At 36.9% G+C, this 144,179-nt stretch overlaps 1 protein-coding gene across 1 annotated transcript; it reads left to right on the top strand.

The window, feature by feature from the left end:
- Positions 1-29,781: 29,781 nt before the first annotated feature.
- Positions 29,782-132,397, top strand: CPXM2 (carboxypeptidase X, M14 family member 2). The gene is made up of 14 exons (XM_034436401.3): positions 29,782-30,849; positions 57,078-57,179; positions 70,120-70,229; positions 71,336-71,475; positions 85,039-85,123; positions 87,312-87,462; positions 90,422-90,510; positions 102,166-102,289; positions 104,629-104,825; positions 108,408-108,587; positions 109,902-110,199; positions 121,510-121,649; positions 126,097-126,196; positions 129,086-132,397. The coding sequence occupies exons 1-14, from the start codon at positions 30,510-30,512 to the stop codon at positions 129,355-129,357; spliced, it is 2,328 nt and encodes a 775-aa protein (XP_034292292.2). The 5' UTR covers positions 29,782-30,509; the 3' UTR covers positions 129,358-132,397.
- Positions 132,398-144,179: the final 11,782 nt, after the last annotated feature.

The following is a 144,179-nucleotide window of genomic DNA, read 5'->3' as shown; positions in this document are numbered from 1 at the left end:
CCCTTCTGATCCTCTTTCTCTGCCCATTATGCAATTGTGGGCTACGGCCTCTCTTATCTCAACATTTCCCAGTTGCATCTTTTCAATCTGTTTCTCAGGATTTGTTTTTCAGGGTCTTCCATACAATTATAGAACCTTAATGTCTATGGAGATTCTCAGTCATCCAGGTCATGGTTATCCCAAAGGTGTTTTTTTTTCTTTTCAAGAGACAATTGGACTTTCTTGTTTTTCTTTGAAGATGTTTTGCTTCTCATCCAAGAAGCTTCTTCAGAGCTGAAGAAACTTCTTGGATGAGAAGCAAAATGCCTTAAAAAAACAAAACAAGAAAGTCCAGTTGCCTCTTTAAAAAAGCACTTTTGGGTATAGAACCTTAACTTCCTAATCCCACTTTAGTATTATTAACAATGATTCACTGACTCTCTAGTAACAATACAATTTAGCAAGCATACTCTTTGACTAAGATATACAAGTTATGGACAGAAAACGTAAATACCACGTACTTTATTTGATCTTCCCATATCAAAAAACTTGTGATGTAGCTTTAAATAAGCAGAACACTACGATCTTTGCATTTAACATGATGGAATCCGTCAAGCAATGCTTCATATTTTTCTGAAGTGCTGTAGAGAGAGGCATTTATTTTATTATTTTTATTTTTTGTTACAAAGCAAGTGATCATAGATTTCCTTCCAGTGTCTTGAAATTGCAACTGTATGGGAGTTTTTGATAATACAAAAACAAATATTTGAAAATGAAAATATCTAGTTGGTAGGTAGTTCCTACCTACCAAAAATAATGGAACAAAACTTAAGGGACACAGGCAAAAGAGACTAAATTTCACACAAATTATTGAAGTATTAAAAGCTACAAACTTAGATTATACTTCCATGAAATAAATGATACCTTATTTTAGTATCTGTATCTGTAACTTGCAAGAAAAAAGCAGAACAATTTGGAAAAATAGTCTCAGTATATCAACTTTTATTATAATTATGCTTTTGCATGTGGGAAAGGGACAGAATTAAAATTGAGTGAAGCTAAAAATATTGCATTGTTTCCCAAGATTTAAACTTCACATTGTTACAAAACCTTAGGTGAAAAATAAACTGTAATTGCTTCTGACATTTCTCTTGCTATGTGAAATGGAAATTTTCACAGAACTGCCAAAAGATAGAAATAATAAGGAGCTGATAAAGGCAGACAGGGATTCTTTACATTTCCTGTTTTTCAGAAACCCGTTCTATTCTTGTTTATCTGTGACAGGGGGAAGGAATCAAACTCTGCTGAGAGAAGACACCACACTGAGTGAATAGAGGGAGGCAAGGCTATCTATGAAGTGTGAAGAAATGATAAAAACACAGTGGGCATACAGTAGCTGCACATTGTGTTCAGACTATGGCTTGCAGTCCCTACAACGATTTTTAAAGCCCTGGAATTTTTATTTCAGGGCCAGCTCCACTTAATATTTGTCAAAAGAGAATGCAGGGAAAGGACCTTTAAGCTTCCTCACTTCAGGACTGCAATTAACAAGGAAAAATCATTATCATCATCATCATCATTTTATTTTCATACTGTTAAATCAAGGACTGAAGCTTAAATGAGATCTTTCTTTCTTTCTTTCTTTCTTTCTTTCTTTCTTTCTTTCTTTCTTTCTTTCTCTCTTTCTCTCTTTCTCTCTCTCTATCCCTCTCCCTCTCTCTTTCTTTCTCCTATTCTGTGATTTCCTCTCTTCTTTTCCTCTCCAGAATTCTCCATTCTTCCAGATATAGTTTATAAAATCTTTTGATCTGACTACAAATCTTTTGATCTGCACTGTTAATAAAAGGTGACCAGCCTTTGTGGAGTTAAATTCCTTATTATTGAGGTAGAATCTGAGATTAGAAAGATGAAGCCTCTGCCTATTTTGCCTAAATCTTGAAATCTGCAGCATTTAAACTATCCTGAATCAGCCTGAAAAATGAATGGCCTGGAATGACAGGGTTTTCCACCTGCAACAAAAAAATTATGTAATATTTTATGAGCTGCAGGTCAACAGCTTGTAAAAGTTTTTTTTAATATGTAGGTTTTTCTTGAATGACAACAATTAATAATGTGTTGAACTAAGTAGGAACATAGCAACATTTCTTTGATTTTTTTTTAGTAGCAAATGGCAAAAAAGATTAAAATTTTTAGATTAAAAATCTAAAGCAACAGACCAATGTTTAAATAATGTAAGCAAGTCAAGGTATCCTTGACCACTTTCTTTATGCAAAGATGCACACACAAATCTTTGGTTCTGTTAAGTCAACTCAGAAACCTGTTTTCAAATTAGCATTCTGAATGATCCCTGTTTTTAGTATGATTTTTAAATTTATAATAATTTCTGACAATGCCACTTCAACAATGGCTGAACATTGGTTTTGGAGAAATGGAAAATTTATCAACTTTGACCTGATTGTAGAGAACCTAACTTTTGTCACCTCTCATCTTGTATCTCAAGAAGTGTGGAGAAATGTTAGGGGTAAAACTTATTTGGGCCAGAAAAGTTTCTCATTGTGAAATTTCTGCTTTATAATCAGCAACCAAAAAAAAAAAAAAATTGTCTTGACAAAAGAAGTTGTCAAACTCCACTGATGAAACACATTAATCTGGGCATTTTCACTGACAAGTTATGCATTGGCATTGACAACCTAATTAATTCCTACATCATTCACTTGAGGTTTTTGTTGCTGAACGGAAGACAACAGATAATTTACAATTTGCATATATTTGCAGCATGAATTAATATGCATTTAAAAAAAAAAGAATTCATGAAAACCAGCAGAAAATTCTAACAATCACATTTATTGCCCTCATCCTGACATTGTAGATTGACTGTGAATAGCTGGGGAAAAGGAAAAGAAAGAACATTGCTTGGTCAGCCTCGGCAGAATACGAGAAATATTAATAAGTGGGCTATCCTGCCTGCTTCCTTCATGAATTTTGCAAGAGGATAGACACATCTTCCAGCTATTGCAAACTGCATTAGTTTAGAAGAAAAATTTCTCTTAGATTTGGTTAGTCATACAAAAATGTCGTTTATTTGGTTGGCTTTAATGACTGCAATCTAGCACAAGAGAGTTAGGATTAAAAGTAGTAAAATTCTTTGTAAAATGTAGAACTAAAGATATAATTGATTGATAGCAGATCCTTTTAGAAGAGAGCTATAGGCATTTGTGGAGGAGTTGCCAATGGCCAAGAGTTTTAATGGATATTCCCTACCGCCAGGATCAAAAGCAACATGCCAGCTTAAATATTAGCTGCTAGAAGGTATGGAATAGCATGACCATCTTGGGTATCTCAGAAAGTCCATTTTATATCTAGTTAATAATTTAAACCTACTTTGATTTTTTTTTGAACAGACTCTGCCCTTTTTGAAACATAGTTTTTGAAAAGTATGCACACATACCCACATATATGTGAATAGAAATATAGATGTTTCTCTTTACCGTTACCTCTCTCTCAAACACACTTGAATCTCATTTTCAGTAATAGTTGGCAAATGTATGTTGATAAGGTTTGGAAATTGGGAACTGATCAGGATTTTTTTCCTGTGTTTATAATTCTTTTCTGCCTTTCCTCTTCCTTTTTGGGAAAATCATTTTAAATTTGCAGTTGTCTTCCTTTTGAACAAATGCTTGCAAAATCAGAATGGAATGCATTTTTGCCATCTGTATGGAAAAGATCTTGTACAGAGAAATCTTTTCCATATATGAAAATTCTGTGATACTATCCTTGCACTACCGAACTGCACAAGAAAGCATTTACATTAAATATTTTTCTTCATGGATTAATTTATTCAATGAGTACTGCTAACAATACACAAGCATTTTTGGAATGTCGCTAATGGTTGTTTTCTTCTCCTTATGGTCATATGAATTCAATCCATGCTTTCCAATATGAAATATTGCTTGGGGTTTATTTTTTCGTTTTTTATTTTTTAGAAAATATTTCAAAATGATTTATTCATCTTTCCTTCTGTTAATTGTCTCTGTGCTTATTTGGGACAAGGAACTTTTCTAAAGTTTGGAGAAGACATTTTAAACAACCACAACTGTTCACTTCTTGTAGCATGATGCATTAGATGCAATCTGGATTTCTTTAGTTTGTTGAATGTGTCAGAGATGCAAGTTTAATGGCGTAATGCATGGTCGTTTCAAGGGCTAGGGGTTGTAGAAAGACAGTGAAGATATACTGTATGCTCCTTCTTTCTCTGTCTACTTTTATTGGTAAATGACTGAAATAAAGTTCAGTAAATACAAATTATGTTTGTTTTCTATTCTAACACTGTACCTATTCTTTATAAAAGATTGCTAATCCCAGGTCACTTCCTTCTGCCTTTCTTCCCAGCATTCTCCACCCCACCCTTCACCACAGGAAGCTCTTCAATCTTCCTCCTAATAAGACATAGAGAAGGCTAGACTAGGTTTTTCCTATCCCTTTAATGTATTTCTTGTAAATAAATATTGTTTCCAATACAGATATAAAGCTTAGTTATAAAACCTGCTTTGTCATCAGCAAACAACATCTAGATCAGGGGTCTGCAACCTTAAACACTCAAAGAGCCATTTAGACCCATTTCCCACAGAAAAGAAAACACCAGGAGCCACAAAACCCTTCCCATGCCTGACTATTTCTTGAGCGGTCACAAAACTAGCATATGTAGTTGAATTAAACATTCTGTTTTCTTCCGAAACTTTTCTTTTCTTGGATTTATCCATGGTTTGTCTATGGGGGTTGAAAAGCTCAATAAATCGTGTGTTGGCGGGTGTCGCATGTTGGCTGTTGTGACGTATATTTTTAGTGACAGGGAGCCGCAGCAGAGGAGTGAAAGAGCCACATGCGGCTCAAGAGCCACAGGTTGCTGACCCCTGATTTAGATAAACAGGGATTAACATCAGAATTAACATCATACCAACAATCAAGCAGCAAACAATACTCCAAGGAACTGCCAACTCAAGACAAATGATCAAACAGTAAACAACAGCCTAATCAAGAAACTGCCAAGAAGAAAACCCACCACTCTCACTAAGACTGACAGAGCAACCCATTGTATAAGCACTGTAACTGTTACCTAGTTGGGTAATGAAATGCTGCAAGAAAACAACCAATCTCAGAGAACACCAAGGACTCCACTTAACCTGTTTTGCCTAATCATTGTCAGGTCAGGAACACTTACACACACAAATATGCACATATACACGTACACACACACACACACACAAATGCACACCTTCTATTTTCTTTTTTTTTTCTTTTTCTTTTTTTTTAGATTGGAAAATGTTTGTTTATTTAATTTTATTTCTAAATGACATTAGAAGTAAACATTGTAACCTACTGAGCAGTATACATATTGAAGGCAGCATGTTACCTGGGGCTGAGAAAGACTCCTGACGATAAACCTGGAGAACCTTTGCAAACATTGCAGAGAATACTCTGCTATATAGATGAACAATCTATTCTTTTTTTTTTTTTTAATTTTTATTAATTTAAGAAACCACATAATACATTTATAAATGCAAGTAAAACAATTTACAACAAACATCATCTTTATAACATCTACCTATAATATCTGAATTGTTACAATATCAATATCCTATATTCTTCAATATACAATATTTCTCTCACCTTATATAATGATATTATTTTATTGATATCTCGTGTCTCTTTCTTAAATTTCATTTGATTTAAAACTTTATTTTACTCTATTGATATCTTTTCTTTTATTCAATTTTTCTTTCTTTCTTCTTCTCTTCTTTTTCCACTTCCCTCTAACCATTTATACCATTTTTGCCAGACTAGATAATATTCAGATTCTTCTTTTCCTTGGATCTCCTTGGTAAGTTTATCCATCTCAGCGCATTCCATAATTTTGGATATTAATTTCTCTTGAGTCGGGACCTCTTCTTGTTTCCAATTTTGTGCGTATATAATTCTTGCTGCAGTCAAAATGTGTGTTATTAAATATATTATTTCTTTTTCATATTTGCTTGTAGGTATTCCTAATAAATAAGTTTCTGGCTTTAATGGCACCTTTTGAGTTATTATTTGTTCTAGTTGCATTTTTATATTGTTCCAGAATTTTTTAGCTTTGGAACATGACCACCATATATGATAATATGTCCCTTTATGCGCTTTACATTTCCAACAAAGTGGAGATGTGCCAGGAAACATTTTAGAAATTCGCGCCGGTGGTAGATGCCACCTATAGAACAATTTATAAGCATTTTCTTTGTATGGTACAGATAATGTTAATTTATTAATATTTTTCCACAAATTTTCCCACTTATTTAATTCTATTGCATACCCAAAATTCGTCGCCCATGTGATCATATTCTCTTTAACTACTTCCTCTGCTAGTTTATATTCCAATAGAAAATTATAAATTTTGGTTATTAATTTCTCATTGGGGCCTAATAAAATTTTATCCAACTGATTTGGTTCCATTTGAATTCCAGTTTTTTCCATATCAGATTTATATCTGGATTTTAATTGCAAATATGACCACCACTCTATTTCCACATTTTGCATTCTCAATTCTTCTCTTGTTTTTAGTTTTCCTTCTTCATTTAAGATGTCCTTATATGTTTTTAATTTATTTGTATCTATTGTATTTGGATAAATATGTGCTTCCATTATGGAAGTCCACCTAGATTAGAAACATAAATAAATTGATTGAAAAACCTTTTCCTAAAGTTTTTGGTTTTTATGCCATGTAAATATAGCAGTAGGGCATATTATTGGTCAAAAGGCCCCTTTTAAAAACCTAGTCTTGTTAGCATTGCTTTGGGAATAGAGTCTCCAACCTCAAAAAATATCTAGTCAAAAATTTGTGTGGTTGGGTGAATGAGCAAACCTATAGTCACAGTAGACCTACCTGCTCCCTAAAATGAAGAATTCATTTTCTACAGGGAATCAATTATATGACTTTTTGTATTTCACAGATGTATCTGGAGAATTTAATCACTCAGACAGCATGAATGATTCAAGTCAAATCGTTTTACAGTCAATCAGTCCCTGGGGATACATGGAGCTTTTATTAAACCTGTCCTATTGAAAACGACAACTTGAGATGTAATGTTTTGGATTACTTCAGACTGAATAGCAGAGTTTTGAGCTGAAATTATTTTTTTTCTCAACTCATATTTCTCATCCCCTATTAAAAGAGTAGGAGGCAATGGGTAAGCCATAGAGGGCATAAAATTGTTTGTTTTGCTTTTCTTATTATTAGAGTTGACAAAACAGGAATATGGTAAAATAGACTATCTTTTCCAGAGCTTGCTTACGTGATCCAAATAAAGAGATCTAATCACAAAATCAGCATTTCATGTACAAATTATCAGCCCAAATTAAGCATGCATGGTGAATAAGTTTGTAGTCAACCATTCATGCTGATTCTATGCATCCATCCCTTGCTTTCATGACTATATACCAGGGGTGTCAAACTCGATTTCATTGAGGGCCGCATCAGGGCTGTGTTCGACCTCAGGGGGCTGGGGTGGGCGTGGCCAAGGTGGTCATGGCCAGCTCAATGTCAATCATGTCGAGGGCACCTGTGGTTGCCAAGTGCTAAGGCAGGATTTTCCTTAGACCCTCCCTTACTCTCATTATAATCTTCCTTCCTTCCTTCCTTCCTTCCTTCCTTCCTTCCTTCCTTCCTTCCTTCCTTCCTTCCTTCCTTCCTTCTTTCTTTCTTTCTTTTTCCTTTCCTCTTCCTTCTCCTTTTTTCTTTCTTCCCCTTTTTCCTTACTTTTCCTTCCTTGATCTCTTCCCATCTTCCCAACTTTTTCTTTCCTCTTTCTCTTTCTCTTTTCCTGTCCCTTCTTACATGCTCAAATGCAAAAGGGGAAACATTTCTTCTTTTGTTCTTAGTTTGGACCTTGGACCTTGAGTTTGTTTTTAGTTTGAGCCGTGGGCCTTGAGTTTGACACCCCTGCTATATACAATAAAAAATGCATTGTATGGTGCACTTACTAGGCTTCACCTACACTTGGACATTCCTTTAGATTTGCTCAAGAGGTACTCTTCTACTGTTACATATGACTCATAAGTTGGGCTTAGATTGACATTCTTCAAAATCAACCTTTACCATCCCTCTGCCATGGTCACCTGCTATTTTTAGCGCATCTGCTATTTTCAGAAGGCAGTGAGTATGGGGAAAGAGAAAGATAATTTCATCAAAGCCCTGACTTCCTTTTATCGTCCAAGCTCTGAACTTGCCACTTGCTCTACTTTTGCCTGAAGATCAGAATTTGTTCTTTCATGCTTTAGTGAATACTCATCAATAGAACACAAATGCCTATCTATTGATTCTCACAGTATGCGAGTCAGAATTTTCAATGCTTGATTTAGGTAAATATCTGGTTTATTTTTTTTTATACATTCACATGGTTTCACTGCATTTTGTAGAGCATTCTCTCATCCTTAATAATATCTGTACAAGGAACCAATCTAGACACAATTGAAAAGAGATACCCAAGTGAAATTAATACTAGCATTTGATTCCCCAACTGTATCAATCTGATAGAAACCAATATATGAAAAATACAAGCTAGTTTAAAAAGAGTTGTCAATGTCATTATTCAATATCATAAGATCTGAGATATTTATGGACATTTTTAAGACATATTTTTTTCTGAAGTTAATGATATATGTTACAATACTCATCTTCCCATAATTTCCCATCCATGCTATTGCAATATGTTACACACAGAATTGCTTTTGAAAATAGTTTACTTATTTCACTGCAAACACATCATATGGGCATCATAATTCGGCAGTTAAATATCTTCATTGATCCTTTTAGATACCTTAAAAACATGTATTTTTATTTTATATATAATTTTTATATTTTAACATTTTACTGATTTTGTAAGTCCCCATGAAATATTATTGAGCAGTGTATAAATGCCTATATCTATAGATCTACCTATAGAGCCTTTATCTTTCATGTCTTCTCCATTCTAGTGAGTGTTTTTATTGATGGTTTCAACAATAATAGCAATAGCACTTCGACTTATATACTACTTCATGGTGTTCTACAGCCCTCTCTAAGCAGTTTACATAGTCAGCATATTGCCCCCAACAAACTGGGTCCTCATTTTACTGACCTCGGAAGGCTGGAAAGCTGGAAGGCTGTGTCAACCTTGAGCTTGGTAAGATTCGAACTGCCAAACTGCTGGCAGCTGGCAGTCAGCAGAAGTAGCCTGCAGTACTGCACTCTAACCATTGTGTCCCTGTGGTTCCTCCATAATAGCCATAGCCTGTTAATATGAATGTGTGGATCAGTCAAGAGTCAATCTGGATTGAATATTTCATATCCAAACTTGGCATAATTGACTGGAATTGGCTATTAAATTTGAGGAGTTGAAAATATTGATGAGGCTTTATTCCAAATCTACTTTTATTCTACCTTTCCATGCATCCAAATTTCCTTTAATCCTCTCCTGACATTCCATCACACAAACTTGCTATGTGACATACCATCCTCTGACTTAATTTAACTAAGTTTGTATGCCAGACTTTACTTTACAAATTAGTGACAAAGCTCATGATAAATCAAAGCTTAAGAAGTCACATTATGCTTATTTTGTCCTAGGCATCCATTTTACGCATTTTAAACAGGACTTCTGAACAAACGTTGTTGACCTGTTCTTCCCAAGATAGCAGGAACAAAAATTCAGCATAGATTAGTAAAGAAGATACTAAGAGAAACCACCTGTGTATAAGAAAAAAAAAAGTTAGATGTGTAACGTTATACATTTATAGCAGTGGCCAAACTACTTCTTATAATTATTCTTTTTCTTTTATAACAAGCTGAATATTTCTGTTAATGGCTACTTTCTCTTTAATTTCTAAAATGTTTAAATACAAAATTAATAGTTTATTTTTCTATAACGATTTTCTTTCTTGGTGCATTGCCATTTTTGAATAACAACCCCAAAGTACATAGCATAAGAATTTCAGGTTTGATCCTGCCATATACTCAAGAATTCCTGTTTCTGTCCTGATCTTTCTAAATTATGCTTCTTTCATATTCCTCTGGTTTAGTTCAAAGTTTTATTTCCAGATTTATAGATCATATAGATTTTTTTCCCTTTTTTGTTAGTTCTTGGGAAGTTTGATATATGCTTTCTACATATCAGAATTCTACTGATTTGATGCCTGATGATCAAATAAAGATCAATAAATGTGTACAAAGACCCAACAGAAACATTAAGCTAATCAACAATCCACCTCTTTTATTTATCTTTTATTTATTTAGCTGTAATATTTTTGCAAATTTTTTGTTGTTCTGTAATAAGCATCAAGGAGCACAGTAGGAAAGGTTTGTCTAATGACTTGATTTCATAGACTGTATAATTTCAGCTTTCAAAACCAGCATGCAGGCACAAGTCCATGTTTAATTATTGTCAGACAGGTTTATAATCCAGCTATGAAATTATGTTATCATATATAAACTAAATATCTTTTTTTCAATACTTCCTATATGACATTTCAGAAGAATATACCTCAGAGAAAGGACATGATGAAAAAGAAGTATACCGCTTCATATCATATAGAAAATTTATATGATGTACATTAAATATATTTGTTCCCTTTACAATATTAATAGGATAGTTGGTCAAAATCTATGTTTTAATTTGATTCATAAAAATTTTGTTGAAAAATAATGATGGGAATTATTTGTTTGTAGTTCATCTATATTAGTTTATTCTCAAGAAAATCATTGCAAAATACTGCACAATGTATATCAACTTGCAAAAAAAATCCCCTTGTCTTATTTTTTAATTAAAATTACTGTATGGTCATAGATTCCAATGTGCTAAATAGGTCCTATTCCTAGGCAAATATACTTGGTATTGTGGCCTAAATATGTTCACATTCTTGAAATGAAAACTTGAGTTTCCAGGCATTTCACAGCTGTATATAGTGCTTCCTTTGCCATTTAATCTTTATTGCAGTCCTGTGAAGAGAATAGACCAAGTAAAGATGCCTGGCTTATGATTTGGCTGAATGAACATTTTATGATGGAATTTGCTTGTTTGGGCATCACCGATAGGAATGCTGGAGCCTGTCAAAAACACTATTATAAACGTAATGTGTCCACATTATTAATTGTTTGTTTTCCATCAAAGTTTGTTTACAATAGTACTGACAAATTTAAACTAAAAGTATTGCAGGGATATGTTATAATTTTTATGGGCAACCATCCCCCACTGTTACAGTAATTACGTAGAGAATGACTCAAAATATCTATTATAAGTCCTTGCCATCAGACATTCTGAGAGATTACAAATTGCCCAAATGTAAAATCTAACCCTGTCTTTTTCTTTTTTTAAAGTCTAGATGATGATACTGTTATTGCATCTGGGAACTATATAGAACAGAATGAGGAAGTTATTGTTTCCATGGCAATTGGGGCTCATTCATTACACACACAACTATAACGTAATGAATTATTTTTGAGAGAAAAAGTAGACGAGGAAAAAAAGGAACAATGCTGTTTTTAACAACCAGGGGTGGGTATCGTTTCTTTAATAATTCCAATACGCTTCAAATTTAACCTTGAGGTATAATAAATGCAATTTATATACTGCATATACAGTAAGGACTCTTTAAAAGAAGAAGAGAAGATATCTCGTTAGTCACATCACCTAAATCTAGCAGAATAATCTGCATATGCTAATGCTGCTTTTGCAAAACTTGCATGCATGACCATTTGCTGGTTAATTATTTTGAGAACAACCGTCTGTCTGCTGAGGGCAAGACTATCACAATTCTTCCTTTTGGTGCTGCCAGAGCTGACAGTACCTATCAGTTGTTGGGCAGCCATATGCATTCCTGGCACATCCATGCAAAAGAAGGCATTGGATTTGAGTTATGGAGAGGCAGGGTTTTTTATTCATTCCTTCATTATGCTATCAAAGTAGCAATAGTTTGAAATTTCTTTGTTTCCTTTATATCTTCTTTTCTATATGATGCTTATATGTTTGCATATACACAAAGCACTCCAACAACTAGATCTGCAATGCAGAGCACACCTTCTCTTGCTCTCTGTTGGCTGCATGACTTACAATTCTGTGTTGGTGAGCTCTGAGACATGACCCAATGTGGCATCATTTCTACAGTGGAAGAAATGTGGCTACAAAAAAACTGCAGAGATAGTCTCACAACTACGTTACTGCAAGGGTCAGAGAGGGCTGAGAAAATATCTACAGACCTCTCACATCACATCACATAACTTATTTCAACTCCTCCCCTCAGATGCTACAGAGCATTGCATGCCAAAATCACAAAGATAGTTTTTTCCTCCATCATTCTGCTAAACACACGGTTCCCACAGCACTCTTATGCCTAAGGATATCTAACCATGTAATAGGATAGTATTGCTATTATCCTTTTCATCTTTCTTATTACCTCTTCCTACTTGTTGTTTTATGTACATTGAGAGCTTATGCACTGGAGACAAAAGTGTGTGTCCAATCACACTTCGCCCGTAAAGAATATTGTGTATTGTATTGTATTGTATATTGTAAGTGTGCAGAATACAGAATTTCTTTATTTGACATTAAAACAGTAAAATATCAGAAAACGCTTAGCCATCTCTTAGTCTTGAGGCAGAGGCTTCAGCTCTTGATATTAGATATATTTTGCCTGTTTTAGTTATCAAGCAAAATATATACAGTAGGGTCTATTTTTTTCTTTGTTGAATATTTATATTCTTCTATATAAGGATAATTGCTGGTACAGTTTGTCCAGAGGAAAAGTGACATGTTTCTACTCAGAAAATCTTCAACACACTTCAGTTGCTTGTCCACCTCCTTGTAATTTACATTTGAAAGGTCTACTTTGAACAGGCAGTCCAACCTAAGAACAATAATGCTGGTGCTTCATTTGTAGTTGTGTGTACTACATAGCAATATGCCAGTAGAAGATGTGCCAGCTTTTGAGTCAGTGTTATGGTTTCTCCAGATATTGTTCTCAAAGCATTCTGGAAATTTTGAATAAGCCTGGCAGTCAATCCATTGGTAGCTGGCTAATGCAGTGCTTATGCTATATATCTGGTTCCATTTTTTCCCCAGAAACTGAAACTATGAATTGGAACCCATTCTCATTCTTTAGTTGTTCTAGAAAACCTTATGCTATATATCTGGTTCCATTTTTTCCCCAGAAACTGAAACTATGAATTGGAAGGCATTCTCATTCTTTAGTTGTTCTAGAAAACCTATTCTTGCACTGAGTTGTTGTTTGAAAATATCCCTGGCCATTTTGAACAAACTCTACCACAACGTAAAAGCCAAACTCTGCACTCAAGCAGTTTGTCTAAGTGTAATTCTCCTTAAGGCTTGAAGATTTGAAGTAGTAGTTAATAATCAATGATGAAGGTCAAGTCTATTCCAGACACGTAAGAGCTAAAACCTTTAAATCTCCAGACCAATCCATGGCTTTTCTTTGTATACAGTATGTGTAGAATTTTCTCCACAGATACAGTATGAGTGAGCACGGAAGGAAAGGAAAGAAGTCACTGCTGATTTTACTCCACTAGTTGTAGTTACTCCACTATAGGGGGTGGTGCTCATCTCAATTTCGAGACCATGAGTCAGTGCTGTCCAAAGACATTTCTGTAGTCATGTGGCCAGCATGATGTCATGGAGCACCATTTCCTCTCCACCGAAATGGTACTTATTTATCTACTCACACTTGCATGCTTTTGAACTGAGTAAGCATGATGTGTGCATTAACAGATTAACAGAGTTGGAAGGGACCTTATAGGTCATCTAGTCCAACCCCCCGCTCAAGCAGAAGACCCTACACCATTTCTGACAAATGGCAGTCCAATCTTTTCTTGAAAGTCTCAAGTGATGAAGCTCCCACAACTTCCGAAAGCAAGCTGTTCCATTGGTTGATTATTCTCACTGTCAGAAAGTTCCTCCTTATTTCTAGGTTAAATCTTTCCTTGGTTAGTTGCGATCCATTATTCCTTGTTTGGCCTTCAGGTGCTTTGGAAAACAATTGACCCCCTCTTCTCTGTGGCAGCCCCTCAAGTATTGGAAGACGGCTATCATGTCTCCCCTGTCCTTCTCTTCACTAGACTAGCCATGGCCAGTTCATGTAACTGTTCTTCATATGTTTTAGTCTCCAGTCCCCTAATCATTATCGGGCCTTCATTTTCCTCTTTTATGATTAATGAGAACTGTGCTGATTTTTTATTGTGAGGCATCCCAGGTGAATTTCACTGCTAAGTGTGAAATGATGTGTGGATGTCACTGTTACTTTTGCTTATGTTAAAACTTGTTTGCACCATTTTTCCCCGTCATCTTCTCCCTACTTTTAGTGAAGTGTTCAAAGGAACAGGTTTTAACAACAGAAATCTGTTAAAATAATCAAAATTCCTAAAGGGAATTAGGCCTGAGACATATCACGTGGCTTAAAAATTGCTTGAGGCGTTTTCTTTTCTTTTCATACTTACATAGGACTTGTGCATCAATGGTGAGACCACAATGTATAATACTAGGTTTAATAACCTCACATTTATAGAATCATACTGAAAGGTCATAATACACACAATCTTTCCCACACTGCTTTGAAACTTTGTAGATGCACTTTATCATTTTTCCTGGTGACAATGTTATAATCCAAATAGCACCAGGAACATTTTGCTGAAATGTTATCTCCACAGCATGGTTAGAAAAAGAAAAATCAGAAAAGGTATTGTTCAATATGACACAGTGGATTAACAGTAATTGTAAAATCACTACAATTCATGACAGTTCTAACTGAGCTGCTGGAACTCAGATGTAGCCCCTGGGCACAAATAACCTTTTGAAAAAGTATCTTCAGCTTCCATGCAACCCAGCTCCATTTTCAGTTTTTGGCATATCACATATGGGTCTATGAAATTTGTATTGAGAATTATCCTGCACATCCTTTTATTATTTATGTGCTTCACTGATCTGATGCCATCTTTGAAGGCAGTTCAGTCTCATCTAGTACTTTTGATGGCTTCATCTTGGTGATGTCCATAATTGGAAGTATTATGTGCAGGTTGCTAATGAAGATCCAATCCAATGGCAGTCCCAAAGGTGCTTTTCTCAAGAAGCAGCTGGACATTCTGGTTTTTCTTTGAAGACATTTCGCTGGTCATCCAAGAAGCTTCTTCAGATCTGACAGATGGTGGGAAATGGGAGGATTTATACTCCTTGCAGACAGCTGGACATTTGAATACTTTTAGTGGTCATTAAGGTCACTTGGAGGTTTATCTGTGTCATCAAGGTCACCTGAGTGGTGCAAATTGGTGTGGAGCCTTCTTGGAACTGTTGAAAGGACTGTGTTGTAGATTGGAGATTGATGATGTTGTATCCCTCCCCCTCCGTTGAGAGAGGGATTTTCAATTTTGGCATAGATGGCCTCTTTAACCCCTTTTTCAAACCAGCAATCCTCTCTGTCCAAAATATGGACTTTGTTGTCTTCAAAAGAGTGGAATCCAATGGCAGCTTCCTTAGCCAGTCATGCTTGGCTAGTCCATTTGTTCACACAAAATATTATGCAAAAAGTCTAATATACCTTTCTGGTACTATTGGCAATTACGATTATCATTCCAATGGAAATGAACTTTTTATAATAGCGTTTTTAATTGAATTTCCGATGGCTTTTGTGAAACACCTCTGAAATGTTACTCAAATTCAAACTGTAATATAACCCCTGTCCAATGGCATTGGTGTTTTGTTTTGTTTTGTTTTGTTTTGTTTTGTTTTGTTTTGTTTTGTTTTGTTTTGTTTTGTTTTGTTTTGTTTTGTTTTGTTTGGCATTCACTTCTGGTATCTACCTGGAAGCCAAGAAAACAAATGGTTCATTTAATAAATCAATCAATCCAGTGTTCTCACTTGAGGAATAAATGGTCAGGCTCAAATTATCCTACTTTAGACACATTTAGCTTTCCAGAAAAGGCCCTAACACATATATATTTAAGTCTGTGAATGTTTCACCATGTGGTTTTGTTTCACCAAATCACCATGTGATGCAGTTGGTGGCACGACTAAATGTTTGGCTGCTCAAGCCAGACTCCAGTGACCATCAACCGACCAAATACTGACGCAGACAGATCTGTTCAACTTTTGTGACAGAAACATCTATGGACTTAAATATATATACATTCGGAAGGAAGAACTTGAAGACAGCAGGATGCTGCAAGAAGAAAGATGGAAAGTTAGCAGCACAATAGCTGGCACAAGAGATCATCACCAGTTTATGACAGTTGATTCAAATTCGATTTCTGTCAGCAAAGTTTCAAATGACACAATTAAATTTGTAGCCAAAATGTCCAATACCGTTGTTCTGAATTTAAAATTGGCCGACATATTTCCCGGTTGTTATGTGGCCTGCATTTATGACAAAAAATGATGGGTAGGCAACATCATGGAAATTTTGATCGAGCAAAATGATGCATTGGTAACATTTATGTATCCACGAGGCCCTGCTCATTCATTTTATTGGCCTGAAAGACAAGATGTTTGTTGGGTTCCAGAACCACATCTTATCTGCGTGCTTCCAGCATCTTCAGTTACATCATCAGGTCGATAGTATCAATTCCCAGAAGCAACGCTAAAGAACATGGCACGTAAATTCAATAATAAATAAGTGATTATTGGAATTTGGCAGTTCATACAAACAGTATGGACTTCGGCTTGGGAACCATATAAGATACCCACTTTAGGCTTGGGAACCTAAGATAAGCTGCCCAATTGCTGGCTTGGGAACTGGACAGATATCCACACAAGGTTTTGGAACCTCGAGGAAGAAACCAAACTACAGGCTTGGGATCCTGAATCAAGAAACCTACCCGTGGCTGGTATTTCATGGCTATCAGGCATAACCCCTATGGTGATGGGGTTGTAGGGTCAAGTGCCTGAACTGGTAGTGACAATGTCACCATGGACCAATGCAATATAATAGTAGTAATGATGTCTATATAAAACAAACAAGACGAAACAATAACAGAATGCATGTGATGCTGCCATAGCAACATCCTCAACTTTGTCCCTATTTTTAGGGACACCAACCCTACTTTTTTTTAGGGGGGTTGAAACATGCTCTTTCTAATGAGAATGATTTAACAGAGTTTCCAGAAGGTCTTTTTTGTAAAAGCGGGCTGAAAATACCCTATTTTTGGCATTTTTACAAAAACCGTCCCTTTTACACTCAATTTGCGAACTATTGGAAAGAAGTAGGAGAATGAAATTTTATATTTGACAACCTTGTTATTATGCACAAGGTTTCATGTTTCTCATATTTTTCCTTCCAGAGATATAAGAAGCCAAATGTTACCCTTTTTTTAAGCTGCAGTCATTTTTGGCCAAATTTGCTCCAAATTATCTAGATGGAGATTGCTCATGAGAATGTTTTTATTATTTTGTTTAATAGAACACAACAAGTTGTACAAGATGGCCAAGTTTTGTTTCTCTTAACAAAATATTGCCGGAGATATTATGTCTTAAAGTTGCTGAAACCTCAGAGTCATAATGTTGAAGGCTGTGGTATGGGGGTCAAACAAATGACTATATCTCCGCAAGTATTGCATCGGCAAACATAACACTTTACCAATGTTCATTGGGGACGTGTGTGCATGTTCACACCAAATTTCATTGAAATCTGTGATGGTCGAGCTGGGAGCCCCAGGTTACTTGACGTGACCCAGGTGGCACACAGTGCCCTCTCTGACTGCATGCGAGCCATCGTCCCAATTCAGCTCTGCTGCACATCAGCTGGTCTTTGGGTCTCTGCTGCGTATGTGCAGGGGGTGGGATGCATGTGGGGAGCCATGCACACATGCGCAGGGGGTGGGATGGATGTGGAGGTTTTGCATTTTGGGGTTCGGGTGTGCTTTGGGCACTCGGTCCAGAAAAGGTTAGCCATCACTGCTATAGTATTTCTAGCAGCAGTATTTACTGAAATAGCCATTTCAAATGCTGTATAAAATCTGTCTTTTAAATTTCATTTTCTTTCAGAATTCTACCAACTTTCTAGTTGGTGAAGAGATTGCAGCATTGAGCCTTTCACCAAATTGGTCCAGACATCTTTTAATATTCATTTGCAGCAGATTTTTGCCCTCTTTCAAGTTGTATTTATAAAAACTTAAATGCTCCGCTATCAATAATAACAATCAATTTCGACACCAAATGTTCCTGCATTATTTTTACTTGTTTTGCAAATGTGAATATGAAGAATTTTGTGAAGCTGTACGCTTTGCCTCCCTTAAAACAGTGAAACAAGAATATCTTATGCAGCAACTATCTCATTTGCCTCAAAAATTAATCATGTCTCTCTGTATATAATGTCCACTTACTTGCGATACCACCAAATATATTTATCTCTTGAAGAAAGCTAACTATTATGCTGTGCATGCTAATTATATGCCACCAAGTCATTTTCAGTTTTCAGGTTTAAAAACTCAAATTTATTTTAATATTATCTATATTACATATGTTCATATAAATGTAAACTGTCTCTCCTCTCTTTCCCTTATATATATTATACACACACACACACACACACATACTGTATATATACAGGCTAACCTTTTGTAATAGAAGTGATATTTGTAAAAAAAAAACACTTAACATTTATTATGACAACTGATACTTATGAGGAGTGAAAATTTTTAAGCTTTTGACATAAAGCAGTCGGAGAGAGGATTTTCAGGGCTCAGTGAACAGAGAAAGCATACTTAATGACAGTTGGACTTTGAAAAAGCAAGGTTTCAATGTTTAAACACAGATTACTGTGTATTTTTCAAAAGTGGTTCCTTTCTCTGTGGGTGTAAATTTTACCTCTGTTGACAGCAGGTATAAATGGTTATTGTGAAGAAAAAAATATGAATGTTTAAAAAGTGTAATTCCAGTTTCTTTCTCTATTGTACAGCTCATGATATACTGCAGATTTTAAGTACTTAGGAATAGAAGCTTTCTACAATGTCAGAAAAAAATGTTATTTTTAGCAATGCTTTGTTGCCAAAATATATACAAACCACATGGCCTTCTCAAAGAGTTAGTATTCCATCATTTAAAATTCAGTCTTAGAAAACTGTTCTAAACTGATTACTAGAGTGTTAGTAGTTTACACAGAAATAAATTGTAATTCTCTGGATTATTCATACCTTATTTTTTAAACAGATAGGTTCCCCATTGGCTTTGAGGAATGCAATTAATTTAGATTTTGCAAATGAAGTAAAGTAAATATTTAAACAATCTTCAGCTGTAAATGGGCTACGGTCTGCTGTGAAATGTAGACTCATTCTGTAAGACATTTCATCTGTATTGTATGTTTTAGTATTAAGCACTATTCCATAGTAATCTTCATATTTCAAAGTTGTCTTTTAAAATATACTTAGGTATATACATACAACATGCAATACATACATTTCTTTTCTGGGATTTATTTCTTTATTTGATTTATATCCCACCTTTGTTGCAGAAGTTTCAAGCAATATATGCAGCACTCCTTCCTCCAAGTTTTCTTCCATTACTAATGTTTTGGGGCAGGTTAAGCTGAAAGGTAATTGGCTCAAATCTAATAATGACTTTTCATGGCTGATGGATAAATTAAATATCAAGTATTGTCTGACACCTTAACCACTATAATACATTTCACTGTTGGGTAATTTTAAATGGCTGAGCAAATACAAACATACTTTTCAAATAGACAGCTATTTAAAGTTACAACTGCCAAAACATCTTATGGATATATTTATGTGAGTGAGATTCGAACAGCTTGACACAATGATCAGATATGGGAGATTACATTCTATACCGTACAATGGATGTTTCTGCATTTGCGGAGTGGCAGAGGTAGAAGACCTGGCTCACATCCTACTTGATTGTTGCCTGTATAAGACGGTGAGAGACAGGTACCTTGGTCTATATACTAAACAAATGACCCATTGGGATCCCTATATCCCTATGTGGAGCCAGAATCTGAACATAATATTTAACACAGCACAGTACTTAAGCAAAATGGTTCGGTTGAGATCAGCATATGTGCGACTGATTGGGGTAGATTGTAGGGGTGACACTGAAATATAATTTTATCATATTTAATTTATCTCCATATTATTTTATTTTATTTTATTCCAATTTCATTTTAAACTGTATTTTATTCCAATTTCATTTTAAATTGTTTTTATCAGATTTTAGTAATCATTTGTGTCTGGAACTGCACTTTGATATTGCCCAAGGGCTAATCAATAAAGTAAACTTAAACCCAATAAAGTAAACTTAAACTTTTACCATTTAAGACTGTAGTCAGGGGAAAGCAAGCAAGCAATATGATTGAATATTCTTTCCAGAAAAACAGCATGCATGGTACATTTGCTTTCTGTTTGCAGGGGTTTTGTCCCATTTTATGATGAATCAATTTAAAAAAAGGCAATCCTCTGCCTGCCATTACAATCTACAAAGGTTGGTAACCTATACTGAAGCTCAGGATCAAATTCCAGATCTGGAACAAGCCTAATGATTGCAATACAAATTCAGAATAATTCATGCTATGTGTGATTTACAATATGATACATGAATAAAAAAATATACTGATCAGTACATAAATTCCAGAAAAATTACCTCTGCCCTAAATCTGAAATCTAATGCTTTTAAGATCAAACATTTTTTTTTTAAAAAAATAGTTAAGAGGTCTGCCAAAGAACTTTTATAAGAAAAAGGTGCCACTAGTGATAACTGAAGAGGGACACCAGGAACTTTATGCATTTAATCATAAGGAGAGGGTTGGTATAAATCCCACTCACACACTTAGTAGGATTACAGTCAAGTCAAGAGAGAGTTACTAGTCCAAAATAAAGGTGAGGGCTGACATTTTTAAGTATTTCTAATTTTCACCATAAAAAATGCTGAACTCGGTGATCCTTGCTCATATTATGTTCTTAAGTTGTTTTGAAATGTTGCTACATCTTTCAGCTGCACTTTAGAAAGCCAAGAATTTGAAGCTGTTCAAAAGAACATGAACCACTGAGCTACAAAATGTGACTGTGGTTACATTCCCCAATTCCAACAGCAACAAGAAGAGACACAGAATAAAATGCAGAAAGCAGTAGCAGAATCAAGTTATGGAGCATACAACCCAAAACCTAACAGGCTTGTGGTTCTCTATTTGTCTTCCTTCAATTTCTTCAATATACATTTTAATTCTCTTAAAGACCAGTCCAATAATACACTCAGTCAGCCAACAGAAACAAATAAGAGCCCTTTTATATTTTCTTTTCCACTAGTTGGAAGATATAACATCAGTAGAACCACAACAGTATGTGTTTTTTTCCTCTCATGTTCTCTTTATTTAGCTACAACATGCAAAATCCTGCTCATCACAATCCATACCCTGGTGGACATTATTATGCACCCAGTTTAAAAGACAGAGTTCAGTACAAATCTGACACCACCAAAAAACTAATTTGATAAATGGCAAATGTGATTTTATTCCCAAGATTTGTTTCTTTGACTGTAGTTGCCGGGCTCCTTTTTATTTAATCAAATAAAAAAAGCATCAAATTATCAAAAATATGAATCAGCATAATAAATATAGCAGAAATTTCACAACAACAAATATTTACAATGTACCCAGTTCAGTACACACACAAGATATGCTAGAGAATCCATGATCCATTGGACCATGGTTTGAGAGATATTTCCATATTTAAATGGAGAAAGAGAAGGATCACAGGCGGGCAAAAGAATCTGTGAGACTAGAAGTGACTTCCTACTTCCTGCCAGCTTGAATATGGCTGACTACCCACTGGCAGCCAGTGGCAGGACCAGTTTACCTGACCTCCTTCCTCACTTAATGATCATAATTGGGACCAGAATCTCAGTTATTGAGCAAGATGCCTATGTGACTGCTTTCTTCAACGATTGCATTCCCAACACTCTCAGTTATGGTCATTAAGTGATCTTCTGGCTCATTAAGCAAACCGGGCAAAAGAGCTCCTTGCTGAAGGATTTCAGCTCTTCTTCCTGAATGGAATGGAATCCTTTGATAGGATAGACTGGAGCAATGTTGCTGAAATATCCAGGATATCAGTAGCTTCAGAAGAATAATTACATTTATCTTCTTTGAAACCAAGCTAGAATTGGTATCCATTTTTTCCCTACAAAATATATTTCACAGTTGTAGGTTTCCCATTAATCTTGTCTTACTACCTCATTCTTTGAGCTGACATATTTATCCACTTATTTAAACACTGAGCGACTAAAAAATAGGTGAAGTGGGAAAAGATCCCCATTCTTAAAGCTTCTTGAAAATTCCCAGGGGAGGAAACCATTACAAATAGCTCGGTATTAAAGAGCATAAATTTTGCCCTGGAGTTTTATTGGGTGACAAATTTTGTAGACTTTGGAAAAAAATTATTTATCAGTTTTAACTCTCAGTGATTTATATGAAGCCAACAATATTGGTTGATGCTCCAGTATCCATGCAATGATTACCTCAGTCATGTATACAAAGTGATAAAAATATACAAATCTGTCAGGTTTTCTGATTCAGGCTACAAACTCAACCAAGTACTGGGGTGTCAAGCCTCACACAACTGGATAACCCCCCCTCTCACACACACACACTCAATTATTTACCTACCTCCTTACTTACTATGATGCTAAGTGAGTTATAAATAAAATAAGAAAATAATCACAACAGCAAACACAATCTCAAATATTACAATTAAAAAATAACCATTAGCCCTCAATGGTTGGGAGGATATTCCACAATATCACTAAGATCCTTCTCCAAAGGCCCTTTAAATCCACCAGCTATTCACCAACTTCTTAAAGATCATTAGGGAAATGACTGATGTATGTTTTATAGGCAACTATCCCACAGGAGAGCCTTCCCCAGAGAATCCTGGTTTCTAAGTGCCCTTTTACCAACTTCCCAACCGAAAAGGACTGTGAGCATGTACTGCCTGCAGGTAGATTCTTTGTGGAGCACTCAGTCTTTGAAATAACCAGGTTCTAGTTATAGGTTCTATAGAGGGTAAACAGAACTTTAAATTGCACCTGGAAACAAACTGGTATCCAGTGTAGATCCATAAAACAGGTGTTATGTGACAGCAATAAGTAATAAACAGGAAACTGAATTCTACCCCAGTTGAAGTTTTTGGAGGGTTTTTAAAGACAGCTCCATGCAGAGAACTTTGCAGTTGCCTAAACAAGAAGCAATATAGGAATAAGGCCCAGTGCCCCTAGACAGATCTCTTTCCTTCCACTTCTATGTATTCTGTCTTTAATTGGGTTACTACAATATTCAAGTTTGGTGAAATGTATGCAACTAAATCAGCATTCCAATTCATGTTTGCACCTTGGTGATCTGCAGGGTTTCTTATTGTTCACTTATGGAGAATGATCCCTTATCCAACATATGAGTTCTGTTCCAACATTTTGGTGTGTTTGAATGTATCTCATTGCCATGCTCAGAGAAGACGATAATCTAGATACGGTCTGTACCCAAAAATACGTAAGATATGTACCCAGCTCAAAATGAATAGTTTTTGTCCCTGAGCTCAGTTATGAAACAAATTATATTAAAATGTATACAAATCAAGTTGATTCATGCATGGAACAGAAACTAAATCACTACAACATAACTAAAAACTCCCTCATATATAATTCAATTTCTGGTAACCTCATGGGCATATTCAAATTCTTTTTCTTTTTCTTTTTTTTGCAAAAATACAAAAGTAGTTTACCATTGCTGCCTTCACATTCCAAGTCCAGCTGGCAATCTCCCATCTAAGCAGCTGTAACTCTGCTATGTTTTTCAAGATCAGCCAAGGTCAGTTAGACGCTGTCACTACAAATGCACACACAGATAATTTGAAGCATATATGAAATCATGCCAGAATTCATCTCCCAAAAGTTTGATTGTATTGTTGAATGAATGAACAAGATTATTCATTATGAATCTGGTTTTGATTCTTTTTTGTACAGATTGATGGCTACCAAGAAGAGATCAAGTTTTATTACAAAAAGACACATTATTATCTAATTATATGCAAAATAGTATCAAACATTCTATTTCAATTACTCCAAAGCTTTATTTATTTACATTTGTAACAGTTTGTCCTTTCCTTTTCGATATGAATTAATTCATCTTAATTGGACTTCACTTTTGAATTTACTGTATTTGTCTTAAAAACTTTCTCTGCCTGAAACCTACAGTAAATTCTTCACTTCACCCCATTTGTTGTTACTTCTTGATTATTATTTAGCTCTGTTAATGTTTCTTAATTCTTCTGTTGATTTACTTTTGAAATTCTACTCTTTTACTATGTCTTCTCTCACTTTCTCCCTCTTCCATTTTGTTCTCCCCTTTCTAACTTCTTCCTTCACTTCAATTACTTCTTCCATCTTCTTCCTTCAAGCATATGAGGTTGGTCCTCATAAGAGAATAGTAATTGTGGTTCTTTTATCAACAATCCTCTTTCTATTAGCCTTCATCTTTCTCCTCTGTGGTGAATCTGATATCTCTCATCTTCTTCTTATCTAGCTTCTTGTGGATTCCACATAGCTGCTTTCCATTTCCTCCTTTGTCTAGTCCTGGCAACAATATTCATTCTTAACAACCCACATAACAATGGGTTGGACGAAGTAACAATACTGCCCTCCTCCTTCAACCTTCCCTCCCAAGCCAGCTTTGCCTGGAACTTCTAAGGCAGTGATGGCTAACCTTTTTGCCGCCGTGTGCCAAAAGTGAGGGAGGGGGGGTTCATGCACATGCATGCCCACACTCATAATTCAATGTGCCCCAGGCCATTTCCAGACTCCGGAGGGCCTCTGGGGGATGGGGAAAGCCATTTTCACCCTCCCCAGGCTCCTAGAAAGCCTCTGGAGCCTGGAGAGAGTGAAAAACAGGCCTTCTGGTCCCACCGGAAGTTGAAAACGGTGGGCTTCTGGCCTCTGGGGAAGGGTGGGGAAGGCTGTTTTTGCCCTCCCCAGGCTCCTAGAAAGCCTGGGGAGGGTGAAAAATGGGCCTTCCTCACTCCCCCGGAGGCTGGAAACAGCCTGTTTCCTGACTTCCGGTGGGCCTGGAAGGCCCGAAAATCAGTTGGCCGGCGCGCACATGCATGCTGCAGCTGAGCTAGGCCAATGCTCGCATGCCCACTGATATGGCTCTGTGTGCCACAGGTGGCACGTGTACCATAGATCTTCCATCACGGCTCTAAGGCATAGTTGTCCAACTTTTTGGTTTTCCTGGATTGTGAGTGAATTTCCTGGACAGTGAGTGAAGAGGAATTGTTCTTGAGTCACATATAAAATATAATTAACATATATAAATCACATAAAAATGTTAAAAGTTCTTGCAGGGCTCCATTACTGGCTGTCCAGGGCTACATGCAGCCCATGGGTCATGGATTGGACACGATTGCTGTAAGGTTTTCAGACTGTTAGATTGATGATTATAGCTTCTTATACCTCCATACCTCCAACCTCCAACAGCAATCTTCCTTTTCACAATTTCATTCTTTTTTGGGTGGGGAAAGGGGGGGAAGAATGTCTTCTCAGCATTTTTCTATTAGCTTTATGATTTTTAGTCTTCAACTTTCTATCTACCTTTAATTTGCTGTTGTGATATTCTTACAATTAGCAGCTTCTTTAAACTAGCAAATCTACTTAACCGCTAGGTCTCAGCTTTCATAATTTCATATTCCTTAGCTGCTTCTCCTTTCTAGTAAGGTGCTTGTCCATGGATTGACAGGACATACATTCTTGGTAGGAAAGACTAACAATAGCTAATGATTTTGGTGAGAGATGTGTAGGGACTATTCTCTTACAGAACTCTATTTATAGTTAGATTTTTTTTAAAAAAAAATCCCACTTTGTGTTTGCATGCTGTAAATATGAGTGAAGGAGTTACCAGAACCCTTACTGCTATCAGACATTTTCTGGATGCTGCTATCTTCAACAAATAGTATTATTTGACCCTATCTGATCAACATATTCCAAACTGGGGAAGTATCAAGGTTACATCACAGATGCTTCACTGATATATAGTGGAAAACGCTAATGTGCAAATTCAGGATAATCATGCAGAACACCAAACCAAAGTATTGAAGCTTTAAATCTAACATGCATGTTCTGTTCCACATTTAGAATAAAAGTTCAGCACCATTATTTTGAGTATTTTGGATTGTTCTGAGCAGTGCAGCTGCATTTTTATTTCATATTTTCTGGTTTAGATTTTAAAACCTCTCTCTCTTTTCAATATTCTCAATTTAGATTACATAAATCAATCAATTGGTAAGGAGATGGTTAAGATCTGAAGAGATGTTATGGGCCCTGCTGGCCATAGGCACAAATCCAGTGACAGTAATTCTTCAGCATCTCAGAACATACAGACCAAGATGGATGAAGATGAGGTGAATTGACTCTGTGTTCCTTTGTTATTTATTATTTTCCTGCCGTTTATCTACAATATGGTTAATCTGAGTCATGTTCCTCTGCCATTCCTGCATGCAAAACACAAAGATGACCTGTTCTTATTCTCTCCTCCTGGTAGCTAGCTACATGATAATCTTTACCTAGATTACCTAAAATATTTCTTATAAATAACTATTCTTTCTATCACAGTTGTATAGTCTGCTTTGTTAATCATTGCTCCAATTCCAGCTCTCAGGAGCATTGACATACCCATGTAGAATGCTTCAATATCCAGCATTCAGTAAATGTACAAGAAGGTTTCATGAATAAAACAGTGGGACTCTCCTGAGCAATGAAGAAAAACTTGGAGAAGAAAGCATACAAAAAAAAAGAATCAAGAAATTTTCAGCCTGTTTGGAAGCGGCAAGGATCAAAATCCTCCCTCTGATAATCCAAAGTGAAAATACTCCTTTGACATTCAAAGTGAAAATACTTTCTAGGAAGCACCTTTGTGCTAGATGAGGAAAGACGCCCAATTTAGAAATAAAGAGCCTGGGATGCTGGAAAATACAGAGCAGCTAAGATTTATCTGGCAGCCAGTGAAGCCGTTCCTCTGCATTTAAGGGATTTAGATCATGCCAAAGAAATTTGGAAAATTTTCTCAAGACTTACAGAAGAAAGAATCCACAGTCTCCAAAATGCTTTTCAGAAAGCTATGAAACAAGTGTCTGGAGAAGGTCATTATGTATAATAAATCAAATAATAGATATTGCAAGTCAGCTTAAAAGGAACAAATGCTTCTAATGGGAGGACAGTTGATTGTTTTCATGTTAAATTCATTACCATTGCTATGGTACATGTAGTGGATGTGAAATATGAATGCTGGTATTAATTTCATGGTAAATCACTTGGAAAACTATAATCTGCATAACTATAATGGGCAACTTGCAGTTCTCAGTCAAGAATCTGATTGTATAGCAAAAAGAAGGCAAAAAGAAAGGGAATAACTTCAGTCCCATGAAAAAGTCCAAAGAAATAGATAGAACAATAAGTATCAGAGCAAATAAACCAGTGGTGAAATTCAGCCGGTTCTATCTGGATCGTGTGATCTGGTAGCGCCAGTGGTGGGAGGCTCCGCCCACCCATCCAGACATCATCACGTCCCGTTTTTTACCCTCCATGCATGCGCAGGATGTGCACGCGAGCTCACATTTGCGAACCGGTAGCGAAGGTAAGTGAATACCACCCCTGAAATAGACCCAACAAACAGCATCTGTTTTTATCCTGCAACAATTGTTAATTCCATTAAACAGAAAAAATGATCCATTGAATTCAGTGAGCGTACATCTTCTATTTATTTGGCACTCTGGACAAACAATTACCACAACATGGAGAGGTCTATAAAATTCCAGTGTGGATTAGGCAAAGCAGAATGGGTGTAGCAACTATAACTTTTGTCGCTTTTGTTCTGGATTGGGTCTATCACACAAAAGGCAACAAAAGCAATAAAAAAAATGTAGCTTGCACTTGCTTAGAAGGTAGCCTGAAGTGGAAAACATTGATACATAACTCCATAAAGGATTAAAAATATTTCTGAATTGCAGTCAGTAGTCATCATAGATAACTACACCATATCCTTTTGTGGCTTTTTGAAAATGAAAATCAAAAGAGCAGGGGGCTTGTTCTGAGTTCTGATTGATTCCTATAAACTTAACATTTTATAACCTAGAACACTTTTAAGTTTTGTACACTGAATTTGCTTTGAGATAGAGTCCACTTGGAACATTCTGATGGGAAACTACAGGTGAGGATCTTTTGTTCCACTCTTGAAACAAAACATTTCCCATTTCATGGACGTTTAAACTACAAAAAAGAATAAAAATATAAGAATCCCTTTGGGCAAAATAACTTAGCAAACAGATTGGCTTAGTTCTGTAAACATAAAGAGAACAAAATATGGAATCTACATAGGTAAAAATCCTATTTAAAGGTATCCAATATCTTGACTGTTAATGTTTGTAATATCATAGTCATTGTGTGCAACTCACAGCCACTCTATGGCTCAGCATTCTCCATGTCCCTCTGTCTCCACTGTGTCCTTCAGATCCACCATGGTTTTTTTTTTTTTTAAATTTGATTTATATGCCGCCCTTCTCCGGAGACTCAGGGCGGCTTACAATGCGCTAAGCAATAGCCTTCATTCTTTTGTATATTTATACAAAGTCAGCTTATTGCCCCCACAATCTGGGTCCTCATTTTACCTACCTTAGAAAGGATGGAAGGCTGAGTCAACCTTGAGCCTTGGCGAGATTCGAACCTGCAGTAATTGTGCAGGCATCTGGTCTTAATAACCAGCTTAATAACAGGGTGCCTTAGACCACTGTATTACCAAGGCTCTTTTATAGTATCTTTTATAGTGTCCAGCCAGCGGGTATTAGGGTGGTCCCTTCTCCTTTTTCTGCTGATCACTCCCAGCATGATTGACTTTTTGAGTGACTCAGCTCTTGTGACCTGACCAAAGTATGACAGTCTCTGTTTGGTGATCTTGGTTTCAAGTGGTATTTTTGGTGAATTCCGGTCTAGGACTTCTTTGTTATTTTTGCAGCTCATGGCAAGCCTAATAGTTGTCTCCAGCACCACAGTTCAAAGGCGTCCGCCCTTGTCCTCTCTGCATTTTCCAGAGTCCAAGTTACACAATCATAAGTAGCAATTGGAAAAATTATTGCATTAACTAATATGCATTTGGTTGTGAGGCTGATGTCTTTACTCTTCCAAATGTTATTCATGCCAGACATTGCAGTTCTATGTGATATATGCCGTCTAATCTCAGGGTTGCAGTCACCACTTTGGTCATTTTTAGAGCCCAGGAAGATGAATTCCTTCACTATTTCAATGGTCTCATTGTCGATCTGCACTCTGACCTGTGTATTCCCAGCCAGGAGGTCACATTGCTTAGTACTGTATCTTCCATATCTTTGAATTGATATGTAAAGTTTTTTGGTGGGGAAAAATGGAGTAGGTCCCAAGTCTTTCTCCAAGACAGAGCTATGTTGTCCAGTATAATAAGGCTTATACTGTTTACCCATCACCACCATGCTTTGGGAGCGGAGCTTTACAATGTACTCCTATGCATTTCTATTAAAAAGCAATAGTGCTTACTTAGTTTATTGTGGGCACGGGCACAATATTAGTCTCTCTCATATGTTAGGAGGACAGACTGTACAAATGAAAAAATATCACTTTTCTATGCCATTAATGATCTGCACCTGTTTTCTATCAAACGCTCGAAGAATAATAGGCATTTTCATGAGTCTGCCTTCCTGTTTTCTAGAACAAGAACACAACCTTCACATTCTGCTGAGGATTCCAGCTCCACCAGAGGAGAAAAAATATTTTCCCTTTCTCCTTCAGTTTCATCTAAACACATTTCACTCTACACAATCCAGGCAAGACAAAGGACACAATTTGTAAAAAAGGAATCGGATACCAAGGCTTGTGGCCAACTCACTTTCTGCCCGTCCCCTACTTTATTGAATAAACAATGTCCAGACTTAGTATTATAGCAGCATTCAAAGTCCCAGAATCTTAGGAGCCATGAGTTTAATTGAATTTTTAATGGGGAGTAGAGGGGGAGGTAAAAGTGAGGGGGAGAGAAACAATATCTTTAAAAGCTTGGGATGGAAAAATCACACCTGTCAAGTATGTCTCTTTTCCTATATGCCTGCATATGTGTTTGACTCTTAAGCTCTGCTGATCACATGAACTGTAGCTGTTTCCTCCTCCCTCTGTTTCCACTCCACACTCCTATTTCATTAGCTGTAACTTTTGCAAACTATTCCCAAAGCAGAAGCTCTAATGCCAGACTTTGCTCTTCACCTTGGATTTTACTAGCAAATAACTTTCTTTCTTCTTTCTTTCTTTCTTTTTTCTTTCTTTCTTTCTTTCTTTCTTTCTTTCTTTCTTTCTTTCTTTCTTTCTTCTTGCTTCTTTCTTTGCTTACTTGCTTTTATCTTTCTCTCTCCACTTAAATTTAGTCTGGAAAACTGCAAGGCTACATTGTTTTAGCACAACATAAACATGATGAAACAGATTCCCATTTTCAGGAAGATATCGTTTCTTCAGTTCTACCTTGTTTTTTGTTATTTTGATCTGGTACTGCTTGGCTTTATCACGTGGGCTCTCCCCATGGAGGACCAGGATTACTACCTACAAGAAATCATCAATAGGAATCATTATTATTCTTATCCAGATCCCAATGAGGACTTGTCACCTTTCACAGAGCAACCAAGAGAAAAAGACTTGAAACCTTCTGCAGAAATAGAGGTATCTCCAAGATTCAAACCAGGCAAGAAAGAGTACAAATCAAAGAAAACTATCAAACCAAGAAAGAATAAATCAACTCTGGAAACACCACCAGGTAACTTTCTTCCTTTGCTTTCAAATTTAACATTCTAGATTGGGTCTCAAGGGTTTCCAATAAGCATAACTCATACATAATATGGCCTCTTATTGCAAGTAAACAAACAATTTGTTATTAAAAGCAGCTATTATGTTTACAGGGTAGTTTCTGTCAAAACCTAGTAATCCTCTCTACTCTTTTAGGAAGACATAGCCTTTCTATTACTCTTTCCTTGGTCTCTTCACTTAAATGTTTTCAAAAAAAAACTTTTTCTCTGTACCCAGCTTCCTTTTCTCAATTGCAGATGACATCTGCTTTTCTGTTTAATATAGATATACATATGAACAAAGTTTTATTGTGAAATTCATAGGGAAGGAAGGATATGAAATTTCTTTCTGGAACAACATGTGGATTTTGTCTTATCTCATATGAAAGCTCTGCTCAACAATGATCAAAGAGGATATTAGACAAAATTCAATTAATATGAAATGAAAAACACAAACAAACAGATACAAAATAAAAGACTGCGGTCCAAACGAGTTTGGACATTCATCTCTGATTTTAGCAAATATATTATCATCCTCACCATCCTCACTCTTTCTATATAATGACATTTAAGATTTTAAGTCCTTATGTTGCTACACTATACTAAGACACCTGAAATACAATGTTTTGTCTTGATTTTTTCAGGTTCTAGTTTCATTTTTTTGAAAATACATTTTTATATTAATTTTGTTCTTTGTTTTATTTATACAGTCCTGTAAAAAAAGATGTTAAGTCTTTCTAACAACAAACAGTACAATGTGTTTACACGACAGTAATAAGACCGTAACATTTGTAATGCATCATGAAAACTGTCATATACAACCACCCATGTATCAAATATTAAAAATAATATATTGAACAAAAATAAATGAATGGATTTCTTCCCATCAAAGCTCTCAATGTGCTAATAATGTGAATGCAGGAGTTTTACTGTATTACTCCTTATACTTTTCTTTGATTTCATTCCTGAACAACATGCTTAAATGCTGGACAGTTGGCCCAAGAGTCTGGCACTGTAGGACTCTTGGAATGTGTTGGCACATCATGCACTGTTACATAACAATTACATCTTGAAATGGTGTCTTGTTGGATTAGTCTCATCTCAGCAAAAGACTTTGTGCTTCTGGAAGTGGAATGACAAATTACACTTGCCTCCTCAGGTCCATCTCTCTAGCTGAAAACCAGACACATTAATATGCTGTTTTAGACAGCAATGTAAAAAGCATTTCTGCTATCCTTCTTTTGGCCTAACCATGCAGGCAGCCATGGATCTTAGTATAAGCAATGGGAATCCTGCCATTGCTTACTGTACAGCATCTTCAGGAAATAATTATTTTGTGCACAGGTGATTTTTAGAAAAGCTCTTGTGTTGATTGTTTGGATAGATTCTTCTGGACAAACAAATTTCAGAACAAGCCTAGGGATATTGTTTACACAAAGGCATAAAAGTGGAGAATCATGCAACAATTAATCTTAATTGATACTTTTGGTTCTATTTTTAGAGTTAATGGTCCATTTCTGTAATAATGTATTTAAGAAAAACAGTAGATTAAAGGCTAAAGAAAATAATTCAAGTGGCAAACATTAAAAATGCCCTCCATTTCTTTTTTAGCTTGATGGGGCTAAATGCATGTTAAATTAATTAGGTGTTTGTTGCAAGCAATCAGTTGGGTCTATGCTAGAATGAATCAAAGCCAAGGGATAAGAATTAAGAACATGTGATTTGCCCTTTGGTTGACAGCTGTTACTGATCATTAGTTTGCTTTGAATCAGAAATGGACTAAAATTTATAATAATCAGAAAGTTTCAGCTTCTTACAGGCAATGCTCACTTATGATTAGTGTACTCCAATAAAGATAGAAATCTTGAATGTAACTGTTTCAGACATCACAGGAAATGGATAGGTTTTGCTTTAGTTTCATTTCTGTTGACTTGAACAAGAAATTTATTATGATGGGAACTTTAATTTACTCACATCCAAAACAATGCCAAAAGAGCAGCTTCCTGTTTACATGGTGTTAGTTATGTTATGCAATAACCAGAAAGATTATAGAAATAGCAGCTTCCCCCAAAGTCTATCGACTGTATTCTTGTAAACTGTAATAAATTTGTTCTGCATCAGAGTGGCAAGAAATCTGAATGACCAACTTCTTGGGGCCAGTCATTGGCTGAAGAGGGAATGATGGTTGCCATATTGGTATGAGTGTCATGGCCATAACTACCTTTCCAAGTCTTGGAAGCTTCATGACCACATAACTTTGGATAGCTGGCCTCCTTTTAATATTTGTTGAGGTCTGCAATTTTTATTTTTGGAGCCCCATGCTGATAATGGGCAAAGTTAAATAAAAGATCAGCTCTTCTTTCTTCTCTTTCTGTTTCTTTTTCCAAAGTAAGCTGCTAGGGGAGGAAAGTAGCAGTCTTGCCAAAGGTTTGACTTGATTACTTGCAGAAGGCTTTTGAAAATAATTTCATGAACCACAGAATCTTTATCTGTGCTGTATGGGGTGAGAATTAAAAGGAAGATTTGGCAAGCATCCTTAGCCAAGGATATAAAAGGCTGCAGGATTGAGGAGGGGAAACCTGGATTCTCCTAACACATGGAGGACCAACTTTCAAAAGATCAGGGGCCATTATTCAGTAAGGGTATTCAGTGTTGCAAGTGACATCATGTAAAAGTTGGTGAAGTTACAGCAAAGATTGAAATTCCCATTGTCTTTTTGGCTATTTCTTATCAGTAGTTACATTTTCCCCCTCTTCTTTGGTGCTGAGAGTTACAAGCAGGCATCTGAATACAGAACAACAGACTTGGAAGGGACCTTAGAAGTCTTTTAGTCCAATCCTCTGTTTAAGCAGGTGACCCTATACCATTCAGTTCAAGTACCATTCTGGTCCAATCTCTTCTTAAAGCTTCCAGTGATAGAGCACCCATAACTTCTGGAGGCAAGTCATTCTATTGATTAATTGTTCTGTCAGGAAATTTCTCCTTAGTTGGATCTCTCCTTGATAAATTTCAATCTGTTACTTCTTGTCCTGTCCTCAGGTACTTTGGGGAGGTTGACCCTTTCTTCTCTATGACAGGCTTTCAAATATTGGAAGACTGCTATCATGTCACTCCTAGTTCTTCTCTTTGTTAAACTAGACATACCAATTCCTGCAATCCTTCTTCATATGTTTTAGCCTCCAATCCCCTAATCATCTTTGTTGCTCTTCTCTGCACTCTTTTTAGAGACTCAACATCTTTTTTGTATCATGATGACCAAAATTAGGCGCAGTTTCCAAGTGTGGTGTTACAAAACAGTATAAATTGGCACTAACACTTCATGTTAGTGAAGTGTTAGTGACACTTCATGTGACCCTGATATTATTCCTTTGTTGATGCAGCCTTCTGTAGGACTGCATTGGGTCTTTTGGCAGCTGCAACATACTGCTGATTCTGGAAAGAAACCCTTCCCATTCACACATTAAAGAAACTTCCAACTTCACCCAATGGAGTCTGAATCAAACTGCCAAAATTTGGTGACAAAATGGTATAATAATGGCACAATTCTAAGCCATTTTGGGGTGGGTGTGGGAGGTTAAGGGTGGAAATGGAAATGAGAGGCCAACATTTCTATTTTCACCTGAACTTTTATCATTGTTTTGCATGAAAATTTCAGAATGCAAACTTGGGGTGCTGTGCTGTAAATGGGGTGTAGCCTATGAGTAGTAGATTGTCCACCTATCCTAACATATCTGAGGCCCATGAGAAGGAGAACTGATGAATGAGATTTACACCAATATGATCCGCCAGTGTCGTTTTCATTATTCCATCCATATTGACAGGCTTGTACATTCTATGACTCTAATCCTATCACACATGTGCACCCTTCCATGCCCTTAAGAAGAAAAGGGAAAGCATTCCTTCTTTTCCTGACACCTTATAAAATAACTATCAGGTATCCTTTAGAAAAGAAAAATAAACGACTCATTTCTTTCCATTCCCTCTACTGCTCACCAGAGAACGAATACAACAATCCTCTTTTTAAAAATTTAATTGTTCTCCAGGCTTTTTCAACGTTTGTTGAACTTGCTGGCTGACTTCATTTGGGAGGTGGTGCTCCAGTAAACTGTGAAATGTTTTGGAAAGAGATTTATTTCCTTCCTGCTGACTGGAAAATGGAGCGGGGAAGAATGGAAGAAGCAGGTTAAAAAGTATTCTTCTGGTAGGTCACTAAGAGTGTAGGCCTGGTTAACAACATTGAAAAAAACATTACCTGCTAATCAACTCTAGAGGTTGAGTGATGTTTTAAGTTGAAATGGGAAAAAATAATTTCATATTTTTATCTGATGTTCAACACTGTATTTTTAAAAAAATATCAACTGCCTGAGAGCTAGGCTTCCTATCAAGTTATGAACATATGGAACATATCGTGAGAAATGTGTGCATCAATGGATAAATGTCATTTATTGTCTGCAAACATAGACCCAATAAGCTTTCAACTGATGGGTCCGTATTAGCAACTGTTTCCACATCCTCTATAAATCAGGCCTAGCAATGATGTATTTCATAAGTAGGCATGCTGGTGCTTCCCAGATATGTTGAATTTCAATTCCCTTCTCATTTAGCATGAAAAGTGCTAGGGGACTGTGGAAACTGTAGACCCAAACATCTGGAAAACATCTGCTTCATATGCGTCATAGGATTATGGGGAGGATAATTGAGATGATGGTACATGAAAGGCTTTATACATATTTAGGCAATATCTCCTAAATCCCAGTTGCCAGATGCTACATTGCTGAATGGGAAAGAAGTTGATGTTCAACACATCTGGAAGCCACCAGGTTGCCTAGGTCTGAAATGCATCATTTCTCATCCTGATTTATACAGGATGTGTGAATAGGTGCTGATATGGGGCCACCAATTAAAAGGTTAATGGGTCTATGTTTACATATAATAAATGACATACATCTACTCATACATACATTTCACATGATATATTCCTTAGATGTACAGCTTAATACAATGACCTAGCTCATATCATTGTGACCATTAGCCTTGCAAGCAGAAGATGATGAGAAACATAGTCCAGCAGCACTTGAGGACTCAAATTTGTAAAATGTGGCAAGAGGTTGTCCTGTCCTCCATTCTTTACAGCATCCTGATCAGAGAACTACCCAACCATAACATACTCTCTTTGCTTTTTATATAAAGATTTTCTTGGCAGAGGAAGATCGCATAGGATGAATTCTGTTTTCAATCCAAGTAAGCCTAAGACAAAAATATCCAGCCTGCATTGCCAGATGTATTTCATTTAAGGGAACATTCTTTATTCTACAATGCTTCCATGCCAAATGTTTCTTTTCCATAATATTACCTTCCGTGTCCACAAAAGGCATTTCAAACCACATGATGTTACTAATATTTTCAGTCCCTTGAAAAGCCAAAATTGCAAATTTTTATAGAACAATAAACAATCGTTCTCTTTATTGTACACATGCCATTATCCCAATTAGGCTGGGTCAACTGGGAATTCTGAGAGTTGTTGTCTCAGGACATCTGCAGGCCACCTGAGAGAAGAAGGATGGTGAATGTCAAGAAACAGTCTTAGGGAGTAAACATCCAACTTAATAGCATCTTTAGCTTTTTGTGTGTTGTGCTGCATGACAACAAAGCCCTTTTATTTCATAGTTAAATAATGTGCACTTTAAAGGACTTTAAATACAGGGAGTCCTTGACTTACAACCACAGTTGGGACAGAAATTTCAGTTATAAGTTGTTGGACTCATGGCATCCATATGACTGGATCTGATTTTTTGCAGTTTTTACAGTAGTTGTTAAGTGAATCACACAGTTCTCCAGCAAATCCATTTTTCTGAATGGGTCTTTTTTGCTATAAACTGGCAAAAAAAATCCACTGTAAACACCTCAAATCATGTTAACATGACGTTGGGATGCTGCAACCAACTGTAAATGTGAACTGATTGCCAAGTGTCCATAAGGCAGTTATGTGACTGCGGTGTGTGGGTGGGCAGGAACACACCCAACCATGGGTAAAACACCCTTTCTGAGGTCATGTAATTTTGAAGTATCATTAAACAACTGTTCATATGTTGAGTATTATCTTTATAGTTTAGAATGGGAAGCCTCCATAGAAAGGAGCATGCATTAATTAGTGTAAAAGATATCCCACTTAGAAAATGCCATCTATTTTGTTCTCAACCATTTCTTCACCCCGGACCCCTTTTAAATACCTTTTGTCGTCACAGACAACCAAGACTTAACTCAAGATTTAAATCATAACATTCAAGTCTCTGCGGACTTCCACTGATGACATCACTGCCCCCAGGGTTCCACAGGTTGAGAACCACTGACCTAGATGATATCCCCTGGGCAACCTTTTCCATTAAAGGCCCCATTTCATGAGAAGGTAATCTGGAGAAAAGACCAAAACCAGAAGAAGTCAGGATACACCTTCTCTCCTGACATACATTCTTCTGCTTTCTCACACAACATATTTATATAGCTATCCAAATACTAATAGAACCCTCAGTGTTTAAGAAAAGATAATATCTAATATATATATATATCAATTAAAAAACAATAACTTGAGGCAGTATAAAAAAACCATAACCAATGTGATGTATCCACAAATCCAGGCTTTGTTAACATTTTGGTTAACAAATCTCTGGAAGGAGGTTGAGATCCATAAGGGAGACATCATGACAGAGAAGGTATGCTCCACCAGAATGATATCACTTCATCTAAGAGAATGGGAGAAAGTCTGTCTAGCTGGCTCTAGTGGAACAAGTAGAAACCACAGGGGGCAGAGTTATGGGTCACAATAAAGATTTAGACCCTGAGTCTGATTCTGACAATGGTGTGCCAATTGAGTCTGTGGATTGTCAGCCTTTGGAAACTTCAAGCCATGATACATCTGAAGAGGCTGAGGAATCCGAAGCATCTCCTGATCAGCTGGAGCAGTCAATGATGAGACACAACCTCCAAGCCATAGATCTTGATGCATGCAGTGAAAAGCAAAGCTACGCCAGTCCATGAGGCTTCTCACTAGGCAAAGGTCGTGACCTGAGTAATTGCAGCCAGCTGGCTGCAGTCATATTTATGTAGCTGCTTTGCCTTTTTATTGAAAACAATCAATTGGAATCCTAGTTCATGACTCCGGTTCCTGTGTTTACTTATTCTTGGACCCTTGACTATTGGACTGGATAACTAACTAACTTGGCACTTTGAATCCTGCAATGAATTTGGACCATTCTGAACCAACCGAAGCTTCTAAATACCATTCAAGAACAGCCCCGCAGAGACTGCATTGCAACAGTCCATTGCTACCACTTTAGAGTCACTCATCCAGAAAAACTGTCTTAATCTGCAGCCTAGAAGGAAAAGATAAGTAGTTTTACAAACAGCTTAAAATAAACTCTCACACAATGATTTTGTAATTAGATAAAGGCTCTGTGAAATTAGGTTAACAAATGTTTCAGATTCTAGGACTACAGGCTAACAATTTCTGTCATACCACCCTGAACTAGATTTAGATCCAGACTTTTCTGCTCTTTGAAATTGCAAAGCAACAACTCATGGTTTGCCTATTTCACTCATCAATTTCTTGCCACAAATTGTTCCTCCTATAAAAACAAAACCTCCATAGACATATACATTTTTTAAAAACCTGAAGGAACAGTACATGTCTGAAGAAAGAGAGAAATTGCTAATGAGTAAATTTCAAACTAAGGGGTGCAATGGATCAGGGATTAAACACACTGAGCCTTGCTACCTGGAAAACTGGGTTCAAGACCCGTGCACTGTGCAACAGGATGAGCTCCTGTTACTTGCCCCAGCTCCTACCCACATAGCAGTTTGAAAGCATGAAAATGCAGGTAGAGAAATACCCCTTCAGTGAGAGTATTCAGTGGGAGAGGTAAGAGTGTTCCATGTGCCTTGGTGTACAATCATGACTATGGAAGGATCTTCAGACAATGCTTTTTCTCTTGGCTAAGAAATGGAGACGAGTCACACACAGCTGGACAAGGGAAACCTTTACCTTTAAATTTAAAACTACAGAAAGGCATGTATGGAATAAAACAGGATTCTATAACTGGATGGATAGATTTCAAGACCTCTTTTAGGAATTTTCTCCATCCTATAATAAAAAATTATGGGAAGGAACTCCATTTATTGTATGGATGATGTCCTTTCACTCATTTGTATCTGTCCTGAGTTGGGATAGACTTCTGAAACTCTTTTGCTATGGTGGTTGTTAGAATAATATACAAATTCATATAATTAAGATTTAAAATCAAGCTTGAAATATTCATGAGTAAACATTTGTCATCAGAAATTTGGCTCCCAATTATGAGGAAAGATGCACTTAAAACAAAAGACACACAACAGAAGGTTCACCTTTCAGCGTGATAGTCCTCTTTTTTTGTGTAATGCAGATGAACTCTAGAATAGAAGAAACATTCTGGAATGTTTGGGCATTCCAGAAGACCAAGACTAGTGTTGAAGACACCTGGTCTCTAGTTGTTTCTCTTCTGTCATTTGCTTAATCAACTATTCCTCCTTTCCTCAACCCCCTTTCTTTATATGAGAAAAAAATAAATAAAGATGAAAGTATGTTCCAATAATTAGAAGTCTGTCTGGTTCAAAATCTGGGCTACTTCCTGTCACAAGGAACTCAGCAAATTGGGACATGTTGCAATGGAAAATGCTAAAACAAGATAACAGCCACCTATTATGAGATTATGCTGAATAGGGTTTTATATATAGAGATGTTATAATGTTTGTTTGATTTTTTTAAAAAAAGTTTGTTCCAGGTGGATGAAATGGAAGTGTTAAGTGAAATAGTAAAAATATTATCCTGAGTTCATAAATGATAGAAAATTACTGAGAAGATTGAACTGTAATTATAAATTTATCTTCCCACAAGGTAATTAGCAGAGATGACAAATCTGTTTATTTCCGTCTATATCACTTCCATGTATTTTCAGGCTCAAATCTGTTCCATCTTATTTTCATCTATTTTTTTATATAAATGGGTATTTTTGAATGTTCTCTAGTATAAACATTTTGTACTAATAATTTCATTTTTGAATTAATTATTTCTGATATTCTTTCCGAACAACTTTTTCTCATGCAGGTATGATGCACATAATTGTCCTTAATATGCATTTTTGTACATGTTTTTATACACTTGAAAATTTATAGGAATGTGCAATCTGGAAAATTTCTTCCCAGCACCTGCTTTAAGAAATGCAAGATTAGTTCACTTAAAATGCAAGCAGGATGAATTCCCTGCAACACCCCATCAATTTTATTTATACCATTCTTCCCAAATAAAGAATGATAGCTATCCCAAAGAGCTTGCCTATTTGAACAGGTTTACCACTATTCTAGGACAAGAGAAATTTTTCCTTCTGGTTCCTAGACTTGTCTTCCCAAACTTCCTCATTTGTTCAGGCATTCATCTCAGGGGTGAAATGCTCCTGATTCGGACCGGATCGTCCGATCTGGTAGCGATGGCGGTAGATGGTTCGGAGAACCGGTAGCAAAAATCCCTGCGCCCCCCCCATGTCCAGCTGAGCGGCGTGATCATCAGAGGCTGTTTTTTTAACTTTTAAAAGCATTTTTTCTACAACCTCTTTGGCCAAAAAAATTCTTTTAAAAGTAAAAAAAAGCCTCTGATGATAGCGCAGCTCAGCTGGGATTGTCAGAGGCTTTTAAAAGCATTTTTTTCTACCACCTCTTTGGCCGAAGAGGTTGTAGAAAAAATGCTTTTAAAAGTAAAAATAAAAAAAGTTGGCCATGCCCACCCAGTCACATTACCCCCCAAGCCACGCCCACAGAACCGGTAGTAAGAAATTTTAGATTTCACCCCTGATTCATCTATATATGGGACAGTTGAAAATAGACATGGTGAGGTTATTCAACACTGGCCAAGCGAGAGATATACATTTATTGTGAATTATACAGGTAGTCCTTGACTTATGACATAATTGAGCCCAAAATTTCTGTTGTTAAGTGAGATATTTGTTAAGTGAGTTTTGCCCTATTTTATGACCTTTTGTTCTGCCCCAGCTATGGACCCCAAGAATACAGCACATACAAAGTTTGTACAAAACTTAATTTACTAAAATAACTCAGTCTTTTTCAAAACAAAGGTTGTTAATAAACTTTCTTGACAGACTACAAGAAACCAAAGATAAAGTAATCACAATCTTACTAAGGTTGGCAGAAAGCCCAGAAGCAATCTGCAGAGAATCCAGATGCGAAGTAGAGTGAACTAAAGTTGTTCCCTACAAATTGCTTCAATCAGCGTTCCTCCTTAAATAGGCTAAGGGAGTGGCCAATTAGCCCCAAGCCTTACTCTCGAGGAGACCTCCTCCTGAGGAGCCACTCCTGCCTTTTCGCAGCTCTGTGCGCCCGTGCATCGAGAAGAGGCTCCTCCTCTTCGTCCTCTTCACTTAAAGGAGCTTCTGGAGGTTCTGAAGGCCCTGGCTGAATCCCTACCTCTGGCACCATATCTTCTCTAGTCTCCTCATTGTCCGACTCAAGTGCCAGCTGCACAGGCTGCTGGCGCAACACCACACCCTCACTGTCAGAGTCAGCTACAATCCGCACAGGCCGCTGACGGGCCACAACACCTTTCTTCCCACAGCTGTTAAGTGAATCATTGTAGTTGATAAATTAGTTACACGATTGTTAGGTGAAAAGTCACATTTTTTCAGGGCAGGTGTAACTTTCAACGGTCACTAAATGAACTGTTGTAAGTCGAGGACTACCTGTACTTTTCAAGGACAATAAGAGGGAGGATTATCATGGTGTGATGATAATATTGATTAAATGGAAAGAAGAGAACTTTTAGACAAGACTTCATACTTTTGGGTTCCTTCCTTGACTGTATTGCTGATGTTTGGACCTACTAAAATATGGCACCACTTCAAATTTCAGTGCCCTGATCGCTAAGGGTTCTTAGCAAGCATATTGTTTGGCATACAGGTAATCTTTGACTTACAACCGTTCATTTAGTGACAGTTCGAAATTACAAAAGCCCTTCAAAAAAAGTATCTTATGATCGTTTTTCACACCATGGCAGCATCCCCATGGTCACATGATCAAAATTTAGACAATTGGCAAAATGGTTGCAGTGTCCCGGGGTCATGTGATCTCACCTTTTGTAACCATCTTACAAGCAAAGTCAGCAGGGAAGCCAGATTCACTTAACAACTGTGGCAAGAAAGGTTGTGAAATGGGGCAAAACTAACTTAACCACTGTCTTATTGAGGAACAGAAATTTTGGACTCAGTTGTAGTCATCAGTTAAGGATTTATACCTGTATACACATTGTATGGAGCTAAGGCTGGTTCAGCTTTAGTGTCTCAGCATCTACCAACTATTGGCCTATGAAGAACATTTTGTCTCCTTGCCTGAATATAACTAGAACTACTGTATCTTTACAAACATGTACAATTGCTGTCGTCCTGAAGGCTGAAGTCATTGTACATCTTCCTACCAGGAAGATACCAGTATGTACCTTCTCTTCCCTCTATACAAGCCTAGCCTTCATGGGTTCTAATAAATATCTGAGCAGAGATCATAAAACAGCGTAATTTCACTGAAACATAGAACAACCATGGCCATTGGAAGAAAAGGCTTTCGGAAAAATTATTTTTGCTGCATTCCAAGCCATTTCGTAAAATATCTTAAGAATGTGGCAGAAATATATAGGCAGATTTATTCATGGCAGTCCTTAAAAGGAAAATTAAATGAACAACAAAACCCTGATTGAGGGTTAAGTATTTAGGATTAGCATGAAATATCTTGCCGTTGTAGCTCTCATGTTAGCCAGTTACTAACATATTTCAAAGAATAGTTCTGAGATTTTTGGTTACCAGTAATGTATTCCTTGGTTTGTTAACTCCATTGCAAATTTCTATTCTGCTCTGCTGAGGAATCACATGCTTGTTTTGATTCTGGAGATCACTGCCAGATAAATCAAAAGCTCCTATACTTTGTGCTGACTTCAGCAGCACATGTGCTAAAAGCCCATATACTTTGCAAAAAAATCTAAATTGGCATCTTAAGTACTCTATGCATATGTGAAGGAAACACAGTTTCTTTGTTTGCTGCCCAAAATGTATTTAAACTAAATCTATAACTGTGTTTCAAAGAGAAATTAGGAGGTCTGCCATGTTTTTCTACTTAACAGTTGTAAAAGACCAGTTCCAGCTTTCAGTTTGTTTGCTTTTGCAATCTTTATTATTGCTATTACTCAAGACTTAAGTAATCAGTGCTTTCAGATTAAGTTTTGGAATACCCTTATGGGAATAATTTGTTTTATTAACCCATTAGGAAAAAAATATGGTGTCATGTGTTCAAATAAGTTGTCTCTTATAAACTTTTTATGCCACAAAGCACTGAGCATATTATCTTACACAAGTAGTCCTCAAACTGCAACAGTTCATTTAGTGACCCTTCAAAATTGCAACGGCAGTGAAAAATGTGACTTACAATTGTTTTTCACAGTTATGACTTTTATAGCATCCCCATGATCATGTGGTCAAAATCCAGATGCTTGACAGCTGGTTCATATTTATGACCTTTGCTGTGTCCCAAGGTCATGTGATCACCTTTTGTAACCTTCTCTCAAGCAAAGTCAATGGGGAAGTCAGATTCATTTAACAACCGGCTTACAATGCAGTGATTTGCTTAGCAACTGTGGCAAGAAAGATCATAAAGTGGGCAAAACTCATGTAACAAATGTTTCAAAGATTAAGAACAGAAATTTTGGTCTTAATTGTGGCTGTAAATCAAGGACTACCTCTATAAGTTCACACATACAGATGTGATACTGGAAATATGATGCTTGTGTGGCATGCTTAGATGTCTAATGCTATGTCTGATTCAAGTCAAGAACCATATTCTGCAATTTATGGGTTAAGTCCAAGCAACAAAATGAGAGATGGTCTTCACTTAACAATCACTTGTTCAGCAACCATTTGGTGACAATAGTGCTGAACAAATGGCATTTACAACTGGTCCTCATACTGAGGATAGTTGCAGCATCCCCAGTGTTACATGATTGGCATTAGCAACCTTTTCTGTTGACTTCCTATTGGCAATGTCAATAAAGAAGCAGAGAGAAAGTTTCAGATGGAGACAAATAATATTGTACTTTATGAACATAATTCTTAATTATGGAAATTCAAGTCCTAATTATTATTGTTGAGAGAGAACTACCTATAAGTCTAATTTACGAGGTAGGTTTTACATATATTCCATCTGGTATAGAATTACAACTTGTACCTCAGTTTACTTGCCTGAGTAGTCACATATAGGATCATTCATCCAACTTCCTGCTGAAATTAGACTCGGATCACATCTATGCATCCCTTTAACTTCATCTAAAAGTTGCCTACTTAACTGTTCTTCAGGGATACTTCTCTCTGAGGGAGCCCTTTAGAACTGAAGCTAATGTGACATTATCCATAGCATAACATAAATCTTGTTACCTAGAGTATGTGATGGGTGAAGTTTTGGTGCAACCAAACTGATGACACAATAGGGAATTATAACTTGTAAGCTCCCCAGAGTCATCTTGTAACAGGCAATGGATGACATAAAAATGTAATAAATAAATACAATAAAATATAAAAAAATCCACCTGGATGCTTTTTGCTGACATGCCATCTCCCTCTACTCACCTGTGGTAGCTAGAGATGGACAGGTAGATCATGTGATGGAGGTGATAGGGGCCACTTTATTCTTAGCTACCAAACCTCTCAAATGGCAAGTTGTCAGGTTGTGGACTACTTCGGTGTATTGTACTAGCTCCATGTACAGTGTGTTGATAATCAAGCATGCATTCTAACTTCCTTACTACAACATTATGTGTACATCTGTATCATTATTTGTACTTTAATTCAATAATTCAGGCACTTTCATCTTCTAATCATCACTCTCCAATGTTAATAAAGAAGGTAGTAATTTGGTCTCCAAAGTGAGAAGGAGAAGGGCATTGGCTTCCTTTTACTTCAAAGAACAACTTGTAGGAAACTATATATTTTTTTAAAAACCTCAAAAACTAGTCTCTGCTTGACACAACAGTAGGATGCATAAACTCCAAATTAATGGACCCTGAATAGAGCAGGTATGTACTTATAATTTTATCTTGGGATGCAGTTCTAGGCTTTCTTATCATAGAGCACACATTTCTTTTATCAGGCAAGTGTTGCCTAGCATAGCTCCATAGCTATTTTGAGATTCTTCCATTCAAAAGGAGCACATTTTAATCTGCAGTTTGCAAGCTTTTTTCTTGCTAAGATTGCTTCTCAGCTTCTTTATGTTGTTCAGATTTCAATTTTTACAAAGTTTAATATTCTGGAAGCTGTCCAGTGCAAATTTATAAGAGTTATACTGTGCTTATAGTTCCAAGAGGAATCTAGGATGCTTCCTTATGGTCTGAATCAAGTTCTGAGACTGCCAGGGCCTTGTTTTAACTGGTGGAAAATAAGCATTGATAATTATTAAATTAACATACTTTAATATAGCATTTTAACAATGTAGCATTTTGATCATGGTGCCCTATTAAATATGTCTCTGCCTTTAAAGCACTTGAGACAAAGAAAATTCAAATCCAAATAATTCTGACACAAAAATATTGTTTAAAATGTTTAAATTGAAATAAAGACAGCAGAAGGGGGGAAAAAAAGGAAAAATATAAAGGACAATAAATCAAGCAAACTACCTGGGAAGCTAAAATTTAACAGACTGTTTAATATTATAAATGCATCTAGCATAACAAAATGAAAGAAAGAAAGAAAGATATGTCAAGAAGCTAAACCAGAAATTAAAAGAATTTCAACTAGAGCTCACAAAAATAGTAACCTAACCTTAATGACTATTGAACCTTATGAGAAAAAAGAGTCAATTGCTTCTCGAACTCAAATAACTGTTAATGAAAAAAATGATAATATACCTTTAGCATCAGAAGATTGAACCATGGTTAACCCCAAATGCTCTAAATGTTGGAACACTTTTAAAATACTAAGTTGTTGATATACCATGAAACCAAAACTTATGCCCAATAAATTGCTTTACACGAATTATTCCAAATCAAAGGGAATAGTATTTCAACTGAAACAGAAATTACATTGAGTTCAACTCTTGCAACATCTAATTCCATTAATTACTATAATTTATGATTAATAAGGTAGAGCAGGTATCCAGAATCTCTGGGTAGCTATTTGCAACTGGGTCGCACAAATGGAAGGCGAGCGCATGTGCTTGCATGCACATCCCCACTTGCACAAGTACTCCATTTGCATGAGATGCAGGCGCGTGTGCACGCCACTCGTGCAAATGGACATCTTTCCGTGGAACCATCCCCTCTCCTCCCCCCAGTCTGCAAAGCTTGAAAGGCTGGGGAGCTCTGAGGTAGAGTACTTATTTTAAAATTATTTTAAGGCAAGAACAATTTTTAGATTAAAAACAGTGGAAGTGGTTGGTAGCATATTTGAATTCAAGAATTCTATTTCTTATAAATTTATGATAGTGTGCCATTTGTAAAATATAAGCAAGTTTACATCAATTTTTCTTCTTCTTCCTAGTGTATTCCTACAAATGCAGGGTCCACTTTTTGAGTCATTGAATGCCACTTTGCACAGTCAGCTGTGTCTCCAGGGTGCAGGTCTGCGGCTTGCATATCTTTGTTGATGGTGTCTTGTCATCTGTTTTGGGCACCCGCGAGGTCACCGGCCATTGACTTCTAGTTGGTAGGCAGTCTTGGCAACAGTGGAAGGTGCTGCTCTCAGGATATCTCCATACCAGCGGAGCCGACCTTTTTTCATCTTCTCTATAATTGGTGCCACACCAAAATGTTGTCGAACGGGGTCATTTGTGATGTTGTCAAGAAGGGATATCCAATGGAGCTTTGCATTTCCATGGCATGGAGATAGCTTTAGGTCCCTGTTGTTGCTGCCCAGTATTCAGTGCCATACAGTGCAACAGAGTGGATGGTTGTCTTATAAATCTTAGATTTAAGATGAGTTGGCATTCGTCTGTCACATAACACACCAGTGAGTTCTTGCCAACACATCCAGGCTGCATTTACACTTGCTGTACATCACAGCAAGTATACATCAATTGTACAAAGCTAAAAATTGACTATCCAAACCATCAGGGAAAGTAATTAACCAAACAAATCAAGCATCAAAATGCAATAATGTGCTAAAAGGATGTTCTACTTAGTAATATGTTTAGTTCAGCCCCCTGTACAGGTTGGAAAAGTGCAACAACTCTGACATCAGCTTCTGGCATGAAGTCACAATGTACAAGAGAAACAAAGAGATAGCAGAATAGATCTAATACTGAGTCTGCTTCAAACTAGCAACAAATGAAGTACTTGGAGGCCAATAAACTAGGTGGTAACATACACAGTCTACTTATCTTTACAAGTAATCCCAAATCCATCCAAAACTTGCAGGTGAATAATTTTAGAAGCTGAAATCACCGTGTCATTTTTGATAAATAAATATTATTAAATCATATCTATGTTGAAGATTGGTCACTTTTGAAATATTGTATAGCACTGAGTATGCCATTTGAAAATAATTTCCTGCAATATTGTTGGTTGGTATAATGATATCTCTTTTACTCAATAGTTAAGTAATTTTGATAATACTGTCTCGCTTAAGGAAACTGGGTGCAAATTATTTTCATTTTCACAGTTTATTGTTACTGTGATTTATTTTAAAGACATTTAGAACTTTCAAAATTGGGCATAACAATACAGCTTTATTTGGGAAATTATTAACATAGGGACTAAACCAGGGGTCTGCAACCTTAAACACTCAAAGAGCCATTTGGACCCGTTTCCCACAGAAAAGAAAACACCGGGATCCACAAAACCCTTCCCATGCCTGACTACTTCTTGAGTGGCCACAAAACTAGCATATGTAGTTGAATTAAACTTTGTTTTCTTCTGAAACTTTTATTTTCTTGGGTTTATCCATGGTTGGCCTACTGGGGGTTTGAAAAGCTCAATAAATCACCTGCTGGCGGGTGTCGCACATTGGCAGTTGTGATGCATATTTTGAGTGACAGGGAGCCGCAGCAGAGGCCTCCAGAGCCGCAGGTTGCTGACCTCTGGACTAAACAATAAATACTTTTACAAAAGATTGGAAACCATTTATAGACTTTTTCATTGAAAATGGACAAAAATGAACTGGTGATTTGTGGATTTGTGGATTTTAAAAGATTGAATATGGGAAGAAAAAAAGTTTATGATGTAATTCTACAGGGGAAGAAATGGTAACGTTTGTTTCTGCTACAAAGTATCTTTTTCTTCCCTGTTTTTTCTGTTATCTTTTTCTTTCTTTATGTATACTATTTCCAGTACCTTTTCTTTTATATTTTTCTCCTTTTCTTTAGATAATCTTTCATATTTATCTTATAATTATGCAAAAACTTTCATTTAAAAATATCTCTACAGTTCATTGGCTTTTCTCAAATGGATATATCCTATTGTCTTATCTTGAGAGCTGTGGTAGCTCAGTGGTTAGAATTCAGTATTGAGGCTAATTCTGCCAAGTGCCAGTAATTCAATTCCCACTGGCTCAAGTCTTCCATCTTTCCGAGGTCAATAAAATAAGGACCCAGATTGTTGGGAGCAATATGCTGACTCTGTAAAGTGCTTAGAGAAGGCTGTAAAGCACTGTGAAAAGGTATATAGGTCTAAGTGCTATTGCTATTGCTACCTTGCCTCCATTCTCTGAAATTTTGTCTGGACTTCACCTAGACTAGATTGGGTGTACCAACTTCTGCAGTCCAGTGGGAGTGATATAAAACATTTATATGCCCAAATGGAGATGCCTCTGTTGAATTCCTAAGCCACCTGCTCTTTGCTCTCCACAAAGGGAATCTTGGAAAATATACAGTATATCTATCCCATTTTAAAAACCACACTGTTAATAACACAGGGCTTAACTGTCACTTCAATCTGACAGGATCTTGACATATTTTTCCAGGTTGCCAGATTTTGTGTCATCTGTATTTATCTATGACTGAAGATCACTACCAATTTTGGTGACTGTGATCTGTATTATTGTTTCTTTATTAATATATTTTATGTGGTGTTATTTTTTATGCCTACTTTTTGTCATTATATGTGTGTAGGTTGTCATGTTTATTGTCATGTTCTCTGGCCTAAAGGCTATAATCAAGGTGGTTTTTTTCCGCATTGTTAAACATGTCAATAGATCAGGCAGGATGGCCTCCAAGAATGCCAGTGTTAGCTGAAGCAAGAAAGTCTTGCTCCATTGGCCAGAATTTCCCTCCCTCCCAACATGACTGGCAACCTCAGCAGTAGTGTTGGTCCACCACACTGAATTCTGTTTCAAATAGTCCACCACCATTATTCTGCATGTTACTTACCAGTAGGTTGATCTGAAGTCAAATGTGTGTCTATTAGCTCCCTTGGCCATGTATGAGCAAGTTTGTAGGCAAGTTATTGTTGGAAGAAAAATCCAGCCCAGTTCCAAGCTGGGAGAAAGATGCTGGAAATAAAATGGAAGCTGCTGCAGGAATGAAGGCCTCTGTTTATTTAGATGCCAGAAACTTCACTGACAGCAGCATGTTTCTGGGGTGGTTGACAAAATGAGGTTGAGGTAAGTGAGCTTTTATACATTCTTTGGGGTCTATTCCTCTGCAATAACATGTCCTTTAATATTCTAATGACTGTTTCTAGATTCCTAATGCAGTCATATAGGAGTCATGGCTGGCTCTACAGGCAAAAGGGGAAATGCAAACCCTAGGTGTTTCGGCTAATCTTGTCAACTTTGGCTTGCCTAATTTTGTTGCTTATCTGGAGTCTCTGTTTGCTCTTTGCTTATGAATAGAGTGGTCCAATCTTTCTGAATGGATACAAAATATCCTAAAAACTGGCCTCTTCATGCTTCTGCTTGAGGGTGTTTTCCTATAGCAGGAAGACTGAGGCTGTTCTCTGCCTTTGTTAAGTTTTTTCTCCATTTCTCCTTTGGCAGAAATATTCTACCTTGCCTCTTTTTAATATTAAAAATAAAGAATATTTTAATCTGGGGGTGGGCTTCCTATATTATATTAAGTGGGAACTTCCCAGTATAGCTTTTCCTTAAAGCAAGAGAGAAGAACCTCTCCTGATTTATCCAAAATCTTGTAGTACTTGATTCACAGGGCTTTAGGTGGTCCATGGAAAGTACTATAGGTTCTTCCTGGTCAAGCAAGAGTATGAAGCCTCCTTAATCCACAGAGTAAGGTTTGATAGATTAATAACTTCCTCTCCTTTTACCCACCTGCTAAAACTGTTCTCTCAGCCTCAACACAATTCCGTGTTAGAGAGAACAATAGGTGGATATTTTCCCATCAGCAGGGGAAACTGCCCTGCTGTCAACTGTTAGGACAATCCCATCTCACTGGCCTCATTAATGAGGCAGAATAGAGCAGGGACTGGCTTTGCAGACAGAGGAAATGCATACTGAGCTCGTTTTTTTGTGTCGTGGGTGGAAGGACAGTACATTAAACCATCTGTTTGGCTGTGTCTTTATAATGAATACCTTGGCATTGTGATATTAATATGGCTATTGGCTAATAATGCTTGGAAAATAACCTATTTCCCCATAAGCTTAGGAAACAGCTTGGCTTCTTCTCGGGTTGATTTTAATTTAAATTAGACTCAGCTATGCTCCAGATATCACTGAGAGCATCGTAAGCTTTGCGTTCTGTGCCGACGCTGTCACCAGCAAGTGTCTAGTTTCATTCTGTCCATCTTCTAATCCCCACCTGATTTACTGTTTCAGCAGAATATTGAGAGCTCTTAGTGCTGTTTTTGCCACTGGTTTGGCTGTACACCAGAAAAACAGAATAACAAAGAGAACTTTTTATTTGAAGCGCATATTGTGAATGGCCAAGATTTGTATTTCTGAGCTTGGAAATCTTGATCAATATCATAATAGTGACAGTAATAACAATGGTGATCTTAAAAAAAAACAAAAAACCAGAAGCCTCCCACACATTTATCTGCTTAGCTCTCTCTTTAAAACTTGTGTTGACACAGTAATTCTAGCTTTTTTTAAAGTTTCACTTGATTTCCCAATTTAACTGAGATATCTACCATAATTTCACTATCCACTCTGTAATAAAATAAGATAAAATAGCCTTTAAATGGAAGGGATAGGAAGGCCAGGAAACAGTAATTGCCAAATGCCAACCCTGCTGTCTCACAGAAGATTATGATGGTTCCCTTAGTATCAACAGAGAATTGGAGAAATTTCTAGTAAAAAATGGTGAATTGATACCCCACTAATAATGGGAGACATTACAGCCAAAAGGCAGCTGGATGCTGGATCCAGACTGCCAAAATTCTCCCTGGAGAAAGGAGAGATCCAGGGGTGAAATCTAAAAATTTCCGCTACCGGTTCTATGGGCGGGGCTTAATTAGTGGGTGTGGCTTAGTGGTCAGGTGACTGGGTGGGTGTGGCTTGTTGGTCAGGTGGGTGTGGCCAAGTTGACATCACTTCTTTGTCCCTTTTTAACCTACAAAACACAACACAACACAACTGGCTCACCCACAATGTAAAAGCAGCTGTGCTAGACCCAAAATGGCTCCTGCAACAAGCAGGAACCTCACACAACCACAAAAAGCCCCAAAAACCAACTTTCACACTTTACACACACACAACACAACACAACACAACACAACTGGCTCACCCACAATGTAAAAGCAGCTGTGCTAGACCCAAAATGGCTCCTGCAACAAGCAGGAACCTCACACAACCACAAAAAGCCCCAAAAACCAACTTTCACACTTTACACACACACAACACAACACAACACAACACAACACAACTGGCTCACCCACAATGTAAAAGCAGCTGTGCTAGACCCAATATGGCCCCTGCAACAAGTAGGAACCTCACACAGCACAAAAAGTCCAAAAAAAATCAACTTTCACACTTTACACACACAAAATTCCACATACAGCTTTGTGAGATTTTGTGTGTTTGTGTAGTTAGAGTGAAACATACAGAAAAACACAAAATATCAGAAAGCTGCACAAATATTATTTTATTTTATTTTTATTTTTATATAAAAGTAGCTAAATTTAAAACTTCCTAAACTTTAAATGGCTAGGTCTAAAAAAAGAACTACTAAAAAACTCCCCAATTAACTATTTTTTTTAAAGCTCCAAAAGGGGGGAAAAAACTTACAGGCAGGCAGGCAGGCAGGCAGGCAGGCAGGCAGAAAGAGCTGCTCACCGATGAGCTTGATTGCAGGCAGGGAGATTCAGTTGCTTGCTGATGCAATGGATTGCATGGATTACAGTAAGCAAAGCAAGTCAGGCATGCGAAGGTAAGCAAGCTGGAGGCTGGGGGAGGATTTTTGCTACCGGTTCTCCGAACTGCCAGCCGCCATCGCTACCTACTCACCCGAGCCGGTCTGAACCGGGAGCATTTCACCCCTGGAGAGATCTATTTGAGATTGCCATAAATACTCTGCTCTTTTTCTTTTTCTTTTTGTCAATAGATGTCAGGAACTGACATTTTTGTGGCCTCTTGAAAACTGCTGGGAGTTGCAGGATAATCAAGCTCAGAGCCACTAATGTAGCCTGCTATTGACTTAAGGTTCAACCAACCCTCACTTTTTTATTCAGCTCCATGTTTACTTTCTTAATATTATTACAGCTTGTTAAAGATTGAAAACCTTCAGAAGGTTTTGGTTGTATTTGCTTTGTTAGTTCTCATTTAGTCCTTTAAGGAAGAAAATTGCAAGCTTTATAGGATTTTTTAAAATATACAAATGAAACTAGATGATGATTTGACAATTACAAAAAATGTACAAATGTACCTTTAATAATTAAATTAATATCAAACCAGAAAAGTGATGTGGATAACATCTCTACAATAGATTCAAAATAAAGATTTGTTGGAACTGTCAAAGAGAAGTGACTGTGAGAAGATGAACAGCAGTATAGATATTTTCTCTTTACTGGAGTTACAAAAGAGACTTGGTGAGGATGTTAACAATTCTCAAGAAAAGTCAAGAGAGTATGAAAAAGCAAATGCTTGGCTTTTGAAGGGATTCAGGTTTGTTGGGAGAAATAGAAAAGAATATGAAATCACTTTATTTGCTCAAGATTAATAATATATCCGGTATATCCGGTAATGTTTAATGGTTTACAGATTAGATCTGTATAACAATATTTTAAGGATTTTATTTATGAAGATGCGATTTTATCTCCAGTGAGGTTTAATGGACTTTTTATTAGGATTGGATGATGATACTTTGAAAATTTTGTTTACTTGAAAATGTTATATAAGTGTAAAAGGAAAGATTCAAAGTGGGCTAATTAATGTAATTTTGTATAGTATATTGTTATTACAGATAATCGCTAACAGATTTTTACTGATTAAGATGGAATGAAGCTTTAAACATTTTATTATAGAGGATGGAATGAGATGTAGGATGAAGTAGTGATTTTTAAGATATGGTGATAAACTGTTAATGTTGACTATACTTACTGGGGAGGAAGAGAGAGTTTTCTTTTTTCTTTTCCCAGTTTTTATTTTTCTGCACTTCTTTATTTTCATTTTTTATTTTTTCTTTCTTTTTTGTACATTTTTATTCAGTGTAGAATGTTAATTGTATTTGAATAGCATCATCCTTAGTAAATTAATTACCAAAAATTGAGATAGAATCATGGAATGGAAGGGGGAATTTTTCTAACATTCAATCATAATACCAATAGAATGTAATTGCTAAAAGGAAGTTTTACTTTAGTAATATGTTTTTAGTTCAGCCCCCTGTACAGTGTGGAAAAGTGCAACACCTCTGACATCAGCATCAACAGCCCCCCACTTATTGAGGCCTTTGTTGTCTTCTTAAACTGTTCTTCCCATTAGGAATGTTTTCCTGATGTCCAGTCAAATCTACTTCCTTGTAACTTACAGTAAACCCACCTTTTCTTCTTGTCCTTTCTTGAACAACTTTTTATATTAGGAGTCTCCAAACTTGGCAAACTTGTGGACTTTAACACCCAGAATGGCTGCCTGAGGAATTCTGAGAGATGAAGTCCATAAGTCTTAAAGTTGCCAACTTTGGAGATTCCTGTTCTATATCACTGTCCTTCAGATAATTGAAGATAGTTATCATGTCTCCCTGCAGTCTTCTTTTCTTCAGACAAACGTATCAATCATCTCTCATGATTCCTTATAAGTCCTTCCAGGTCCTGCAAAATATTGGTTGCTTTTCTCTGCACATTCACTTTCTGAACACCTGAATCCTTTTTCCAAGAACTGTTGACTAATAAGGTCCTTTACATCCTACACTCATGCTGTTTATTTTTCCTATTCAAATGTAAAATGTATTTTTCTCTGCTAAGATTTATTTTGCAGATGAACATGCTCCATTCTATCAAACCTCTTAATTTTTCCACTCTAAATCTAAATATAAAAGACTGTCTTTTAAAGTGCCTTTTCTCCTATCTTTGTGCTTTCTGCAGATTTGATAGTATATATTCTAAACTAGGCTATGTTTAGTCAAGGCTATGGTTTTCCCAGTTGCAATGTATGGCTGTGAAAGTTGGACCATAAGAAAGGCTGAGTGCCAAAGAATTGAGGCCTTTGAACTATGGTACTGGAGAAGACTCCTGCGAGTCCCTTGGACTGCAAGGTGATCAGTCCTAGAGGCGATCAACCCTGACTGCTCTTTAGAAGGCCAGATCCTGAAGATGAAACTCAAATACTTTGGCCACCTCTGAGAAGGAAGGACTCACTGGAGAAGAGCCTAATGCTGGGAAAGATTGAGAGCAAAAGAAGAATGGGATGATAGAGAATGAGGCGGCTGGATGGAGTCACCGAAGCAGTAGGCGTGAGCTTAAATGAACTCCAGAGGATAGTAGAGAAGGCCTGGAGGAATGTTGTCCATGGGGTTGCGATGGGTCGGACATGACTTCACAACTAATGTTCTGCCCCAGCTACGGACCCCAAAGAACGCAGCACACACAAAGTCCATACAAACCTTAATTTACTAATTAAAGACTACTAATGAGCTTTCTTAGTAGTTGTTCGAACACAAGTACAATAAATCAGTCTTTTCTGAACAAGGGCTTTTAATTTAACTTCATTAACAGCCGACAAGAATTCAAAGAATAATAACTCAGTTCTGAGGCACAGTATTTCAGATAACTATAATCTTACTGTGGTTGGCAGAATGCCCAGGAGCAATTTGCAGGAAAACTGATAAGAGAGAAACAAGAACCAAATCAAACATTTTCTGGAATCAAGACATGAAGGAATTTGAACGAAGTTGTTTCCTACAAATTGCATTAGTCGTCGTCCTTCCTTAAATAGGCTAGGGGAGTGGCCAATTAGCCCCAAGCCTTACTCTCGAGGAGACCTCCTCCTGAGGAGTCACTCCTGCCTTTTCGCAGCTCTGCGCACTCGTGCATCGAGAAGAGGCTCCTCCTCCTCTTCTTCTTCACTTATGGGAGCTTCTGGAGGTTCTGAAGGCCCTGGCTGAATCGCCGGCTCTGGCACCACATCTTCTCCAGCCTCCTCATTGTCCGACTCAAGTGCCAACTGCACAGGCTGCTGATGCAGCACCACACCAGCCTCCTCGCTGTTGGAATCAGCTACTAACTGCACAGGCCACTCATTGGCCACAGCTAACAACAATTCTAAATCTTTCTTATTGTTTTTCTTAGAACAACAATTCTAAATTATTTTTATCAAAATAATTTATAAATATGTTGAATAGCACAGAGTCTAAAAAATCCCCATGTTATGTTGCCCAATATTTCAGTCTTGAAACAGAACCATTCACAGAACTCAATTCTTTACTTACTCTGTATTCCTCTAATAGAAACATAGCCCAGTACATTTTTCATGTTCCCCACTAGAATCTCAAGGTAGATTTCTTGAGTGCTTTGTTGAAGAAAAAGTTCACTATGCCTACCACATTCTCATGATTACTTTTATTAAAAAATCAGGTTGGTCTGTTATGATGTATCTTGTCATGATGGCTCCTGCCAAGTGATGTAGTCTACAATAACCCAAGTCCTGTGGCTCATATCATCTGAAGAGAGGGACATCATTTGTTCTTCTCCAGTTGTCTAGCACTATGTCTATCCCTCATGATTTTTCAAAAAAATAAAAATAAATAAATCATAGAAATAGGCTGCAAAATGACATTGACAAACTCCTTCATGAGTCTCAAAAGTAATTATTCTAGTTCTGGAGACCTGGATTCATTCATGGTCACCAGATACTTCCTAATAAAGTCTGCATTTTTTTTTTGATTGCTTCAACACAAAATTGTCTATTCTATTTGAAAATCTGTTTTCATTTAAATTCTTCTGGGAACCTACATTTTCATCTTTTTAGATACTAAAAGAGTATTGTCATATGATCTAACCTCCATCCTAGCTATCTCGTATACTGTAGATTTAATTTTATTAACTTCAAAAGTGACAAAGTTTATGGCACCCTTGGTATATTTGGGAAATTATGAGATGCTAAGATCTTTCTATATTTTTTAGATTCCATTTCCCCCTGCAGACCTGTGATTATATACATAAACTTGGACAACAACCAGCAACAATAATCAGCACTGTAGGTGAACCTGAGAAGAACCTGAAAAGACTCCCCAAAATAACCCAGTGACACAAATATCTATATTGTTGCTAGGGAAAATTATTTTGGCTCAATGGAGTCTTACCTTTCAGCAAGCTAATCAGTTCTGGAGGATGAAAGTCTATAGAGGAGCAAAAAAACATGGAATTAGTTCCACTTTCATTTGGGGAAGGAGGGAATTTTCTCCCAATTTTTCTTGTTTCATTTTAGTTGCTTGGAATGATGTTTTCCACCTCTGGCACTTACATAGTTTAGAGAGTATTTCTGATATACTGGGATAATACAAAAAGAAAATATCCTGAAGATTGTTGAGAAATCACAGAATCCCCAAGGATTCACTTTGCCTTTTCTGAAAAGTATCCAATGTTTATCTGTTTTTGAAAACTCAGGGAGACAAATGTGAACTCTTTACTTCCTTTTTACAGTCTCACTGGAAATTATGGTTCTTTTTTTCATTGTGTTCCTCGTTCTTGTCTTTCTGTTTGATAGTTTATATTTTGGGAGAATTAATATCATGTGTTTCTCTTTTCTGCTGCTAGCTAAAAATGGTAACAAGAAAGGTGAGAAAAACAAGAAGAGCAATGAAAGAACACCAGATGGCAACTATGAAAGGCGAAACACTGGTGAAGACAGCAGAGAAAGTAAGCGAGAATGATTGAAGATTTGTTTGCACCTCTTTTTTTGGGTGAACTCTTTCTTGGGACAAATTTTAATGATGCGAGAAGCAATCCTAAAAATAAATATTTGATCTTCTGGAATATGAAGGTAATTCATTACAGTGGTTCCTTTATAAATAAAAACTTATCAAACTTCTTCGTGAAGTGCAAGAAAAGCACTTTAAGGTTAAAATGGATAAATGTGGGAGAAAGTGAAACTAACAAGAAAAGGACTCTGAGTGTTTAGCTCTAGATTTATATACCAATTAAATTTCAGAGGAATAAATCGGAATAGGACAGATATGAAAGGCATCCAGATCAAAAGGAGTCAAAATCCAAAGCTTCACTAATGATTTGGCAATTATTATTTTTTTTAAATGTAGACACAGACAATGCTTCTTTAAAGTGGCAACGTTGCTTTTCAAGCTTCTACGAAAAGCAGGGATGATAAGCAGGTGGAGGAGGAAGGGAGTGTAATTTTGCAACTGACAGCTCTAGCTTTTAATTACAGTATCTGCTTTTAGAGGATTCCCCAATTATAGTGATCTTCATTGAAGAACATTGACTGTTGAAATAATATATTATATATCTACTGTATCAGTATTTCACAATCAGAAAATAGGGATGTGACTATTTCAACCCATCATATCTGGCACACTTATTTTTAGCTATTCCTCTCTGCCTGTTCCAACATGCTTTCTGTCCCTTAACCCCCAATTAAACAAGGTATTATTAACTGGATGCATTTCCAGGAATCAACCTTTCCTTGCCAAAGTTTCTGATTGCAGAGTTTAAGTTAATCCCAGCCCTCGAGCAGGCTACTCTGAGTTATCAGGACGGTACAGGAACAAACATTAAGTCAGGAGTCTGTTGTGCTTCTAGGGATACAGCTCTCAATTACAGCTTGCTGTTCCTTGGCGACAGATGAGCACAAAGATGTTTCAGGCAATCAATATGTGTGTCTTGAGGGTAGGAAGAAATGCTTCTTCTATCTCTCAGTTTTACGTGGGTTTAAAAAGCCTATTTTCCTCCATGTACTGATAATGATGGCAAACCAACACACCGTTTTTGTATAGACTTCCTCAGCTTGTCTTATTGTACCATACTGATTTATACAGTGATTGGGCAAAGATAGGAGTAAGGAGTAGGCTCCAGTCCAGTGGTGGGTTCCTCCCGGTTCGGCCCGGTTCGGCTGAGCCGGTAGCAGTGACGATATGATGTCACCGAACTAGTTCTCTTTGTTCGGGAGCTGGGCCCTCCTGCCCCCTCTGCCTCCCACGTTATTCTTACCTTTTATTTGGCCCCACCGCCAATCTATTGCTGCCTCCCGAGTCCCAGCTGATCGGCTAGAAGGAAAAAAGCTGTTTAAACTCTTGCCGCGGGGCTTCAAAGGGCCGCCCTACAGCTGATCAGTGTTAAAGGTAGTGTGGTGGTAGACTGGTGCCTCCAAAAACAAATGGGTAGACCGGTGCCTCCAAAAACAAATGAATAGACTGGTACAGCTCTGCAAGCAGTTAAAAGCCTGGTAGACCAGTACCTCTGCTAAATCCTAAAGAATTGTCACATGACCATCAAGCCACACCCACAAAATAAGCCACACCCACAGAACCGGTAGTAAAAATTTTTAGAACCCACCCCTGCTCCACTCCCCTAGTTAAAAGCCCTCTGCAAGAAAAGTCAGCACAGAGCCTTGGCAGCAACACTTCCTATTTCTATGTTGAAGGGTCCACTTTGCTGAAAACATCCTTCCCCATTCTTGCAGCAGGTGGAAGATGGGACAAGGCATAATAATCAATTGAATTCCGCATCTGGGGAAGTGAAGAAAATTGGGGCAAGGAGAGCAAGGGGACAAAAACTATGGATCCATTCTAAATGAACAGAAATCTGGTAAAACATGGTGAAAATGACTGTGATCCATGTACTGTACAAGCAACCAAGTTAGAGGCTGATTTAATAATATGAGAAGTTTAGTGAATTCAGATTTTCATATTAACTTATTAAATGTGTTCTTCCTGGATCATTATGGAATGTGAAATTGGAAGTTTAGTATTTAAAGTAATCAGAATTCTGCAGTTCAGTTATCTAAAGAAAAATACAGCTTTTGGATTGCATTTATTTGTAATACAGGAAATAAGCATAAAGAATACACACACACACACACACACACACACACACACACACTTACATACATATATTAAAAGTGATTAAAAGTTCACATAATCCTTTGATTAGCTGCATGTTTCTCTTTGAAATAAGAGCAGTGTTCATTAGTTATAAAGATAATAAAACATGGATTTAGATATAATTTATTTAAAAGCTTTTTTATTGCATCCTACAACCTTGATTATAAGCCATGGAATAGTCTAGCACCAAGAAAATTGAAAATGCAATCTTATGTATGTGTCCCACAAATCTCACTAGATCCTTTGTCTCAACTACAAGTGGGCGTGAAAAAGATTTTGCACCATAATCATTACCATATTTTAAAATAAACACAAATCCACTGTAGCTAAAGCTTATTTCATAATCCTATTTTTCCTTATATAATTAAGGTTTTTTAATTAATATAGCTAGAAAAACTGAAAAGAACCAAAATAACTCAAGATATTTCAAGCTTGACATTTTAGAAGCTGAACAAAAAAAGATTTCTCTTTTCATCCAGCGTGTTAATAAAATTGAGGTCTGTCTGAACTGCATGTTTGAATATTCATTTTTCCACTTGCTGCTTTAGGAAAATTGTTTTGAAGACTTACTTATCCACATGCTGGCTTGTTATCAGGCATAGCTGTGCTAGTAGCTGTGTCTGCTCTAGTAATGCCTGACTTAATCCTTCCCAGAATGGAAATTAAAATTTGACTTGCCAATTGCCCAAGCATTTACCTCCCTGTTTTGTGAGATTAGTTATTTGTTTCAAGTTGCTAACAAGCTGCAACAGGATAAAGAAATTAAAAAAATATATAATACTTTCCTAGTTTATATATTTATTATTTGTAGCATGCAATGCTGAATGAAGCTGCTGCACCTCCCTCAACTGAAAAGCTTAGATCTGTATAGAGAAAACTAAAATTGGAAATAAAAAGATTGTGAAAGACACTATGAGAGAAAGAGGCACATGGTTGCTGAATGAAAACATAATGTTGAATCTGGAGCAGAAATCAGATGAACTGGACAAGTTTCCCACATATTTGATACAGCATGCCAGATTTCGATAACAGATATGTTCCAATAACATCATCCCTAAATGCATACATCAGTGCAGTGGTGGGATTCAAATAATTTAACAACCAGTTCTCTGCCCTAATGATTTCTTTCAACAACCAGTTCACCAAACTGCTCAGAAAGTTAAGTTCTCCCAAAGTGGTGCGAACTGGCTGAATCCCACCACTGCATTAGGAGTGTCAAACTCAAAGCCTGCAGGCCAGATCCGGCCCACATGGTGCTTAGATCTGGCCCATGAGGCTGCCCTGGAAACAGCAAAGGACTGGCCTGCAGTGCCTCTGCTAGCAAAAATGGAACTCAGGAGGGCCACAAGTGATTCTCCCAGGCTCCATTTCCAACCCTGATGGCCTTCCCCCCCAAGCTCCATGTTTGCTGGCAGGGGAGACCATCACAGTCAAAAGGAGGCCATCACAGCCAAAAACGGAGCTCAGGAACCCGTTTTCGCTGGCAGAGTGCTTGGGCCACCACAGGCGCCCGCAACATGAGTGACATCATGGCCACATCCACCTTGCCCCCCCCCAAGGGTCTCAATGAAATCGAGTTCAACACCCCTGGCATATATCATCAAGGATAATGTTTAGCCTTTCTGGTTTACTCTAAAGCTCTAGGCATTTTCAATTGTGTTTCAATTGTTGTATTAGGCAGGGGTGCCAAACTGCTGGCCCACAGGCTGGATCATCCATGCCACACCCATCCCAGCTTCTCAAATGGGAAAAACACGGCGAAACGTCACATGATGGCAACGTGACGTGGTGAGTTTGACACCTGTGTATTAGAGGTTGGCTCCTCTTGAAGCTCTTCTCAGTTTGATGATGGTTTACTGTACTATGCAACTCTTTAAAACTGGATCACAGATGAAGCTACTCCAATAAAGGAAGTCTTTCATCAGATGGTGACCTTTGGCTAAAATTCTTCATTACCTTAAGGAGAAATTTTCAATATGTGTTACATTTGCATTTCTTTTTATTCATCTAGTTTAAACAGTATTTAAGCTGCAGTAGCATATGCATGCCTTGCAGACATTTCTCTATGGTAGGGATTTTAAATAAATTTTTTATTACTTTTAAAATAATAACAGAGAAAGAAATAAGCAAAAGGAATAAAACACAAGAATACATACCTTATCAAAATAATATGTAAGAAGTGCTTAAAAATAAATGAAAAAATATAACAGAAAAAAAATAAGATATAAAATATAATATATTGTTAAAACAATAACAGTTACAATTCTGTATAATTAACTAATACAAACATTCGAGTATATATATATTGCTCCTATAAGCACGAAGCCGAAAACACCAGCCTGAAGATGACGAATGAGATTTCGTCGAAACTTCGCCAAGACACTTCCAATTCTACACGGGAGAAAACCCAAATAACCAGAGACCTACATACAAACACCTGTGAAAACCTCAGAAAACAAATATATTTATTTATTTATTTATTTATTTATTTATTTATTTATTTATTTATTTATTTATTTATTTACGGATTTATTAAAAACAGAATTTTATATTCTGGTTATGTGGAAAACATGGCTGACTTGCTTCCTTGAATTGCCACATATATTACTAATGCATAGTTTTATAAATTCCCTTTAATTAACTTGTATACTTTATCATTCATTAGTGTTCAACAGGAATAAGAATAAAATTTTATTCATTGTGCAAAGCTATATTAAGGCAATAGGAAGAAGTAAGGATTTGCTGGCAAAAAGCAAAGAAAAACAATTTGAAAGAGGCGAATAATGCTTTTTTTCCTCCTTCAATTGATTTAGATATAGACTACTATTATTTTCCTATCCATGCTGTACCTTTCTCTCTTCCTTCCCCCTCAATATGGATTGTGTTAAAAAATTGTGACAGTTTCTTCCTTTTCATGAAGATCTTCTTTAAATGAACTCTCTGTCACTCATGAAATGAATATCTAGCATTGTGTGGAAAGGTTTTCTTAGTCAGGTATGTTGAAAAGTTAATTGGCCAGAACAGATTATGAATGGAATAAGAGCTAAAAGCAGGCGAAGTAAAAGCAAAATTTGTTTGGAGCCACAAACCTTTCTTAATTTTTCTGTAACTTAGGGTTGCCAGGTGTCCACTATTTGAGCGGACAGTCCGCTTTTTTCACATTATGTTCACTATTTTTTTTCACAAAATAGTGGACATTTTTTTTATTCAAAAGCTTTATGATGAAATGGTACGTAATCTAAAGCTGTACAGTCTAAGAGAATAAGGATAGGAGAATTGTGTTTTGTCTTTTTTTTCATAAGTTAGAATGAGACAAAGATCGAATATCCATTGAACTAGATTCTCCGAAAAAATTAATGATGAGATTAAAATAAAAATATATTATAAAATTATGTACAGTTCACATTTTTAAAATGTATTGTAGCTTGTGTCAACTGACCTAAAATGGCATGTTAAAATGTTTGTAAAAAAATATATAATTTAATTGTAATTTTTTTTAAAAAAAATTTACTACTTAACCTCCCCCCCCCGCTTGTCCGCTATTTTTTGGAAGCAGACCTGGCAACCCTATCCCTTACTCTGAATCACCAAATAAAATTAGATTATTAGCAGCCTTAAATTAGGCCAACACTACCAAGTCCTGACTTAAAGAAAAGAACACAAAGCTGCCCCAAAATCCACAGTCTTCTTGCTGACTATTTTATTTTCTCAAAGGCTTTAGGTGACTGTCTACTCTTGATTTGATACTAACCAATGCATAGAGAAGAGCTGACTGAAGATAGCACAAAGATAGGAATACAGCAAATATTGCAAAAGATGGTATCAAAGTTTAGGAAGTTCATACAAGCTACAACTATATGCAGACACCGGGAAGATGAATTTCATCAAGGACTGTTGCAAAGTCCTACAATTGGTTAGGAAAACTCAAAAATATGTATATAGGCTTGATACTGGCTAGCAGGACATTCAAAATGGAACTAGGGTGTATAGTGGAACACAACTGCACATAAGCCAATAATATGATGCAGTTTCAAAAATATCAATGTAGATCATTGTTATATTCTGTTCTGCACTTTGAATATGGCATCCAAATCTGGGCATCTCATTACAAACAGTCCAAAGGAGAAAAGTCAAGATGGTCAAAGACAAAGGAAAAACCTACAAGGAATATTTATTTATTTATTTATTTATTTATTTCATTAAGCATATATTTGATAACAGATACAAGTGTAAACATAATTGAGATGGATATGAATAAAAGGAACATTAGGACAGGGATGGTAGGCACGCTGGTGCTCTTAAGCACACCCTTGAAGACCTCTTAAGAATGGGGTGAGGTTGACAGTAGACAGTCTAAGGTTAAAGTTTTGGGGGTTTGGGAAAGAAACCACAGAGTCAGGTAGTGCATTCCAGGCATTGACAACTCAGTTACTGAAGTCATATTTTCTGCAATCAAGTTTGGATCAGTTTATTATGAGTTTGTATCTATTGTATGCTCTTGTATTGTTTTGGTTGAAGCTGAAGTATTCATTGACAGGTAGGACATTGTAGCAGATAATTTTATGTACTACGTTTAGGTCAGACCGAAGATGGTGAAGTTCTAAGTTGTCTAAGCCCAAAATTTGAAGTCTGGTGGCATAAGGTATTTTGTTGCAAGCAGAGGACTCGTTCGATTGTATTAATGTCCGATATGTAGTGCAGGTTCCAGACAGATGAGCTGTATTCAAGAATTGGTCTGGCAAAAGTTTTGTATGCCCTAGCTTCCAGTTCAATATTAGCGGAGAAGAAGCTATGCAAGATTAGGTTAACAACTCTTAATGCTTTTTTTAGCAATGTTGTTACAGTGAGCTCTGGCACTTAGATCATTTGAGATGAGTACTCCAAGGTCTTTGACAAAGTGAGGGTCATCTGCTAGGTCATATCCGCCCAGCTTGTATTTTGTGTTCTGATTTTTTTTTTTTTGGCCAATGTATAAGACAGAACATTTGTTGGTTGAGATTTGAAGTTGCCAATTGTTTGACCATTCTGACACATAATCAAGTTTAGTTTGTTGTGTACCACTGAATCGAAGGTTTTACAGAAGTCTATATAAATTGCATCTATTGATTTACCCTGGTTGAGTTTTGTGGTTCATATGTTTTTGCAGTGTAAGAGTTGCAGATTGCAGTGGGAATTTTTAGTCTAGAATAAGTGCACTGCAGAGAGACATGAAAGCTGTCTTCATCTCTCTCAAACTATCATGTAAAAAGATGTCTGTGTTCCAGAAGACAGGCAAGAAACAATGGATTTAAATTATATAAAAGCAGATATTGAACATATATCAGAAAAATGTATTAAGAAGTATTCAATAATAGAACTCATTTTTAGAAAATTAATAAACTTTCTTTGCTGATGCTTAAAAAGAGATTGCTTGACCATCTAGTTGACATTCCTGTACTAAGTTATTGGACTAGATAATCTCCAAGGAGACTTCCAGATCTTTACATTCTCTGATTAATATTTATTATTTTCTTAATATAAAAAATAATATTGCTGACAGAGAATGAAAAACATAACAATTTCAAAAGTACCCAGTTCCTAGGTTATCTTGTTGTATAATATCTGAAGCTTAACTAAATCTCTTGAGCCTTAGTTTGGAAAATAAATCTCATGAGAAAAGATTTACTGGAAATTCTTGCTTTCAAGTATCTTAGACTAACAGATGCCCAGCATCAATTAAGAGATAAATAAATAAAAGGATTGACTTCCACATCCAGCTGGAATGCAGAAAGCAAAGTGACATGAACTCATTTGATGACCAATGAATACATCATTTTTTTTCTAAATATAGTAAACAAGATTACTAATTATTTCACTGATGTTGTTATTGTGGTTGTTTATTATTGCATAAATGGTTGACACAAGCAGAAAGAATGAGTGACTATTTTTTCATATTCTGAAAAAGTACTCCACAAATACTTCCAATACATCAAAGTATTCATTTCTTATGCTATGGGATACTGCACAATTCAACTGTACTCAAAGTACATAAAAATATAAGTAGTCCTTGCTTAACAGTCCTAATTGGGACCAACCACTCTTGAAAGAGACAAGACTCCTCAGTTTCATATCTTCGGATTTTGTTTTCCTGCTACCCCCCTACCCTTCCCTTTATAATGCTCAAGTGCCTGCTTATTGTCTTGTCATATTGCAAGTAATGTGATCACAGCACAGCCTGAGGGTGAGAGCCAGATTACGCAAACAATTTATTCTCTTGAAATCTCTTGAAATCTTTCCACTCTGTGATGGGGATGGAAGAAAACAAAGCAAGCAATTTCTCAGTCTCCTTTGCCTGACCCTCCCTGCAGCAGAGGGATCGCAGAGGGATTTCAAGAGAGTAAACTGCTTGCTTTCTACACATCGAGAGCAATGCAACTGCATCTGGTGCTGTGGGAGTCAGGCAAAGGAGAAATTGCCTATAGAAATCTCTTGGTTTCTTTCTCCCCCCCCCGCTTCACATAATGGAGCAATTAGAGAAGGGATTTCAAGAGCATACTGTAAGCTGTTTGCACATGTCCCCTGTGCTCTCAGCCCTGGGCTACAGGCATGATCACATTGCTTTTGATATGTAGAAGAGCAAAATGGCTTACTTTCTTGCACTCTTCTGTTGGTCACAGGTCATTGTATACCATAATGATGACACATGACTGAGAAATGCCGTGAAGGTCATAAATAGTCATAAGTGAGCCATAAAGTTAATTTTTCAGTTCCATTGTAAGTTTGAATTATTGATGAATAAATGGTTCATCAATGAGGATCACCTGCATAAAAGCTGTGCTTTTGTTAATAATATCAGCCACTCATAGCTGGTCATGTAGGCATGAACTACAGAGATTTGGCACCTCTAATGTTTGTCTGGAAATTTTAAGAATAATCTCCCATCTTTATTTATAGTAGAGCAGGGGTGTCAAACTCAAGGCCCGCGGGCCAGATCCGGGTGCTTAAATCTGGCCATGGAGCTGCCCTGGAAATAGCAAAAGACCGGCCCACGATGCCTCTGCCAGAGAAAATGTAGCTCAGGAGGGCTGTATGTGGCCCTCCTGAGCTCTGTTATCACTTGCAGAGGGTTGCAGAAGACCATTGCAGCCGAAAACAAAGCTCGGGAGCCCGTTTTCACTGGCAAAGCGCTCGGGCCACCACAGGCGCCCCCGACATGAGTGATGTCAAGCTGGCCATGCCCACTCTGGCCCCCCTGCCCCCCCAGCCCCCTCATCAAACACAACCCTGATGCGGCCCTCAATGAAATTGAGTTTGACACCCCTGCAGTAGAGATTTCATTAAAGCAGAGACAATCAGTAACTTCCCTTCCACCTGGGATTAGATCTGCTTCTTTCTTCATTCTTTTTCAAGCCTTCCTATAGTTTCTCATAAATAAGTAGCTGAAGACGACATGGAACTTCAGAGAAAGAACTTTCCAATCCTGGCATTTGAAATTAATAACCAGATGGCAGCTGGGAAAAATCTGTATATATAGGACAGACCTATAAATATATTTTTAAAAGAAAGCTTGGCTGATTATTATTTGTGATACATTAGACATTTCCTGAGCATCTAAGAGGCTTATAACTATTTTCAATGGTCTGTGTATAACCGTTTGGTTCTGTGAGTGTGTATAAGGCTTGTTTGAATTCATTTTAATTAATTGAAATTGGTTTTTCCCAAAGAATTACATCATCTAACATAGAAAGAGGGCATTTCTATTAAGATTCTTCTCATCAGCTTATTCCACAGTTTCCTTCATAAGTACCAAATGTGTGTTGGTAATTACAGTTATACAGCTGAAAATATACTAGTCCAGAATGTGAGCCTAATTGTAGATTTTATTTAACTGAGCTGTCTTTGCAATTCTCTTCGCTTTTTTGTCTTGTAAAAACAAGATGGCTGTCAAATATGTACCAAACAATGCATCAGTTTCTTAGATTGTAAACTCTATCCACCTCTACTAGATGACAGAAAAGTCTGTGGTTGTTTTGGGTAGCTATGATTTGAGTTAATTATGAACACATAATGTGAATTCTATCACTGAATTTAACAACTCAAGCTGTCATTATGTAAACTGATGGTGAATTTTCCAACTTGTGACATCAACCATAGTGGGCTGTGCCTGACTAATTGGAAGCACAATTCACTTTGATACTGGGAGATTTTCAAGTGTGTTGTCTACAAAAATAAGTGATGTACTTTAAAAAAGATTTTAGTTCAGCCCTCTTGTGATGTTTCCATGGGTATTTGTATAGGGGAAGGCAGAATTGGGAACTTAATTGGGATGTTCTATGAAATATATGCTTCATCTATTTCAACACAGAACATAACTATCATTCTCTTGTTTGTAGGACTGAAATTTTGGTTAAAGATATAGTTTTCCCTAAATTACCTTTATTGCCACTAATACAGAAATGTTACATCATTTCAGCAACCATCTCTTAAATGCTCCAGAGTCAACATTGCTTACAAGAAAATTTAACTTTACTGCATTCATCTTTATAAAATAAGGGGAATTGAAAACAATCAGTACTCAAAATCAATATACAATAATTGGCTTATTATATCAATCAGTGACTGGATAAATCTTCCATATATTAGTGGATGTGCCATCAAGGTGGCTGATTGTAGCTGCAATTCCTCCTCATTTCCTCTACAATTCTATGCAATTAGAAATAAAACAAACTACTTCCATTACATCAAATATGTTGTTCTATCTCATCCAACCCCCAGAAAGGCTGTCTGTGGAAATGTTTAACAACACCAAGCAATCAGACCATATTTTCAGCTAAAAAAAAAGTTTTCTGGAAGGAAAAAAAGTGATTATTGCCTGCTTTATAGACCAAGTCTGGTTAAAAGTATGACACATTTTAAATGGAGAAAGAAAAGTCCTGCAGAAGAGGAGGAGGAGGAGGAGGAGGAGGTGGAGGAGATGGTATTGGTGGTATACTTGAATACTTTTATGACACCTTCCTTCCTGCAAGCTACTGACTAATCATCAAGTGCAAGGCCTTAAAGGCTAAATACAGAACACCTATTATAGAAGATACCTACTCAGTGGTGGGATTCAAGTAATTTAACAACCGGTTCTTGCCCTAATGATTTCTTCCAACAACCAGTTTGCCAAACTGCTCAGCAAGTTAACCACCGGTTCTCCCGAAGTGGTGCGAACTGGCTGAATCCCACCACTGTACCTACTCCTGAAGAATGCCAATAAGGATTTAACCAGTCGTATAGTGCCTCTTACTGGCCAGTAACCAATAACATCTAAAGCAGGGGTGTCAAACTCAAGGCCCACAGGCCAAATCCAGCCCATGGGATTCTTAGAACTGGCCCATGGGGTCACCCTGGAGCTTGAGAGATCCGCACTCGCCCGCCCATCTCCATTTTCACTGACAGAGAGCTAGCAAAACAAACTAAAAACAAAACAGAAGGAGAAATGTTTCCTCTTTTGTATTTTGAGCATGCAAGGACAGGAAAGGAGAAAGGGAAAGAGAAGAAGAAAAAAAGAAGAAGGAAAGATGGGAAGGAAGAAGAAAGTAGAATGAAGAGGGAAGGAAAAAGAAGGGAAGGAAGGAAGGAAGGAAGGAAGGAAGGAAGGAAGGAAGGAAGGAAGGAAGGAAGGAAGGAAGGAAGGAAGATAGATTATAATGAGAGTGAGGCAGAGGTGCGTTTCAGGAGGTTCTGACCAGTTCTGGAGAACCGGTAGCTGAAATTTTGAGTAGTTCGGAGAACCGGTAAATACCACCTCTGACTGGCCCCACTTCCATCTATTCTCTGCCTCCTGAGTCCCAGCTGATCGGGAGGAAATGGGGATTTTGCAGTAACCTTCCCCTGGAGTGGGGAGGGAATGGATATTTTACAGTATCCTTCCCCTGGAGGGGGGTGGGAATGGAGATTTTACAGTATCCTTCCCCTGCCATGCCCACCAAGCCACGCCCACCAAGCCATGCTATGTCCACAAAGCCACACCCACGGAACTGGTAGAAAATTTTTTTGAATCCCACAACTGAAGTGAGGGAGGTGTGAAGGAACTCCTGCCTTAAAACTTGGCCACCATAGGTGCCTCCGACACTAGTGATGTCAAGCTGGCCACGCCCACCACACCCACACACCCCCCAGCCCCCCCAATGTAAAACACAACCTTGATGTGGCCCTCAATGAAATCGAGTTTGACACCCCTGATCTATATGACTCTATGTGACTCATATTGAGACCTAGTTACTTAGATTCAAGTAACAACTAGATTTATTTTCGGGAAGGATTTAATAATGTGGTTACACTGACTCACGTGGTTAGGATTCTGGATAACAGGTTAGCAAGCTCATGTTGGAGATCTGAATGCTGCCATGGGACAGGATGAGCTCCCATCCCATCCTGCTAGGGACATGAAAGAAACCCCCAATTGGGCATCCTCCAGGCAATGGTGATGTCACCGGCTAATCCTTTGAATCTGGATGCACAAGTGCAGTGCTATGTGGTAACTGCAATTTCAGGAAACAATTATTGCATATAAATTACTAATGCTACTGCCAAGACACTCAGGTCTCAAAATTTACACAATACAGTTGCAAAATTAAAGACAAATCTTTTTTTCACCAAGAAGAATTTCTCCCCTTTTGCATACTCACAACAGAAGCATATTTGAGCACAGCAGTGGCGAAGGTGCATATGCTTTGTTGACTGCTTTCTCACTTAACACTTAAATATTTGCTTTTCAGGCTGTCCTCCCTTGGGTCTTGAAACTTTAAAAATTACTGATTTTCAGCTTCATGCTTCTACAGTGAAGCGATATGGCCTGGGAGCACACAGAGCACGGTTAAACATACAGGTAAGATTATCTTTCATTTTATATATATATATATATATATATATATATATATATATATATATATATATATATATATATATATATATATATATATATATATTTCCTTCGCACAATTTTCTTAAAAGGGTAGGGAAATCATAATTCTTTGGTGCTGATTGTATAGATGCTCATAACAAGAAGTGTCCAATTGTGCAGAGTTTCTGGAGCAAAACATCTGCCTTGATTAGAAGTTTGGAGCACCTGGAAAACCCAATGTCAAATCCTTTAATGAACCACTTAGAACTTTCTGAAATAATTATATTTGTGTGCTACCAGAGATTGGATCGATGCTAAGTAGAGCAGCTTCTTGCATCTGCATCTGCAGATGTTCCAGGATTCATAGGAAAATGTGGCATTGCGGTTTTAAAGCCATTCTCAGCGCCATGCTAAGAAATAGATTAGTTTTCATCCTGTATGGCAAGTTATTTATCGGAACAGATTATAAAGAAAGCTCTGAAAATGATGGAAAGGATGAAACTCAAAGCTACTGTGCACTCTAAGAGAACTATAAATATAACATCTTGTTTTTGATTACCATGATATATGCTCTATGGTACATAATGAGTGATCTGCAGCAGAATCTTCTAATTAAAAAAAGGCCAGAAAGAACTATCTAGAACAAAATTTTCTAATTAAAGGAGAAAAAAAAAAAGGCCAGAAACTTCCATCAGGTTAAAGGAATAATTAAATGCAAGGTAACAAAAGACATTTAAAGGATCATCTTTTTCCCTTCAGATGTCCTGAGATGAAACTTAACCATATGCAATCCTTTTCTGACTGATCTTTTTGCCTTTTGTTTCTGAGTTTTTGCTTTGCTGTTCAATCCTGTCTTCTGTTTAACCATTTGTTCCTGTTACAGACTTCAGCCTTGACCAGTACTTCAATACAGATCCAGGTTTAGGGCGTCTAAGAGTCAATAAACAGGCATTTCTGACCACCAGCCGTGAAGAAGAAAAGGAGGCTAGAATTCGCTATAATTTTACTTGAGCTTACTTTTATCTCTGAACTTATTCCTTTTCAAAAGGCGCCTATTCAGATTTCTAAAGAAAGTTTTGTCTTCTCTTCAGGCAGGTATTAATGAGAATGATTTTTATGATGGTGCTTGGTGTGCAGGACGGAACGATCCCTACCAATGGATTGAAGTAGATGCTCGCAGGCTAACAAAGTTCACAGGAGTTATTACACAGGGAAGAAATTCTCTTTGGCTGTAAGTCAATATATCGCATAATATATTGTGTGCATGCATGCATTTTCTAAGCAAAACCCAGATGTTTTAGGAAAAGTTTTATAATGTAAATAACTGTAAAACTACAATACTTTTAAAACATGGTCAAGTATGGAATTAGCCACATTGTCCTATCTAGTAGGTACTGTTGAAAAGCAGTTTCATTAGGACTACTTTTGTCCAGTTATTTCAATGGAGTTCTGCTTTGCTAAATTAAATCTTGGTCTTTTTTCATCAATTTTCTCCACAATCATGGTTAGCCATTTGGGTGACCCTGACAACATTCAGCAGAAAAGTTCTTGATAATTTTCTGTGTAGACTTTTGAATTTCAGAATAGTGTATCCTTACACATTGCTAACGTTAATTTGAGTACAAGGGAATCTAACAGGTAGTTATCAGCGGAGGGGGGGGGAATAGTGTGTAAACCACATCTAATGTATCTTTATTTCAAGTATTTCTGAAACAAATGTGGAAGCTCCAATCAACATATCTTGGTCCTGTTATTGATCTGTGACTTCACTAGGCAAGTTTCCTATCTCATTTCCAATTTGGATGGGATTTTGTACCATTCTAGCGTGGGTTTGGGTAATGTGCCCTTGAGGATAAGGTGGCTATTTATTTATTGTTAGGATAAAACGGGACTTCATGCTTTGAGAATATTCTCCAATTTGATGCTGGTGCTGCTTAATTTCAAATTAGCGTCAGAGTTTCTATATTCTATATATCTAATAATTAAGGCAGCCTATTTGAGCATCATGAATATAATTCTACTGGCAATTTATCCCTTTCTATAAACAAAACGTTGAGCATTCCGATACAAGAAAACATTGTTTCTTGTCTTGCCTTTTGGTGTTTTGGTCAAACTATTTTCCAAAGCACCAAAAGGCAAGAAAAGAAACAATGGATGGAAACTAATCAAGGAGAGAAGCAACTGACAACTAAGGAGAAATTTTCCAATGGTTAGCGCAATCAACCAATGAAAAAGCTTGCCTTCAGAAGTTGTAGGTGCTCTATCACTGGAGGCTTTCAAAAAGAGACTGGACAACTATTTGTCTGAAATGGCATAGGGTCTCCTGCTCTATTAATCTATGTTATTGCATTTCACTAGGAAAAGTAAGGTAGATTCCTACGCATCAAGCTTTGTGTTAGGTATTAAATCTTTCCAAGCTAGCGTTTCATATGTTGTGCACTGATCCTAGTAAATTTCAATGTGATTTATTCAGTGTGCCTATGTCTCAACAGCAACACATATATATTAATGGCAGATGTACAATGTCAGTTAAAATCCAACATTTAAACACTGTTTAATTGTCAGTTGTCATAGTCTCCTTTTAATGAAGCTCCATTCCAACACTTTTATGTCTGATAAAATGATGCCTCACATTGCATTCTCAAGTTTGATCACTGGAAATTCAAGATAGACTTTTCAGCATGAAGAAAAGCAGCGATAGAAAGCTTCCTGTATTAAATGTTAAACTGTTGCACGTTTATTAAAAGTACATAATTCCTGGCAGGAAAGGTTGACAGCCAAATAGACACTAGATTTTACCAGCAATGTTTGGGGTACAATAAAGCAGTCCCATTCAAAAGAACAAAAACAGAACAGTGTGATAGCAATGGGTAGATATTGTATGTAGCTTCAGATTTAGCAGCACGAGAAAAAAAGCACTGAGAATAATGCAAAGATGCTTTTGCAGAGCCATAAAAGGCCAAAGATACAAAGCAGAATTTGTAACCCTATCTTACGAATATGGAGACAACATAAATATGGAACTAAATTAATATCATCATAGGGTTAGTAGTCACTTTTTCTTTTTGAAGCAATCTGAAAGTATGGAATAGCCTCCTCCTCCCCCCCCCCGAAAGTGAGAAAGGAATGTCTTGGGGTGTGTATCTGGGTCACAATGACTGTGTGATTCTGTTTTATTTCACCTATAGGCTTTTGTTACAGCCTTTTTAACTGTAATTGAAATACAAAAGGAGAGTGCGGTTTCAGAAAACTGCTAAGAGAAATCAATAGCGGTGATTAGTTAAAACTCTTTTATAGCTGGAATTTTATTCTAAAAGAGTCAGGAGCATTGACATAAATCTAATATACCTCCAGTAAACACAATAATGATAGAAGTGAGTCTCTCTTTCAATTTCCTGGTGCCATATTCTCACTCAGTCCTGAAAGTGATTAAATACTATACTAATTGAAATCAAGACTGCTTTTAAATATTAACTCTATGAAATAACCCACTAAAAGGCAATGGAATGAAGAGCTCTCTATAAAACCATGTAGAACTATGATGGACACGTAAAACAAAACATATTACAAGTAGTCCTCGACTTACGACAGCAATTGAGCCCAAAATTTATGTCATTAAGTGAGAAATCTGTTAAGTGAGTTTTCCCCCATTTTACGACCTGTCATAAAAATATCCCAATAAAAGAAACAGGAGACAGCAACACAAATAATAATTCTTATTTTAAGATTCAGAGGTTTATTTCATGAGCAATTTGGAACATGAATAGCCATCATAACACAACTTATATCAATAACCCATTGTAATGAGATCCATTGACATAGCTGAGTCCAGCAAGGAGTAACTATAGCCAGTGGCCCTGAACTCATCCCAAGATATTTTTTTTATACTTTTGTGCACACATTTCACAACTTACTTCCTTGTTCTTTCTTACTGACAGACAGTCTCCAGATATACCCATGTACATCTCAAACCTCTATCCTTTGGCTACTTTCAGTTCCCTATTTCTTGCGGTTTTGTCCTTCTATGCCCAAATATATTTCAAAACTATGTACTTTGCAAAATCCCATTTCACAGCAACGGTTCAGCAGGATTACAAATAGTTCTGATACACTTTATTTATTTATTTATTTATTTATTTATTTATTTATTTATTTATTTATTTATTTATAATGCAATTTATATGCTGCCCTATCTCCAAGGACTCAGGGCGGCTCACAACGGTAAAGATGCACAGTTCCTCATTAAAAAACAATATAAAATTAAAATTCCAATTTAAAACAATTTAAAATTCATTAAGAAACCCCTCATCAGTCCAGGCTGTGGAACAACCAGGTCTTCAAATCGCAGCAGAATGAGCAAAGGTCAGGGGCCATCCAGAGCTCCAAAGGAAGTTGGTTCCAGAGGGTGGGTGCGCCCACAGAGAAAGCTCTCCCCCTGGGGGTCGCTAGCCGACACTGTCTGGCTGACGGCATCCTGAGGAGGCCCTGTCTCTGAGAATGCACTGGGCGATTGGGAATTGTCGCTGGCTGCAGGGGGTCCAACAAATATTCCGGGCCTAGGCCATGAAGGTCTTTGTAGGTAATAACCAGCACCTTGAACCTCACCCGAAGGGCAACCGGTAACCAATGCAAGTCGCGCAGGACGGGTGTAACATGGGAGTGTCGGACGCTCCTATCACAACCCCCACGGCTGCATTCTGCACCAGCTGAAGCCTTTGAGTGGCTTTCAAGGGCAGCCCTACGTAGATAGTGTTGCAGTAGTCAAGACGGGAGGTGACCAGTGCATGAGTAACAGTGCATAGGGCATCTTGGTCCAAGTAAGGGCACAACTGGCGCACAAAGCGGACCTGGGCAAATGTCCCCCTGGTCACAGTCATTACATGATCTTCCAGAGACAACCATAAATCCAGGAGGACACCCAAGTTGCGAGCCCTATCCACAGGGGGTAACACTTCACTGTTCTGTCCCCGTCTCCACACACACACAAACACAGCCAGCCGAGGGTTAAGAAAGCACTTGGCACGCACACAGGTCGTTATCTCAAACTTGGCAACAATATAAACACTGTCTGCCAAGAGCTTTACTTCAACAGATAACATAAAATTACATACGCATTGTAAATAGTCCAGCAAAACAATATCCCTTCAGATGTTGTTCAAGTGACTAGCCAGAGTTAGTTTTTGTTTGTCACAGAGTTTTACCAGCCACCACCCTCTCTTATATACTCTCTGGGGTATGGTCCAGTGACTCAGTTATAATCCCTAGCACGCCTCCTTAACTGCTGCAACTGTTTATCACACCTTCGTTGGCGTGCATCCAGGAACGACGGCTTTCCTTCCTTGCTCTCATCAGAGACACCTGGCTCCTGGCTAATCTCCTCTTCCTCGGCCGGCACCTGAGGCAGTGCCAGAGGGTAGGGGCCTGGAGAGGGAGGCCTGGCTGACTCCTCTCCCTCATGTTCGGAGCCTTCTTCCTACAATGAGATAGGCTCAGAGGGCGGGGCCACAACACTCACCCCCGATGGTCAATGATGGAATATCTCAATCGGACCAAGATGCCAGTTCCCACAGCCACTCCGTCTTGGCGGGGTTGAGTCAGAGCCTGTTCCTCCCCATCCAGGTCCGTACTGCTTCCAGGCAGCAGGACATCACATCGAGGGCATTACTGGGCTGGTTTGGGGTGGATATAAAAAGCTGGGTATCATCAGCGTACTGATGATACCGCACTCCAAAACCACGGAAGATCTTCCCAAGGAGCTTCATATAGATGTTGAACAGGAGAGGCGAGAGGACCGACCGCAGGGATACCCTACAAGTGAGGAGCCTCATAGTCAACCTCTGCCCCCTTGCCAACACCACTTGCCTACGGCCTGAGAGATAGGAGGACAACCACCATAGAACAGTGCCTCCCACTCCCAACCCTCGAGCCGTCGCAGCAAGATACCATGGTCGATGGTATCAAAAGCCGCCGAAAGATCCAAGAGGACCAGAACAGAGGAGTATCCCTTGTCCCAAGCCCTCCAAAGATCATCCACCAGCATGACCAATGCCATCTCCGTGCTGTACCCCAGCTTGAAACCCAATTGGTATGGATCCAGGTAGTCTGCATCCTCCAGGGCCAATGGGAGCTGCCGTGCCACCACTCTCTCAACAACCTTCATGACAAAGCGAAGGTTGGAGACCGGACGGAAGTTATCCAGTATGGTTGGATCCAAGGCAGGTTTCTTGAGGAGGAGTCTCACCATCGCTTCCTTCAAGGTGGCAGGGAAGATCCCCTCATCCAAGGATGCCATTATTACTGCCTGGATCCAATCTTGTGTCACCTCTCAGGCCGCATAAGCAAGCCAGGAGGGACACGGGTCCAGAACACATGTGGTGGCACTCAGCCTTCCCATAATCCTGTCCATTTCCTCAGGGGTGACAGGATCGAACTCTTCTCAAATCCCAAGACCAGCTGCCTCTTCACCGTCAGACCGTCCCGAATCTGAGCGATCTTATCCAGCAGATGCTGACTAAACTCCTTGGCACGTCCCCGCAAAGGATCCTCCCCCGCCCTCTGATTCAGCAGGGAGCGGGACACCCTGAACAGGACGGCCAGGCAATTATCTGCAGACGTGATGAGGGTGGAGAAGTATGCCCGCTTTGCCGCCTCCATCGCCGCCAGATAAGATCATGTGAACTTTGAAACCTTTCTATCTAAAACTTTGGTTCACGTAGCTTTTTTAGGGCCTGCTTTTCCCATTTAGGCCTTATTTAGTCTAATAGATCAATAGGCTATATTTCCATTTCCCACGGACCTTTCTTGCCACAGTTGTTCAGGGAATCGCTGCAGTTGTTAAATTAATAATGCTGTTGTTAAGTGAATTTAGCTTTCCCATTGACGTGGCTTGTCAGAAGGTCACAAAAAGGGATCATGTGATCCCGGAACTCTGAAACTGTCATCAGTGTGAACCAGCTGTCAAGCATCCATATGTAAATCACGTGACCATGGGGATGCTGCAACGGTCAGAAGTGTGAAAAATGGTCATAAAAGCCACTTTTTTCAGTGCCATTGTAACTTCGAACCTTCACTAAACGAATTGCTGTACTTGTACTTGTACTTGTACTTGTACTTCAGTCAAGAAGGGATGTGCTTTAGATGTTCGTCTAGGTCAGGGGAGACTGAGATTCAAATCCATTTTCAGAGATGGGAGGTCACTGAGTGACTTTGTTCCAAGGGCTTATTTCAGTCCTCCCTACTTTGTTCCCTTGTTGACTGTATTATAATGGTGGAAAAACCTCATCCAGTTGATCATGTGAACACTATCACTCTTTCGTCACTAGATGGCTCTGGATTTAGGCATATCTGAGAGAAGTGAAGAGGGTTTTTTTGAGTCAGTTCTGCTTTTAAAGGAGACAATAAGGTTTTTGTGTCGCTTTTAGACTTTTTAGTCCTTCTTTAACAGGCTGCAAATGTTCAAGACTTGCAATAGAACCCTGAAATAAACTTCCATGCTGGGCTACATATGGTGATTTTCTCATAAAAAGGTCAAGTGTTTGAACACCATTTAAAAAAATACGCAATTGCTACGATGACAAATTTCACAGGCACACGTTTATTTAAATGCTGGCATTCTTTTTCCTTGTCATCTGCCTATGCACAGTAGACAACTCCCAAATTAAACTGTTAGAAAAGCCTAAAATGGGTCTAATGATAATTAGATTCAATGATTTCTTTGCTAAAAGCTTCGGAAAACTTGTCACTAAGGGGAAAACTTGTTTTTTTTTCTGTCCATGTTTGTTATAGGTTATCTGGTTGCAGAATTGGTTTGTTACGGCAATTAAAAACAATGCCATAAGCAGGGGCCACATTTTTCATGTCTTTCCCAATGAATAGTAATACCCCATTCTACAATTTCAGTTTTAAAGGCATAAAACCTGTCAGACAAATTGACCTGCATTTTTGTGACATATTCTGGAAGTGGAGACACATGCTTAGCTATTTTAGGGACTAGAGTTAGACTTGCAAACTCACCTAGGCTGAAGAGCTATTTTCACCTCTGGAAATTCCAGTACCACATTCCTAATTTTCAAACACAGATATTCAAAATATTCAAAACCTAGTTTGAATGCAGGTGGAGAGGAGAAATGGGATCATAATGTATTTTAAGGCACAGGTAGTCCTTGACATATGACCACAATTGAAACCCAAATTTCTGTTGCTAAGCAAGATAGTTGTTAAGTGAATTTGCCCCATTTTATGACCTTTCTTTCCATAGTTCAGTGAATCACTGCTGCTGCTATGTTGGTAACCTGGTTGTTAATTGAATCTGGCTTCCTTGGCTTTGCTTGTCAGAAGTTTGCAAAAGGTGATCACATGACCCTGCAGTTGTCATAAATATGAATCATTATTATTATTATTATATCATTATAAATATTACCAAGCATTTGAATTTTGATCACATGACCATGAGGATGCTGCAATGGTCATAAGTGTGAAAAATGATCCTAAGGCACTAAGTCCTAAGTCCTAGGTTTTTCAGTGCCATTGTAATTTCGAACGGTCACTTAATGAATGGTTGTAAGTTGAGGAGTACCTGTACTATTCAGCAGGGTTGTGAGAAGCAAAGAGAGGCACAATGGTAAAAGAATTGTGATGTTGCATGTACACAACAAAGGGGTGGGGCTTGTAATCCAATGAAGAACATTGATTTTATCATTTTGATGAAGGCAACAAGATCCTACAGATGCCCAAAATATCACCGAAGAGGCGATTGCACGCGAAGCGCGCGCACAAAGAAAACCAGTAATAAAGCTGGTTAGAACCCACCCCTGCGGAGCATTTACAACTTCTGGAGCCATGTTGTTCCACTGGTTAATTGTTTTAACTGTCAGGAAATTTCTTCTTAGTTCTAGGTTGTTTTTCTCCTTGATTAGTTTCCACCCATTGCTGCCTTCAGTTGTTTTGGAGAACAGGTTGAAGGTGTTGGAGAACACCTCGTCTTTGTGGCAACCTGTGCAATATTGTAACACTGCTATCATGTCACCCCAGACCTTCTTTTGATTGAACTAGACATACCCAATTCCTGCAACCATTCTTCATATGTTTTAGCCTCCAGTCCCCTAATCATCTTTGCTGCTCTTCTCTTTGCACTCTTTCTAGAGTCTCAACATCCTTCTTACATTGTGGCAACCAAAACTGGATGCAATATTCCAAGTGTGGCCTTACTACTATTGAACGAGGTACCACCTATATTGTACCTGTGCATTTGGTTTTTCTTGCCTAAATGTAGAACCTTACTTTTTTCACCATTGAATATAGAGGATTTTTACACTATTTAGCAAGATTTTTTTTAGCCAAGATAGTGCAGCATTATTTTTAAATATTTTATTGATGCTAGAGTCTTTATTTTTATTTTTCCTAGTACTTGTATACTTCTATATACCACTATAATTATATGTCTCAAGGAGATTCAAAACCCAAGTGATAAAATAATAATTCAGTAATTCAAATCTAAACAGACTGCAGGAAAGGAAACTCCCTTGTTTTTGCCCAAAGCATATTCCAGATCAGGCCTTATGCCAGAATTGATTACCTTTGGAGATCAGGATTTGACTGGACCATTTTTAGACCTCTGTATAATATATCAAACAGGGACGCGGTGGCTCAGTGGCTAAGACGCTGAGCTTGTCGATCGAAAGGTCGGCAGTTCAGTGGTTCAAATCCCTAGTGCCGCATAGCGGGGTGAGCTCCCATTATTTGTCCCAGCTTCTGTCAACCTAGCAGTTCAAAAGCACGTAAAAAATGCAAATAGAAAAATAGGTAGGAAGGTAACAGTGTTCCATGCACCTTTAGTGTTTAGTCGTGCCGGCCATATGACCACAGAGATGTTTTTGGACAGCGCTGGCTCTTTGGCTTTGAAACAGAGATGAGCCCCCTAGAGTCGGGAATGACTAGCATATATGTGCGAGGGGAACCTTTACCTTTACCTATAATATATCATCGTACAAATACAGTTTAAGTGACAGGGGGAGAAGGAAACATTTTGATGGGTGTACATTATATTTCCTACAAAAAGAGACTGCATACCCCAAAACATAAATATATCATCATCATTCATCATTTTAGCCATTGTCTATCCTCTTCCAACCAAAACGGTCCTGAGCTTTCTTTTGCCAATTGAGCTCACAAAACTTGTTGATGTCGTCAATCCATCTTGTTTTAGGTCTCTTTCATGGATCTTTTTATCAAGTGGGATCCGTTCTATAACTGCCTTGGTCCACATAAATTTATACACAACTCAATAATCCCATAATTCTTACTCCTGTACAGCAAAACTAACAAAGAAAAAAAAGTAACACTTTCAAAAGTTAACATTATTTAAAACATGATACTTTCTCAAACTGCATTTGAAATTACATCATAAATTAGTTATACATAATTTAAACATGTTTTCCTTTTAGATACAGCTTTTCTAAGAAATTATTTAAACTGGGAAGAAGAAAATGATAGTTATGACAGTACTGCTTTTTTGCAAATTTGGACTGCATGTTCAGCACTTAAAAATAACCTCGATAATGAATTCATTACTTTTATGCATATAATGATTTTCTTTCTTCTGTATTTTTGCATATTCATAAATGGGAGAAATATATCTAGTACTGCATCTGAGAGACTAGTTTTGAAGAAATTTTATTTTTTATTTATTCATTTTATTTTATTAAATGTGGGATGATTTCCAAGTATATTGTTCATTCTTTAAATACTAGGTTTTTTTCAGGACCTGTTTGAACTTAGTGAATGTTCTTTTTAAATATGCTTAAATATAACACACTGAATTCACAAATTCACTAAAAACCTGACCACAACTCTAGAGCAGGGGTCTCCAACCTGGACAACTTTAAGCCAGGCTGAGGAATTCTGGAGTTGAAGTCCACAAGTCTTAAATTTGCCAAGGTTGGAGACCCTTGCTCTAGAGGATAGGAGAGATGCATCCTTTTTAGTGATATTCCACATTTTAAAACATTAAAAAAGGAAGGGTATGCAGGTAGTCTTTGACTTACAATAGTTCATTTAGTGACTGTTCAAAGTTACAACAGCACTGAAAAAAGTGACACTTATGACCGTGTAGCATCCTCATGACCACATGATCAAAATTCAAATGCTTGGCAACAGGTTCATATTTATGACGGTTGCAGTGTCTTGGAGGTCATGTGAAACCCAGGACACTGCAGCCATCATAAATATGAACCAGTTGCCAAGCATCCGAAGTTTTGCGACCTTCTGACAAGCAAAGTCAATGGGGAAACCACTGATTCACTTAACAACCGTGTTACTAATTTTTTTTTTGTTTGATTTATATGCCACCCTTCTCCGGAGACTCAGGGCGGCTTACAATGCATTAAGCAATAGCCTTCATACTTTTGTATAGTTATACAAAGTCATCTTATTGCCCCCACAATCCGGGTCCTCATTTTACCTACCTTAGAAAGGATGGAAGGCTGAGTCAACCTTGAGCCTGGTGAGATTCAAATTTACAGTAATTGCAGACAGCTGGTGTTAATCACAATGCTTTAGTCTGCTGCAATTTAACAACTGCAATGATTCTCTTAACAACTGTGGTTAAAAAGGTCATAAAATGGGGCAAAATTCACTTAACAAATCTCTCCACTTAGCCACAGAAATAATAATTTTGGGCTCAATTGTGGTCATAAATTGAGGATTACCTATAGTCATATTATTTATATATACACACAGGTAGAAAAAGCATGGTGCCCAGTGAGTGGAGCTTCCTTACATGGTCATGGCCAATGACCTTTCTAACCATACCTTACAGCTGACTTATAGACATCCAAATAAAAGTCCAAATAATTTTTTTATTTATGGGATTTATTTCCTGCCTCGATTTTTATAGACTTTAGGAGGTAAATTAATGTCCATGTTCTGCTTTTAATTAATTAAACAATCTAATTTAGCTAATTAGGGAGATGGGAGATCTAGAAATAGGAAATGTAAATAAACGGGTGATATTTAAAGTATTTGAGATGGCAGATTTGGTTTCAACTCTCTCTTGTTCTCTTAGTATTTTTTTCTCTGTTTCATAGTTTACAGTTAGATTTTTCTTTCCTTGGATTTTGGATTCGGTTCGCCTGCTAATTTCCTCTCCTCTAATATTACTGGTTGCAATATTGTACCCTTTCCAATTTTTGATAAAGGTACTGGATTCCCACTACTGTCAGCAGGGATGGCTGTAGATGAAGGAAGGGATTTCAGAAGCCTAGTGGTACCAAATTGGTGAAATCTGTAATAGTGCCTTTAAAGTCATATCTTTGTAGTGGTCCTGCTTTGCAATATTAATCTTTGGCTGTGCGGTGTTATAGTAAGATATTCAGATCACTTTTTGCCTTTTAAATGGAGTTTTCCTTTACAGCTAAAAGTTGAGATGTGGAACATTGAGTTTCATACTATATATGTAAATTCATGTTCTTTTTTTTAGAGCTGCGTTGCAACTTTTAGCTGACAATTGATTGGAGAAAATGTTATGTATTGATTGGTCTGTAGTTAAGAGATATATGCAATGAACAGTTTAAAATTTTTGAATTAAGAAGAAGTGAAGAAATTGTTTACTAGTTATAATGAGGGTGGGAAGTTGCTTTCTTCAGGTCGAGAGTTACTTTCCTTTTTTATTTTTTGAACTTTTTCTTTTTTTCTTCTTCTTTAGTTTGAGTTATCTTTTACTTTTAATTAAAACTTTTAACAAAAGTATTACCAAAAAAGGTCTTATCTTTGTAGGACAATAATGTTCAATATTGTGAAAAGGAAGGAATAACTTTTCACTGACTTTGAAATTTTGGAATTGCTAGTAGCTTTATTAATTTTTATTGAAAGACCTAATATGTCAATCTTTCTTTCCCTTGAACTAATAATTTCATGCAGTCCTTTCTTTGAAATTTTGCACAAATAGGAGATGAATAAAAGGTTTAAGGATATTGGCTATTGACATTAAAATATTGCATGACAACGATTAAATATCTATATGAAAAGGATTCCAGTTTTAAATACAAATTCACAAATCTGTTTTTTTCCTTCCAAAGCATAGCATCTATTAATAATAATAAAATAATAATTTGGCCTATTATTTTATTAAATGTTGATTAGGAAGAGAGAAATACCAAATTATTATAATAATAGGGGGGAAATATCCTTATAAAAATAACCAGTATTTACTACCAGGTGAATCTTAGCCATTTCCTAGAATGAGAATTTGGAATTAGGAGATGGAATATTATGTACTTTTGAATCAGTAGCAAATGTTCTTAAAATCTTAAAAACATTGCTTACAATAACATAATGTGAGTAGTTCCAAAAAAGCCAACTCCATTTCTAATGGATTGGAAATATATATTGGAACATCTAACCACAGAATACAGGCCTGTCCAGTTAGTGTTCCATTTTTGCTTGATATTGAAATGAATGTGGTGTTATAAAAATCACTATGATTTAAGGAGATGACTGAGCTTCAGAATTACAGGGGGGAAAAATAAGATTGACCTTTATAACTGTATTGTGCTTGAGTAAGGGTTATTAAATATGATTCATGCTGGGAAATAAATAACTCTGAATGTACAATCTTGGATTATCAATATGTACTTCTTTTCTGCTTATAAAGTACCGCTTTATTAATGAAATGGGAAGAATGATTAATATTACTTTCTGTGGTCAAAGTTTAATCATTTGTTTTAAAATTAGCCTTAATTTACTTACCTGACAGAGGAGATACCACGATCACAAATAATACAATATGATTTTTTCTGTTTAATGCATTTCATTTATTATATGCAAAGTATAACATAAGGCAAAAAAGAGATGGCATATCTACATTTGAAATTTATACGTTTGATATATATTGTTGTTAGTAACTTCTCCCCAGTTAAAAGATGCATTCTCAATGTCAGATAAAAAATAATTTCTATATGAATAAAAAATAAATATCATGTTTGTACAAATTAAATTGATTTCCTGGATCCTGACCTTTATAGCTGGAGTGAAGACAGTGTATAAAAGCATGAAACAAACATGAAATAAGTCTACATATTGAACTTATTTCTATTTCCTCAATGGCTAATGACAGACTCAGAAGACAATTTAAATCAAGGAAATGGTTCTCAAAGAAGCTTGTGAAATTTCCTCTACAGAGAAGGTTACCTGGTACCTTTCATGCAAAAAAAAAGAAAAAAAAATCAGAATACTTTTTTACCACCCCTTTTCAAACGTGTTTTAAATACAATGGTACTTGTACTCAATTGCTTTGAACTCATCACATTTGGTACTCAATACATTTTGATGCTAAATTTTTGTCCCTGTACTCTTTGTTTGTTTGGTTCTTCATGCACAAGCTAGAACTTTGGTGTCGGCCTCCTTGTGCCACACTGCATTATTCCTTATGGGAAATATTTGTTTGGTACTCATCATTTTTGGCACTCATCGTGTCTTCCGTAACCAATTTGCAATAAGTACTGAGGTACCACTGTACTTATTAGAGTCTGGCCATTATGCATTCCATTCATGTTGTATGTTGATAATTTTGTAGTTCTATTTTTTTTTCTTTTCAAAGAACTAGCAGATGATATATAAATGCTGCCAACAGATATAAAAATAGAAGCATCCTTAAGGAAGCAAGCAATTAAATAACTATAATTGTTCCATCAAACTGAAAATAACACACTGCAAAATAAGGTGGGCTTTGATAATCTTTAGAAAGCAGATAAAATGCATTAATAATAATTTAAGAAAACCATCCTCTGTTTTTTTCTAGGAGTGACTGGGTAACATCTTACAGAGTTATGGTGAGCAATGACAGTCATGAATGGATCACTGTCAAAAATGGTTCTGGAGACATGGTTAGTGTCCCAAGAAATATCCTAACTGCTTATTCCCATTCAGCTGTCATATCCCTATCAATAAAATGGCTTAATTTCACCATTTGCCTCACCAAATTTTAGAGAACCATCAAAAGCTAGCCAGATGAAATGATCAGAAAGCATATAATTAACCAGATTTTGCTGAAATTAAGAAGTTATCTGATAGCGGATGCTGAATTTTGAAGTTCATTATTGAAGATCATTGCATACACCTTCCGCATAGATCAGGTCAAGTAATTAAAGCAGCTTACAAAATCTTTCGAATCTCAAATACAAAAATACAAGTACATTTGTTAGGGAAAAAAAATCTCAAGTGAAGGTTAGGCTACTCACAGATTTTTGGATTGCCCATTAAGTCTTGTGCCTGCCACTTTTATTTGTCAACAGAAGCCCAGTTCAAGTAATAACATTTTATGAACAAGAGTACTGAGCTCTACAAGACAGATGTGTGTTTTCCCAGTTTCCTTGTAAGTTTTATTATGGCTAATGCAATACTTCCGGACTTTTCAAAGGCCGTGACAGTGTTACAGTTTGCACTATTTGTACATGGTGAATTTATGTTCTGACCATGGTGCATTTTTTTAAGATACTTCTAGATTAGGACCTTCTCTATTAACCATATATTCAAGACAGAAAAGCAAAGGAACACTCTAAAAAATGGAGTAACAGGATAGATGTTTGGGCTTCCATTATTCATATGGTATTGTTCATGATGTTCATGAGTTCACTGCACTATTTGAAATAAGAATAATTATGGCCATTCTATATATTCAATTACATTTTTCCAAAGAGAGGCAACTCATATATTGTTCATTGTAACAGAACAAATATTTGTGCTATGATGTTATCAAAGGGTAGAGTATAAATGTATGCCTATTACAATAATAAGCACACTAATAGAACTAATATAACATCTAAGAAAAAATGCAATTATTTCAATTAAGTAGAGGAACCAGTAGTATGTAGAGTTAATTACCTGAAATTGATCTGGATATGTTTTTTTCTTCTGCTGACTTATTTTTATGTTAATTTCTCCATAGATGAAATGCAAATAGCAGTCTTGGAAGAGTTCTAAAGCACATTTTGCAGCCTATAGTTTCAAACTTCATACAGCCTCCTCCAAAGCTGCCTAATGTGACAAAATGAAGAAGGCTGTGGAGTATTTTAAATTTATCACTTTAGATATAATTTGTTTTTTGCTCTAGCTCTGACTCTATCTATCCTAGCTTGACCTACTTTTTCAGATCAGAAATCTGTACCTTTTCCAGCTAGTACATTTTATTAAAACTCATAAGCTTTTGTGAGCCTTTCCTTGCCAGATAGCTCAAGTGGTTTCAGCATCAGTTCCCTTCTATATCCTTTGCAATGTAATATTTATTTAATATTCATATTTTATATATAATTACAAGCATAATATCATTTCCCCCTCCCGCCCAAACTGGAGAAATAGTCAAGCAATAGTCAAGCAACTGGAAAAATAGCAAAGTACAAGACAAAAATCTGAAGTAGATTTATATCAATAAAAGCATCCTCTGAAATATCTATGTGGATTTTTTCTTGGACAGCTTTTGGGTACCTTCTGAAGATCAGTTATCTAAGACTCAAACAAGGGTTTATGCCATCACCATCCTTCTACTTGTGGCCTCTCCTGGTTCTCATTTCATTGATTCTGTGTCATCAGTGAAATGCCAAAATATAGAATACTTTCAAACTGAATTTGCTTGACAATGTTAAAAAAAAGTTTTCCATTTGTTTCACTGCTATATACACATATTCCATATTTATTGGGCTGGTGGCACTCCCTTTGTCTCATGGAGGTGTAGCTCCAAATATCTCTTTTGAAGGCTCTATGCAGCTGTCACTCTACCCAAAGAGATTCGACACCAAAAGACACATATTTGATTGGATGAACTTTTTTAAAATTTTTGCAAAGCAGTAGTATGCTACCTTGAAAATTAATATGAAGACAGGAAAATGAGGAAGTTTCTCTCAAGCACAGTAAACCATTTTAATTTAGCCTCAAAAGAAGTGCCATTTAAACTAAAGAAAATGGGATTAGAAATAATGTTTTCTTGGATGGTCAATGTAACACCTAATTCTTCCTCTAACTTTTAACTGATTTCAGTTTTTATTATTAACTATGCCCATTCTTTGTGTTTTGAACTAGCTTTTTGAAGGCAACAGTGAAAAGGAAATTCCGGTCCTTAATGAATTGCCAGTACCCCTTGTTGCACGTTACATTCGGATAAACCCTCAGTCCTGGTATGAGGAAGGAAACATATGCATGAGACTTGAGATCCTAGGCTGCCCTCTTCCAGGTAAAGCCATGCTTAAGACCAAATTTGGCATAATGTATTTAAAAATATCAAAGGAAAGTTCTGGGTTTATTAAGAGCCCTGGTGGTGCACTGGTTAGAATGCAGTATTGCAGGCTAATTATGCCGACTGCCAGCAGTTCAATTCTGACCGGCTCAAAGTTGACTCAGCCTTCCATCCTTCCAAGGTCAGTAAAATGAGGACCAAGCTTGGTACGGACAATATGCTCTGTAAACCGCTTAGAGAGGGCTGCAAAGCACTATGAAGCAGTATATAAGTCTAAATTAATAGCTATTGTTAATAGCTATTGTTAATAGCTAAGTTAATCGCTATTGCTATTATTCCAGGGAGTGAAGTTGCTGAATCTTTTTGAACCAGAGGACATATTAAGAATGTTGAGAACTTCTTAGATACAATCTCACAAAATGATAGATAAAGTATGTCAGAGAGAAGTAGGGATTTTTCTCTTTTCCATTTTGTCCATAATCATAATCATAAGTTTATTTGTCAAGCATATATAAGAAAACAGGTAAAAGTATAAACATAATTTGAATACATGAAAAGAGTAAGTAAAAAGGAATATTAGGACAGGGATGGTAGGCACGCTGGTGCACTTATGCACGCCCCTTACAGCTCTCTTAGGAATGGGGTGAGGTCAACAGTAGGCAGTTTAAGGTTAAAGTTTTGGGGGTTTGGGGAATAAACTACAGAGTCAAGTAGTGCATTCCAGGCACTGACCACTTTGTTACTGAAGTCATATTTTCTGCAATCGAGTTTGGAACGGTTTACCTTGAGTCCAGCTAGTCAAGATATTCATCTTTTATCGTGCCATTTGTTTTTTTTGGAATTGGATACAGTTCCAAATAAAGCACTTGTTAGCAGCTGCCCAGTATTCTGAATTTCTGAAAAATCTGATCTACGTGCTGAGTCATTAAAAAAAATAGAAGATAGAATTATTTTCATAAATTATAAGTTTTTTTTTCCATGATAGCATATTATTAGAGTTAATAATACATGAAGAAAGTAAAGAAAGTGCACACATACTAGCTGTTCAGATTCTTTCTTGATTTTTAACAGAATAAGACAGAAATTTGTGATAGCCTGGAAAGGATATTGATTGATTGATTGATTGATTGATTGATTGATTGATTGAAATATATATGCCACCCATGTCTCTGTTGAAGCAACTCTGGATATTTTTTTTCTCTATTTATTCCACAAAAATGTCCACAAAGATTTTTGTCTTGAACGTAAGGATCTATACAGCTAATCCTCGACTTACAACAGTTCGCTTAGTGACTGTTTGAAGTTACAACGGCACTGGAAAAAGTGACTTATGACCATTGTTCACACTTATGACCATTCGCAGCATCCCCATGGTCATGCAATTTATATTTGGATGCTTAGTAACTGGTTCATATTTATGAAAGTTGCAGTGTCCCTGGGTCATGTGATCACTTTTTTGCAACTTTCTGACAAGCAAAGTCAATGGAGAAGCCAGATTCACTTAACAACCATGTTACTAATTTAACAACTGCAGGGATTCGCTTAACAACTGTTTCAAGAAAAGTTGTAAAATAGGGCAAAACTCACTTAACAAATTTCTCACTTAGCAACATAAATTTTGGGCTCAGTTGTAGTTGTATGTTGAGGACTACCTGGTTCTGCATTTCATTGGTTTTCAGTGTTTTCTCAACTTATTTTTCTTGAAGTTGGAAAGAACCTAAGATGTAAGTGATTAGTTCTGTAGATTTGTAGAGTTCAATTTTTTGCCTCAGTCCTTCATCTATAGTGAATATTGCTATTGTAATTTAATGCCATTCACTTTCTGAAATAACTTTATATGTAAGCATTAAGTAAGCTGCCCAATTAGATTTCTCGTTTTGAAACAATCCACTATGGCAGTGTTTCTCAACCTTCGTAACTTGAAGATGGGTGGACTTCAACTCCCAGAATCCCCCAGCCAGTGCTGCTGGCTGGGGGATTCTGGGAGTTGAAGTCCACCCATCTTCAAGCTTCCAAGGTTGAGAAAAACAGCTCTAAGGATTTAAGAATATGTACAGCAGTTCATATATCTGTATCAGAGCCATGGTGTCACAGTGGTTAGAATGCAGTATTACAGGTTAATTATGCAGGTTAATTAATTATGGGTTCGAGTCTCGCCGGTTCAAGGTTGAGTCAGCCTTCCATCCTTCTGAGGTCAGTAAAACGAGGACCCAGATTGTTAGGGGCAATATGCTAACTCTGTAAGCCACTTACAGAGGGCTGTAATGCGCTGTAAAGCTGTATATAAATCTAATTGCTATTGCTATCAGCTACTGTGTTATCTCTAGTTTATATTGGTATTGCAAAGATATAAAAATATTGAGTGAGAATAAAAATCAGAGAATGTAAAGTGGACCAGCTATATAAAGTTGCATTCCTATGCCATTGCCAATTATGTAAAAGATCTAACTGATTATTAAATAATGACATATCCCTAGAAGAAGCTAAGTCTATTTTTGTACTTCACAGATCACTGAAAATTTTGTTCATTTTGTTTCTGAATACATGACATATAAACATCCTTGTACTGGATAAATTTATCTAATATTAGCTTCTGATATATTTTCCTAAGCTAAATGTTAATGTGAATCAAATACATAGATAAGCACATATAAACAACATGATGTGAATTATAACAAAGATTCTGGTGGTTTCAATATAGATATGAATCTTACATCTGAACAGCAATGTTATTTGTTCTAAAGCAAAAATAAAATAAAATGAGATATGGGATAGGATGTTGAATTGTCACCTGCAGTCTGAGTAGGGATTTTTAATCACCATTTTGACTATTCTAATTAGCTCACTATTACAACAAGATCTATATTATTATCATTCAATAACTGTTGTGTAAATGATCATGGTCAAAAATATTATTCTTTCTTTCTGAAAAATGTTTATCTTTTTTTAATTACAGACCCAAACAATTATTATCACAGAAGAAATGAAATGACTACCACAGACAACTTAGATTTCAAGCATCATAATTACAAAGAAATGAGGCAGGTAGGATTCAAAGGAGCAAAAAAATGTGTATAAAGTTCCTTAAGCAGGAAATAAAGTGACGTTACTGAGAATAGCTACCCTGAAGAAATGTGAGAGGAAAAAAGACAATGCAGAGAGCTTAAATCATACTAATGGGCTATTCGGTTATATAGCCTTAGGTTATAACCATTAAGCTCCATTTTAAAATAATTGGATGCGCTTACTGATCGGTTGATTTAAAACCTGCTTCAGAAAACCATCAAAAATTTAGTTGCCTGTAATCCACTGGGAACATAATTTGAAGTATTTCTCAAAATAATTCTCCCTCCTACTTTATTGTAAATTTTTCAATTTTGAAATAGACATTGTTTTTTTCTAGCACTTTCTCAATAAGGACCTTTTTAAAAACATTCATAGGGGAGAATGACACATACTGTATTGCACTTAAGGTGGTTCAGGATTACTATGACATCTGGTTCTCCTTATGCTTATATTGAGTAAAAATTAAGAAAAGCCTTCTTCATGCAGCAATGGTTCATATAACAGAAAAGCAGAGTTGGAAGGGATTTAGAGGACTTCTAGTCCAATCCCTGCTATGGCAGAAAACCCTATACTGTTTTAGACAAATCGTTGCCCAATCTCTTCTTAAAAACTTCCAGTGTCAGAGTATTCACAACTTCTGGAGGTAAATCATTACACTGATTAATTGTTCTAACTCTCAGGAAATTTTTCCTTAGTTCTAGATTGCTTCTTTCCTTGATTGCTTCTTGTCCTGCCCTCAGGTGCTTTGGAGAATAGCTTGACTTCCTCTTCTTTGTGGCAACCCCTGAGATATTATAGCACTGCTATCATGTCACACCTAGTCCTTCTTTTCATTACACATACTCAATTCCCACAACATTTCTCTATATGTTTTAGCCCCCACTCTCCTAATCATCTTTGTTGGTTTTCTCTGGACTCTTTCTAGAGTCTCAACATCTTTTTTTACAGTGTGGCGACCAAAACCGGATGCAGTATTCCAAGTGTGGCCTTACCAAGGCATTATAAAGTGGCATGAACACTTCATAGGTTTCTTTCCCTGGAATAATTCTGAGAAAGCTCTTGTGATTATACACTACCGATTACAGGTAGTCCTTATGTTATAACAGCAATTGGGACTGAAATTTCCATTGTTAAGTAAGTGAGGGTAGGCAAGGAGTGCCAGTCAGAAGGGAATTTCAAAGACTAGTCACAACCACCATTGAGTGCCATCTTAACTTCAACAGTTGTTGAATATAGTTGTAAATCGAGCACTGCATGTAGTCAAATGAAAGGTCTTAGAGGCTCAGCCAGAATCAAAGCCACCATGAAGTGTCCTGTGTATTTTTGTGTTGTGGTACATGTTACTTGTGGCAGCTATATGGTCTGATCTTAAAGTCATACATATCTATCCAAAATCATTCTGACTTCTGTTGTCTCTTATAGATGCTCTGTATCCAGAATGTTGGAAAAATCTGAATAATAAGAATTATAGTGAAAACTTAATCAGATGTAGGTAGCTTGGATGAAATTTTGAATTAAATGTAGTCATCCACCAGCCTTCACACTTTTCTGTAACTCAAAAAGTATTAAAAGAGGTTTATAAATGTGTTTCAGAACTAGTTAAAATATACTGTATAGTAAAATATCAGATACTTCTTTTACAGATTTGTATGTATCTGTGTGTGTGTCTGTGTACCAATATATTTTAGCAAACTGAGAGCAGTTTGGTCTAGTGGGTAAGATACCAGCTGGAAACCAAGAGATTGAGTTCTAGTTCTGCTGTAGGCATGAACACCAGGTGGATGACTTTGGACCAGCCACACTTTTTTAGCACATAATGTCAGGATTAGGCGGCAGGCTGTTTGACCAATTCTTGTCTAAACCAGTGGATCAAAATTTGGTTTATTCAAAGAATGAATGAATGAATGAATGAATGAAGGAAGGAAGGAAGGAAGGAAGGAAGGAAGGAAGAAAGAAAGAAAGAAAGAAAGAAAGAAAGAAAGAAAGAAAGAGGGAGACCCTGTACTTGCAGGAAAATTCTAGGAAGGGGGAAAATGTTAGCAATTTAATGTGAATATAGTTTGGGAAAGACTTGTAGACGACAGGTAAAAACATAATAGATTCTTCAGAGGTCTTCTCTCTTATAATCAACACATCTGAGTATTTATCAGAGTGGTTTTATCTATAAGTTAAGATACGTTGATGTGGTTCTGATGATTCTGGATTCTCTCCAGTTGTGGCTAAAAAGAGAGAGGTTTTAATTCTCTTCATTCTTTTAAAAACAGAAAAACAAAGACCTAAATTCCCTCTCCAACCAGTGCAACCAAAAATCAATCAAATTGCTAAATAAGATAAAACAGTGGCTAGAAGTATGGCTTCTCTGATTTTAACATTTTGGCAATTTTGGAAGACTATTACTGGTACTTCCTGATCTCCAACCTGGGGAGGAGATCTAAATTGGATTTCTTTCTCCAAGCCTGAAGGACAGCTATTCTAAATACCTAGGATTTTGTCCTAGATATTTATAATATCTATAACAATATAATATTGTTGTCTAAATTAATGAGTGATATATAATATGTTTGAGCAGAAATATGCAGCAGAGTAGGGTCTATTCTGCAGGAAATAAAAGTATTTGATGAGATTCTGTGAGGGGCTAAAAAGGAGGGGGTTCATATGAATGTAGCCCTGGGCAACTATAGCAATTTTTCTAAGATACAGTGGAAAATGTTGGATTTGTCAGCTAAGGAGGGCATTTGTACTCGTGATGACTCATCGGGGGTTCTAGGAAATAAGAAATAACAATTTCTACAGCCTGAGAAAGTTAAAAAACCCCTAAAGAAGAGGCTTTCAGAAAAGCATTTTCTTTATGGTCCTATAGATTTGATTCTACTAGATAAATGAATAGTAGACTTCATGCAGAGTGTACAGATAGCATTAGAGGCTATCTGTACACTCTGAATGCAATTTCATACAAAGATGAAGTACTTTCCAATTTATGTTTAGATCCACCAAATATAATTATATTCTTCACTTTAGTGCATTGAGTAATATCACTCTTAATTAATGCCACCAGCAGTGTAGGTGTAGAATGTGCTAAAGATTTTTTCCTATCTTTTTCTTCAAATATGTTTAGAAATGAAGTATCTTCACCGTATTTATCCTGGATGAGTCATCCTTCTTCCTTTTTACTGAACAATTGTGTACTGAGTCACACACTGTTCAGAAGAGATTTCATGGCCTATATTTCCAGCAGACAGATTAGATGAGTAGGAACTCAATTGGCATAATTAGTGTCAAGAACAATAACTTTAAAAGCATTTTAGTGCCTAAGGTTGGTCAGGTAGAAATATATATATATATATATATATTGTGGGAAAATGAAACATTAAAGCAGGGGGGAAATGATTTCATCAGCTCTTATATAACAAATGAAAAATTTGTGATTAAACAGTGGTTGCAACTGGCCAGTGGAGAGCTAATATCCATATACGGATTATCTGCTTCTTTAAGAGTTTCCAGAGTGTTCTTGTAATATAGCAGTTCATTTTCATTGTCCCGAAAGTGCTTTTTCAAGACGCAACTGGACTGAAGATGAAGATGTTTTTTGTTTTTTTTAATTTGATTTATATGCCGCCCTTCTCCGGAGACTCAGGGCGGCTTACAATGCATTAAGCAATAGCCTTCATCCTTTTGTATATTTATACAAAGTCAGCTTATTGCCCCCACAAACTGGGTCCTCATTTCACCTACCTTAGAAAGGATGGAAGGCTGAGTCAACCTTGAGCCTTGGAGAGATTCGAACCAGCAGTAAATTGCAGGCAGCTGTGTTAATAACAGGGTGCTTAGACCACTGTACTGTCAAGGCTCTTGACAGTTTTGCTTCTCATCATCAAAGAAAAACCAGAAAGTCCAGTTCAGGGGTGGGTTCTACTTTCCTTTACTACCGGTTCGCAGCGGTAATAATGCGCAGAAGCGTTTTAATGACGTTGGAGTCGGTGGGCGGAGCCTCCTGCTGGTTTTACTATTGGTTTTACTACCAGTTCTATAGAACCGGTGCGAACCAGGGGCAACCCACCACTGGTCCAGTTGCCTCTTGAAAAAGCACCTTTTGGACAACCATGACCTGGATCGCTGAGAATCTCCATAGACATTCATTTTCATTGACAGTGATTGTTTTTTACATAATCCAAGTGTTCCTTTAAACACTTCAAGCAAATAGTGGTTTAATAATCAAAGGATTGTGTATATTTGAAATGGCCCAAATGTTTGCTTTTCAAGCAAAAAAAGAAAAAGAGAGGAAAAAGCTAATTCAAAGGTACAATGTCCTTTAAGTCTAATGTTCAGCCTTCTTAAAATTGTTGTTCCTGCATTCTACTGATATGGTTTCTTTTGCCAGTACGATTCCCATCATTTCAATACTGTATTCTTTGCTTGCTTGGAGAAGATGCCAAAGTTTAATTTAAATGCTTTTCTTTCTTCAAGATGCATGGTTATAAGGAAGCTGCTGAACAAAAGACATAATTTATCCCAGCACTCTATGTTTTGTACAGAAACAAAGAAAGATAAGATGGAGAGAGGCCAGCAAGAAGCAAGTGGGAAGATCTGGTGTCCTAGTAGAGTTAATGCATCGCAAAGATGATTCCCACCATTATTAGAGGAAACATAAAGAGGCTACTTGCTATGAAACATTTTATTTTTAATATCACTTTAATAGGCATTTCTATGTCATGTCTCAGCAGGCATTTCAAAAGCAGCCAGAAATGTCATTGACAGTAATGAAAGTCAATTGAATCAATCAGCTGCATGGATGACCCCTAGTCAATCAAATCACTAATTGCTTCCACTCTCTGTGGGAAAAAACTTCCAGTCCCTGAAACACTGACAGCACACAAATATGTATACACTCTTGCAGATTATTAAATCTGGATATTTGTAAATGCTGGTAATAAACATACACCTGCCTCAGTCCTAGCATTCTTCCATTGGCAAGAGAAATGTATAGCTAAATTTCCTTGCAAGCCCAACTTGGAGCTCCCAAAATCTAGGAATAATTAATGTACCTCTGTGTTATCTCCCTCTCTCCCTCTGTCCCTCCATCCCTCCATCCTTCCCTTTCACTCACTCCCACTCTCCCTCTTCCCCCTCTATCGCTAACATTTCTATAATCTCTATCTCTAACTCTATCTCTATTTCTATCCTCTCTATCATCTTCTCTCTCTCTCTCTCTCTCTCTCTCTCTTTCCCCTCCCTCTCTCCCTCCCTCCCTCCCTCCCTCTCTCTGTAAATTGAATGTTTTAGTTTAGAGACACAGGACTGTGCTTGTTGGCCCTATTCATATTATCTTATGACTTCTTGACTGGTCCATGCTGTCCGAATATCATGGTAAGTTCAGAAGAAAGGATCTAGGTATATCTATAACTAAGAACCAGATGGCCTATGGCTCCCTCTCTCCAGATGGTTGTTTAATTTCAATATGTGAGCGATAAACAGAAGAGAACATGACATCAGCTCAGAGGTTCAAATAGTAGTAGTGGTCTTTATTATGGTTACCGAACAGAACTCTGATAGTTAACAAAATAAGTTAAGTAAACAATATCTTTTTCAAAAGAAATAAAAAGATAATATTATAACTAGATCACTGTGGGTATTAGGGCATGCCTAGTTTTACAACAGGATAACAAAATTTAGTCATTGCCAAAGAAATAAAATAGTACTGATTTGATAAAAGTAATATAAACAATATAAAACAAATCTAATTTGACTGATTACTTTGCCAAACAAGGAATTACAAAGTTTGCCTTTATTTTCTTATAGGAAACACAATTTAACAGAACATGAGCTATGGATTCAGTGGATATTTTTCCCTCAGGCACAATCTTAGCTCATAAGTGTTTTTTTAAAATATATATTTGCCTTCAAGAACAACTATTGAAAAGTTCTTGGGGTTATTTGGTTTACATATCTGGCTGGTATAAGAAGATAGAGGTTTGACTTCTCAGGAACACATTTTTGAGTAGGTCAGACAGATCTAATTGGGTTTCCCAAACTCTAGAATGTTCCTTGAGTGCAGTAAACGCTTACTTGTTTTATCATAATGGCTTCAGCTTCGGGGGGGGGGGCAACTATAACCAGTGGTCCCATTTCTACTTTTGCCAGACCTATCTCTTTCTTAAGTGTTCCTTTGAGTTAGCAATGACTGCTGTCAATTGCCTGGGCATGTCTGCAGTTTTCTTGGCAAAATTTCATAAATGCTTTGCCATAGCCTCCTTCTTAGGATTGAGAGAGAGTACTGGTTTAAGGTCACTCACATGACCTTGTGTCTAAGGTGAGACTAGAACTCCTGGTCTAATCTGTAGCCTGGCAACTTAATCACTACACCAAACTAACCCTCCTTTTCCTAAGTACTACATTAGATAGTCATATACATAGTTACAAGAGAACCTGAAATATAGAGATTAAGAAATTATCAGTCAATCAGAATAAAACTGGAAGGGACCTTGGAGGTCTTCTAGTCCAATCACCTGCTCAAGCAGGAAACCCTATATCATTTCAGACAGGTGGCTGTCTCATCTTTTCTTAAAAACCTCCAGCAATGAAGCACCTATAACTTCTGAATGCAAGCTGTTCCACTGCTTAATTGTGAATTATATGCTCCCAATTGAGCACCAAGAAAATATTTCATGCTTATCTTAACCAGATAGAGCTTTAACATTGCTGGGATATGTTGTGCCTCTCTGATGAAGTGGAAGGATTTCATTGCTGGTGATGATTTTTGTCCATTTGGAATTACATAGTTCTGTAATGTCCATTGCATTTGGTAGAGCTATGAAAAACAGACACTCAAATATTTTTTTAAAATTCACTTGCACTATCATCCAGCCACTTAGCAGCCCAACTTGTATTCAAGGTTGCTTTGCAAAATTTTAGTCCAGCTAATCTGTATTTTTTTTAAAAAAAAAACATTTTTATTAGATTATAAAATATTATAAAATGCAAAATACAAAAGTAAATAAAAGAGCAGTGAAAGGGAAGGAAAAGGGGGAGAGAAAAGTGAGGAAAGGTAGGGAAAAGAAAAGAAAAAGAAACATTGACTTCCGACTTTCTGTGTTGCAGTAGAATAGAGCATTAACATCAGATCATAGCTTTTTATTTTTCCATAAAGGTCTCTATAAAGGTCTATTAATCTAATCTGTAAAACCCAAAATCAAAATTACATTCTTTTCCACATCAAGCACGAAATTCTGAAGCGGTTTCCATGTGGAAACAAAAGTACTTATGGTTTTTTTCTTTAATCAGAGAAGTCTGTTTTGCCATTTCAGCCTACTCCATCAACTACTGCATGGTAGGAATTGAAAGGTCTTTCCATTTTTAATAGTCTTGCTGCTGTCAACATGTATAGTAATAAAGTTCCAATTTTTTTTTCTCCAGTTCTTTTTCCATTAGTTCAGCTAATCTGTGAAAGAATTCACATAGTCTTGGGAATAGAGAATAGAATAGAGAATAGAGAAGAAATAATAGAGAATAGAGAAGAAATAATTTGTTTAGGAAGGACTGTCAGTAATGATTTCTCAATCTTGTGAGAGAGGAAAGTGTAAGAAAGAAAATAACACTTGCCTTATTTAAAATGAAGAGAGAAGTTCTAATGGACTTTCAAGTGTAATGTCGGCACTTCAAAGTAGGCAAGGTCAAGAAACAGGTGCAGTCAAGATTTCAAAAATGCTCTTTATGGTTGCATGATGGAATAAAAGATGATTAACTTATCTACCATTTTAACTGATCAAATCAATTGCCATAAGACACATATACTAGCATACAACTGTTAGTAGTGAATGTCAGTATGTAATCTCTGTTGAGTGTGTAATTTTGTTTGGCAACTATGTAATTTACGCTGACATCCACTAATAGGTGGCTGAAATTCCGAAATGAGATAAACATTTGTCTGTTTTTCATTTCCTTCCAGTGATATGTTTGATCTTTTCTGTCTGTTGCTTCTGCCACTGCACACCCAGAATGAATCTCTCTCTCCTATTTTGCATCAATATCCTCTCTTCCTTGAACAAACAAATTTGCATTTTTTCCTATCTCCACTTTTTCCTATTTTCCACTTAGAAAAACGGGGTTTGGCAGCACTTGATAAACATTTCAGTTAGTGATAAACTATATTTGGAGAATCCTTAGCCTTACTACTACCTTTGTAAGGTAGTAAGGTGTTACTACCTTACAAAGTTCTGGAGGTATTACTAAATACATGGTAATTTTGGAGAATTTGAGATTTAAGCTTGTATCTTCCTCTTCATTTTGGAAGGTTTGATCCCTTTCTTTTCTGGGCATTAAGGCTGATCTGTGAAACTCCATTTGAATCTTGCTTCCTTGTTTGTGCATTGCTTTGAAGAGGCTTGACATTAATTGTGAAAATTTTTAGGGGTAATCTTTTTAGATACAACTGAAAGGTTCATCTGTTCTTCATCTGTTAGATTTTAAAATATTCCCTTTTCTTCTTTGGTCACTTCATGGGGTTCCCACAATCTGTGCTGCTCTTTTTCTTGGCAAAATTTAATACGTTTCATAGCAACACCTTTTGACTCTGTAATATTTTGCTAAGAGATTTTATTGAACCGTTCTTCCCTCTCCCTTTAAAAAAACCCTCCTTTCTTCACAAGAGATTTCTTATAATCTCTTAATTCAGAATAGAATCAGAGCTATTGAATGGAGATGAACATTTACTGGCCAGATGCCCTTCCTGATGCCATGTGGAGTTCACAGCACATATAGTTCGACATCATATATACCAAAATTTAGAAAAACAAACCTTTTTTAAAAAAATCCATTTGCAGTTTCAAATGTTTACAGGTAAAAATACCTTTATTTTGGGCATGACAACACCATACATAGTTTTTCAAATCATAGATTGCAACTATTTATTTATTAGCTATATTTATTTATCAAATTTATGTAGCCATCTATCTCATGAGAGGTGACTCTGGACAAGGTACAGTAGTCAATAGAAAATCCTATATAAGTCTCTGAACAGACCACAAGGTCTCCTATTATTAGAAATATCTCCGCTAAAAAAAGAGATTCCCATTACATAAAATGCGTAATTGCTGAGCTGAACATTGAACTTGGATATAGAGATCATAAAACTTAAATAGTAACACACACCAAACAATAAAGATTATGTTCTCTGTTACAGCATCTGCCTCTGGAGTAGCACTAGAAATCTATGTGATTCCAGTCTTGATGGCGTTAGTCTCTCAGACTCAGGAGTAGAGACATTACTGGGTTGCTGTCAATTATATTTTGTGAAACATTTGGAATTTGTATCCAGACAGGAAGAGTATCCTCTTCCTGTTTTATTTTATTTTGTTTTGTTTTGCTTTGTTATTCTATTTTATTATCTATCTTTAGTGCCCGGTAAAAATATTTCATTTTTTTTTTCAACTAGCAAAAGAGAAATTTGGTGGGAATAGTCTTCCTGAGTATGGGATCCAAAACCCTGGCTCAGGGCATGTTAATTCAACTTTGAGATGCTTCCTATTCATAAGGGGACAGGTCATCTCTTCATTGCCAATTCACTTATCAATAATAATTTGTTTATTACTTGTCCGCCTTCTAACTCTCAATGACTCTGGCAAGCTCCTGTGAATCAAATAAAGAAATTACAACAAAACCAATAAAAAATAAAATAAAAAAGCCAGTTATCACTCACCCAGAGTAAAAAGACTAAAACATGATTTTTGATTAAAGTTCATTTGAGGGTAGCCAATGATTTGCAATCAGGCAAAAATCTGATGTTACTTGATTTCACTGATCATTCTTTATTAGTCTGCCTTCGTTTAGTATAACATTAAATGTTACAATTTCTTATTGAGATTTTCATGTTTGTTGCTCATGCACTTTTGAAAAACATTGAATTATAAGATTTATCAGTGTCAGTGTCAATTCTCCAGGAAGCAGCACAGTTTATGAATCAAGTTCCTACTACATGTTTAAAATAAATCATCATATCAAAAAATGGAAGCAAGAGGTTGAAGGATGTTTGAGTTATGGTTTGCACTTGTAAAAAATCATTTCCAAAATACAGTGGTACGTTGGTTCTCAACTGCTTTGAAATTCATTGAATTGGGTACTCAATGTGTTTTGATAAGAAAATTTTGTCTTAGTACTTGTTTGTTTGGTATGCAATACACAAGCTAGAATTTGTCACTGTTGGTTGCCTTGTGACTTGCTACCCTTTCCACTTGGAACAAAGAGTGGTGCATTAGTCACACAGAAATTCTTGTCCTGTGCACATCTCCTTGCAGTCTTATCTGTTTCTGTGGTCATTTTGTGTATTTTTGTCCTTTTTTTCTCATTTGTACAAGTAAAGTGAAGTTTTTATTTAATTTAATTTAAGTATTTATTAATTTTTAGGTTACAATCCTATCCTCTTAGATATTGCCTTAAAATGTGCATTGTCTTTGGTTTGAGAATGCATTAAATCTATTTATATTCTTATAAATAAAATAGGAATCTTATGGGAAAATCTGTTTGATACTCATTTTTTTTGGTACTCATTGTGCCTCTCAGAACCAATTAACAATGAGTACCGAGGTAGCACTGTATTCATCTCAAATTTTTCAGTAGGAAATACTATTGGGATAACAGGGAATACTGATGAAACAGATAAATAGGTGGAATGAATTTGGCTGAAGACTTAAGTCAGTCACTGAAAGATAATTCATTATAAGTTGGCTTGCAGCACTAGATTCTACTCAAAAATTGTAGCTGGCTTAGATTTGCCAACTTCCTTCTGTAGCCTTTAGTATAATGGTGAAGTACAACTGAATTAAGGTTAGGTCTAATTAATGGTTCTTTTAAGGAACTTATGCAGGAGTTTTCTTCTAGAATGTTAATAGAATCAATATTATTGTGAATTCAATTATTATTAATAATATTAAAAATTAATAATATTTGCCTCTGCTTGAATCGATTTAGAAATTGTCTTTATAATTGTTCCACTTGTTAATAGGTATGACTACATTGTAAGAGACAACTCAGTTTTTGTAAACACAAACAAAATAGAGTGTTTCATGTACGTGTGTTCAGCTTGTATTGCACCTTGCAGGAATAGACCAAACATGTCAATCTTTTCTATTCTAGAAGTCGTTTAAAAACCCATAATGATTTATAAGTGAAGAATAATAAGGAATCCATTGTTTATTTACTGCTCTTATTAATTTTTTTTTTACATCTCTAAGGCCTAAATCTCAAACAGATCAACAGATAGTAGTATATAGACTATGACTATGCGAAGCTTTGGTTCGAAAATTTTATTCAAGGGTGGATAAATTAATTCTCCAAATTAAATCAGCTTTTCAAACCAGGTCAACAATTTTGACTGAATCGCTAAATGCAATGAGATGCCTCCAATCAATTTGGAAAATGGAATTAGCTTGCTTTTCCCAAGTTGAATTCAATCATTAAATCAAATCAGGTCAACAATCCAAATTGAACTGACAGTTTGATTTGGATCAGAATTGATGCGCACTTTTAACAGAGAACCAAAAAAAAAAAAAAAAAAAAGCAAGGGTGAGGTAAAACTTTGAATCCATTTCCTGGCCAATTATTATATAAATATCTTATTTTTGCTTGTTTGTTTGCTTTTTACAGCTGATGAAGGTGGTAAATGAGATGTGTCCAAATATCACAAGAATTTACAATATTGGAAAAAGCCATGAAGGGCTAAAGCTGTATGCTGTTGAAATATCCGACAATCCTGGAGAACACGAAGTCGGTTAGGATTACATTCTTACAAAAATAACAGCCTGAAGGCTTTGGGGGTGATGGTTTTGGAATGTTTAAAATTTTAATATTCCCCATATTTATAGCATCTAGCTAGTGGTAGAGGCTTGTGCCTCTAGGACCACAGTACTGCAAAATATGTGGGAGGAATGTTAATTATATTTTCCTAATTTTAGAAAATCAATATAAATAGAAAACATCCAAAGATGAGACTCAGATTTCCCAACATTAATTGTATATTTGTCTTTACAATGAAATACTCAGAAATATATACATAGTTCTTGTGGTTGATGTCTGTTCATTTAGAGTACTCAACTCAAAGGTGGGTTTCAGCAGGTTCTGGCCAGTTCTGGAGAACCGGTAGCAGAAATTTTGAGTAGTTCGGAGAACCGGTAGTAAAAATTCTGACCGGCCCCACCCCCATCTATTCTCTGCCTCCCAAGTCCTAGCTGATCGGGAGGAAATGGGGATTTTGCAGTAACCTTCCCCTGGAGTGGGACATAATGGAGATTTTACAGTATCCTTCCCCTGCCACACCCACCAGGCCACACCCACAGAATTGGTAGTAAAAAAAATTGAAACCCACCACTGACCCAACTCCAACCTGGTGCCCTCCAAATTTTGTGGTTCTTACAGTTCCTCGAATGTAAATCTCATAAATAAATAAATCAGTAAATTAATCTCCAACTAAATGAAAACCTATTTAGGCCTCTACTAAAAGCAACTATTATAAACATTGCTTTATTAGATGTTTCTAAATGTTTCCTACAGCTTAAAGAAAAGCCTACATCAGCTGAATCATATGACTGATGGTTAAAAATATGCTCATTTTTAGTTCTTCAGATTGAGCTGAATAAGATCTCCTGAATTAATCCAGACGTCTTTGGACAGATTCTGTACTTCCAAGAGGTGAAATAATAGAATCCTGGTAAAATGACTGGAATTAAATCATTCTGAGCAATTTGCTCCTCTCTCTGCAAGTCCCCAAATAATGTTTTGATTTTGTTTCTTCAAGAAGGAGAGGAGAGATGGAGAGTGAAGAGGGATGGAATTGAGCTGACTTAATTGAATTGAATGACTAACAAATGTATCTTCTAAATGCAGGAAATAGTTCATAAGTCATGTTCCAGATGCAGTGCTTTGGGATTACTTGGCTACATTTATTACTGAGATGCTTTATGAAACTGCTCAAAAAGACCTTTACCTTAAAATATGAATACATACATACATACATACATACATACATACATACATACATACATACCAGTGGTTGGTTGCTACTAGTTCGCCCCAGTTCGGGTGAACCAGTAGCAGCGGTGGTGGGAGGCTTCACCCACCCGCCCGGACGTCATCAAATACGCTCTGTGAACCGGTAGCAAAGATAAGTGAAACCCACCACTGATATATATATATATATATAGACACATATACAGACAGACTCCGTCTGTTTGTCCGCCCGTCCATCCGTCCGCCCGTCTGTCTGTCTTTTTTCTCTTTCTTTCTCTCTCTCTCTCTCTCTCTCTCTCTCTCTCTCTCTCTCTCTCTCTCTCTCTCTCTCTCACATACACACTTTTGGACTGTTTCATTTCAAAATATGTAGAATGAAGATCAAAATCTTATAAAGTGGTTTTCTTTATCTCTCTTACTGCTTGTTATAAAAAGTTCTGCAGGACTGCTGGCAGCATAAGACTCATATTATAGCTTCCTTCTAATTACATGTCCTACAATGTGTTTTTGAGAGTAATATCTCAACATGTGACATCATATTGCTCCAAAGATTTGTTGTTGTTGTTGTTGTTGTTGTTGTTAGTTGCAAAGTCATGTCTGTCACAACCCCATGGACAACATTCCTCCAGGCCTTCCTGTCCTCTACCATCCTCTGGAGTCCATTTAAGCTCATGCCTACTGCTTCAGTGACACCATCCAGCCACTTCGTTCTCTGTCGTCCCCTTGTCCTTTTGCCCTCAATCTTTCCCAGCATTAGGTTCTTCTCCAGTGAGTCCTTACTCCACAGAATCTACAGATGTCACTTCCTTGAAACAACATGATGTCACATAATTCCAAGACATTCTGGAACATTCCACTGGAAAGAAACATTGAAACAGCTTTCTGTCACACTGAGTACCATGGAATATCTTAAAATATTTTGAGAGTTAGAAGCAAAATAAAATCCCTTGGGTACACTCCAAGTGTTTATAAATAGTCATCAATTTCATGAATAAATTAGAAATCCAACCTTCATTTTCAGAGTAAGAAAAAGTTGCAAAAACGGACCAAATTAGGACACTAGACTTATTGCCAAGGTTTTTTTTTTTGTTTTGTTTTGAATAGGTGAACCTGAATTTCGATACATGGCAGGGGCTCATGGGAATGAGGTGCTTGGGCGTGAGCTACTGCTTTTGTTAATGCAGTTTATGTGCCAAGAATACCTTGCTGGGAATCTGCGCATTAAGCATCTCATTGAGAATACTAGAATTCATCTTCTTCCTGCAATCAATCCAGATGGATATGAGAAGGCCTATGAAGGGGTAATGTGGCAAACCATCAATACAAATGCTGTTTTCAAATGTAGTAAAGTAGAGCTCAACTTTAAGTGGCTACATGAAAAATCACATATACAGGTGGTCCTCAACTTACGAACATAATTAAGCCCAAAAGTATGTTGCTAAGTGAGAAATTTGTTAAGAGAGTTTTGCCCCAATTCACGACTTTCATCACCACATTTGTTAAGTGAATCACTGCAGTTCTTAAATAGGTAATACGGTTGTTAAGTGAATCTGATTTCTCCATTGACTTTGCTTGTCAGAAGGTCGCAAAAGGGGATAATGTGACTCTGGGACACTGCAACCGTCATAAATGTGAGTCAGTTGTCAAGTATCCGAATGTAAATCATGTAACCATGGGTCATAAGTGTGAAAAATGGTCATAAGTCATTTTTTCACTGCCATTGTAACTTCGAACCGTCATTAAATGAACTGTTGTAAATCGAGGACCACCTTTTAATTTGGAGGTGCGGCGGGACAGCAATATAGAAGTGGTTTCTCATTACTATCTTCTTACACATAGTTCTTGACTTACAACCACAATTGAGGCCAAAATTTCTGTTGCTAAGCAAGACAGTTGTTTTGCCCAGGAGTGAAATCCAAAATTTTTCCCCACCAGTTCTATGGACATGGCTTGGTGGCCATGGCAGAGGAAGGATATTGCAAAATCTCCATTCCCACCCCATTCCAGGAGAAGGATACTGCAAAATCCGCATTCCTACCCCATTCTGGGGCCAGCCAGAGGTGGTATTTGCCGGTTCTCCGAATTACTCAAAATTTCCACTACCGGTTCTCCAGAAACTATTAGAACCTGCTGGATTTCACCCCTGGTTTTGCCCCATTTTATAATCCTTCTTCCCAAAGTTGTTAAATGAATCACTGCAGTTGTTAAATTAATAACACAGTTGTTAAATGAATCTGATTTCTCCATTGACTTTGCTTGTCAGAAGGTCACAAAAGTGGATCACATGACCCTGGGGCACTGCAACTATTTTACACATGAGTCAGTTGCCAAATGCCTGAATTTTGATCACATGACCATGGGAATACTGCAATGGTCATAAGTGTAAAAAAGGCCATAAGTCACTTTTTTCATTGCTGTGCAACTTCGAACAGTCAGTAAATGAACTGTTGTAAGTCAAGAACTACCTGTATTGACTTCCCAATCTAGTTTACAGAACAATATTTTCTGATAGTATTAATACATATTTTTTTTTTCACGATCTGTTAGGTGCCTGAGCACAGCTCACTTTATGGTAAAGGGGTATTACTTTTTTCTTTTTAATTGCAAAATGTAGATTGTAAGATATCACTGCAGTTTTCATGCTCTTCCATCTTAAAATAGTCTGACATTTTGCTGTCCGTGTTTTAGTAACCACAACAAATTAGAGCCACATCTTTTTCCTGAGGCTTGCTTTAATTTGGATATAACCGAAAATGAGATGCTTTTTTATGTTTACTTCATTCCCTAAAGTAATCACTATAGGCATTATCTTCTGCCAAATGTTGATTTCAAATTGCCAGCTTCGTATTTTGAAATAACATATATATTCCAAGATTCTACTGTCAAAATAGGAATGGTTTGAACCTTTAAGAGATTTTTGTGGCAGCTCTTTTGGGATGTTATTTGATTAGTCTTTCATTTCTTCCAGTAATTCACTTAACTTGACGTCTTGGTCAAACATTTCTTTAGTGGCAAAAATGCCTAGGTAGCATATTGTACAATTAAAGGAAAAAGGGAATGTCAGAAGAAGCAATGAAAAAGGCTTTCTTAGACAACCCTTTGCTGTTAAACTGGACATAAAAAGTAATGCTTTTTTTAAAAAAAAAAAGATATGCTGATTTTTCTTCTTCTTCTAAAAACAGTATTTTATAGGAATATTATTGTGGTCCTGATTTTGTTTTAATCCACAAGTTCTCAATCATAATATTTATTACCAATAGCATTTAGCATTTAGGCTTATATACTGCCCCATAGCCCTTTACAGTACTCTCTGGGTGGTTTACAATGTAGAAGCACTATTTGTATATTGCTCCCAACAATCTGGATTCTCATTTTACCAACCTTGGAAGGATGGAAGTTAACAGCTGAATCAACTGTGAGCACCATCAGGATCAAATTCCAGGCTGCAGGCAGAATTGCCTGCAGTACTGCACTGTAACTATTGTGTTGTCAGATTATTACATTCAATACTAGGCAAAAATGTGTTTATAAACACAATAAAACATGCGTAAAATGTTTTCCTCCCACACTAACCTAGTCCTGTGATAGTCTGAAGAAATGGAACCTGTGTGATAGTTGTGGGGAGGATGAGACATAGAAAGAGCCTATCTTATAAATGACAACTTAGTCTAAGTGGCATCTCAAATATTTCAAGAGATTATGCCTTAATAATTCAGTACAAATGAGGAATTTATTCTAGGAATTTCCAAGATATTGTATTTACTGTAGAATAGCATATCTTACTGAAGTCTATATAATTTTTGCTGCCTTGATCTTATGTTTACGAACTATTACACTGAAGAAAATATGTGTAGAATTGTCGTGCATTTAAAAATAAGAGGATAGAATCCCTTAAACTAGAGTAGAGAATCTTTGGAACTTCAAGTGTGGATAAGCCACATCTCCCAGAATTCCAGCTAATAGGACCTAGTGGTACTAGAACTTAAATCCATAGCATCTGGAGAGCCACAGCTTCCCCATTCTATGTGTATGTGCACATTATGTGTAAAATCTTCTTCAAGCTAACTTGATTATTTTTGTGAATATGCTTTGTAATTTCTTGGCAATGATGCAAAAGGATCTTTCCCCTTGCCTTCTTTCAGAATATTATTCAACTTCCTAGTGAAGCCTATGGCCTTGGAATGTCCTATAGGTCTCTCATCTAAATTCAAACCATGTTCAACCCTGCTTAGTATTTTAAGATTGGCCAAGGTTAGCTAGATGCTATCCCATTACTTGCTCCCTTTCTATTAAGTTATTACTATTTCTAACTAAAATAATGTTGGCAGAATCCTAACATCACATTTCTGGAATCAATTATGCAGAAATTCAGTTGTGGCTGCCTCCATATACAATTACTATTCAATGCTGGGTTTTGGAGTTTTTTTTTATTTACAAAGTGCCATTTTATGTTTTGACAGAATTCACATTCTTTGCTGAAGATTTAATGATATACAGGACATTTGTAATAGCACGGAAAAGAAAAGAAGGGATCATTATATTCAAAAGTGTACTAAGAAAGAAGTCCAACAAAATGTCAAAGTGTTGGGGATAAGGGGATAAATGTGAATTAAATGAGTCATCCTTGTATCCTATTGAAATGAGGATTTAAGTTAGACATGCTGTCCAATTGTTCACATTATAATGTGGAGAAAAACAAAGAATGGGATACAAAAGAATGTGGTATTTTAGTCAATCCATTTTCAAAACCAAAATGACTTATTTTACCATGCACATAGGAGATTAGTTTTATTACTATAGGAAAAGTAAGCAGAGTTGTCATTATATTCCTGCAATAATTGCAGTTATAAAATAAGCCAAATGATCTGATCATTGCATTATAGGGTTCTGAATTAGGAGGCTGGTCTTTAGGACGATGGACTCAGGAAGGTATTGATATCAACAATAACTTCCCCGATTTAAATACACTTCTCTGGGAATCTGAAGATCGGAGAAGACTTCTGAGAAAGGTCCCAAATCATCAAATTCCGATTCCAGAATGGTATCTGTCGGAAAATGCTACAGTAAGTAGAAATTTTACAAAGAAAAATGTCAAGTTATTTAAAGTAGTTGAAAATTATCTCAGTTCTTTTCACTACAAAACAGCACAGCATATTCCAGTATGTTTAATTTATAATTTTACAGTTTAATATTCTGCAAGTAAGGCTGTTGACCTTTCTATAATCTACTTCTAATGTTGTAATCTAAAATATAGATTTCAAGTACTTTATAATGTATAATTTAGCATGCTCTGGGGATTTTTTTTAACCCAAGTAATTCTGATAACTTTGGGCTAATTTTTTTCCAATGGGAGAAGAACCAGAGATTGCCAGAATGATTAAAAAAAAAAAAAAAGTCAAATGGTGACTGCAACAAGATTTGAAGCTGTACCTTCTTTTATGTGCTGCATCCTGACTTTTCTGACCCTACATCCTGAAGAACTTTTCAAAATATAATCTTCAATAATGCTAATGGCAATGCCACACTGACTTGTGTAACTTATTTATGGAAGATGTAACATAGTTATATTGTTTGCCCTTGTCATATAGTTTAGTTTAGTTTAGTTTAATATGATTTATATGCCGCCCTATCTCCAATGGACTCAGGGCGGCTAACAACAGTAAAATGCACAATAACATGAATACAATATAAAATTAAAAAGTCTGAATTAACAATTTAAAAACAATTAAAAAACTATTTAAAAAAGCACCCCCTCATCAGTCCAGGCTACGAAATAACCAGGTCTTCAAATCACGGCGAAACGAGCGAAGGTCATATATATCAGCTCCAAACATTGTTTCTTGTAACTATTACTTCCTAAAAGAGGGATTTTTAAACAGCTTATATTATTGTTAATAAAGAATCAGTGTGGTTCAGTTTTAGTGGAAGAAAATGAACATAGCTAGTTCTAACAGATTTGGGAAATGGTTCGTTTGATGGTTCGTTTGATGGTTCATTCCTTCCAAATCTGAAATGAAACCTTCACCAAACTCCTTTAGCGACTCCTTATTTTTCTTCATCAGCAAATTATACATATTTATTTCCAAAGTGATTTGGAAATCATACATTTTACAATCTGTTTCTGATTTTGATCCTGCTGGAACATTTATGGTCATTTTAGCAAGGATTGCTAAAACTTCCTTTTACATTCCTTTTATCATGATTTCAGTTCCCTTTGATATTTTTCTTGCGTTTGTTGGCTGTTCCAGACTCCACAATCAAAACAATGTGAATGCACAAGTGTTGCCTTTGGATAATAAACTTGCAATTGTGTCCACGTATTTAGAGAGTCTCTTGAAAAGCTAGCTTAGAATTCTTGTACACTTTTTCTTTCATAGGTAGCAGTGGAAACACGAGCTGTGATAGCCTGGATGGAAAAGAACCCTTTTGTGCTTGGAGGGAATTTACAAGGAGGAGAGCTTGTAGTTGCCTATCCATATGATATGGTCCGTTCAGTCTGGAAGACTCAGGAGCACACACCTACTCCAGATGACCACGTCTTTCGATGGCTGGCCTATTCGTATGCCTCTACTCACCGACTAATGACGGATGCTCGGCGAAGAGTATGTCATACAGAGGATTTCCAGAAGGAAGATGGAACAGTAAATGGAGCTTCCTGGCATACTGTAGCAGGAAGTAAGTGGTAGTTCAAAATAAAAATTTAACAACTTGTCAAACATATGTCAAATATATAAATAGGTCAGGAGCTGTGGTGGTGCAGTGGTTAGAACGCAATATTTCAAGCTAACTCTTCCCACTGCTAGAAGTTCAATCCTGATCAACTCAAGATTGGCTAAGCCTTCCGTCTTTCTGAGGTTAGTGAAATGAGGACCCAGGTTGTTAGGAAATATGCTGAATCTGTAAACTGCTTAGAGAGTGCTGTAAAGCAATATGAAGTGGTATTTAAGTCTAAGTGCTATTGCTATTTATTCTTTTGCTTTCTTGTCCTAACTGTACTTTAAATGGCAGTCATCTGCTAAACAGCAGGAAAGCAAAACTTTGTAATTATGTCCTGATAAAAATCTGAGTTTTGAAAGATGTTCCTGGGCTAAGGCAGAATTTTCCTTCGGCTTTCCACATCCATATTTTTATGGAATAGAGGATTTAAATGATATCTGGTTTACATAAATAGAATAGAGGCTATGCAGTTTAAACAATATTTAATATGCATCTAAAGGAAGGAAAGGGAGATAACCCATTTATGCATTGCAATAAACAAAAATATATGTGAATAAAAGAATTGCAAGAGCAAGAAGCAATAGCCAAAGAAGCTATAATTCCTGATTAATCCTAATATACTTTAGGAACTATCGTCAACTTTTTGGAGTGATGTGTACATCTTAAAAGTTGAGCATTTTCTTGTACAATTTTCCCAAAATGGCTGCTATGGTAGGCATATCGAATCTACTCAATGCAATTATAAAAATATCTGAAAGACTCGCTGATGAATTTGTTTCATACCACTCCTCTAACTTTCCAAAATTGTCTCAATAAACTCAGGTTATCATTTTTCTGGCCACAATTCTAAACTGGATTGCAATATTTAAATTCTACGAATGTTTCTGCTGACCACATTGGACCCAGAAACAAAGATGGAAAACTTAGTACAATCATTAATTAGAAACACAAAACATTTCAAAGAGCATAACATAAAGCATACATTCCTAACCCATAGACATCATGTATAATTAAAATCAGAAGAGCTCTACAAATCAACCAATACAATTATAATTAGCTAGAAAAGAAATGTTGAATTCTCAGTGGGGGTGCTATAAGAGGAACAATATAGGAATGTGTTGGCTGATTCCAGCTCTTCTTTATCACATAGGCATGGTTATCAAGCACGGAATTTGACTAAATCTACTTGCGACCAAAGCTGGTGAGAAGGTCTTAGTAAAAGTCTTGTCCAAAATGTGTGTAAACAAATAAATTAATTTCAAATTAAAAGATATTCTGTAGCGGTATGTCTTTTCAACCTAACTCCCAGACTTCAATACCAAGGCACCCGTGCTGAATATCTTTACGGCATGTCCTTGACCTGCTGCTTAATCATTTCCTTAGCTTTATGGAATTCATTATTGCCACAAGTTCTAGCTAAAGAATAGAGGCTTTCTTACTAAACTGGATGTTTTTATGTAGAAGTAGTGGGGTCAGATCAAGTAGGAAAATGATCCTATTAGACAAATGTAACAAAATAGATAAAAGATACAAAGCTAAAGCTTCCACATCAGTTACTCTATGGCATGATTATACATGTGATGTTGCATTTGAGACACAGCTTCAAAAATTGGATTGAATTTTCCCTTTTGTAGAAAGTTATAATTCTTGTAAATAAATGCTAGAACACAGAGAAGTTGAATGGTGGCTTTAGCATGAAATACCTTGGTGGCAAAAATAAATATTGGCCTACTTTTGCCCAATAAAAACTAAGAATAGCTTCTTTGAGCATTCTTAGCTGCATATTTAGAATACGTCTCGACAAATAACATATTTTTAAAACAGCTTTTAATATTTAAAAAGCTTCCTTTTGTGCTTGGAGGGAATTTACAGGGAGAGGATCTTGTAGTTGCTTATCCCTATGATATCATCCAGTCAATCTGGAAGACACAGGAACAATGTTAATCTACCATTGACTCTAAAGTCCCAAATGATTCTGGTAACTTTGAGCATTCTCTATCAGCTTCATCCAGGACATCATATCTAGATATTGCTTATTTAAATGCCATCTATATAATTTGTGCAGAAATATTCCTATTATAGGGGGTGCGATAGCTCAGTGGTTAAAGATGCTGAGCTTGTCAGGGGGAGAGCTGACAGCCCAGGTTCAAGACCCGAGCACCATGCAATGGGTGAGCTCTTATTACTTGCCCCAGCTTCTGCCCACCTATCAATTTGAAAGCATGCAATGCAAGTAGATTAATAGGCACCACTTTGGTGGGAAGGTAATAGCGTTACGTGTACCTTTGGCATATAACCATGCTGGCCACATGATCACGGAAATGTCTTTAGACAATGCTGGCTGCCTTGGCTAAGAAATGGAGATGAGTCCTAGATTTGGACACAACTGACAAAGAAACCTTTATCTTTACTGTACTTATGCTTGAGGCCAATGTTATTTTTTTGTAGTTGTCTGCGGGGAAGGGGCACAATTAAAGTAAATTATAACAGGTGCCTAATGATGTAATTATAGAAATGACATCACTTATACATGACATCATCATGGGTTTTTTTAGAAAATGATATCACATACATGCCATTAATTTGACAGTGGGTTCTTCTGAATTCCACTGGTATGCTAAGTTCCTATTTTACAAAGATATCAAACAATACTGAGCAGTATTGCTGAGCACATTGTAAGCCGCCCTGAGTCTTCGGAGAAGGGCGGCATATAAATCAAATTAAAAAAAAATACATTTAAAAAAGAATCAGGTAGGACTAGGTAGCTAAGTGTGTGTAACATTCACCAAGGACAAGGTGGTCTATTCACTTTCTCACAACATGATTAGATTAGAACAATCAAGAACAGCTGCATTTACATTAATGAATAGCTAACATTTACATTTGATCTTCTCATGCGGCGGGTACATATATAGTCTGAGTAATATTTAGAAAGAAAGGATTAATGCACTATAGTTCTGAAAATATCGGAGATTTTTTTGGACCGAAGTTAAGATGCCATACAAGGAGAATAATATTTAAGTGAGGAAAGGGAAGTAAATTCATTAATGAGGTTTTACTTAAGGAATTAAGTAACTTCCTTTAATTAAGGAAGGAAGTACTGTATTTAAGGGATTTAAGGATTTGGGGCTTGATGTGGCAAAATATTTTGCCTATGATTGAGTTCTGTGAAGTTGGTGAAGATCTGATTACTGTAGTATTCTGTCTTAGAAAGCAAAATGTTTTGGGCCATCTCTGTAGAACAGGAATGGAAAAAAGTCCTTCTTTTTTGCCTTCAGTTTAAAGATTTGTCCACCCTTGTATATTTGTAACAGAGCCACAATCAATATCTCTAGTCCAGTCAAACCTATTTATCCAACCTAACAAAAGAGACTTTATTTAATTATTTTATTCTGATCATCTGGGAAGACTCTTAGGGATATATTACTTTCAATTCTATTTCTGTATGTTGTCTAATCAAATGACACTTTAGAAATGCTCAGACTCTGTCTTGACTCAGTCTGGCCTAGATAGAGATCGATAAACTGAAAATGAATCCTGGTGGCAATTCATAGACCAGGGTAATTGTTTCAGATGACCTTGCATTTTCTTTATAGAAATAGGTGCACAATTTAGAGTGCTTCTTAATCTACCATTGACCCTAGAGACTCAATTGATACTGGTAACTTTGAGCATTCTCTATCAGCTTCAGTCAGGATATCAGCAAGAATATTTACTATGTGGAAAACAATTTTGCTCTAGGAACAACCTGTTTGGCTCACTGTAATTAACATATTTGAGGTTGGCCCAGAATAGTTTAATTTTTCAAATTCTGCAGAAATTTAAAATTGGAATTTGATTTCGATCTACCATAGATGAAACTATCATATCAATTCTTAAGGAACTTTATTGACTCTTTGACCTCTACTAATTCCCTTAGCGCAAGAGTGAGATTTACAGTATTTATTTTCACCTATAAAAATTTAAATGGCATGAGGTCCACTTATATAAAGGAACACCTTTTCCTATCCTGTCCTCTCTCTGCAATACTATCTAGGAATTTTTATTTAAGCTCATTGCAAGAAGTGTATTATGCCTTACTGTGGTGGTGCCTTGACTTTGAATGACTTTGCAATTTTTTTATTGGTATAAATTTGTATCTATTAGCATCACATTAAAATGCTTCCTTCAACTGAGCACTTTAAAATTTCAAATATGTTTTTTTCCATCCTTTTGCTTAACTGACTGTTTTGTCAATTTTACTATGGTCAATCTATGAAAATACTGGCATTTATAAAAACTATCATCAAAATCTTTCTTTAAATTTTTCTTTAAATTTTATTTCCTGTGAATTTCGGTAACATTAATTTGAGATGAAATGTACATTTGCCCAACCATTTTGTTAGTTCCTGTTATTGTTGAAGACTCTATAAGCTAAAAGCTGTATTATGTTTGCCATGGATCACATAATATTGCCTTACTATGACGATCCCATAATCTAAACTACATTTTTCATTTTACTTCTGTATTATACTCTCAAGTTATTTTTAATTATCTCTATTGAATTTCTATAAATCTTGTATCTTTATGCAATGAATTTCAAAATACTGGTTACAGTTTCTTATTCTTTCTATGTGTTCTGAAATTCAGCTGTTCTGAAATCATACATCTCTACTCATTCTGGTCTACTGTAAACCCAGAACCAAGAATTTAGGTTGGACTGATGATGATGAAATAAATAATCTTTCATCATAATTTTTGATGAACTAAGTTTCATAATTACCTCTTGACTTTGCTTTTGCTTTGGTCACACAATCCAAACTGCAATAAGGGAATTAATCTTCAATATGAAGATTATATAAAAATTACTGGATTTTTATATAATCTGGATTTAGATCTCCAGTTTAAATTTCCATAGGCAGTAGGACCTTATTCTAGGTCTTAGAAATATAAACTTTAACATTTCAAAAGAGAACATGGATAAGGAAATACAATGACTCTGTGCTTTATGTGATATTTCAAGATATTTTAAGAAACTGCTTAAAATTTAGCATATAATTCACTTTTTACAAAATATTAATTTCAAATCTGCAAACCTTTGGCATTTAACTGAAAAGGGAAAAGATTTTAGCTGAGCTGCATCAGTCATTGCTCTCACATTTTAATCATTTAATCAACCCCCAAATTAACATCTATGTTATATAATCCACCCCCAGAGTACATACTTTAGAGCTCATTAAGTACCTGAATATTCCTGTATGCTAATGTAACTTTGCTCATAATATACTTGCATTATTTTTATTATTATAAAATAAATAGATCTAAGAATTGTTAAAATGCATAGATGGGAGGGAAGAAGGTGGGAAGACCAATGAAAGGTTTCAGCAAAGAAAGATCATTATCAAAACTTTGTGCAGGGATCTTCAACATCCAGGGCTGAACGATGAGGACCAAAAATTTCTTACTGACTAAGGGTGCCAGAAAGAGACACAAGATTTAAACTCTGGAGCTGACATATAATTATAGCTAGAGTCCTAGCTAGAGACCCAGGTAGGCATCAGGCCAGAAATCAGGAGACTTTGAATTGCACTCTTCTTTTAGGCACAAAGCCAGATGGGTGAACTTGAGCCAGCTATTCTCTCTCAGCCCCAAGGAGAAGGCAATGGCAAATATTTCTGAAATCTTGCCAAAAAAACTTCAGAGTCTAGTCCAAGCACTTTCCAGGAGTTAAAAGCTGGTTCAGTGGCATGCATACTTGCTGACAGAAAGATTCTTAGCTGACCATCATTTTATTTTATTTTATTTTATTTTTGAATTTGTATACCGCCCTTCTCCCTGAGGACTCAGGGCGGTGAACAGCCAAATAAAAACATCAAATACAAATATTAAAATACAGTTAAAATATATATATAAATTTGGCCCCATTAATTAAAACAATAAACAAAACAATTAAAAACACTTAAAAAGAATTAGGCCAGCCCGGCTTGTTGGAAAAGGAAGGTTTTAAGGGCACGGCGGAAGGCACTGAGGTCGTGGATTCTCCTTATCTCAGGGAGCAACTGATTCCAGAGGGTGGGAGCCCCCACAGAGAAGGCCCTCCCCCTGGGGGTCACCAGCCTGCATTGTTTGGCTGATGGCACCCCGAGGAGGCCCTCTCTGTGGGAGCGCACGGGTCGATGGGAGGTCGTCGGTGGCAGCAGGCGGTCTCGGAGATAGCTAGGCCCTATGCCATGGAGCGCTTTAAAGGTGATAACCAACACCTTGAAGTGCACCCGGAAGACCACTGGGAGCCAGTGCAGCTCGCGCAGGAGCGGTGTTACATGGGAGCGCCATGCTGCTCCCGTCACTACCCGCGCTGCTGCGTTCTGGACCAGTTGGAGCCTCCGGGTGCTCTTCAAGGGGAGCCCCATGTAGAGAGCGTTACAATAATCAAGGCGAGAGGTCACGAGGGCATGAGTGACTGTGCACAGGGAATCCCGATCAAGAAAGGGCCGCAACTGGCGGATCAGGCGAACCTGATAAAAGGTCCCCCTGGTTACAGCCGTCAGATGTTCCTCCAAGGACAGCTGCGTATCCAGGAGGACTCCCAGATTGCGAGCCCTCTCTGTGGGGGCCAAAGACTCACCCCCAATAGTCAGTGATGGAGTCAACTGACTATATCGGGATGCCGGGAACCACAGCCACTCAGTCTTGGAAGGGTTGAGCTTGAGCCTGTTCCTCCCCATCCAGATCCGTACAGCCTCCAGGCACTGGGACATCACTTCAAGGGCATCATTGGGGTGGCCTGGGGTGGAGATGTACAGCTGAGTATCATCAGCGTACTGATGGTATCTCACCCCAAAGCCACGGATGATCTCACCCAGCGGCTTCACATAAATGTTGAACAGGAGGGGCGAGAGGACCGACCCCTGAGGCACTCCACATATAAGAGGCCTCGAGGTGGACCTCTGCCCTCCTGCCAACACGAACTGCGACCGGTCGGAGAGAAAGGAGGAGAACCACCGTAACACGGTGCCCCCCATCCCCAACTCTTCCAACCGGTGCTGCATGATACCATGGTCGATGGTATCAAAAGCCGCTGAGAGGTCTAACAGGACCAGAACAGAGGAGCAACCCCTGTCCCAAGCCCTCCAGAGATCATCAACCAACGCGACCAATGCCGTTTCCGTGCTGTGCCCAGGCCTGAAACCAGACTGGAACGGATCCAGATAGGATGTTTCCTCCAGGAATTGCGGAAACTGTCGCGCGACCACACTCTCAACAACCTTCGCCAGAAAGCGAAGGTTGGAGAGAGGACGATAGTTAGCCAATATTGCCGGATCCAGGGACGGCTTCTTGAGGAGAGGCCTCACCACCGCCTCTTTCAAGGCCGCGGGGAAGTGACCCTCACTCAATGAAGCGTTGATAACACCCTGGAGCCAGCCTCGTGTAACCTCCCGGGAGGCCAGTACCAACCAGGAGGGACACGGGTCCAATAAACCATTGAAATGGTTTCTTTTGTGTTTGCAATACAAGCAACTTATCTGAGCTTTGTCCACTGTTTGCATTCTTAGGAATAGATTTATTGCCATATCCATAATGAAGATCGTATAATTGGAAAGCAATAAATGGATCTAATTTTTTCTAAATGCAAATGTGATACTATGTTGATCAAACAGCCGTTCACAAAGTGATTTTAATAAAGCGTTAGAATGCCATCACATCAGCCATACAGTGATAAAAGTCTGGATGTGTCTGGATGGGGAGAAACAGGCTTCGACTCAACCCTTCCAAGACCGAGTGGCTGTGGCTGCCGGAGTCCCGCTATAGCCAGCTGACGCCATCGCTGGTTATTGGGGGCAAATCACTGGCCCCCACGGAAAGGCCCTGCAACTTGGGCATCCTCCTGGACGCACGGCTGTCTTTAGAAGGGCATATGATGGCCGTGGCCAGGGGGGCTTTTTATCAGGTTCGCCTGATACGCCAGTTGCACCCCTTTCTGGATCGGGACTCCCTACGCACAGTCACTCAAGCACTCGTCACCTCTCGTCTGGACTATTGTAACGCTCTCTACATGGGGCTCCCCTTGGGGTGCACCCGGAGGCTCCAACTGGTGCAGAAAGCAGCTGCGCGGGGGACTATGGGAGCGATGGGGTGCTCCCATGTGACTCCTCTCCTGCACGAGCTGCATTGGCTTCCGGTGGACTTCCGGGTGCACTTCAAGGTGTTGGTGATCACCTTTAAAGCGCTCCATGGCTTAGGGCCAGGGTACTTACGGGACCGCCTTCTGCACCAATAGCCTCCCACCGGCCAGTTCGCTCCCACAGAGAGGGCTTCCTCAGGGTGCCGTCGGCTAGACAATGCTGGCTGGTGACCCCCAGGAGGAGAGCCTTCTCTGTGGTGGTACCTACCCTTTGGAACAATCTACCCCCAGAGATACGAGTGATCTCCGACCTCCAGACTTTTCGTCGGGCCCTAAAAACTCATCTCTTTCAGTTAGCTGGTCTCTCTTGATTTTATGATTTTATGGTTGATTTTAAATTTTGATATGGATTTTAAATTGATAAACTTTAAGTTATGGGCCAAATTTAATTATTTTAAATCTATTTTTAATCGCACTTTATGTATAAATGTTTTATTGTGGCTGTTCACCGCCCTGAGTCCGAAAGGAGAAGGGCGGTATAGAAATTTGAATAATAAATAAATAATAAATAAATAAATAAATAAATAAATAAAAGTGATAAAAGGACTTGTTCACGACCCAAAATATCAGAGGCAGAATCTGCAGGTTTCAATTTGGCCAGCTTGGAGGGTCCTACAATGAACACTGATTGATTGATTGATTCATTGACAGATTGATATTTTTTCAGCCTAGTTCTCAATTTATTTTGCTAAAAAGGATAGTTTTATAACAATGAGGTTAGGAATATCCACATGGATTTTTAAATGGTAAAGGCTACTCTGAAGTATTATGGTTTAATTTAAACAAGGGCTATAGAAAAAATGAATAGCGGATGATCTAGAGCAGTGTTTCTCAACCTTGGTAGCTTGAAGATGGGTGGACTTCAACTCCCAGAATCCCTCAGCCAGCAACGCTGGCTGGGGGATTCTGGGAGTTGAAGTCCACCCATCTTCAAGCTTCCAAGGTGAGAAACACTGATCTAGAGAGTCTTAAAAACTGCAACCAGTCATATCAAGTCTGCCGACACTGTGGATTGATTTAAAATAAAATAATTATCACCTTAGAAATTACGTCTCTCTATATGTATTTGTGAGATTATCCTGAAGTTATACAAGCATGTCAGCATTGGTGGGAATGGATATAAATTGGAAGCAAAACCTACTGTCTTTTAGAACTGATGATGTTACTAGTGTTACCTAGAATACCTCTCATTTCAATCCTTTGTCAACATCCCTTTTCATCACAAAAAGAGGTGATAAAATAAATTACTACCCCGACATCTACATTTCCAAAATATATATTGCAGCAAAAAAGACATCTGAATCCCCAGAGTAGGATGAAGCAAGAATTCCTACTAAAGGGAAGACAGACCACCCACAAGCTATAGGGAATTTCAATATGGCAAATGGAAACATCATTGTAATAATTTGCAGTAAAAACAGTACATACAATCCCAGCTGTGTTCTATAATGGAACACAGCTAATACTGTATACAACGCTGTATATTAAGTGTGTGTGTGTGTGTGTGTGTGTGTGTGTGTGTGTGTGTGAGAGAGAGAGAGAGAGAGAGAGAGAGAGAGAGAGAGAGAGAGAGAGAGAGATCTTAGAAAACAAAATAAAAACCCCTTTATGGAGCCAGGAAGCACTATCTTTGTTACGAAGAGAAACTATAACAATATTCTCTGATTGCTAGTCTTGAAACAATCTGCCGAAGGTCAGAAACAAGGAAACAAGATGTGACAAGAAATTCCATCAATGAGGAATATGATTTCACACAATGTCTGCAGAGTTTCGGTATTACCAATGGAAATATCCCTTTTTCTGCCATATTAAAAACACCACATTTGAAATAAGTGAGTTAAAGCTTCTGAAGCAGAAATTAACCTGAGAATACACAGTTCCCAAGTTGATTCTGTCCAGGGCAAAGGCATTGTGTAGAAGTGTCCATAATGAAATTAATCCAGATAGCAGTCCACAAAATGTGTTCTTCTGCTCTTTAATTAACTTGGACATTGGTAAGAGTATAATGTGACATTGGCCCTATATTGTTTTCATGAATCTTCATAGACATTGCAGGAGAGAACTGTCTTTGGCAGCCAAACCCCAGGAGATGTCTGGTCATATTTTTTTCAGATTAATGAATTGAATTGAAAAGCATGCATTTTTTGTGAGCTTATTCTGATTCATGAATCTTTGCTGTTAGTCATGTCTAGAATCTTAGGGTTAGAACAACTGATTATCAACAGGTACATATAATGAAATATATAGCTACTTTTTCAAGGAAAATAACAGAAGGTTTTAAGGACTGCAATGAAGAGAAGGGAGAAATTATCCTTGTCCTTCCTTCAAATCCATCTGGGGAGAGCCAAGTTGAAGTTTAGAAGTTAGGAGAAAAGATTAAGAGTCATCTTTGCTCATAGTCTAAGTTCTACATGTCTTGATCAGAGTGTTAGAAAAAGATTTATTACAAATATATGCATGATGGATAGCTAGCACTCAAAATACATTTTCTGTTGAAAGTGTTGATCCCTGGCTGGATTTCTGTTATGGCTATTTTAAATCTGAGAGCTTGAGAATTTCTTCTTTTTTAAATTTTTTGAATATTCTTCCTCTAATAATATCAGCTTAGTTAAAGAAACTTTTTTTTTTGCAGTACTTTTTTAACCAGAATATGATTTGTTGCATTCTCAACCATTAATCTGTAATATACTCTGGTTAAGAAAATACAGCTTTTGAACCTCTGAAGAATGTGTTAGTAAAAAAGAAGTCTGCAGTTTCCTAGATATGTTTTACATTAGATTTATGCATATTGGTTTTGAACTTGCTTCAGATTTGGCTCTGAATATGTCCTCATATCTATAACAGCAAGATATTTACATGCCAGATCATAGCCATATTTTTATGACCCTAATTTAATGTTCCACTATAAAAACATTAATGCTGATTTCATATTATGTGACTTCCTTTTAGTTAAGTTACTGATATATTTTAAAATACACATATTTTCTAGAAATACCAAGTCCATTTGTAACTATTAAGATAAATGCTTAATTTTTTTTAAAAAAATGACTCTTCTTAGAAGAAATGACAGTTTCTTTTTTTTTTTGTTCTCATCATTGCACTTATAGGCATAAATGACTTTAGCTATCTACATACAAATTGTTTTGAATTGTCTATATACGTTGGCTGTGATAAATACCCTCATGAAAGTGAATTACCAGAAGAATGGGAAAATAATCGGGAGTCACTTATTGTTTTCATGGAACAGGTAAGTACCGGTAGCAAAACAATGTGGCTGGTAAAGTTTGGATCTGTTTCCAATGCAATTCATAACAAGAATGTGTGAGATTTGTTTATCTCTGGGACCAGAAATATTTTAGTTTTTAAACAAGTAGACATTTTGGCCTCTGATGTGAATCAGCATGCTTCACCACTAGTCAGAAATACATAAATACATAAGAGGGAAAATTCTTCCAATAACCAGTTCTGCTGGATATCAGGGCTGTTGTTTTTTAAATGCCTTATTGTGCATTAAATAAAAAAAGTATTTGGATTTGGGCTATGGATAAACACTTCATGTTTTGAGTGATCAGTTATAGAGGGACAGTAGGAATTCAAAATAAGCTCTTTGTTCTCTTATTTTTTACCCTAGTAAGTATATGGGTAACCCATCTTAATAATAATGCACATTATCCAACCTACATAGAAATGTTGCCAAAGGGCTATTTTTTGTGGAAAATTTAAAATCCTGCAGGAAGCAAAATTTTAAACAAGCTTTTTTTCCCCCAGTTTGCTAATACAGCCACAGAAACCTTAGCAAAAAGCAATACACAGCTTGATTTTCTTGAACACTTCCCATAAACAACAACACAAAATCTACATTTTTCTGATTACTGGCTGAGGAATCTAACACATTGCACAATGGCTGTATTTGCATTTGATCAGATGTCAGCAATTTTCAACAAACTAAAGCCACATTGTCTTTAGCACACAGCTTGAAAACTATCATTAACAAATAAAAATGAAGACAACACACACATCACAATTCAACAAACAAAAACAACATAGAACCTGTCCCCATTTGCTCTTTTACCCAGGAATGTAAAAGATCGTTTCTGCACTTTATCATGACACAATAAAACTTTGATAAAGCCATCCTTCTGTTTTGGTTGCATGTCCTGCTTCATTTCATCCCCAGTTCATTAGGAAACCAATCAATCAATCAGAATAGAACTGGAAGGCACCTTGGAGGCCTTCTAGTCCAGGCCCCTGGTCAAGCAAGAGACCATATTTGAGACAAGGGGCTTTCCAGTCTCTTATTAAAAATCTCCAATGATGAAGCATCCACAACTTCTGAAAGCAAGCTATTCCATTGGTTAATTATCCCACTGTTATGAAGTTTCTCCTTAATTCCAGGTTACATTTCTCCTTTATTAGTTTCCATCCATTGTTTCTTGTCTTGCCTTTTGGTGCTTTGGAAAATAAGTGGACACCCTCTTCTTTGTGGCAGCCCCTCAAATACTGGAATACTGCTTTAGTTGGAATAGTGCCAGCTGAAGAAAGAAATTTATCTATGCGATAAACACATTTCCTTCTTTAGCTGGCACTATTCCATCATAGCTTCAAGGTGTATAAAATCTATCATAGCTTGTCCCTTTGGAGGCAACATCAGCTGGGCTACTGTGGGAATGATCAGAGTTGTCACTAGCCAATTTCCTCCACTGCCACTCCTCTCCCCTGCTATTCAGACTAGTTAGTGAGGAAAGACTCAGAGATATCAGTAGGAAGCAAACTAAAATGCTATGTGACTGCAGTCCCCATGGGCCCTCCCAGACTTTATGCCCATTGGTAAGGAACAGTGTAAACTGCAGCAAACTGTCACAATATAAAACCCTGCTGTTACAAATCCTCTATTTTCCCAATCTTTACAAGGGATTATTGCTGATTTTTTTTTTCATCAGCAATCACATTGCATTCCATGGCAACTAAGATTCTCAATTATCACTTTTTTGATTTGCTTGTTTTTAAGTTCACACTTCCCTGATGGCTCCATAAGCAATGACAAAATGAAGTCTCTTTTGAGCTGAGTCATCCTGGTGATTACGTGGATATCCGTGTAGTTTTCTTGGCGGCGATAGGATGTGATTCGCTCTTATGTGCTTCTGTTATTTTTTTCCCTTAGCTTCCAATCTAGCTTGCAGCTAGACCTTCATGATCTCCCATTTAAGTGTTAACTAGGTATAACTTAGTTTAGACTGAATGATTGAATCTGTTAGGTTCTGTCAGCGAATTGTAATAAAAAATGGTCTTAAAGTTTAGAGACTAAATGTGAGAAAGAGAAGAGATTGTTTATCTTAACCACAACTTGTTCTCTGCTGCTTGCTTATTCCTCATGTAATCCTTATGATTTTGGAGAGTTATCCATGTTCTTGTTTGTTTGGTGATGCTTTCCCAGAGAAATGTTAAATATACTTAGTTTGTATTGGCATGAATAAAAAATTTTACCCTTCAAAAGTAGTATCAAATTATTTTCTTCCCCGCTCTCATCGCCCCACCCTCAAAATGAAGCTATTTTAGTTCAGACAAAAAAGCTATTTTCTATAAGTAAGTCTAACCCATATCTTAAAGTGGGTTTAATAGCTTCTTATATCTCTGACCTTAGCAATATTTTTAAGATGATGGTTCAAAGCTGGTACGGAATATACAAATAACAATTTATCTGCTTATCTATATATATTTAAATCATTATTTTATAGTTCAATCTTTCATAATAAGTTGAACTAGAGAGGAAACTCAGGATCAAGTTCTATTAACTCAGTAACAAGTTATTTAATTGAAAATCATTACAGCAGACCTATAAATGTGAGGTTTAATGACTTACATTATATCGCTATTATGTTCCAAACATAATATAATGCAGGTCATTCTATTATTAATAAGAGTTTGAATGATATATTCAATATGGCTATGCAAATTCACAGATCAAGGCCACAAAATCTTTGAAACAGTGAATCAAATTTTGTGACTTTCAAGCATCTTGCAGCTTTTTTAAGTGTTTCCCAAATTCCATGTTGCTTCTTATTTCTGAGCTTATTATAGACTGCCCTCCAATTACTTGAACTGAACAGACTCTTTTGGTATTATTATTATTATTTATTTATTATTATTGCAGTATTATTCTGGTTGGTCGCATAGCCAGCCAGATATTTAGACTGGATCTGACAGTTTTGCTCACCTCATTGACTCCTTTCCAAGAACGTGGGATCGCAAATGGTTAATCTTTGATGGCATTATTATTATTGTGCTCTCTAGTCCTGTAGTTTTCATGGCAAGATTTTTTTAAAAAAATTACTATTGCATTCTTAATATTCTGAGACTGATAATATTCTGAGAGTATGACTGGCTCGAGGTCATCCAAGTGGCTTCATGCCTAAGACAACACTAGAACTCTCGGTCTCCTGATTTCTAGCCTGGTGCCTTAAGAACTACACCAGACCGGTTCTCTTTTAATATTTCAGGGGTCCCATTAAAATCAAGTCAAGATGGATTTGCAAAGATTGAATATGTGACCTTGATGGAAACCTGTGAAGTACATATATCCCATTCTTACAAATCCTCAGCATTATTGCCCCTGCTTTTCTACATATGTATTCTCTTTTTCTCTGTATCCATAGTTACGTCCTTTGCCTATATTTACATATGTTATTTTGCATCTCAGCTGCAACAGAGCACTATTTTGCCTAGGTCTGAAATACTTTAGCAGGGGCTGGACTAAATGACTTATGTGGTGTTGTGAATCTATTCTTATACCACTACAAACTTTTCTTGGTAATCCTAAATTTGTATTCCTTATTACAGTTTTGAATGAAGTCCTTTTTGGAGATTGTGCACAGAATCCTCAGTTGTAGCTACATATGTGAGTTTAGTGGTAAAAGGTACCTTCCTCCATACACATGCAGGCTGCATTCCATACCAGACCTTAAATTCCCCCTGCCCCAAAAACATACAAACTACTGAAAGTGCCCTTGTAAGAAAACATTCACAGCAAGCTGAATTGAACGGGAGTGAAGAGAGAGCAGGATCAATCAGGATCATGTAGCCCAGTAAATCAAATTGCTTCAATCCACCAACCAAATCTCAAAGATAGTATGGCTAGCATGCTAACCTAGCAGGAAGGAACAAATAATAACAAGTCAGGCATACAGGTTTGTCTAAAATATTCTAATATCACACTGTAATTCCTAAGATGGTTCATCCATTTGATATCTCAGTTTTTGTTTTTTTCCCCTCTAATATAGCCCTAATGTCAAATGTTCTGAAGCTGTTTATTCATTGGGACCTCCTAATCCTTGAGATGATGATGATGAAGAAGAAGAAGAGGAGGAGGAGGAGGAGGAGGAGAGGAGCAGTGGTGGGATTCAAGTAATTTAACAACCAGTTCTCTGCCCTAATGATTTCTTCCAACAACCAGTTTGCCAAACTGCTCAGAAAATTAACAACCAGTTCTCCCAAAGTGGTGAGAACTGGCTGAATCCCACCACTGGGGAGGAGGATATTTGTTATAACTGCCCATGCCAAAGATTCTTTTCCTTTTATGTAAAGATTAAAGTCTTTATCCCACAATGAAATATACAGCTTTGAAAAACAGTCATCAGCAGGTAACTCATTTTTGTATTGATGCTGATCCTCATTTGTCCCTATTGTTTCACCATCAGGTGCATCGTGGAATTAAAGGCATAGTCAGGGATCAACATGGGAAGGGAATTCCAAATGCCATTATTTCCATAGAAGGGGTGAACCATGATGTCCGCACAGGTAAATACACATTTTTGTTATAAAAAGAAAATGAAAAAAAGGACGACCAAAACAGCCAACACTGATTTACACAAACCTGTTTTATTAAGGGATCATTTAACTGATTGTGGCCAAGGCGCTAAAACAGACACTAGCCCAACTATTTGAACATCAAGCTAGTGGCATGCACAAACCTTTCAAGTTAAGTAGCCCTATTCTTGCCAGCCCAACAAGGTAGACCAATCTATTAAGCCAATGCCATATTGGTCAGGACAACTTTTATTGCAACAATTATAGCAACAGAATCTTGAATGTCTCTTTCCTCGCTTCATATGAGCTAGAAGATCCTTGTCAGAGATGTCTTCTCACTTTTTTTTTTCTTGGCCCAGACTCAAGTCCCTCTTATTTAATCATTGCCTTGATAGCAGCTGTTCCTCCTACCCTCAAGATAATTCCCTATGCTCTCAACCATATACAGAAAAATAAAACATAATTGGCTAATATACTGTTGCGATTTCTTTGCAATAGTCCATGCTATTGTACTCAACAATAAACAGGCATAGTGGTATATGTGGCAAAATTAATCACTGCATCCAGTGCTCCATTTGTATCTGATTTCTTGAGGAATAATATCTCCTGATGGAAATTCACTATACATGTCGTACTGAATATCACAGAAAATTACATGTTTAATATACACAATACGGTTTCTTTTTATATAGCAAAATTCACGATAGGTAAATGTTGCCTATGGAATCTGATTTTAATCTCACTGTCAAAATAATGCAATCTTCAGAAAAACATGTGTATATATGCCCATTTGTATTATTATCACATACAAGTTAATGCTCCATAATACCCAAATCCAAGGTAGACATTAGATTTGCATCAATATAAATTCTTGCATGTATTGTTTGTATCATAGGCCAATCATAGTTATTAGGCTAGAATTTAGCTGCCCATCATAAAATTGCTTAGTATAATAGATGAAGTTTTCAAAAAATGGTCTCAGTTTTTATTTTAAAACATTTGTGACATCTGAAAACTTAGTAATTCACCTCATTATAGTGGTCTATCAACTGACTTTTTTCAGGAAACAGAATGAGAAATACCACAACTGTATTCAATCTCATTTTCTCTCTTTCACACATACAGTTTGCAGACAAAATGTCAGGTTAGTTTTTCTGGTGTTGGAAAACTAGGAGCAGGATATTCTCTGCATAATTTATTGTCACTTTATATTAGCTCAATTATGCCAATGGGTTATTACTGTGAAGATATATTAAAGGAAAGCCCATGTAAGATGTCAGAGAACAGGCAGGATAAATATTCATCAAGAGAAAAAAAAACAGGATCATAGCTTGATCCTTGCAATTGATCTCAAGCTCTGTAACTGCTTTGTTTTAGTGCCTAGGATATCATCTATATATAATTTGTCATCCCAAAACCCTCTAGTCCAACAGATGGTTCCACTGGGAATGGCAAAGATAATAAAATTATATTGCTTCTGCCCAGATTAGGACATTTTTTCCTAGATGACTTGTCCCAGATGACTCACTGCGGACAACCTGCTGCAGAATAACTTGCTGTGAGAAAATTTGATGTGGAATAACTCAAGAGAAGGACAATGGGGACTAGTGACTCCATGTTCTGGCTCACCCCAGCCTCGAGGATTTCTAACCTAAGAAGGTTCAGACCCAAAGCAAGACAAGCCCCACTGCAATTCCCTTGTCCCTCTCTTGGGTTATCCTGAATTTAATTGTCCCATGGTGAGTTGGGTTGAGTGAATTGACTGTGGCAAGATAGATGGGGTAAATTGACCGGGGTGAATCAGCCATGGTGAGTTGTCTTAGACCTGTTTCTAACTATCATCTGAGTTGGTTTTTATTTTGCACAGGTGTCTTATCTTCCCTTTCCTTCATGAACAACAGACAAAAATGAACCAGGCAAATATGTAGCATGTGTCATTTCATTCACTATGCAGGAGATTGATTTAGGATTTTTCTAGACCAGGGGTCCCCAGCTCCAACCCCTGGTTCGTGGACCAGCACTGGGCCATGGCATGCCAGAAACTGGGCTGCGCAAACAAGCGAAGCCCCATCCATGGGATGCAGGCATCATGTGAAACTATGTCCCCTCCGATCTGCAAGAAAACCTCTGTCCGTGAAACTGGTCCCTGGTGCCCAAAAGATTGGGGGGGGGGCACCATTCTAGACACAAAATGTTTGACTGTCATCCTTTTTTTAAAAAAAAAAAAGATTAATCATTAAATCTGCCTTACTATTTAGATTTCTATTTAGATTTACTATCTAGATTTTTGTTGGGCTGTTACTTGGAACTCTACCATTTGACTTCCTATCACTGAAATTGAAATATCCTTGGCAGTAAAGGGTATACAACAGTTTTAACATTAGGAATTTAATTATATATTTCTGTTTAGCTCAATCTAGGCTCAGATTAGTTTAGCAAGAAGAAACAGAAGGAAAAAAATCATAATATTGCAATGTGGAGACCAATGCCCCAAACCCTTCACGTTGTCAGATAGATGGATTATTATAAAGGCATCCAAATCCCACTGTTACTTGTGGCATACAAAATGATTTCTAAAAGCCTCTCATATATTCTCACTAATTGTAGAACAGAGAATATGAAATATATAGTTTAATAAAATTAACTCAATATATATGATTGCGCTGCACATTAAATGGTTGGTGAAATATTTCCAGGATTAAAAGCAATTAAGCCTGACAAATAATTAATTCCTATATCAATCCTTAGTAGCAATCCTAGAGCGATAATCAAATATTTAAGCAAAAGTAAGGCTTTAGGGTAAAAACAAAAACAAAAAACCAGATGGTACTGAATGAAAAATGTATTTCAATATTTTATTATTCTTTGATTCCTCCTCAGCAAACAATGGAGATTATTGGCGGCTTCTAAATCCAGGAGAATATGTGGTCAGCGTAAAAGCCGAGGGCTACACTACGTCCATGAAAAATTGTGCCGTAGGATATGACATGGGTGCAACCCAGTGTGATTTCACCATCAGCAAAACCAATTTGGCCCGAATCAAAGAGATCATGGAGAAATTTGGAAAGCAGCCAATGAGCCTCTCACTTCGCAGGCTCAGACAGCGAGCAAGGCAGAGACGCCAGCAATATAGATTGCTTTCTGCAATGTAACAAATATTCTATCAAAATTCTACCCTTAAACTGAAACCCACTTTTGTAGTAGAATATATATATATTTATATGGGTAAATATTTTTAACATGCCGTTTATATTCATGTTGCTTTTAAGAATTGTACCTTGAAGAATATTTTTGAATTCACAGTTCAATGTTTAGATTTGTAAATTCTTGTGAAATTATTGGAATTAAGAGGTTGTCCTCTAGAAAGATACTACAAAGTGATGAGTATATATATAGTATCTCTAATCCAAATGGAAAATATATATCACCAAGACCTGGAAAGCAATCCAGACTAATAAACTAAAGGATAATTGGCTTACTATGATTTTTTTTAAAAAAAAGATATTATGCAATGATTGTCTAACTTGTTATATTCTTATGAAGATTAAAATTACATTCAATTTACATTCAATTACAAAAACAATGAAATCACTGCAAGTAGGATATTGATAGTGGACATGCAACATGCTTGAGTTATATCATTAATTAGCTCTATTACTTTACTAATCTTATGATAGTGCACTAAATGCTCTGAATTATTACAGTTTATTTAAGTAAAGCAATGAATAGCAATCATTGTGTATTTCCTACTTTGTTAGAATGTTTTTTTGTGCTGTAATTACCCATTTTGTTTTTCAGTAAATGAAACTTTTATAATTGGCTAAATCCAATACAGCAGTCATTTTGTAAATACTGTTTGCAAATATGTAGCAACCATTCTATGTAAGGAAAAAATAATCTTCAGATCTGCTAGCATCTCAGTCATTTAATGTGTTGTTTCCTGTATATACAGTAAGCCCTTTGTGGTCAGTTTGTTATTAGTAGTAGCTTTCCAAGGTATTAAGCTGGGAACTTTCTCATCATCTACCGTTTTCTTATCTTTTTAATTCAAGATCTCAGTTATTGAACCAGAGTGTTTTTTCTAGGTGTTCCATTAAAACCACACGAAAGTGGTGACATTTTCATGTGGTACATATAGCTAAGTGTTGGAAGAAAAAATGACCCCTTTCTATTCTGAGAAGGAACCTATCACATTCATGTATTCAATATAGCTAGCAGTGGACTGAAGTTGGCTTGATCAAATAAGATGTTTATCATTTGAAAATGATAACATCAGAGACTGAGTCTGTTCTGAAAATGAACTAGCACAGGTTCTACTATAGACAATTTCAAATCAACTGACAAAAACGGTATACTTCAGCTTAATTATACATTCAGCCATGTGAGGCTTAAATTAGAATATGCAGAAGGTGATCTATACACATAGGTCTACTGTTTTTGGTCATCAGAGCAAGAATGCAATACTATATGAGAAGGACAAAAGTTAATTACCTCTGTAATTGACAATAGTAGAGTTAAGACCCGCGGTGGCACAGTGGTTAGAATGCAGTACTGCAGGCTACATCTGCTGCCTGCTGGCTGCCTGCAATTTGGCAGATTGAATCTCACGAGGCTCAAGGTTGACTCAGCCTTCCATCCTTCCTAGGTGGGTAAAATGAGGACCTAGATTGTTGGGGGCAATAGGCTGACTCTGTAAACCGCTTAGACAGGGCTGTAAAGCACTGTGAAGTGGTATATAAGTCTAAATGCTATTACTATAGTGCTATTAAAAGTATTCCTTCACATGATTGTAGATTCCTCATTCTTTGAAAAGCAGTTGTTCACAACACCATAGTTTAATATTTAAATCAGTTTCTCCTCCATAATTAATATTTTCTGGTTTTAAAAAGCAAGGGAACCTAAAAAAATTCTTGGCCAGCTCATTAAGAAATATCAACTACCACTTTTCAGCAAGGAAGTGATGGATAAGTAGGTCTAGTTTTGACACAAAATATTTTCTACAGCATATAGCACACCCTTATTGGTTCCCGCACTGGTCAGTGCATCTTATTTCCCTAAATTGCTCTACTCAGTCTCTGCCTGTAACATTCCTACAGTTTATATTATGATAATGTATGAGCCCTACAAAGACAGACAGATAACAGTTGGACAGAAATAGGACAGATATGAATTTATGCATAAATGCTTTCACATACGGTGTCTGCTTTATGGAATTTCTAGATAGGAAACTACTTAAAATATGCCCATTCAATATAGTTAAAATAGTAACCAAATCCTTGGCTGAATCATTGTAAACAAACATTCTTGGCATCATATAATTTCTTGTATTCAAATATCTTTGCAAAAGGTTAGAATGTAGAATTAAATTGCTTTGTTTTCCTTCGACATGTCAAGAGAGATTCTAAACAATAAAACTGTGCCTGAAGGCACCGAATCCATTATGTTTAATGCAATCGTGCAGCAGTGCAGATATGAGTCAAGAATCCTATGTGTCCGAAGACTTGTTCTCATTCAGGCAGGCTTTATTACCTGAATTCACTATCATTTGTCAGAATTGGTTACTAGTGGATTGCTGCCTTGTTCTGAAGACATTTATTTAGTGTGGTATGTGAACTTAGATTTTTGTATAGACTACTTAAATCATTTCTACTCATTCCTCTAACTCCCTTATCAGGTGTTTATCAGATTTTATCATGAGGTGTACTCATTTAATGGCTCAGTGTTTTTATCAGCTCATCTAATGAATTTGTCAACCTTCTTGCTTAAGGAGATGGATATGCATTATGAAAATTTATATAAGATGCAAAAAATACTTACCTTTCTAATTTCAGTAATCTCCACTAGCTTACTTCTGTAGGTCAAAACAACTAAGATATCTCACATTTGCCCTTAAATCAATTTTAACTTTCTGTCCAACTTCCCTTTACTGAAGAATTCATCTGATGTTTTCCATGTTGCCTAAAAATAGTGTGTGGAGATAAGAATGTTATTTTTATCCAAGTCCAAACAACATATTATTTTCACATCCCATCAACTAGAAGGTATATGTAATGTATTGTTATATGCTGGACATGAGTCATCTATATTATCTTATATCTTTTGGGCTCTGTATATTAATCCCTGGTTTGTAATTAGTTGTCTGGATAAGATATAAGAGTTAACATTACCAATAAATGAAAAGAAGACAAGAAATTTACAAGCCTTCAGATGTGATTATTATTTCAGATGTTATGGTCTATTTAAGTTGCTATATTGCATTAAATACTTCAATATACTAACCATCATACAAATGCTTAGATGTTAAATATTTGAGTACATTATGTTCATTTTTAAAATTATTTTTTTAAGTATCAATATTTGTAATATATTGTATGAGACTATATATTTCAGCGTCAACATTTTCTACACAGATTTAATGAAAAACAGAAAAATTTCTATTAAGAAATATACATGTGGATTCAAATACACGTGGATCCCAAAGTGAAATCTGCTGAAAGTAATGATAATTCCTTTAAATTACACATATTTAGGATTATAAATGAATAGTTAGCAGTAACAGTAAAAGTGTTAGCAGTAAAAGTGCCTTGTGTGGCACTTTTGAATAAAAAATGATTATTTTGATTATTAAGTCCAATCCAAGGGTGAAATGCTCCCGGTTCGGACCGGATTGCCCAATCCGGTAGCGATGGCAGGTGGTGGTTCAGAGAACCAGTAGCAAAAATCCCTGCACACCCCTCCCCATGCCCAGCTGAGCCGTACAATCATCAGAGGCTTTTTTTTTAACTTTTAAAAACATTTTTCCTACAAACTCTTCCGCTGAAAAAATGCTTTTAAAAGTTTTTTTAAAAAAAGCATCTGATGATCGCGTGGCTCAGCTGGGATCATCAGAGGCTTTTCAAAGCATTTTTTCCTGCAACCTCTTTAGCTGAAGAGGTGGTTAAAAAAAGCTTTGAAAAGCCTCTGACGATCCTAGCTGTGTTGCCTGATTGGCAGAGGCTTTTAAAAGCATTTTTTTCTGCAAGCTCTTTGACCGAAGAGGTTGTAGAAAAAATGCTTTGAAATGTTAAAAAAAAAAAAAAAGTTGGCCACGCCCACCCAGTCACATTACACCCACCCCCACCAAGCCATGCCCACAGAACTGGTAGTAACAAATTTTACATTTCACCCCTGGTCCAATCCTTATATAAGTATCTTAAATACCTGGAAATCTAGACTATCATAGAAAAGAAGCATTGCTGAAGTAATGTTTTGAGGAGAACTACTTTAAAATATGATTGAGATTAAAAAAGGCGCAGCTATCTTTTTTCAGTTGAGATATAATGTGATAATATTATTACATTATAGTATAGCTTATAAAATCACATTATAATGTGATAATACTATCACATTATAGTATAGGTCCGTGATGGCGAACCTTTGGCACATGTGGCCGAAGTGGCATGTGGAGCCATGTTGCCTGGCATGCGCAGCGTCACCCGTTCCTCTTCTGGGTTTCTGGTGCGCATGCAACAATCAGTTGGCCTTTTTGCATGAGGCAGTGCCAGAAAGTAGACAATCCTCTCGCAGTCTTCCATTTTCCTGCATGAGCAGGCATGCCAGCCAGCTGATCATCGCGTAAGCATGCGTGCCAGAAAACTGGAAGTTCATTTTCGGGCGTGTGCATGCACCCTGGCGGCTTCTCTTCCAGGTTGCAGCCCAGACGCATGCAGGCTGTCTTTTTGGCACTCGGTGCTGAAAAGGTTCGCCATCACTGGTATAGCTTGTCTTTTAGCCTAAACAAGACCCTGAACATTAAACCACATTGAAAACAAAATGATTCATATCTCATGAAGTGAAATCAAACCATTTTGTTTTGTTTCTTTGTTCACTCATTTCTTGCTCTTTGTGGACTAGTGGATTTAATTTCACCAGGGATTTCACCATCTTGTCTCCTGCCAGCTTCACTCTTTTATCGCCTTCCATTTTCCAAGCTTTACAGTATTTTCCAATGATTATGTATATACTATTTTTTATATTCCAATAAGAAATCTGGTTTTATTTCACCTTCTATTCAGTTCTTTGCCCTACTCATGGAGTCCTAGTTATTGTCAACGATTTTCTCCAACATGAATTTTTGAGCTTGGGAAGAAAAAGTTTGTTATTGTTTTGACTTCTCCATCAATTTGCCATAAATTATTAGGTTGTATGTGTCTGTGTGTCTCTGTGTGTGTGCCTGTGCATGTGTGTATACACGTGTGCATATTTTAATATTGGGCACCTAATGGCTTTTACAATCTTTTGTATCTCAGACAAAACAACCCTTAAATTTTAGTTTATTTAGTTTAGTTTATTTGATTTGTACACCGCCCTACTCCCGAAGGACTCAGGGTGGTGAACAGCCAAACAATAAAATACATAGATACAAAAAATTTAAAAACCAGATAAAATCAAATTAAATCATTTTGGCCCAGACAGATTAAAACACCCCAATAATTTAAAAACAGATTAAAATTTACATATTTAAAAAAGGGAAGAGATTAGGCCAAGCCCGCCTGATGGAATAAAAAGGTCTTCACAGCGCGGCGGAAGGTGCGCAGATCTGGGATCCTCCGTATCTCTGGGGGGAGCTCATTCCAGACGGTAGGTGCCCCCACAGAGAAGGCTCTCCCCCTAGGGGTCGCCAGCCGACACTGTTTGGCTGACGGCACCCGGAGGAGTCCCTCTCTATGAGAGCGTACTGGCCGGTGGGAGGCTATTGGTGGTAGTAGGCGGTCCCGTAGATAACCAGGTCCTAAGCCATGGAGCGCTTTAAAGGTGGTAACCAAAACCTTGAAGCGCACCTGGAAGACCACCGGGAGCCAGTGCAGCTCGCGCAGGAGAGGTGTTACATGGGAGCGCCATGTCGCTCCCATTACCACCCGCGCGGCCGCACTCTGCGCCAGTTGGAGCCTCTGGGTGCTCCTCAAGGGGAGCCCCATGTAGAGAGCATTGCAATAGTCCAGGCGGGAGGTGACGAGGGCATGAGTGACCATGCTTTTCCTTGCTTACATTTGCCATATTGGTATCATGAGTGTATTTGATATTTTTAAACAGAAACATGTTTGCTCACTGTGAAAATTCTCATCAGTGCACGATATAATTAAAAAGAATTAGCAACATCCTAGAATATTAAATGGATACTTTTAAAAAGTTGTTTTTTATAAAAGCCTCTTTCGAAAATAAATTTTAGGGATTTCTTTTTTCATAGAATAAAATTTAATCAGGGACAAAACTGCTGATTATAATACGAGCACCATTTTCTTAAAAGACATAATGATTGAACATCAAATAAAAGTAGATGTTATTTATTCTACTACCCCACTGGGAAAAAATAAACCTCTATCACCAAACAAGCAAAGAATTCAAGGAAAAAAATAAAATATGGCATGTAATATAACAAACACAATAACGAATGGGGAGAAATAAATTGCATATGAGTATGTCCTTGATGTTACTAATCATTGCTATTATTGAAACAATTAGTGGCATTTTGGTCATTAAAATTTAACAATATATACATTTCTATATATTAGAGTCTCAGTACAACATCTGTTTATTCATATTTACTGTGGCATGCAGAAGCATTCTTTCACAGAAAGAAGAGAGATATATTATTAATGATAGCTGAAAATAGTTTTGAAAATACAATGATGCCATATGCTTTATACTAGATTATTAAGCATTTTAGATCTGGGTTATTAATTATAGCAACTCACTTGGAGGTCTGTAATTTAAAACAAAGCTTGAGTGTATTATTTTATGATGCTTAAGCAGAAATTCAGCAAAAGCGGCCTCATAAAACTGAGTTTCAATATTCACTTTAGAGGATTGCTCCATTTTATTGGTTTGCTATATATACCATTTTGCTAGTCCCCTTTTATTCTGTCCAATATTATGAGATTTTAATAAATGTATTAACTGGGCATACATTTTACCAAAGTAGAAGGAAAGAGCTCCCCTCTGAAGAAGATGGGCAGTTTAAAAATGGGGAAAAAAACATTTTATATGACAGTTTGGCTTATTATGTTCATGATATTTTCTGTAAAGTAGCCAATGAGCTGCCGTGGGAAGCCTGTAATAAATCAAACTTCTAGGCTGAATGGATAGGCATTCAGCTGACAAATCATGAAAAAGTATACTACTAAAAGGGAGCAAAGAAATGTAGCCCAAAGATCATTTGAAGGTAAGTGGGGGATTAACAGAGAGTTACAAGTCCAGAAACAATTACTGTACCTGTCCATTCTGGCATCAGGCTGGGTACTGCAGAAAATACCATTTTGGTCAGTCTGTTAGCTGACTTCTTGTAGCTTAATACTTTTGATCCTGCTTGATCTTTCAATGCTCTCAATATTGTCTAGCACTTTATTCTCTTCAATCCACTGGGTGAGTTTTGGGATTGGAGGCTCCTGTTATAATAGTTCCACTCCCAGGAGCAAGGAAACTCAGAGAATGGTTATTTTGTTGGCGGATATCAGTGTCAGAACTGATTCAAAAGCGCTTTGGACCTTAACTGAAAAGAAGCACATTTCTCTACTATTCACTAGTGCAGATTGACTGTTTTTTCCGTCAGGAATTAACTTGTAACTTTCACTTTTTAAAACTTTATCTACTTTATATTCCTTACCTTACTTTGTTCAGGAGTGCTCCTGGTTTTTTTTTTCTTCTCCTTCTGTTTAGAAGTTTAGAATAACAGAGTTGGAAGGGACCTTGGAGGTCTTCTAGTCCAACCCCCTGCTTAGGCAGGAAACCCTACACCACTTCAGACAAATGGTTATCTAATCTCTTCTTAAAAACTTCCAGTGTTGGAGCATTCACAGCTTCTGGAGGCAAGTTGTTCCACTGATTAATTGTTCTAACTGTCAGGAAATTTCTCCTTAGTTCTAAGTTGCTTTTCTCCTTGATTAGTTTCCACCCATTGCTTCTTATTCTACTCTCAGATGCTTTGGAGAATAGTTTGACTGATTCATACTGCTTTCTTTTCTTCCTGGTAATCTTTCCATATGGTTAACAAATGTATGTGTGGTTGGAATATTGGATCATTGTGTCAGCTTTTGTACACCTATTGACTGTATATCTGCAATGAATCTAAATGTGCCATCATCACTGAGATAATAAAGTGAATTCCATACCAACTGGAGGTCTGGAACAGGCAGCTTGCAGAAATGCCAACCTACCTGTGAGTAGCATCCTGTACACCAAATATTGAAAGTCATAAAGTAGAAGGTTGCCCAGTCACAATTCCCAGAATTCTTCATCACTGACCTTCCTATATGGGACTCAGGAGCTAACATTTAGCAAAAATGGATGATTGCTCTTCCTTTTGTCATTTATTTTTCTGTAATGTTAAGAAGATACAGTGATCCACGAGTCTTATAAAATGAAACATTCCCGAACCATTTTTAATCTTGTTATCAAAAATAGCATTTTTGAAAGTTGATTATTAATAAGTGATAGAAGAGAATTTCCATACAGATTAAGTGTATGTATTTATATGTACAATATATGTATGTGTGTATGCATATCTGTATATCTGTGTGTATGTATATGAGTAAGTACAGTCTATACGATATAGATAGGGTAGAATAAAAGAAATGTAGTAAAATTGGAAGGATTTGGGATTAGCTGTCAAAGAATTTCTCTCTTGCAAATTTGTGTAAACATCTCCTAAGTCACTGCAGTGTTTCCCTCTTCATTCACTGGTGTAGCATTTACAGTGACACCTGTCAAGATGAAATTATTGTACTTGTGTAACTTAAAGTCATCTACTTGTCCTTTGTTGCTCTGTAGCCATCTGAGTTCTAAATAAATTATGATCTTTACCTTGTCCAAATTCTATTCTATTCTATTCTATTCTATTCTATTCTATTCTATTCTATTCTATTCTATTCTATTCTATTCTATTCTATTCTATTCTTTCAATATCATCTGCTGCAACAGCTTAAACTCAATTTATGGACTACAAATAAAAGAACCCTTTTCCATCAGTGACCACAGCATGATAGACTTTTGCCTCACAAAAATCACCATAATAATGGGATACCCAACTACAATTTCAAAAAAGTCAACTATGATCTCATAGACACCGACCTCTCATCTCTTGATTGGCAAATTCTATTCTCTAACTGTAACACTGCCAAAGACCATTATAATATTTTCTTGCTTGAAGTCAATAGAGTTATTAAACTATATGTACCACTAATCACCACCAAAACCAGGAAAAACAAATTACCCATATCAATAAGAAAGCTCCAATCCCAAAAAAAATCCCTTTGGCATAAACTGGCTATGTAACTAGCTTTAAAAGCTGCTACAAAAATATATAACCCCAAATAAAGACTGAATGCACCAATTACCACATCAAACAAGAAGAAAACCTTCTGCGCATGAAATCCAATCGCACCTTCTATAATTCTGTAAACAACAAACTTAAAGACTCAAGATCCATCCCACCCCTAAAAGGACCTAACGGTGAAGAATGCAATGATGAAGCAGTTAAAGCAAACCTCTTTAACACATTCAGCTCAGTCTTTGTTAACAGCAATGGCTCATGCCCAACATTCCCTAGTCGTACTACTAATGACTACACATAACACAAATAGATTTCACAGAAGATAATATTGAAAAGGCACTACATAAACTGAAACCATCTCTGTCTATTGGACCTGATGGACTATGTGCATACTTCTTAAAAAAGCTTTCCACTGCTATAGCAGAACCCCTAAGCATAATCTTTGAAAAATCTTTCAGGACCAGCTCCCTACCCAACCTATGGTCACTAGCCATGGTCATCCCTATCTTCAAAAAGGGAGACCCCAGCCCTAGTCAAAAATTACAGATCAATCTCTTTATGCTGTATCACCTGCAAAGTCATGGAATCAATCATCAACCAATCCATTACTCTCCACCTAGAAACAAACAACCTACTCTCTAATAAACAATTTGGTTTCAGAAAAAAATTATCCTGTAATCTACAACTTCTACACTGCAAAAACATATGGACTACAAATCTTGATCAGAGCAAAGCAGTTTACATAGACTTCTGTAAAGCCTTGATTCAGTGGTACATGACAAACTACTTCTAAAACTAATGGCATCTCCGGATCCCTCCATAATTGGATGACTGTGTTTCTGTCAAACAGACAACAAGTGGTCAAAATAGTGAGTGCCCTATCAAATGCTGCACCTGTTAATAGCTGTGTCCCCCAAGGCAGCATTCTAGGACCAACACTCTGTATACTATACATAAATGACCTTTGTGATCATATTATAAGTAACTGAGTTCTCTTCGCCGATGATGTTAAACTATTTAACACTAACAACAATGCTGCTATCCTTCAAAAAGACCTTGACTTTGTGTCGGAATGGTAAAAAAATTGGCAACTCCAAATCTCAACCAACAAATGCTCTGTCTTACACATTGTCAAAAAGAATCAGAACACTAAATGCAAACTAAGTGGACATGATCTTGTAGATGACTCTCACTCTGTCAAGGACCTTGGAGTAGTCATATCAAATGATCTAAGTGCCAAAGCTCACTGTAACAACATCGCCAAAAAGGCATTAAGGGTTGTAAACCTAATCTTGCATAACTTTTTTTTATGGTAATACACTACCAACCAGAGCATACAAAACATTTGCTAGACCAATTCTCAAATACAGCTCATCTGTCTGGAACCTGCACTGCATATCGGACATTAATACAATTGGGTCCAGAAATACTTCACAAGAAGAGTCTTCCACTCCTCTGCTCGTAACAAAATACCCTATGACACCAGACTTGAAATTCTGGGTTTAGAAAATTTAGAACTATGCCGCCTTCGGTATGACCTAAGCATAGCTCATAAAATCATCTGCTATAATGTCCTACTTATCAATGACTACTTCAGCTTCAACCACAATACACAAGCACACAATAGATACAAACTTAAAGTGAACCGCTCCAAACTCAATTGCAGAAAATATGACTTCAGTAACAGAGTTGTTAATGCTTGGAATGCACTACCAGACTCTGTGGTCTCATCCCAAAACTCCCAAAACTTTAACCTAAAATTGTCTACTATTGACCTCACACCATTCCTAAGAGGTCTGTAAGGGTGTGCATAAGAGCACCAGCATGCCTACCGTCCCTGTCCTAATGTTCCCTTTAATTGTATTCATTTTATGTATTCAATTCATGCTTATACTTATATATATATATACTGCTCAAAAAAAAAAAAAGGGAACACAAGCAGAAGACATCCGAGATCTGAATGAATGAAATAGCCTTATTAATACTTTGTCCTTTAAATACAGTAGTATTTAATAAGGTTATTTCATTCATTCAGATCTCGGATGTCTTCTGCTTGTGTTCCCTTTATTTTTTTGAGCAGTGTATATTACCTAATATACTCGATGAATAAAATAAATAAAAAAAAATCATCCACTGTTCTGTTTCCTTTTTGCTTGCTTTTAGTTTGAGGCATGCAATTACCATACGCCCACTCCCTTTCCTCTCTCCTGGTCCTTTTTATGGCATGCTTAATTCTTTGTGAAGGTTGATGTTTCCAGCTTGCTTAAAACCTGCAATTATTTGAAGACACCTAATGAGATCAACAGTGATATTCCATGCTAGGCAGAGAAAATGATTTTTTCCCCCTCCCCTAATGGAATAAACAAAGAGAGATGACAGCTAAAGCACTGAAAGCAAATCTTCACATTAGACAACTGGAAGGAAAGGTCAGTCTTCTAAAAATGAGCATGCAATCAATTATTGTGCAGTTGACTCCTTCCAAAGATTTTTAACCAGGCTATTTTTATTTGTACCTTTCAAAACCTAATTGGAAGACCTTGGTAGATTTTAAGCTGTAATTACAGGTGATATTAATGCTGCTTTTAAAAACCTTTCAGTTCCTTCCCTATGTTCAAAACAAAATAAGGTAATACAGTGTCAAGATTAATTATAGCTTCTACTTTAAACATACAGGCCATCCGTGTCTGGGAATGAACTGAAGGACAACTGCTGTTGATTTTTAAGGTGGAAAGTGTAAAGTGAAATCCATTGACTACTCTAATAACTCTAACCTTATACAATTTAACAATCTGGAAATCCTGATAAAACAAAGATAATTTATTCTGGGAATATTTTTTTCTATTTCAGATGTGGAGACAAATATCAGAGCTTCTGCGTTGTTCAAGCATAAAATCCAGGGGAAAAAATTCTAACATGAAAGAATCATGGGATTATGACTGAATGGGGAGGGAGATATATATTGGCCTAGATGGAGGCAAAATAGAAGAGACTGCTTCCCCTTAAGGTATAACCTGTGATGCACCTGTGAAATTTTCTCTTCTATATTAATAGAGAAAGGACAAGACCATGTTTATTCTGTATTTATCCACTTTACTGTATATTGAGCACTTAATTTATTTTTGGTGCTGATCTTTTTACAATATTTCAAAATTTAGAATTGTAGGTACCATCTACAGTTAGAGATCCTATGGCATATAGTATAACGTTAGAGATTCTATGCAATATGTAAATGCATGGAGTTTTTCTGATATACATGGACTATGTCAGAAGTTGTAATAATATGTGGGGAAGATCTTGGGAGATGGAGTGAAGAGATGCTGCCTAGGGAACAATCGGGTAAGAGAAATCATGACAGCACCCACAACTCCATAGTGGGTGGAACAAGAGGCTAACAAGGGATAGCCACTTCTCCCTAGGTCGCAGACTGTAAAGAAGACAGTGGAAGAATTGTACTTTCAGGCTTGTAAAATTCTGTTAATGTGTCCCAAAAGTGCTTTTCCAAAAGGCAACTGGACTTTCCTGTGTTTTTTCCTTGAAAACAGATGGATTTATATTCTTTGTGGTCATTTTTCCTTGAAAATGAAAAAGAAAAAGGAAGGATTAAAATCTTTCATTCCACACTTGTCAGAACTGAAGAAGCTTGTTGGATGAGAAGTGAAATGGTTTCAAGGAAAAAAACCAAGAAAGTCCTGTTGCCTTTTGGAAAAACACCGTTGGGACAACCATGACCAGGATGATTGAGAATCTTCATAGACATTCTGTTAATGTAGCTTTACAATAAAATAGCACAGAAGATGTTACCTAGTTTGGGTAATAAAATGTCTGCAAGAAACCAGCAAGGCTCAGAGAGCACCAAGGACCCCTCAGACATAATTTAGCTGGTTGTTTTCTGTCTCATCTACCTATTAAGGCTAACAGAAGTTCAGACATGACACATACTAGCCACAAAAGTCTTTTGAGGAGATCTAGTACACATGGACAAAATAAAAATACCTTCAGTAGTGTTGGACCAAAGTCCAAAGATGACACAATGAAATTCAATAAAGTCCAATCCTTTATTTGCTTATACCTAATGGATAGAATCTTGCCAAACTAAAGCTATAACCTTTTACCCTAACAGATATATCCTGAAATATTTCAGAGTGTGGTTACCCTGAATCTTTTTTCCTTCCCCTCAAGACTATGCAGTCTCTTAATCTGAGCTTTTCTCTGATGGATGTATTTCCTCCTTCCTGGGAAAGCTTTGTGTTCCCAAAATTCCTCTCCCTGCTTTGCCAGGTGCACATTCCATACATTTACTATGTTTAGTTTTATTGGATTTTAAATTGCTTATGCTATTTATAAATGTATATAAGCAAAGCAAGGTTAGTGGCACATATAGTTTCTGCAAGTTGATCATTATTCCAATTCAATGTCCTCACTCCCCAGGATCCTCCCTCCCTCCCTTCCCCTCTCTCAGATTCTTCTTTTAAAACAATATATATAGAATACTATTTCAAAAGATAATTTTCAGGTGACTCCTAATTCCGGGATTAGGATTCACTCATAACGTCTATAACAAACAGTAAAACATGAACAAACTTTGGCAACATTCTTGATTAGAGTTAAGAACTGTTTATAGGCAAAAATATGTCAGATCCATTCACAATATATATCAATGTGCATATGATTTACAGCCTTTCTTTCTTTGTTAAATTTGTATGCCTCCCATCTCACCAGAGGCAACTATATTAATTCACATTTGCAACGATAACCACACATATCACAGATACCATGGAAATGTGATAATATCACAGGACTATATATAACTAGTCATAGCTGGCTACATGGTGACACTACAGAAGTGAACCAAATTAAGAATGCTTTTAGTTCTTAATAGGTATGGCTTTATAGAAACAAACAGACAACCTGTGATCCATTGAGTCATCTTTGCAGAGATATTTCCTCACTTAAACAGAGAAAGAGAATGACCATGGGCAGATTGCTATTGTTTTGGTTTTAAAAGAAGAAAATATAATTTAATTAAAGAAGAAAGATGCATAGCAAGACAAATATATATGTATGTATGTATGTATGTATGTATGTATGTATGTATGTATGTATGTATTTCTCTTTAACCAGGTTCTTCCTAAGTAAATCAAGATTTTTATGCAGCCCTAGTTCAGTGAAATCACAATCCACTAGTTTCTAGGCTTTTTTCAGGCAGCCAGCAAGCACCCTGCTGCCCATTGGGAGACTAAGGAGACTAAGATAGATCTATTTCGGACTTAGTCCGAAATTAAATATATATATAATTAAATATATATATTTAATGCTTTTGATGACAACCTTTGTAGTTGATCTGTCATTCTTTAAGAACAGTAAACCATTTTAACTTCTTGTTCCTCAGCTCAAATCAATGTTCAGCTGATCATGCTGGAATACTGGTTTTTCCAGATAAATCAGTACATTCTTCATGATTTGTCCTTGGATTTTATGTATGGTGAGAGCACTATATTCAGAACTGCGCACAGTGAAGAGGGACAACTTCACCTTCTGATAAATTGAGTGTAATTCTTGAATCTACCAATGTTCATCTTTACTACAATAAATTTTTTTTGGGATTCTTCCACAATCATCTGTGTTCCATTGCAAAGTCTTGAAAAATCCAAGTTCCTCATTAAAATG

This window comes from Pantherophis guttatus, chromosome 6, assembly GCF_059756535.1.
Source record: "Pantherophis guttatus breed Tessera chromosome 6, ASM5975653v1, whole genome shotgun sequence".
In the NCBI taxonomy this organism is placed as follows: domain Eukaryota; kingdom Metazoa; phylum Chordata; class Lepidosauria; order Squamata; family Colubridae; genus Pantherophis; species Pantherophis guttatus.
This window is presented reverse-complemented; position numbering and strand designations above follow the sequence as displayed.

Coding starts and splice junctions, on each gene's coding strand:
- CPXM2 (XM_034436401.3), top strand. CDS start 30,510: ATGATGAAACAGATTCCCATTTTCAGGAAGATATCGTTTCTTCAGTTC. Junction 87,463..90,421: donor CCTAGGCTGCCCTCTTCCAG/GTAAAGCCATGC, acceptor TTTTAATTACAG/ACCCAAACAATTATTATCAC. Junction 121,650..126,096: donor TTATTGTTTTCATGGAACAG/GTAAGTACCGGT, acceptor TTTCACCATCAG/GTGCATCGTGGAATTAAAGG.